The sequence below is a fragment of the Chamaea fasciata genome, unplaced genomic scaffold (genome assembly GCF_029207755.1).
Source record: "Chamaea fasciata isolate MVZ Bird 193981 ecotype frontalis unplaced genomic scaffold, bChaFas1.0.hap1 SCAF_2, whole genome shotgun sequence".
NCBI classification, from domain to species: domain Eukaryota; kingdom Metazoa; phylum Chordata; class Aves; order Passeriformes; family Sylviidae; genus Chamaea; species Chamaea fasciata.
In genome coordinates this window covers 26978500-27122678 of record NW_027094087.1, presented here as the reverse complement: position 1 = coordinate 27122678, position 144179 = coordinate 26978500, and the positions used below count along the sequence as shown (strand labels likewise).

At 40.6% G+C, this 144179-nt stretch overlaps 2 protein-coding genes across 2 annotated transcripts; one reads left to right on the top strand and one right to left on the bottom strand.

Annotated features, from left to right (window-relative positions):
- The first annotated feature begins 996 nt into the window (after positions 1 to 996).
- On the top strand, positions 997 to 26016 carry LOC136284897 (transient receptor potential cation channel subfamily V member 6-like). Its single transcript, XM_066175381.1, has 15 exons — positions 997 to 1586; positions 10722 to 10819; positions 11217 to 11339; positions 12271 to 12411; positions 12944 to 13042; positions 13250 to 13425; positions 14275 to 14421; positions 16708 to 16920; positions 17289 to 17375; positions 18438 to 18514; positions 18684 to 18849; positions 19140 to 19206; positions 19793 to 20061; positions 20858 to 20964; positions 22447 to 26016. Exons 1-15 carry the CDS (start codon positions 1456 to 1458, stop codon positions 22718 to 22720), a joined length of 2175 nt encoding a protein of 724 aa, XP_066031478.1. The 5' UTR covers positions 997 to 1455; the 3' UTR covers positions 22721 to 26016.
- Positions 26017 to 71222: 45206 nt separating this feature from the next.
- EPHB6 (EPH receptor B6) lies at positions 71223 to 137670 on the bottom strand. The gene is made up of 17 exons (XM_066175370.1): positions 137254 to 137670; positions 118958 to 119176; positions 108540 to 108604; positions 105344 to 106040; positions 92840 to 92995; positions 91515 to 91853; positions 82763 to 82887; positions 81591 to 81753; positions 80693 to 80807; positions 77893 to 77948; positions 77658 to 77777; positions 77006 to 77253; positions 75918 to 76133; positions 74731 to 74880; positions 74389 to 74582; positions 73001 to 73156; positions 71223 to 71973 (listed from the first exon to the last, which is right to left on the bottom strand). Exons 2-17 carry the CDS (start codon positions 119049 to 119051, stop codon positions 71865 to 71867), a joined length of 3003 nt encoding a protein of 1000 aa, XP_066031467.1. The 5' UTR covers positions 119052 to 119176; positions 137254 to 137670; the 3' UTR covers positions 71223 to 71864.
- Positions 137671 to 144179: the final 6509 nt, after the last annotated feature.

Sequence of the window (144179 nt, the reverse complement as noted above, 5' to 3'; positions counted from 1 at the left end):
AATATATTCTTCCCATTATGACAGTTTAACTTGACAGTTCCTCCTAGATCGGGTCAACTCAGTGAATTTTATATTTTAGGGTATGATCCCTCAAGTTTGCCTTAAAGCATTGGTTTGTGTGTAGCAATTGTGTGGTAATTTATGATTTTATAGGATGGGATACATCATGAGTTTAAAGAAGTTTGGATGTTAATCCTGGTTTTGTAGTTCTAAGAAACCTCTAAATAAACCAGGAATTTCAAAGAGATGACTCAGTCCTATTGCTTTATACACTTTTCTCTCTTACCTACTGATTCTGCCTACATCCAGGCACCCTGAACAGAATTCATTTCCACTACAGCAGGAGTAGGAATGAAGGGATATTTCTGTTAATTCGAGGTGCAAAAATATTGGGACAAGTGTTTAGGGAAAGAAGACTAGAAACTAGGAACTTTCTCCCTTCCTCTTTTTTCTTTTATCTTTTCTATTTTTTTTTACTTCTTGCTTTTCTTTTCTCCCTCATAGCTTCTAGTTTCTTCACAAAAAGAAGGATGCCTCATCTCTTCATTTTGATATATTGTCTACTGGTTTGCAGGCAAATACCCCCTGACCATGAATATGTTTTTCTGTGCCAAAATCAAGTTTTTGTTAATAATAATAACTAAAAAAAAAGAAAAAAAAAAAAAAGAAAAAAAAAGTTTTGTTAAATAGAAATTTTCATCCCTTTCCTAAATAAGATTTTTTTGGAAGGAATGCGAATAATTTGAGTTTGTAGAACATTAAATGAAAATGAAATATGCAAAGTTTACTCATTAATCTACATAGACTCTTCTTACAGCTTGTGGAGTAACTTACTTTGTTTTACGTGGAGAAGGTGGAGTCTGTAACGATAATTTCTTTAATGGGATTTGCAGACAGCTGAGGTGGGAGGTGTGTCCTCCTCTCTGCCACCTTCCCGGAGCACTATGTCTTTTAGGGCATGCTTCCACATGTTCACTCACCTTAAAGGTGTTTTGCCTGACTTGCTCAGCTGTCTATTTCAAAATTGCTTACATGTTGCTTTCCAGAGGAATTCAGAGATACAAAAGGAGGGTGATTGCTTCTGAAGCCTAGATTTCAAAATCAAAATAGTAGAAGCCTAGGACCTCGATGCTGTATGAATTCTTCAGTGCTGTGCAGGGTCTTTTTGAGGGGTAGGCTGCTGGCGAGCTACTTGTAAATCAGACACACCTTTGGGTTGGGCTATTTTGGAAACTAAGTAATTGATGAGGCTCACGGTATGGTCTGCTAGGAACAAGTGATTTTATTGTGTGTTTTTACTACTTTGATCAGCTGATGCAGCTGACTGACAAGTCTCCTCTGTAAGTAACTGAGGGCGGAGGAGTGGTGACCTGTAGTGAGCCTTTCCTGAGTTTTTCCCAAAGTGGGGATTGCTGGCTTCCAGGCAGCTAGGCAAGAGAGAAAAAGGGACGTGATATGGGGGTACCTTTATTTGGGGAGACCAGTCCCTTCTATTCCCGGATATGGAATGGATTAAGTCAGAAGCTGCAAGGCAAAAAATCCTGGGATAAATATCTGGATGAAATCTACTTACTCCAGCAGAAAAGGTACAGTGCACTTCAGCCTTCTTGTCTTCTCTTTCTTCTGCTGCTCTCCCTGTAGCTGATTCTCACTCTCCCCTTAGGCTTTTCTGCCAGTAGATAAACTTTAAACAACCCCGGAGCACTTTTCTCTATCAGATTTCTTCTTTCAAGGTGGAATGCTTCTGGAGTTCCAATCTTATCTGCTTTCGAAGGTAGATTTACCAGGTTGCAGTTGAATTACCCTGAGTGCAGGACTTCAGTCACAAATTAATAACATATTCTCTTGTCTTTCCTGCTTTGTTGGTAAAGCTCACAGGAAAATGCATGAAGGTTTGGTTTTAATTATTATTATTATCATTATTATTATTGTCACCATTATCATCATTATTATTATCGTTATTAGGATAATGTGTTATGTGAGTGATGTATAGGCTACAGACAGCTGAAGTAATGGTGCTTTTTTATCAGGATTTTGCTTTCTGTCTCTCTAAAGGGTGCTCTTACTGTGGGATAGAGTTGGCTTAATTTTGTTGTACGTTTTGGGGGTCTGTCACCTCTTGGGTCAGACTGTGGTTTCTCAGCCCTGTGACCTGGGTGTCAACATGTACAGTGACTCCTCTTAGACCTTAGGTTATTCAGAAGATTGGCTGTGTCTTCCCATGTGAACAGTGAAGGCTGTTTGTTACTGCTGTGCAGGGTTGCTCCCTCCACACAGAAATGTAGGACTATTCATGGAAATACAGCTGGATCTGGTTTTCATTGTCATTTCTGCTTGCAGAAATGCTGTAGTATTCAAATAACAAATTGCTTCCAGTTGCTTGTAAAATCTGTTTTTTCTTTCCACACATAACTCTGAACATCTGTGGGGACAAAAAGGTGACTGTGTATATACATATGTATATGTATATACACACACATATGTATAGAAATATGCAAAGAAGCAGATTAAGAGGGACAAAATTACACCTTTAGGGAAAGAATTATATCTTGATCTAACTTTTGACCAAGTAACAAAGCCTCTTCGAGTTTACTTCAGAGCAGTGGGACTTAAATACACTTAAAATGGGAGGGACAGTGGGAACAACACTGTTTCTGTGGAATGCTGAAGTGTTTACATTCTGATGTGTTCATGAAAAGCATCGCAGGTAACTGACAAATAAGTTCGCAGTGACTTCTGTAAGATCCAAATGAGTACAAAGTAGAAGTCTAAATATATTAATATATTAAATTAATTATATTGATTATATACTAATAATTAATACCAATAAGCAAGAAATAATAATACAGCATTTTTTAAATGATATAATATTATCTTCATATTTTTAAGTCAAAGAGATGTGAAAGGAAGCTCTGCTGATCTCTGTCTAACCTCCCACTTGAAGCTGAACTATTGCCAGCAAGAGAACACGTTGCTTAACCTCTGTCTAGCTCTGTCTTGAAATCTTCCCAGGACAGAGATTCTGCCATATCTTTAGGTACCTGTTACAGTGCTGTAGTAACCTCCGAGTGAAACAGGTTTTTTTCCCCCCAAATATTCAACATGAACCTCCAAAATCATAAATTTTGATGATATTCCAGTCTCTTGTTTTCCATCTTCTGTTGCCAAGAGGGGTTTGGTCCCTTCCTTTTTGTTGCTCCCTTTCACACAGACTACTGTTAGATAGCCACTTCTCTTTGCACATTAGTCCTCGTAAGTCATGGACTACAGGCCCATGAACATCTTGTGTGTTGCTACTGATGGAGGAAAAGTTAGTCATATAAACCCTCCTGCATAAACTTCTCTTAGATCGCTGTAGTGCAATCCCAATGGCCCTAAAGTTAACTTTTCTGTGTTTCTTTATAAAGCTCTCTGTAAAACTCATGCAGTGTGCACAATATTCACTGTGAAATCAGGGTTGCATGGGGACACAATTGTTCCCTTCCGTTTTAGGTCTGTATGTTTCCCACAGTTTTCAACTAACACAAATTAGCCTCCTGCTATTTGGTCACAAATTACGTGCTTCCAATATGTGAAAACTCTTTTCCTAAAGAGGGACAGGACCAGTTCTTCCTCCTGTTATCCTACTCTTTCCTTCCTTGTCCCCAGGGATGCTCAGAGTTTGAGGAGAAAAAAATGAACATTTTGGAGAGGGCTGGAATTGGTTTTATTGCTTTTGAATTTTTAGTCATGTACAGATAGAAAAACACAACAGAAAGACCTTCTTTGGTGACTGGTGTATGGGAATTACTCTTATGAATCCTCCACTTTTGTGGAAAAACTGTTGTAAGCCAAAAGGGCTTTTGCTTCATCCTGTCATTTTGTGGTATAGAACTGCAGTGTTGTGGCTTCAGCTTGAGTTCTTCCTAGTGAAAATGCTGTTGGAATACATTAAGTGAATAAATTCTACTATTGTCTCATTGAAAGCCAGTGGTAAATATGTTACTGTTTAACTGGCATTCTCTGATCACACACAGAAATTCTTCAAGAGAAGAGCAAGGCTTTTTTTTCTGTCTGACCACTTGTGATAATACCTGAAAACTAATTGTTTTGGTAGTTGTCACCTTCTCTGGCACTGATGTTCATTCTTTTTCTTTGTGTGAACCAGTGCTTTGAATCTTAATAGTAGTAGATCTCAGCATTATTCACAGAAAGGGATTAATATTGCCTCTATAATATTCCCCAGGGGAATCCAGGTTCAGAAAATGCAATACAATCTCCTAACACTGAAGAGGACTTTGAGTTTATTTGGTCTTAATTTTCTGGTTTCTCTCTGTTGAGGACTCTCTTTTGTTAACAGCCTGTAGCTCAATGTGGAGACCCAGGGACGGTAGTGGTCACATCTCATATGTCCTCTCTAGAATCATCTTTGGAAGCAAACTCTGGGATCTACACAGCCTGAAACACATGAAAACAAACCCTCAACATAATTCATAATGATGGAGAACAGAGAGATGAATACTTATGAAAATTTGGCCCTGATAGAAGTGAAGAAGAATCATGTCTGTCATAGTGTAATGGATCTTCTAGAAATTATTTTCAGTGCAAGGATTTCTAAGGAAATGTGAAAAAATTCTTCCTAGAATGGGATTTTAGAAATTCCACCCTTTGAGAATTGCACTGTTCATAAAAAAATAAGCAATATATAAATTAGTGGAAGTGAGTAAATCATTCCAGTACTTGTAAAAGTATAACAATTATGTAGCATTTTTCCTCCTGCTATTGCCTGTATCCATAACTCTTATTGATAACTAATAAGTAATACATTAGAGGTGCCTGGAAGAATTTGCATAACTTGCAGAGAGCTGTGGTCATTCCAAAGATGTCACAGTAAGAACTTTAGTTTCCAATTTCTTTGGTGGCTCTTTCGTCTCCCAGACATATTAGCAAGGTTCTTTGCTTACCCTGGAAACAAATGTGGCAAAAAAAAAAAAAAAAGAAAAAGAAAAAGGCAGCACAGCCTAATGCAGGTAAACTGAATTGTTTAAGAGTTGTACAGGGACACAGAGAGCCTTTAACTTCTGCATAAATCTTTCTCAAGCTGGTAGTGAATACGATGTCCCCACAGTTTGGCTGTTCATTTGTCTAAACAACATTACTGAGTTTTCATCCCACAGTTTAACATAGGATTGTCCTGTCTTAATATCCATAATGCCTGTCAGTATTAATTGGTTCATTTACTCCCAAAGGTGGCAGTGAAATAAAGATGCCAGCTTCCAGTTCCAGCACTTCATTTATAGCTTGTTTCAGCAACAGTGCTTCTGAGTAGTGAAGATGCAAATAACAATTGGCTGCTGTGCGTAAAATAAAATCAAAAGCACCAATAGCACCATTCCTGGTCTTTTCTTCTACTGATATGCCTTCAGCCTAATGAAGGTTTTGAGACTAATAATGGAAAACAGTCTCCCTAATTTCACAAATTTAAAGGCCCTCCAGAAGTCGTGTTTCCCCAGCAATGCACAGACCCAGTCTTAGACTAAGATGCATCTCAGGGTCATAGATTTAGGAAGTTATTTGTAGATTTAGGAAGATATTTGATTTCTTAAACTTGGCCATAGGTTTTCTTATAAAGAAGAAAACATGAAATTTGTGCCCTGAAAAAACCCTGCCCCCAATTAAGAAGCTCTTAGAAAAAATTATTAGACATGGGGTGAGGGACACAACCTGGAATAAAACTACAAAAAAATCCCTACTCAGGGAGGGCTGGAAGAATGAGGTTATACATCAGAGAACAATTTTTTTTTATGACTGCTTCAGTGATAATAAATAACTAACAATTCTGAACCATTCTAACAGTTCTAACATGAGATTATTCTTATGATGGTCTCAGATGCAGAATTAAAAAAAAATGATATTAATGTGAGCAGAATGCTCTGCTGGAAATGACTGATCTAGATTTCTATTGTTTTGTGTGGCAGAGTTAAATATCTGAAGGGATAAGAATTCCCTATCAGTTTCTTGTCTAGTAACATTGGCAATTATTAACCTGTTTAATTTATTTCCAGAGAAGCTCTGTCTACACTCAGCTGAAGGGGCATTGACATACATGAGCAAGAGGTCCCAGTTAACCTGCTGAGTCTTGTTGCTGGTGCTGAAGAAATTTGCTGACCCTGTTGATTGTCCAAGCCCCTGTTATCTGGTTCCTTTTCACTTTGGGCAATCATTTCCTAATTCCGTCTTTGGCATCTTTCTAGGTGGTTGCTTTGATCCTCTTTCAACTGGTTGGCTTCCTCTGGGCAGCCCTCTGCTCTCCTAAAAGCTTTCACATATTTACATGCACATGCTAGCAGAAGGAAGGGAGAAGATGACTCTCTTCTGGCAATTTCATGATTCATTCTGGAGCATAGATATTCTGAGCACAACAGGGCAAGAGGAAAAAGCTAAAATAATATCCTGATGATGAATTTATAGTTTAGATTGAAATAAATGCTTTAGAACCTCAGGAACTGACTCTCTATGGGCATAAAGCTTGAGGCTGGAAGGAAACTGAAATGAGAGCAAAAAATAGGGAAATTCCATCTAGCGAATGATTGAAATTGTAGAATCTGATAAGGGAAGAACAGAAAGAGATGTTTCGTTGCACTTCTGGGTGGGTTCAGTCTTGAAATAGAATCCTCAGATTGGTTGTTGTCCAGACAGTTCACATGCTTAATATATTTCCCTGTTCTGAAAGAATAACCATAGCAATCCAAATTATTCTTTTTATAATGAAATTAGGACTTATTTACTAGTCTTAGCATTCTCCATCTCTCCATAAGTGAAATGAGCAGGCTGCACTCCAGAAGAAATGCTTAAGAAGTTGTAAACCTAAAAAGGTACATATTACCAGCAGAAAGTGCTTGTGAAATGTTTAACCTTGTTTAGAACTGTTTTACCTGACTCCCTCAGTCAGAATCTGACCTACATTTTATCTTCTCTTTGTTTCACAATGGATTTTTGGGTGTTCCTGATTTTGCCCTCGCCTATATTGGAAAAACAGCTCACAGTGTCCCGAGCATGTTGCTGAATCATCTGTGAAGAAAACTAGCCGATAGAAGGGAATGATGAAGGCTCACTAACTGCCTCCACACATTCCTTAGCTCAGTAAGAAAAATCTAGGAGTACATCCAGTGGTCACTTTTGTGGTTCTCATTGCCCTTCAGAATTACTGATTTGCTATGGAGCTGCGCTTATCCTAAACTGATCCTGTAAGGCAGCATCCAGTCTGCCTAGTGTTACAAACTTCACTTAGCTGGGAAAATCAGGAGCTTAGTATTCCTTGATTCCATAGCTGTTGAAGGGGATGAACAGGATTAGAAGAGGAGCTTAACTTAGATGTGCTGAATTATCGTCTCAAGGTGTCTAGATGTGTCTGCTGAACCATTTTCTGAAAGCCAGCCTCGCCGTTCAGTGACATAATGGTACTTTATGGAAGCTAAGCATCTACTGTGGGCAGCTCTGTTAAGAGACTTAAGTTACAGATTTTGCTAGCTGCTGCTTTGACACACAAAGGGGCCCAAGTAGTAAAATGCAAAACTCTTGCTGTGTTTGATCCGTCAGGAAGAAAGTTGGTTAAATATGCAAAAGCTAAATAATTGAAAATGTTTTGAATTCAGGTGACATTATTTAATTTTTTTATATTAGCAAATTTGCTTCCCCTAGTTTTTGACATTTATATGCTGAGTACATTGCTGTAATGTATTAAAAATTAGTTGATAATTAGAACGGTATGTTTTAAATGAGGTTAAAATGTTTCCCCAATTATGAGACAGAAAATGTAATGAGAGTAAAACCATGTGCTAGGAACATGTAACTCACAAACCTTAGAGACATCACAGGCAGTGTGCCATGACATTTGCCGACATTTCTGAGTTCCTCTTCTGGTTTGCTGTTTGACCTGAGATCTCTGGCATTCTAAGCCCAGTTGGAGGTTGCTACAGTAAGAACTGTTTGACAATTTTGCCCTCAGTTTCCAAGGGCTGAGCATAGCATTTTTTAGGTGCCTTCCTCGTAGCAGTCTTGTGTTTTAATTAGTTGTTTAAAAGAACTTTGGTGATTTTTGAGAGAAACTTATTGTGCTTGTGTCCACCCATGTCATCTCTTGCCCAATCCTTCCTCCTCTCTGAGGTCATTTGAGGGATAAAGGCCTACCCAGTGAAGCATCAACATATTAATTGTAGCATTGTTTATAGTATTGAAACCCCACCTCTTTCCCACTTCCTGCCTCTGAAACTTGTATTATCCGGAAACACAGAGTCTTTCTTAGCCAAAATAGTGGCAGTGGTGGCAAGCTGACTTCACTAACACTGAATCTTAAGACTTTTGCTTAGAGTGCCTCTTATTTAGTTCCTGTTTGTTTGATCCTAGATGCAATCTCCTCATCAAATCATCTTGTCATTAGTTACTAATGAAACTGACGCATGAGTAAGCTATAGAAGGAATACTTCCCTAACTAGGAGTGTGAAGGACATATAAAAATATCTCAGAATGGCTCCCCGATTTGTTGAGGATGGTTCTTTTTATCCTGAATGTTTTTATTTCTCCTCTGCTCTTCAGGGGTTCTCCAGTTTAGTTTCTAGTGACTTAGAAAATGAGGTGTTTTTGGTGACAGGAAGTGCTCATTTTGCACAATGATAAACAGGATGTTCAGTTATGCTTCTATTACTTGTAGCCCATGTCCATTAATGTACACTTACTCAAATGATTCCTATTTATCTGTATAATTCTGATGTTTTCTGTTTTGCTTTATCCCCCAAGTTTTCTCGAGTGTCTCCAGTGTCTTTCCACCATAAAGGAGAGCAGATCTCTCACATTTCAAGTGGATTAAATCCAGAGATAATGGCATATCATTTTCTTTTTGATTCAAGATATTGTTGTTCATGAAATAATAATTTAATGCAAGAAATATATATTCCTGTGAGCCACAGAATTCACCAGGAGGAAGCATTTACTGTATCTGCAGGTATAAGGTTTGACTAATGTATTTGTCCCAAATGCTTTTTTAGGGAGGTGTGCTTCAGACAGCTGTTGCCAGTTGTTAGATTGTAGTAAAGGGTCAGATAGAGACTGGTAGAAAAAGAAGGGCTGGTGTTATCCTTGTTCATATCAGCTCGAATTTGTCATTTTCTACTGTAATCCTTAGACTTATTCCACATCACATATTGCAGCCTGACCTGGGCCACGCTAGATAATTAAGATCAAATTAAACATCTGTACTAGAAAGCAGCAGGGGTGAGATAAAAGCACAAAATTTTAATTCAAACAAAGATCTAAAGCTGAACTTATCTTGTTGGGAGAGTGGAATGTTTTTCTATTTCAAACTGAGAACTCATGAGACTTTTTTTTTTTGAGAGAGAGTTTTTCCTCCCCTTTAATCTTTATCTCCTGAATATGGGATACTTATAATTCTTTATTTGTATAAAATCGAGAAATTGAAAAGCCTACTCCAAACCACTTTTTAATTTATGCATTACAAGACGAACCTGAAAATATTCAAGGATAATGGAAATATTCACCTCAAGTTTGTAGATTTTGGTTTTTTTTTTTTTACTTTTGTGTGGCCAGCTCATGATTTTGGACATTGGCAAACCTGTTGGATGCTGAACAACCACTGCAGTAACTCTTTTTAGGTACTTGTACAAATTGGTAGGAATACCACCTAAGCCTTCTCTTTCCCGGGCTAAACAATCACAGTTCTCTCAGCCTTTCCTCATCCGAGAGATGTTCTGTTCTCTTTATCATCTTCTGCCCTTTACTGAACTCTCTCCAGCAGCTCCATATGTGTTTTGTACTGAAGATCCCAAGACCTGGATACAGGGCTCTAGGTATGACCTAGAGTAGAGCTGAGTGTAGGGGGAGGCTCACCTCCCTTGACCTGTTGTTTGCTTCCAAAGTGAGGTTTGGTGGCTGTACTTATAAATTCTTCATCAAGCCCAAAAGATACACTCAAATAACCCAGATCCTCATGGAAGACTCAAGGACATGCTTCAGCTGTAAGTGAACCACTCTGTCTGGAACTTGTTTGAGCACGTGCTCTTTCCCAGGACATGAACATATTTCAGTTCTAAACAATTTCCTCAATTCTCTCTAGAGAAAAAAGTGTTACAGCTAAGCTGTCAAATTTTTCTGCATAACTTTGTATATGGGAGAACTACATTTCAGAGCTCAGTCTCTTAATTATAGGATGTGTTGCTAGCACACAGATGGAATTCTTGTTTGCCCTTTTCTACCCATTATGGGACCAGTTCAGACAACAACCTTTTCTTAATTTATTGTGCTGTGTGAAGAAACAACTGGCATTTTCTGGCTCCTGAGATAACTGTCTACTTGCAGGAAGGCTTTAGTGACCCATCATTCACTATTTCTGTGCCTCAAAAAGTGGGATATAAAAACAAGAAACGTTTTGGTTGCTCTTCCCTGTCTTTCCCTTTGCTGCCACCATATGGTTCAGTATCAGTAAGCAAAGAGATGATGAACTTCAGTGTGTTTTTAGAATTGCACTGCTATACTTTTTCCTGGATTTTTTTTTTTTTTTTTTTTTTTTGTGTATTCAAGGAATACCTCAAATGGTAGATGTGCATTGCTGATTTTTCAATGAAAGTGTTGACGATGCAAACTGTCTTGAGCAAAGGCCATTCTAGCTCTGGAGAGAGACACCATGTGTTTGACTTTGTTACTTATCAGCCACTTTTTCTTGACTACAGGATCTGGGAATCCCCACTCCTCCAGGCTGCCAAAGAGAACAACCTTCCTGCCATTAGGAAGCTTCTCACTGACGGAACATGTGATCTCTATCAGAGAGGTATGTGGGATTACTTGAGAAAAATGGTATTCTGTGGAAGGCAAGAGCTTCCTACAATGAGTAGCTTGTTAGTTTGCTAAAACATTAGCATCAGCAGACTCAGGTGACTTAACTCTATGTCAGCAGCTCTGCAACAAAGTGAGTTTTCTGGCTTGATTGCGCTCATTCACTTCATGCCTGAGGTCTGCCATCACTTACAGACACCTGAAGTTTCTGCTAGTTTTCAGATTTTGTTGAAGTGAAGGGCAGAGACTGTGCAGTTATGGGGCTGTACCAGGCACAACTCAAGGGAGGACATAGCCCTCCTGTAATTCCCCACTTCAGTGAATCTACTTCTGCTTTTATCTCATACAGCTGAAAGTCTCAGCAATTCTCATGCTTGTCCTGCTCTTCCTAGGTGCAGTGGGAGAGACTGCCCTTCATGTAGCTGCCATGTATGATAACTTGGAGGCAGCAGTGGCTCTGATGGAAGCAGCTCCGGAGCTTATCAATGAGAGGATGACATCAGAACTTTATGAAGGTAATGTCACTGGGAATGAGGATGGGCAGGATTCACTGCAGGAGAGGAAAGGAAGTACTACTTGTACATTTGGGAAGTTGGCTTATACTGTTCCTGGTTCAATATGTTGCTAAAGTGTTACACAGCAAAACACACGTGCAAATAGCTTCTAACCTTTCTTTGAAGGTGGAATTATATTAAACATGAGTACACACATGTGCAAACATGCAAAGGCCTTGACCAAGGAATTGCAAGGGATTGGAAAAGAAATAAACAGTTTGCTTTCTAACATACTCATTTGTTAAAAAAGGGATATCTGCCCGACCGACCTCCCCTGAAAGGAGAAAAAGTAGTTGTTTGGTTGAGAAAATGAGAAATATGGCCACTGCTTTTGAGGCTAGACTCTTGTCCAGATTTTTAAAGAATATTTCTGATTGAGAAAACAGCAATTCCAGTCTGAATCTCAAAACCACTAAAATAATAATAATAATAGTAATAATAATAATAATAATAATAATAGTAAATTGGGATTATAAAAATTCTAAAGCCTAGTTTGAAGGGTTGGAGGAAGTCTTTGGGAGTTTTGAGTTTTGTCTTGACCTTATCTTCATTTCTTATGAAGGAAAGCATAGTCAATCTCACAAATTTCTGCTTGCTTCCAGAAGAGTGTGGCATGTCTTGATTTTCCCTAGAAAAAGAATCTAGAAAGTGCACTCTGTTGGGGATTTTTGGCAATTTGTAAAGTCAGTTTTAATAAATTAATGAAAAGATTTATGTAGAACAGAACCCCTGGAAAATCTCTAGCACAACCCTTTGCTTACAACAGGGATAACTTGAAAGCTAATTCCTTAAGCTGCTGTCCATTTACCGTGACTGACACGTGAACTGCAGGCTGCTGCTCAGCCTGAAGTTGCTGTCTTGAAAGATGAGGTTTTGTTTCTGTGTCTTGCAGGGCAGACAGCTCTCCACATTGCAGCAGCCAACCAGAACACCATGCTGGTGAAGGCTTTGCTTAAGAGAGGAGCCAATGCCAGCACAGCAAGAGCCACGGGGCACTTCTTCAGGCGCAGCTCCCAGAACCTTTTCTATTTTGGTACAGCCTTAACTTCTCCCCTTGCTGCTATAGGAGGGAACCAGCAGAGTGGTGAGGGAACATGGGGGAGCCTTACTTTAGTCCCCATCCAAAGTGGATAAACAGAGGCTCCTGTCTCCAGGTGTCATCAGACATACACCTTTTAGCAGAGAGTAAGACTTCCTCTGAGTATGTGAATGTGAATATAAACAATGTGTACAATATATACAAATTTTATAGATTTGCATGTATGCAAATAAATGTATATGTCCTATAAAAATTGTAATTTAGTGTCTTCCTAGCAGCAAATTGCTTACCAAGTTGCTTATGGAGGTAAATCACTGAAAATAATATTTCTTCCTTTTAGTGTTGTGGGAGACAGGTCTTTCTGATTAGGGTGAGAAGTAGGGCAGGAAATTTGCAAATTACCTAAAGTAATTCCTCCTTTCATATACTGTGGCCTCATAGCATGGATAGCTTTCCCTCAGCATACTTCAACCTCTCTTACCTCCTGGATCCTTAATGTTGTTTCTCCCCATTCCTTTCATTTTAGGAGAGCATGTTTTATCATTTGCTGCCTGTGTGGGAAATGAGGAAATTGTGCAGCTGCTCATTGAAAATGGAGCTGACATTAGAGCTCAGGATTCTCTGGGTACGTGATATGGGGCTCAGTGAATTGCATAGAGTGGATCTCTATGTTTTAATTCAGACTGTCATCCGTGCATGCAAATATTATTCTCTCGCTAGAAACAGCTGTGGGATGAGGGAAATGAGGAAAATAAAAGTCATCAGTCCATTCTCAGTCTTTGCACAGGGCTGGCCTATTCCAGATACTTCATCCAGTCTGCTTCCTTCATAGGTAACACTGTTCTTCACATCCTGGTTCTCCAACCTAATAAGACGTTTGCCTGCCACATGTACAGCCTGATACTTTCCTATGACAGGAGCAAAGAGGGACCAGGGTCACTTGAACTGATTCCTAACAATGAGGGGCTTAGTCCATTCAAACTGGCTGGAGTTGAGGGCAACACTGTGGTGAGTTTGTGTGACACTGGTACCTCCGTACAAAAGAGAAATGGAGACCTTGAAATAACATCAGTCAGAGCCAGGAAGCTTGTACATGTTCTTAGTGGGTAGAAGATATGTAACAAGATTTTTTTTTCTTATGTATGTCCCAAAAACCCTTTATAAGAAATTTCTTTATTCTAATGAAAGAAATGAGTGCTTAAAGAATAGATATTTTCCCCCGATTTTTGAAGCATTTGAGTTAAACAGGTATAAACAGACACATTTTCCCCAAGTAATTTTTTGAAAGGCTCACAGAAATTATTTTCTTGTCTAGATTTCATTACTCTAAATGTGACACATGGGAAACCTCTTCAGGTATCCACAGGCATTTATTCATAGACAAAATCTTGGCATTTAATGTAAACCCTCATCCTTCCACTCACTGAAAAGACAGAGGTGGTTAATATTTCTTCTGTAGATTCACAAAGGACAGGATCATTTCCCTTGTCACACCTCTTTTCTGATGTCTTGTAGAAGAGTATTAAAACATGTTTTTTCTGATCAACCATCTGAAGTCTGTTGTCAGGAACTATAACTGTGTCAAGTAGCTTTAGTAGTTTGAGTAGAATTTGGGGTTAAAATAACTCATCCTTTACGTCAAGCATGAGCTAATAATCAAATAGGAATCAGAAAAATTTCTTCCACTTCTTAACCTGCTGTAATTGTTCTCAAGCGATATGAGAACCACAACAGCTACCAAGTCCAAGGAAAATATGTCATAATTAAGGGTTTTGAACAACTTTATTTGTTCTCATTGCAAATACACTGTATACTGGAAAGCTTCTGATGTCCTTGCCCCCCTTCTTTTCTCCTCAGATGTTTCAATACCTTATGCAGAAGCGGAAGCAGAATCTCTGGTCCTTTGGCCCCTTGAGCACTGTGCTGTATGATATCACAGAGATTGACTCCTGGGCTGAAGATCAGTCCTTCCTTGAGCTCATAGTGTCCACCAAGAAGAGAGAGGTACTGTGGTCATTGCAGGCATTCTGTGTGTAGACCATGGTGATTATAGAAGGAGAGGAGTGATGAGTTTGAAGGTTGAAGCTCATCATTCAATCATACAATCCAAGAGCAATGGCTTTGTACCATGAGATGCAGAGGATACATGAGGTGTAGGGGTTTATTTATGGTCTGGCTGCATCTGGTTCTTTATATGCAGTTTCTTCTGAGGTGTGAAAATTGAAGGTTATTGAAAGAACTAGGTATGAACAAACTACAGAAAATAATTTTCTCTCACCAGGCTCAAAGATACACTTAGAAACTGTAGAATAGCTCTAGCAAGTATCTGTAATGCTGGTAACTCCTGCAATATCCCTGTGAGACAGGAGTACATTCATAAATCCTAAACTGGAGTGCATTTAAAACCACTCGTTGTTATTATTCCCTTTATTTAATGACGGGTTATGACTCAAAACTAAGTGGGTAGATTATCTCTGCTGTAGGCTCAAAAGCTTGTAAAGGATTAATAAAACCAAAATAGCAGAGTGTAATGGTGAGCTTGGATAGATCTCCCTAGGATTTTCAAGGTACACAACCCTATCAGTTGTAATGACCTTAAATAATCCTAACAGGACAGGAAATGAATCAGAAGACACTTCAATTGGTGCAGTTCTGCGCATCCTGTATTATTTCCACCTATCAAAATTTTAGTCAAACCTTTCTAACAAAAGTTTGAGCTTCTGGAGAGCTTTGCTATGGAGCTGCTATGTCTATTGAGCTCTCACATGAAATATTGTGAGTGAAATTTCTATGAGTGGGGATAAATATGGAAATCCAGGGAAAAGCAGTCCACGTAAAAAATATAACAGGCTTAGAAATTGTCTGCTTTAGAAGACTAAACCACAATCCTAAAAAGAAAGCAGAATATTTGGCCTCTCTCTTATCCCAAAGGATTCATATAGTGCATGCAGATCCAAGAATCTTAATTTCAGAAGGGAAGATGTTCCAAAATATCAAAATACATAATGATTTATTTTCCCGAATGCTCTTACATATATGTTGCAATTTTTTGATGCATAACTAGTAATTCTTTTTTGCATTTGATATGTTTGGCCCAAAATGTTTGCTGTCTCTCTAGAAGAATGCCATGTGTGACCCCATCCCATCATCCCCTCCCAGTTCAATATTGAACTAGAGAAGCACCTTTAGCCCCCAGTCAGAAGCAGGTTCCTCTTGTGTTAAGGGGAGTGCATACACACATAGGTACTAAGGTGTATTTTCTGATCCTGAAGTGGCTGAAAGGTAAAAAAAATAGAAGGCAACTAAGCTATGGGAAGATTATAGTAACCTTCAAACTTGTGTTATCCCTTTGAATATGCAATTTGCTCTCCTATGCAAAGAATTCTAGTATACCAACTTCTACAGAAACCGGAATACCCATAGATTCTCTCTCATGCAGTTTTGAGCCTTTATGATATTTCATAGGCCATTCAAGAGTTTTGTTAGGGTCATGTCCATTTATGGAAACATTCCCTGCACTTCATGCACTCAGCAATTTTTGGCTGACTTAGAGGAAACAGGGCATTGTAGCAAGAGAAGAAAAACATCCAGAGTGCATTAAGAAGTTTTTCTTTAAAGCAACCCAGTCACAACAATTTGACTCATATTTTCTTCTCCCTTATTGCAGTGGTCCCCTAGACAATAGAAAGTTAGTCTAGAAATATTTAATAAAGTCTATGGCTCAAATTCATAAATTGTAAAGTACACCCATCTCTCCTGCTTATGCTCTGTCAGTCTTCTAGTATAAGCTGAAGGCTTGATATCGGTGATTCAATTAATTATCACCCAGATAATAAGGCAGAAATTTAAATGGCAGTATTTCTACATAAGCCATAGACCATCAGACAGGTACAAGTATCTTTTAGAAAAATGTTTTAGTTTTCTTATTTTAAAACATCTGATACAGAAACTTGTGTTGATGTACTAACAGGAATATTCTCTCATCCTCAGTCCTATGTTCCTACACAGAGGACAAATTTACTCCAGTATCTAACATGCTTTTCTTTTACTTCCCACTACTACTCAACAGCTGCTCTCTGCAAGATATATTACTTTTTTCCAAAGCTCTTATTATCAAACTGAGCAAATCCAATTCCCACTAGAGCATTCCACTTTTTCAAAGTAAATTCAGTTTCGTAATGCTGAATAGGGCAGATGAGAATAGTTTGTTAATACTCTCTCAGGAAAATTTGTGAATGCTGTTTATGAAACTATGCCCTTTTGGCATTTAATTCCTTCTTTCTCTCTTAGGCACGCCAGATCTTGGACCTAACACCTGTGAAGGAGCTGGTGAGCCTGAAGTGGAACATGTACGGTCGTCCCTATTTCTGTTTCCTGGCCTTGTTCTACATCCTCTACATGGTCTGCTTCACCATGTGCTGCGTCTACCGGCCTCTGAAACCTCGAACAGGCAACAGAACCAGCAGCAGGGACAACACAATCTATGTCCAGAAAATGCTGCAGGTACTGTGACTGGAGGAGTCACAGCCCCCATTGGGCAATTCCCATCTAACCTACTTAGCTGGAAAGTCCAAGTCTTCCCCTGTCCCCAGGTATTGCAGCTGTCCTCCTCCCCTCTTTCAGCCAGCTGACCTTTGTCTGGGAGGAATAGGAGGTGTGCTCTGTTCTCCATTACTGGGGCTGGGCTGGTTTCTCTGGCATTCCCAGGTCTACTCATGTTTATTATAAGTAACAGTAGGCTTTCTTCTCCCCCATCCCCTTTTAAAATTTACTTTTACTTTAAAAATTAATTATAAATTATAATTATTACTTATTTGTTATAAATTATTACTTATAAAAATCAATTTTAATTTTCATATTTTTTCCCCCAGGAATCATATGTGGCATATGAGGATGAGCTGAGGCTGGTGGGGGAACTAATCACAGTCATTGGAGCTGTAGTAATTTTGGTCCTTGAGGTAAGAGAAACAGCTATACAGTTTCAAGTTTCATCAAGGCAAATTTTACTTACTAGACAAACATGGACTTGTGCTCACTGCTTGGTAGGGCTTATTTGCTTAGTCTGAATGCTTCAACATAGGTCTATGGCAATAGACGTTGCCAACAGTATCTATTAGATGAGGCAGAGACTGTAACAGTGTCCTGAGTAAGACTCCAGGTGCGGAAGAAGCAATTAGAAGGATTGGTTGCAGTCTCAAGTACTGTTTTCAGGCTAATCCACAGTTCCTGTTAGCGCCATCCATGGTCCAGCCGACTCCCAGATGTTGCTTCACCCAGTACCCATAAATATTCCTGTGTTCAGGGATGCTGGGTAAAGCAATTTCTGTGCATAAACAGAGAAGTTTATATTTAATTGGAGATCAGTTACTCTATGAACTTTTAACAGGAACCTTTCTCAACCACCTGCAACTTGATTTTATTATAATAGGAAATAGAAGATTGAAACTTTTGTGAGAAAACTCAAAAGATGATGACAGGAAGAACTGAAAATAAAACAGGTCTTGTAAGCAGCTTTCTGCCTATATGGGGTGCATCAGGCACAGTGTAACCATGTGGCTAAAGGAGGTGATTGTCCCCTCTCTGCTCTGCACTGGTGTGACCTCAGCTTGAGTGTGGTGTGCAGTTTCAATTCTATGGTATGTTCCAGAAGGACAAGTCCTTCTTCCTGTGCTTAGTCAGAACTCTTGGGCTAAGGCTTCCACTAACCCAGTGTGAATTATAACAAACTCCTTTGATTCCCCAGGAAGGTCTTTTTTGTCTTTGTTATTGAGGCACCTCTCAGTGACATGTCTCTCAATCTGCCCAAGCGTTCTTAGAACTTGCATTTTCATCAGTCTCTGTCTCATCCCAAGAAGGGCCCACCTGGCTCAACCATTCTGATTTTAAAGTAGCATAGAAATTAATGCATCAAATGACATGTGGCTGACCCTAAGAACCTGTGAATATTGGTGGTTGCCATGACATTTACTAGTATTATGGAAACTGTCTGAGTCCTTAAGTAAACAGGATGTCTCTCTTAGATTCCAGATATCCTTAGAGTTGGAGCAGCGAAATACTTTGGACAAACAATCCTAGGAGGGCCTTTTCACATAATCGTGTAAGTACAGAATATACAAAGTCTAATAAATACATTGTCTATCATTTTCCCCACTGCTCTCTTTTGCCAATTTTTTTTAGAGTGCTCTTTCTCTGGATTTATTTCTCTTAATGGCTCGACTAATATTTCCTTTACTGAACCTTTTTTTGGTGTCTCTTCCTGTTGGCAGCATCACATATGCTTGCATGATCCTGGTGACCATGGTGATGCGTCTCACCAGCACCACTGGGGAGGTGGTGCCCATGTCCTTCGCCCTGGTGCTGGGATGGTGCAACGTCATGTACTTCGCACGGGGCTTCCAGATGCTCGGGCCTTTCACCATCATGATCCAGAAGGTGTGAGACACAAACAGATACGGGCTATCACAACACCTCTTTGCAGATAGGGAGAACTGTAAGAATGCTTTTTTTCTCCCTCAGGACTATTTATTTAATTTTGCACCAATGTCAAATGGACAAGTTCTTGTCCGCACAGAGCGTTTTAGAACTTTCACATTCTCTCTTTAGTGCAAAGGTTTCCTTTAGTCCACTCATGGTCTTAGAATCTGGAGAGAGTTTTACATATGGTGGCACTGTGGCTTGGTGGAACAGCTGAGCCTCATGGTGGCTCTGTCTTTGCTCTACAGATGATATTTGGAGATCTCATGCGCTTTTGCTGGCTCATGGCTGTGGTAATATTGGGCTTTGCATCAGGTGAGTCTACAAAGAGAAGATAATCATATGTTACCCCTGCCAACTGCTTTGGTATGAATTAAGAGTGTGGGTTTTGATTTAATCTCTGATTGACTTCTGAATAGCTGGGAAAACTGGTGATGATGTTTAGCTTCTATTTGTCTGATCTTGGCCACTTTTCCTGTATTGACTTCTGTTCTCAAACCATGAGTTTGGTTTTCAATTCCTGCTCTTTCCAGAGTAATAGATACTAGGATAATTCAGATAATTCCATGTATTTTTAAGTCAAGGTTAAAGAACATACTGCATTTATGATATTTGTCTGTGGAGAATTAGATTAACACACATAGCTTTATTATATCCTTGAGGATGAAAAGATCACTACTTTGAGAAATACATAAATAAATAATCAAAGTAATTTTGGGTCATCTTATCACGGAGACTAATGATTCTAATCAGGGATTTGTCCTTGCATAGAAACACGTGCAGGTCCTGCCCAGACCAATTTTTTTTTGTCAGAATCTCTTACAGGATTCTGTTAGTCCTCCTGGAATGTGATTCCTGTTGTTAAACTCTCTCTTTTTTCCTCCTGATTTCTCTCTTCCAGCTTTTTACATCATCTTCCAGACAGAGAACCCTGAAAACCTTGGGCAGTTCTACAACTATCCCATGTCCTTGTTCACCACTTTTGAGCTGTTCCTCACTATTATTGATGGCCCTGCAAACTACGATGTGGACCTGCCCTTTATGTACAGTGTGGTGTACTTCGCTTTCGCCATCATTGCCGCCCTCCTCATGCTCAACCTGTTAATTGCCATGATGGGTGACACCCACTGGAGAGTGGCCCATGAGCAGGATGAGCTCTGGAGAGCCCAGGTAATCTAGTTAAGGTGGGCATTCCTACCTTATTTCAAATAGCACCTAGAAGCCCATCAGCCTTTCTTGTCCATTCTGTGTGTCTCTGAGGGATGTTCGTTCCCTGCGCATGGAATCTCTTGTTAAATAGAACTGATGTTGCATCTTTTTTTGGCAAATCACATTGCTGTGTAACTGAGAGTTAAGTTATAATTTTAGGGATTGAATGAGGGGGAAGTGAGCACAAGGTAATGATTACAGAAGGGCCAGAAATGTCTTTTGATCCTTTAAAAGAAGCTGGCCTAACTGTCTTGGTCAAAAGGCAAAGAAATTCAACCAGTTCTATAGCTAGTCAACAGGAAATCCATTTCCTATGTTTTTCTGTGAGAAAGCAGTCAGACAAATGGTTAAATGTAGTCATGTGGCCCCAGCGGCAAGTTCTGATGACAAGTGGGTATAGATACTGTCCTCTTCTCTAGCTTGCAGTTAATTACCCTAATTATTTCCATGAGCTATAAAAGGAAAGAAATGGAACAGTGTTTTAAGACCACCATTACTTCTTTGAAACATGTCACAGTTAGACCTAAATTAGTGACTGCCTTATCTGAAATGGAGTATAGACTAGTATATATTTTTTTTCCTTAAGGAAAATAGTATATATTCTATATGGAGTATAGGATAGTATATATTTTTTTTTCCTTAAGGAACTGTAATGAAGTACAGTATGGGTCGGTTCTCGTGAAATTAATATTTTTGAAAGAGAGTCTGATTTTTTTTTCTAATTCAGCTGAGTTTTTTCTTTTTTCTCACTCCAAAGGTTGTTGCTACTACTGTCATGCTGGAGCGGAAACTGCCCCGGTGCCTCTGGCCTCGCTCCGGGATCTGTGGGCGGGAGTTCGGGCTGGGGGACCGATGGTATCTCAGGTGAGTCCTCTTGGAGTGTGCACATGTAAGGATCCAACAAGAAAAACCCAATGTATGGATGTTAATAAAGAGCCTTTCCAGTGGTCTTGGGAGTGTTTGAAGTGCTTGCAGAATACAGACCCCAATTTCTTTTCTGACTGTGACTGATAGACAAGCACTCTCCCCTTCAGAAAGTTCTGCTTTGCATTTCCTTGTGAAATCAGCTGATGCCTTCTCATCCAGTAGTCACATTGGACAGACCCCAGAAACTGCATGGGGTATAAGACCTGAATTTTCCTTTCAAACTTATTATAATGAATATCACTGAACTTCACTGCTGTGCTTGGTTAGCTGTCCCTGTCCCTTGGATACATGAACTCTATCAGGCATTCTACAGCAATGAGCTGTTGAATGACTCAAAATCAGAGCAAGAATAATTAAAGTCAAATTTTGTTTCTCGAGTGAACCTAGTAAATATGCTATTCTTTGTGATGATTGCATCAGGTGGCAAAGGCACAGGTCCAACATTACAGTTTAGGCACTGAACTAAAAAGCTGTCTGCAGTCTAGATAACACTAAATACCTCATTATTTCTGATTTTAATCAATATTTATTCCAGGTGAGAAAAAAATCAACTTTCAGGTATTTGCCTTTTCTAACTGTGCCATCTTTTGCTGATAAAGCCAGAAGGGGGAGTGGTGGCTGTATGAATCATAGACTCATAGAATATCCTGAGTTGGAAGGGACCCACAAGGATCATCAAAGCCCAACTCCTGGCCCCTCACAGGACTTTCTGCAGGTTTTGCAGACAAACTGAGCCTTGTAGATTTTTAGATTTACTGGGCAGAACAGGCAGACCTAAAGTGGTGCCAGTATGCAACAATTTCAGTCCAAGGCATGGAATATAAAAATGTATTGCAAGAGCAATGTCCCAGAAATTCACTGGGAATAATTGGGAATGCCAGTTACTCACTGGATGCTGTGAGAAGAGTGTTACTGTGATTTAGTTCTGTTAAATCACATAGGTGTTCATTATATATGTGTGGGATAGTAATTCAGAAGACAATCTATAAGTAATGTAGAGGATTGGTGGAGGTGAAGCAGTTAAGTAAAAGTTCAGCAAGAAATGAGTGATATCCTGAGGACAGCACTCATAGAGTATAAGAAGAGGAAAGTCAAGAACAGAGAAAATAAATGAATATATGCATATTTACAAGGTCTGCCAGTTGCTTACAGCTGGCGAAATGGAAAGGGCAAATCATGACTGGGAAATGAGTTAAAGGGCAAGAAACCACTGGCAGACAAAGGTACTGAAGTCAGTGATGGGGATGAAGGACTAGGAGATAACTGTGCTAGCAGCTCCTGGCATCCTACTTGTAATAAGTTTCCTGTGCAGATTTTTCTGGAATGTCTCTGTCAGTAGGCCTGTTTTTTTGAGGGGTTTTGTTGATAAGCTGGCACTCTTCCACTTTATTCAGTTTATATTTTCTAATCCTCTTACAGAATTGAAGACAGGGTTGATCCCAACAAACACAAGATGATGCGTTACACAGAGGCATTTAAGGCTCAGGATAGGGATAACTATGACAAAGGTTCAGAAAAGCTGGAAAGCAACAGGGACACCCTGTTCAAGAAGGAGCTGTCTGCCCTGTCACTGTCACGGAACACATCCAGAACCAGTTCTCACCGTGGCTGGGAGATCCTGAGGCGCAACACCTTTCGCCAGCTTTGTGGAGAGGTCGGTCCTGCCGCTGCTGAGGAGGTCTATGATGTCTAAGAAGCCTCTATTTTCACTCCACAATATGTGAAGTGGCCCTTTTCCATGACAGTTGTCTTCTACAGCTGTTCATACACTCCCCATCATGCCACACACATTCTTCAGCCTTGGAGAACTCTGCTGGTGAAGATTCTGTGAGCAGTCCATGGCATCTGTGCTATGATGAAGGAATGCAATTTTTTTCTCTGCTCCTTATAAGCATCTCTGCAATTGCACTGATATTTGCACCGAGCTGGTGGGCTTGTTGAGCTGTGAAATGCAAATGATCAAAAGAAGCCTGCAGTAGGATTTCATCCATTTATGATGAAGTGGTCAGTAAGCCCTCTTCCAGACTGTTACGTAGTGTATAATCTTCCCCACCTAGTTTCACAAAATTGCATGACTCCCATAGCAAAGAATGACTGAAGTTCTGATTTATGATTCGCTACAGAACAGAAAAAAACCCCCGAACTCCCCCAAACCCCACAAACCCTGTAACTCATCTCAGGAATGAAGGTAGTTGTTGACACTGTGATGATTGAAAAGGACTGTAACTACTCAGCTGGCATTCAGGGCCTGACAGATTTTGCCCTCTGAAGAAAGGCAGTCTCCATTAACTGCAGTTTCAACATTTCTAGCTTAGTGGGACTGTTTTGGTTTTGGTTTGGTTTGCTTGTTTGGATTTTTTTATTGGTGATGGATGTTTTTGTTTGTTTGTTTGTTTTAATCTTTTGTCACATGAATGCACTTTAAGCTTTTGAAAAGAAGTGATTGCTGTTCCTGGGAGGATTCTAAAGTGGGAACTTCTTTTCCGATTGAGAGAGTGTATGACCTGGTTAGGTGACTTTCAGCAGTGTGAAATTCCAGCAGAGATATTTATCTCCCAAGTATGCTAAAGCTGGTGTTTTGTTTTATTTGTGGAAGAATAGGTTTCTGAACCAAAGCTCCCTTATTTATAACTGAGACATCAAGGTTGAGTAGTGAGCTGGTATTCAACATGGAAAGAAATGGTGAGGAGATGTTGGATAGATGTATAAGAGCTATTGCAGAGACAGTTCAGAAACTGGTACTCTCTGTCCCTCTCTGAAAGTGTAAAACTACCCAGTGAACAACTAAGGCATCCACACTGTTCCCTTCCAGGCACGATGCTGTGCCAGTCTGCCTCAGGCCACTTTAAGAAAAATGAAGAAATGTTCAGAGAAATAGACAGTCATTTCAGGGGTTTTTTGTATTCTCAGGAGTGTAGAGTTTCATTCCAGTAGCAGAAGCTAAGCAGAAAGCAATCCACGGTCTTAACATTTCCTTCCAATGGTACTAGTAACAGCAACTTTGTTCTTTAAGAAATTAAAGACTATTATCTAGCACTAGACTTTGAGTCAAATCACCCTGTGATAATCAAAGCACACAGTGAAAAAACTGAACTCTGGATTTCTGATTGTATTGAAATACCACTGCAAACCTCTTCAACACCTTTTCACTTGTAGGTGCTGTAATCATGATCTTTGCAATTGTGTGTATTTTTTTAAATGTCCACTTTCTCTTACTTGAATGCTTTATTTTTTTTTTTAAATTTTTTGGTTTTTTTTTTTGTGCTCCAATGGAAGACGGGCAGAAGGCTTTCACTCTGGAATTCATCTGTATACTTTTGGGTTGACTGATGTTACTGAATTGAAGGTGTTGCCTAGTCTCAGTCACTGAAGTGCTTTCAGTCCTTCCCAAAACCTTTGGCCTTTACTCTGGTGATCTATGGAAATGGCAGCAATGTGGTACATTAAGCAGAACTGTGAAATGTTGCTCTGATTGTAGATTAATTTTTTTCATAGTGAATAGGCAATTGCAAAAAGAGGAGAATTAATGATATCCTGATCCTATCCCTGGCCCCAAATATAGTAGAATTTTTACTAGTTTGAAAACCACTGAAATACAATTACAATGGAACCACATACTGTAATTTCTGCAAAAGAACTCCCCCTTCTGACACAATAATAATAATAATAATAATAATAATAATAATAATAATAATAATAATAATATAGTTTGAAGTACAAGCTGTGTAAACCCTGGTTCTGATTTAGCATTCTTCTTCATTGCTATAAACATTGAGAAATTTGATATTGGAAATTAAAACAACACTTTGAAATGGCAGGAGGCAGAACATAACTCAGTTACCAGTGCTAGGCCTTTTTTTTTAATTTTAGGTGTCTGCTCTCCAAGTGCTGTCTTTCGTAAAATTGCATCCTGTGATACTTAGCTTTCAAACTTCCTGCACAGAACCCCTGCAAACAACAGCATCAGAATTGTGTGACTGTGTGATTGATTTTTTTGACTTTGGAGTTGCCTAATGGAAATAGGATAGAGAATCATAGAATCACAGAAGGAAGGGACTTTTAAAGCTCATATAGCTCAGAAACTGAGCAGGCACATCTTCAACTGGATCAGGTTGCTCAAAGCCCTGTCCAACCAGACCTTGAATGTTTCCAGAGATGGTGCGTCCATCACCTCTCTGGAAAACCGTTCCAGTATTTCACCACCTTCATTGTTAAAAAAATTCTTACTGGCTCCTATTGGCATTTGACTTCAAGTTTCCTAAAATGACTTGCATATTTTAAAAAACCAAAACCTTGGAAAAAGACCTTGTACAAAAGGCGACAGAGGATTTTACTAATAGTAAATTGATTCCTCAGTCTTTTGTTGATGATCAATGGTGCAGAGCATTTTAAAAATAATTTTATTTATCTGTAGGACAAAAGGCTACAGAAGAAAACTAGAAGTGTGGAAATTTGGCAGACGTTATGGGCACACCAACTGTTGGAAATATAAAATTTACTATGTAAATGTGAAATACTTACCCTCTTTCATTTAGACATACATACAGCAAGTGCAGCCATGTGAATCTCAGGTGATGAAGTAATAGGAGGCACTGGAATAACCTTTGAGCTGTTTCAGTGCAATCTGGCTCTGACTCAGCAATAGGAGTGACTGCAGTCACACACAGGCAAAGCACTTTCACTGTAATATTCTGCATGAATGTGCTGCTTCAAGATTTGCTTCAAGTTCTGTGCTTTTTGATGTAGTTATATCCTAAAATTCTGAAACAGTATTGCTGCTCCTTGCTGTTGCAAGGTGTCCTTCCTCTCCCTCCTAACAATATTGCAATGATTTCAAAGCAGACATTCCTCCTGTCCGTGAAAGTGCTAACCTCAAACTGTCTTCTACGTTACTGAAGTTTATGATAATGTGATAAGAATGAGTGTTTTGATCCACTTGCTTGTAGTTAAATGAAATCTATTTTACTGACAATAAAAATATGAAGTGTCTTGACTGCTTCTTTGTGTCTAAAATAACTATCAGGAGCCAATTTTTGTGTTTGCTTCTCTTGCAGCATTAATAGACATTACCTGACAAATTGTATTGCCACATACGGGTCCACACTAAATTCTTTTACTGAATCTGTTGTTCCACAGCAATCCACTTCAGGTATCTCTTTATACAAACTTTGTATAAAGTTCCAAATACTGATTCCTGGTTCCCACTATGAACTGTCAAGGCTCTGTTTTTTAAAGTCGTTGAGAGTTTAGTGGAAACTGCTGGACAGTTCTCTCTTCTTCAGAGAAGTTGTGTTTTCATGTTTGTGGAATGATGTATGTTGGACAGTGAGGTAACTGCTTGCAGTAAAATGCACATACATAGAGAGTTTTTTCAGTAAGGCACATGGAAAACAGATACAGATAGCTCAATTTTATAATGTGTCAGTGTATAATCATGGTTCACTGAATTTGATGTTTACACCATTTCTTAAATGATTTCTATGATTCAAGTTGATTTTTTGAAAGCTTCCTAAATGGGAATGAACCAATTCAAGAAATACTTGGTTCATAGAGGATTAGGATAATACTTAAAGCCATTAACTATTGATTTTAAGAGTATGGTTATCTTTATCTCTGAAATTACAGCATTTAAATCAAGCTCACAACTGTGCACTGAGAACTCTCTGGCAAGAGTTGTGTCCTGCCCTGAGAAATCTGCAACCCAAGACAAAAAACTAGTGAAGATGTAAGCAAGCATCTCTGAGATTAGCCATATGAAAACCCTCTCGTCTTGCTACTGTTTTATGCTCAGTTGATAATTGCAAATTATTTCCTCTCTGCTGCTCCAAAAGAAGCACACTCTACGATCAACCCTCTGCATACATGAAGACCTTGTCCTTAGAACACCTTCCTACCCATTAATCAGATGTATTGGTTGGCTGAAGTTCTTTTATTGCAAAGGATTAACTGAGACTGTATGTTGGAAAGAATCAGGGCTCGGAAAGAAAACGCTGCTCTGTAAGCTCAACCAGCCTATAGTATTAGAATAAATGATGGTTTAAAATCTCTGAGAAGTTTTAAGTTAATCTAAGAATTTTAATATAAAACATCAATAAATTCAAGCTTCCAGGGGACCAATATCTGCAACACATACTAATCAACTCTTTCATTGGTGTGGTCAAGCTGCTCTGACAGCCACTTGGCAACACCATACTATGCAATGTTCTGTCTGGGTCATGGATGGAAAACTGAGGAGGAAGTGCTTGCTTCCTAGAATTCCCAGGGACATGGCAGGGCAAATAATTTTTTTTTTTTGCATTTCAACTGAAAGATAATAAAATGACAAGAATAGGTTTTAAGGAGGTACAAGGCAGATGCAGCTGCATCTATTCTCCTTCTGCCCATGGATGTCCATAGTGCTTCCTTGTATTATCTTTTATGGCAGACATGAAACAGAATCCAATGGATTCAGATGAGAGTTAGGTCTTTTTTCAAGCTTATAGTCCTGTTAATTTGCCTGGTCTCCTGGGGAAAGTGCCCTGGACTGTTAAAGCAATAGAGACTGGCTCAATCTAACACCATGCTCATACTGCTGAGATGCTTGAGAATGCTGGCATGCCTTTTCCTCCCGTGTCTCAATGTTTGGGATGGGCCTCACCCACTCCCACTGGTAAGACTGTACGATATTCCACATATGAAATAACCAGGAATGGATCATAAATGTCAATGTGCAAAAGGTCAGCTTCATAGCATTGTGTCAACAGCTGGCATTGGCTGTGGACAGCCTGCACACACATATCAGGGTATCAATCTTCATTCTAAAGCAACTGACCTTGAACAAATACTGATCTCACTGGGGTGGGGCTGGTGGAAGGAGTGGCTCACCAAATAGCAGGGGTGATCCTAGCTGCTCCCCTGGGCTTAAAGCATTATAGTTTCAACAGACTCATGGTCTGGTGGAACCTATGCTGAAAGAAGACATGTAGTCAGTCCAGGTTTTTTGGTTGTGCTAAGATCTCTAGCCACTACCTTTTCACAACCAGTCTCAATGCTCTCCTCCTATTCTCTGTGAAGGGCAAGGATAGGATATTTTGAAATGCTTTTTAAATATGGTACCAATACATTTCCACCTCTTCTTCAAACAGGAGTTACCATTTATGTCTTTGTTCAACATTTTTCCTTCAAGATTATTTGATGTATAGTTTTGAACACTGTTCAGGTAAAGCAAGAATCACTGAAAGTAATTTTTTGAGCATTTTTAAGATACTTTCCAGTATCAATAGTTGGTTAACAGGGTGCTGGGAGAATCTGAAGGAGCATTGCCTTGGCAAACTACAAAAGCAACCACTATGGTGCTTCTCTTCTTGACAAATGAACACAAATGATCTACTGTCAGAACTACCTTGTCATAATACACAATAGGTGACCTGTTTAAAGACAAATATATACAAATTCTGAGAAGTGAGAGCATTTTTGAACCACAGCACCACTGACCACTAATAAAAGGAAAAGGGGAAAGCGATATAGTCAGGAACTCAGTATCTTCTTGGGAAGATCTGTTCTAAAACCTTACCTCTCCAGTACTTTCCAAAGATTTGAGTCCAAAGATTCAGGTATATAATTGAATGCTAAATTAATAAAATCTTTATGTTTACTTGTGCCTGCTTATGACCCACGATCTCTCCTATTGACTGATAAGAAGATATTGCTAATATCTAATTAAATAGATCCTTTAGTTTACAAGAGTTGTGTCTGTGTTGTTGGTCATAAGTGGTTCTGACAGCTGTTTTGATGATCTGTCCTATGCAATTCTTCTTCTAGATGTATGTTTGTCCTCATTTTGTAAGCACCTCTATATATGGATTTTCTTTAGTAGGGAGGAAGGAAGAAGTTTTCTGTTTCTGTCATGATCTTTCTTCACCACTTCAGCAGCTCCTTCCCTAAATACTTTAATATAGTTCTTTGAGTATGGGATAATCTGCCACTTTGTCTTTTGAAACTCTTTCATTTGGGGCCACACCCTGACAGGAAAAGATAAGATCAAAACTTTTCCTAGTTTTATTATGTGATAGACTTGCATGCTGCTTCTGGGGGTTTTGCAGCTCTGCAACAAATAGGTTCCCTTCTCAGCATCACATTGCAACCTAACATTGAAACTAATGTTCATAGCCAGTTAGAAAATGAGACTTTAAAGAAAGATATTTTCCCAGGGCTAAAATACAGAAAAAATCTCAAACTTGTGAGATATCCCTCATAGCTTACAATTCAAAGAAGCCTAGAATTTACTTGTCTGGGCAGCACCTCCACTCATGCCCTGAGCTCTGTGCAAAAGGTATGAAAACTAGTACAGTCAGTATGGGCCCATAACAAGAAGTAAAGCAACCCAATTAAAAACCCCTGAAATTAAGACAGACATAACTGCACCTGCTGTGGTGTGGACTGTGTATAGTAATATACTAAAATGGTGATGCCCATGAGAACAAAGGCATAATCTTTTTTTTCCCCACAGCAATGGGAAAAAAGCTACATGTCCCTCTTTCAATGGACTTGTTATTCCAAGTGACGTGGCTGAAGGTCAGAAATGAGATAGATAACCAATTTACAAGACAGTTTTTCATTATCATCTTTGCAGACTCCTAACCACTGAAATCCTTTTAAAGGTCTGTGTAAATATGATCACTTTTTCAAGACACCTATACCCAAGGTCTCTTCTGTTTATGAAAAGCATATTTCCTTTTCTAAACTCAGGAGCTGCAGGGTTTTACTCCTGAACTTATGTTCATAGTGAAACAAAATGCTATATTATTATTAGAATCTTTGTTTTTAGTGGTAATTGCATAGCAGATTGAAAAGCATTTTCAGAACTACAGAGTTCAGACTTACAGAAAAAGTCAATTTCCAGAGTATTTTCTGCAGGCATGCATGAAGAGTATGAAAGCAAGATACAAAAGCATGTAAGATAGCTGGGTACTTAATGCAGTTTGCTTTAAATAATTTTCCCATTTTTCACATTATTTCATTAGACATCTGTGCTGAGTTTGGAAATTTGGGAGCTGGACTCTTGTTTCATATTATTACGGTTCCAACTAATTTGGGGATTTCTTCCACGCTATCTTGTGTTGTCATTTAGCCATCTAGGTTTCCTGCACAATAATATGTGCAGAAAACTAATTTAATATGCCGGTTTTGATTGGGATAGAGCTAGTTTCCTCCACAATAGCTTGTATGGTGGCGTGTTTTAATATTGTGATTAAAGGAGTGTTGAAAACACAGGAATGTTCTAGTTGTTGCTGAGCAGTGCTGATACAGTGTCAATGTCTTTTCTTCTTCTCACAATGCCCCACCAGCAAGGAGGTTGGGGGTGCACAAGAAGCTGGACAGGGACACAGCTGGGTCAGCTGATTGCAGCTGATGAAGAGGATATTCCATACAATATGATGTTGTTTTCAGTGATAAAACTAGGGAAAAAAGTAGCAAGAGGGGCAGACATTTGTCTTTCCAAAAACACCCTGTTACATGTGGTTAGTGTATTTCTATTCGTTTTGGTCACATCAAACACACACCCAACCTACACAGAAGTGAGAATTGCTTGTTTGTAACCACTGAGCATTTTCTTCACTTGCCAACGTCAGTATGCACACAAGTAACCCTTCTCTGTTTGCATTTGCCACCTACGTGCATGTTTTACCTTTTAGACCTGGGAAAAACCCTGTGACACAAAAAAATAGTCAGCAATGGTGAGAGTCCTGTTTGACTAGTTCAACATGCCAATAAATGAAACAAAATCTAGCAAGGGCAGGACAGTTTTTAAAAAGTGATTAAAAGGAAAGCAAATGCATGAAACAAATCCAGAAGTGACTAACCACTGTTTAACTTTTCTGCAAGTGATGTTTCATCCATGGTTTTGGCACTAAAAATTTAGAAGAAAAAGGTTAGAGCTTTTTAGTATGGAATACTAAATTTCATTAGTACTTCATGATATAGAACATAAAGCTACAAGAGAAGAAATTCCTTAGGTTTCAAAGAAGACAAATTTAGTTCAACTTTTATTTCCTTGTTGCCATATGAGCCCAAGAACAGTTAGTGAGGGAAGCCCATGGACAGAAATGAGAATCCTCTCTCTAGCCATCTTTTTCCTGTCTTTAGGAGGAGATACAGAGCATGGGTAGAACAACTTACAGTCTGTTTTGTTTAACCCAGTCTCTGTGAAGAGAGAACTAGGTCCTTAAGGACATCAAATACTTCAGGTTGGAAGGGATATCAGGAGGTTATTTTGCTCATGCTCCTGTTCAAAGTGAGGTCTGACAAGGTTGCTCTGGGATTTCTCCAATCTGATCTTGGAAGCTTCTGAAAGCTTGAAAGAAACTGCACAAGCCCTCCAAAACCTCCTCTAACTTTGAACAGTCCTCATAATTAAAAACCTTTTCCTTACATCCAGTTGGAACCCCTCTTGTTCTAACTTTGTCACTTGACTTCCCACCATGCACTGCTGAATAGGTTGCCTGCAGATACAACATGGTGCTGAACATCCACAGGCAAAGCAGTGAGAACCTCACCAAAAATAAGTATTTTTTCCAAACGGTTTGAAGAAAGTTCAGGGATTTTCCACATATCACTCAGTGCAGAAAACATAAACACAGGCAATGCAGCGAGTTACTGTGGCTTCCTACTAACTTGATTTTACAGAGTACCTGGAACAGAGCCCATGATGACTTCAGATCCTGTTAATGGAGATGGTTTTACAGGGGGAAACACCACACACTGCTGTAATAAATATTTCTTAACAATGAACAGGAAGGTGCACAGGTCCTGTTACACTTGAAGCTGAAAAAGAACATGAAACCGATATTATGACATGTAGCTCTGCCGGAGAATAAAAAAGAAGTTTTCTATGGCAGTCTACAAAGGGAGCAATGGAAATGTTGGTGATCCCTCATGCTGGGAACCAAACCCTTTCCGCTTTATTCATGCAGATGCCAGGATATCTCCAATGTAACATCGAATTTACACTATGCTTATATTTAATTGACATGAATTCTTGTTAGAACAATTCCTAAGGATCATTCATAAAACCCAAACAAACAAACAAACAAACAAACCCCAAACCAACACAAAAAAACGCAAAGAAACAAAGTAATTTAAAAATTATGAGAAAACTAATAAGAAGATAATGTTTTATTTGGATCTGAAAATAGTACTAAAGAATTTGCCCATTCTTCTGGCTGAATCATTTGCCCAGGTGCTGTCTAATACTGAAGACTCCTTTTGTTCCTATGTTTCTGCCCGTGAGACACCCTGATCTTCATCATTTTTCAGCAAGATGCGCATGCAACTAATCTGCCAAAATCTGGAAGCACAGATTTTAAAAGTATTTTAAACCTGGAGAGATTTTTAGATTCCCCAGGAAATCTCATGTGCAAAACAAGATTATCTAGGTATATCCTTGGGTTGTGTTAATGGCCTTCACTTGGGGGGAGGGAGGGGGTGGCAGTGCAGTACTACAGCTCTTGTTTTCCGTATCCTGTTTGAATTTGAAGTCTTATTTTCTAGGCTGGCACATAACTGAGCAGATCTCAATTATTTAAAGCTTTTCTACTTAAAAAATTCCTTAATGATTCTCTCTCAAAACACTATGATAAAGAGGTCAGATGCTGGGCCTCTAAAATTACCATAACTCTTCATTATGTCAGCTCAGTAAGTCAAAACATTTGCCTCTAGAAATTGGGAATTTATCAAAAATTTTGTTTGCCAAATCTCATAATTTTATTATATTTTTACATTTCAGCCAGTTAGAAAAGTGTTCGGAAAAAAAAAAAACACCCCAGCCCAGAATTATGAGAAAAAAAAGTAGTCAGAAGCAGCTTTTAGCAGACAAATAAGGGGCATTTTTATCATCAAAACATCACAAAGTTGCCAGATGCTCCTCCTATTCACTTTTGTTCACTAGTAAAAATGCAGTTTAAAATTGGGCCCCATGGTGTAGTTGCTTCATTCAGGCACTGCTATATTTGAAAACTACCTTGTACTCTGCAGTTCTAATATTACCTGGGTATTTTCAGAAGACTTTGTAATTGTGAAACTGGAAATACAATAATTTTAATTGTAAAGGAAAACCTGCTGAGCTTAAATCTACACTTGAGAAGACAAATTTGAGACAATTTGACACAGTCAAGAAATTATTTTCTAATCTAGTTCATTTCAGTGCATTTCATCAAATCTGTTTTATGAAGATAAAGTTAAACCCAAGTAATTTTTTTTATGTTATCCTTTTCTAAAATCTGTAAAGAAATGTCAAAAAAGTAGACTCCTGAAAACCTCAAGATAAGTCACTTTGGCCAGGAATTTTTATATCATTCAGGAAATCTGCAAGACTGGGCAATTGATCTCCAAGCCTTGAGCCTAGAAGCTGGGCTCCAATTTGGAGGGTTAGGTGCAAGACAGCAGAAATGCAATTTTTAACTGTAAGAGGACAACTGTAGGTTCAGAGAACTGTCTGACTAGAACAACCAGAATTTCTCCATTCCGCCTTTCTATTTTCTTGCATTCCACATTTCTAATAAATGTGCTGCTTCGTGTGGAGAAGGTGAAGGGAAGGAAAAGAAATAATGATCAGACTGGAAATATAGATATAGAAGACAGACAGACATAAAAAAGACAAAAAAGAGAAAGTGGTTCCCAAAAAGTTTACATCATGTCTGTATTATATGCCAACATGAAAATAAGGAAAATTTTCTGTACCATCATCACAGGTGGTGGTGAATGCTCCCCCTAAAACAGCTTGAACACTGTTTGCACAGCGCAGGTGATCACAGACCTGCAGGGAGTGATAAATTTTTACACTGAACATGAAGGCATTGCCTCAGATTTCCATCTTTCATTTCGTACACATGGGATGTATGAGTTTGGTAACACCTAACCAAAATGGGTAAAAAATCACAGTGTGAGAAAGAACAAAGGAAAGGCCTTCATGGTCCACAGTCCATTCTGCCTTAATCTTACCTTTTACAAGTGGACTGTGTCATGGATAGGGAGTTGTATTAGCCTTGGAAGAGTCATGAGTTTCATGGGATATTTATGCATGAGCAAGTGAAGGCCTGTTCCACATCAGTGGCTGAACTGTCATTGGGATGGTGATGAAGGACTTGAGTTCATTCAGCCTTGGCTTGACTATTGCAAAAAGGGAAACAACTTCTGTAGACTTGCAAACAGAGTGAGGATGACCTCCTGCTACAGACAACAGGGCATTGCTAACTCCCAGCATTCATTATTTCTTATCAAAGCAATGAAGAACATCTGAAATATTTTCTATATTAGCTGAAAGGACAGCTTGAAGAAATCTGTTTAGAGTCCCTTAAGCTTGCTCCAGAGCTGTGTGCATGATTTATTTTTCATTTCAGAAAGCACGAGAATCATTCCATCTGAATATGTGGTTTCAATTACTCCCGTTCTTCTAGTGCTATGTGGCTTCGTCTTTGCCAATTTTCCTTTCCAGAAACTATTTCTTCTTCTGTTTGTCAGACAATACACAAGACAATAGACATTGTTTCACATTGTCTATTGTTTAATAGAACAGTGCTGGGAACTTCCAGCATTATCAAAAGTACCCAGTACTTGAAAAATAAAGGCACTCACTATTCTTTCAAGCTACAACTCAATATAAGTAGGTGGAAAAGAAAGGAAAGAATCAATGATTTGTTAGATCCAACATTCCTCATATTTCCTAGAATAGGAGTGCAAATTATTTTCATTAATATATACTGAAATCCTGGCAAGCAGAGATCCAAGTGAATGGGATTGAGAGACATTCTGAATTCTCCATTTGTGGCTGAGTTTTTCCTGATCAGCATCCTTGGCCAGCCCATGGCTGAATCTCATTATTCTCTCCCAGCTCAGAGCCTGCCAGTACATATGTGAGAAAGAGATGTTTCCCAGAGACATGTAGCGTAATGTGACAAGAAACCCTAAAACATTGTGGCATGAGGATGGATCCAATACATTGCACACATCAGATTTTGCCAGGACTTTTTCTTTTTGTTTTCTGCTTAAGGCATAAATAGGAGAAAACAACAGTCTTCAGTAACTGGTCTGCCAGACACAGTTTGAAGTATTGCTTTGCCTAAACCTTAAAAAGTCTTAGAGATAAAAGAAGAAGATAGCAGAGGATCAGAGGGGTTAAAGGCAGATACACTATTTATGTTTCTCCCTATGAACTCAGTGACTCCAAAGAATGCAGAGATTAAAAAGTCCTACACAAGCTGAGGAAGGTAGAAGGAAAAAATAACTCCAATTTCTCATGACAGACAGAGAAGTGGCCACGAGGACATGGAATGAACAGAAAAATGCAAGCTAGAAAAGCTATTGATCATTGAAGGAGGACAATGACTTCTAGTTATTCCCATGGTGCTTACTAGAGACAGCAATTTCCTTACAGAAGATTAGAAAAATAAATGTTGTCCTCTAGACAAGCATATAAAGGACTCTGAGCTTTGGCATCATTCATATCTGCGTGTCTGTCACTTTGTGAATATTCATGTGTGCACACTTATGTGTATGAATTCACTTTCAGGTTCTGTAATAATATTTTCCTTTCAGTACTTATGAAAGGTGAGTATCAGTCTGGTGGCAGTCTTTTAGGGATGCCTTTATAACTTGATGATGCTTTTAGCTGAGTGGTGTCAGATTAAAAGTTTTTTCTCATAATAGCTGTGTAATTTACTTCATAAACTGTCAAATTATAGTTGACATTTTCAGTACCTGTTCATGTTGGGCCATGTTAGTATTCAGATCTCCCTGCTTCAAAGAGAAACAACGTATGAATCAGACTTCTACTGTGAGGAAAATATGAATGCTGCAGAATAATAATGAATAAGTTGAACTGGGAAAAAAAAAAAAGGAGAAATTAAATGCATTTAGTAAATTCAATAAATTAGGACTCAGAACTGCAAAGTTAACTTTGAAGTTAAGTGTGGGAAGAAAGAGAGAATAGAATATGTGTTTGTGTGTATATATATATATATATATATATATATATATATATATATATATATATATGTATAGATGGCTGCTGATTCTGCTCAGCTATTTAGAGGGGTAATAGAAGAATGGAATAGAGAAGACGATAGGCTTACATTTCTCCCTATTTCTGTCTTTCATACCTTTGATAGAAGTTGCTTTGTAAATGTAAAACATCTTGAAAACATTAAGCTTTTTCTCTTAACACACAACTCTCCTGCAGCATCTGTCCCTAAAAGAACAGTGTCAGAATTGGTACTTTTAGGCAACAGATGACGTTCATCAAAAGTCCTGTACTATAGAGCTCCTATTCCCTGGCTGTTCTGGTAAAAGCTTTCCTTAATAAGTGGAAGCATATGCAGATGTACAATGCTGGACATATGCTCCCAATTTGTGATTGCATCTCGGTCTGTAAGACCAAATCATGTGGTCAGTTCAGCTGAAAACCTTCCTCATGTTTGGTTTCAGGAGTGTGCAATATATCAGGCTTTCATCTAGTTTCCTGTCAATTTATCTTGACTGTTGTTATTAACATTTTACATTTCTGTATCCTTAACCATGCAAAGATGTCAAAACACTTGACATATCCTATGGAGTAGGATAGAATTATTCATCCTAGCAATAGTCAAATTCAAGGAGTTGAAATGAAGAGTTATTTAAAATTCCCATAGTTTACTGGGAGCTTACTTTGAAATCAAGATTTGAAGACCTTAAACATTCAAACTAAATACACAAAACAAAATTGCCCAAGAAAATACTACTGGATCTCAACAGAGAAAATTGCACTTCCCTTTGTTCCTACATGTTCCAAGCACAGAACTCACTTCCCATCATGACCTTCTATAGCAATGTCATGTGGTCCAGTTTTACTGAGATTTTAAATTTGGCTCTTCATGGAGAGTTAGCTGATCTAGAATAAGACTGACTGGTATACTCATTAGAAATGGGCATTTCCTGTACCACAGCATTGAACTGAATGCAGAAATTCGGCATTTTCCAGGAGCAGCAGGTAAGGTTAAGCTGTTTAGTGGCAATTTTCCACCTTGACGATGCTCTCTTCAGTCCACAAATATCCAAATAGTTTACAACTGCTTCTTTTTCAAGACTGTTTTTCCCATTGAACATACAAGCAATCAGTAGTGGCTTTGTTTCTAATTCAGACAACAACTCTGTCTGCATGGAATCTTCAAGCAATATTTCTTCTATTGTTTTCTACAGCCAGATCTTAAGTTTTAATATTAAGCAAAATTACAGACTCCACTGATGGCTATCAGCTTCCAGATGTACGAGGCAAATGATACTAATGATGCATAGCTAAGTGAATAAATTTCTCTATTTTGAGCAGTGATGTCCTAACAATGTGCTCAAGTGGGGCTGTTTCCTCCAACAGACCCTTTGTATTTGCCTTGTCTAAAGGCTCTTTGTTCAGGAGAGTTTTGCAACTGAAGAGCACATTAAAATGCTTTTCCTTCATTCCTTATATACAGGTGATGTCAGTGTTTGTTAATATTGTTATATTTAGAGCTTGTTTTCAAGCTGGGAGGTATGTTAGCCTTTTCTTTTGTTAGTGCAGAGAGGTGAAAGAGTCAGTGTGGTGCTAAATTATGTGTATTGTGTGCCAGGATGGGTCATGGAGGTTGATTCCTCTCTGTAACTAGACTGTACTACCATATAGTCCTGTTCACAAACATATCAAACTTTAAATTATTCACACAAACAGTAACAAATAAAGAAGTCTCATAAACAAGTGCAGGATCATGAAAAACATACAAACGATGGCAATGGAAACGAGACATTTTCCTGTACATGAGCTCATCTGCTTGAGTCCAACTAAAACTGCTCAGTTAATTTCTGACATCAGGCAATGGATTTCCCTGAACTTTCATAATATAAGTATTAGGCAACTGCTCAATGTCAGGTTTTCTCCATGGTCCATAATGGGAGACTGCTCCAGATAGGAATTCAGCCTGTTTGGAGTGCCTCTCTCAGTTACAGAGTGAATTTGTTGGCTCTCTGACTAGTGGCGTACAGATGTCTGCCACTTATATTGGATGCCTGCCCCTGCAGTGTTATGCTTCAAGGAAATTTCTTTTCTTAGCACTCGCTTAGCAGGATGTCCCTGTGATAAGATACTTCTTACTTTTTAAACATGCATGTGTGACTAGTCTAAACTAATAACTGCAGGTTAGTGATTTTTATGACCTCTGAAAGCTGATATATTTAGAGGTGCACATTTTTACTTTGATTTCTCTGCAAGTAGTCTAATTTTTAACAGCAGTTTCACTCACTTGGGAGCCTTTTCTCTATTACGGTAAATATTTAGACAGCTACATTTGAATCAGAACTACAGCAGCATTGAGATACTACATAAAACTTAACATTCCATGGTTTCCTTTCAATTTCCCTTTAAGGGAGGTTTGTTGCACTTCCCCTTTTTAAATGGAAGAACAACACATCTGAACAGGTGATATCTTTGAAATTCCAGTGAAAGTGTCCATTTGTTTCATATTTGCACTTCAGATAAACTGTAGTTACAGAAAACAAAAGGAATTCAACTCTGTTGCTTGCCTCAGTATCACTTTGGAGATCTGCCATCGGCTTTGACCTCAGTAGCCTCATTTGCAGCATGAACTGAATGCTTCCAGATCTCAGCATTAGGGCTGCTTTTCAATCAGAAATACAGAAGGGATTTTTTTAATATGTCAAGAACACTTACTGGAAACTGCTGGATCTGTGGTAGCTCAGTTCTTACTCAGAACATTATTCCACAAGTATGAGGGTATTATTTACTCTAAGTGACCCCCTTCCAAATAAGATCAAAATTTCTAATACCTTAAAACCAACTCCCTAAAGACTAAATGAGAGACTATAGTTACATTGATTTTCAGGATTATTTCCTCTTAATATTTGGTTTATTTTTTGGATCTTCCCTTCCCTTCCCTTCCCTTCCCTTCCCTTCCCTTCCCTTCCCTTCCCTTCCCTTCCCTTCCCTTCCCTTCCCTTCCCTTCCCTTCCCTTCCCTTCCCTTCCCTTCCCTTCCCTTCCCTTCCCTTCCCTTCCCTTCCCTTCCCTTCCCTTCCCTTCCCTTCCCTTCCCTTCCCTTCCCTTCCCTTCCCTTCCCTTCCCTTCCCTTCCCTTCCCTTCCCTTCCCTTCCCTTCCCTTCCCTTCCCTTCCCTTCCCTTCCCTTCCCTTCCCTTTTTTTGGAGTTCTTTTACATCTGATTTTTTTCTGGCATGTGTCTTCAGTTCTGTTTACTCAGTAAATATTTTCCCCTTTCTGAAGGTCTTTTGCTTTCTTTCTTTCTTCCATCAAAACCCCTCCATTACCCCTGTATTTTTCATTATCTCAACTTCCTTTCCTTATCCTCAACCAACCATGAAATGCTGCTTCAGGTTGTTCACCCCATCTTCTACTTCAGAAAACAGCAGGAGTTGCTTACTTGAGGTATTTGTTATTTCCATGCTTTAAAAATGTCAGCAAGTCTCTCAGGGAGGAGATCCATTATTACATAATTTTGAAAACCACCACAATTGAGTATATTTAACTGTTTTCATATCTGTCATGAAGAACATGAAGCAAAATTTCTTGCCTCTTAGACCTCAGGTTAAATTTGTAAAATAACACTTAATGTGGAGCTAGACATTTTTAATTTTCAAATAAAAATGTTGAGTCAGAGATCATTCTACCAAATAGTAGACTATAAGTAAGAAGTTCTGTGTATGCTCCATATTTAGGGTTCACTTCCCAAAGCTGAATTGCACTTGAAAATGTCTGAACAAAGGAATAATAAAATCACTATCCTCAAATCTTGTTAAAAGGATCTGGGAGGAGGGCCACAAAGATGACCAGAGAGATGGAGCACCTCTTCTATGAAGATGGGTTGAGTGGGCTGGGGTTTTTCAGCCTGGAGAAAAGTAAGCTCCAGGGAGACCTCATTACAGCCTTTTAGTACTTAAAACCTATTAAAAAAAGCATGAGTCACCTTCTACACAGGCAGATAATGACAGGACAGGGGGAATGGTTTTGAATTAAAACAGAGAGCCATAGATTAAACATTAGGAAGAAATTCTTTACTGTGAGGTGTTGAGGCACAGGAACAGGTTTCCCAGAGAGATTGTGGATTCCCCATCCCTGGAAGCATTTAAGGCCAGGTTGAATGGAGTTTTGAGCACCTGATCTAGTGGAAGGTATCCCTGGCCATGGCAGGGGGTTTGGAACTGGATGATCTTTAAGATTTTTTTCCAACCCAATCCACTCTATGACTTTATGATTCTATTAAATACCAAATTTTTTTGCCCTCGGCTGTGTGATGAAGGGAAGGGAGAAAATGGAAATGCAGGAATGAATCTTCATATAAAGCTAGCTAACTCATGATCAAATCCTAATTGGGAGAAAGTTCTTGTTAGTGTAAGTGTTAAGAGATAGGATCGTAGCCCACTTAGGCTTAAACATGCATTGCTAAAGCTGGGGCAAAGTATAATCTTCCTACCCCCTGCAATAGTTCATCACAGCAAATTCCATATGTAAATAATTCTCCTTCTTTGCCATGCACAGTAACTCTTGAGCATTTCCTACATCTCTTGACTACGGAGAGTAGAAAACACTAAGAACATAAAGGTAATTTACCATAGTAGTATTTGTGATTATCATTGAAGATTGGGAGGTAATTCGTCACACTAAGACAAATAAAATTTACTGTTATTGCTCCCATTTTGTATAAGATGGAATTGAGATATTGAGATACAGAGCTGAGCTGCCCAAGGAAATAGCTGTACTTGGCAGCACAGCTGCTGTCACATTAATGTCACTTTAGAATACACCTGTCAGAAATACAATGGTGTGGTAAGAAAAAGGAACATCTTTTCCTCAGTCTATCCTACTGGATATATACGGTACACTCTGGATGGGCTCAGATGAACTTCAGGGTATGCAGCCATCCAGACGGACCTCAGCAGGCTGGAGAAATAGGCTGACAGAATCTTCATAAATTCAACAAGGTGAAGTGCCCAGTCCTGCAGCTGGGGAGGAGCAATCCCAGGCACCAATATGTCCTGGGAGCCACCAGCTGGGAAGCAGCTTTGAAGAAAAGGACCTTGGGATTCTGTTGGACATTAGGTTGACCATGAGCCAGCAATGTGCCCTTGCCACAGGAAAAGTTGCATTAGACACAGCATTACCAACAGGTCAAGGGAGATGATCTTTCCCCTCTACTCAGCTCTGGTGAGGCCACACTTAGAATTCTGTGTCTGTTTTTGGACTCCCCAGTACAAATAGACTTACTGGGGAGAGTCCTGCAAAAGGGACATGAAAATGATTAAGGGACAGGAGCATCCCTTGCATGTCTGAGATAGCTGGGAGTTTTCAGGCTGGAGCGGAGAAGGCTCTGGAGGGCATCCATCAATCTGCAGAAATATCCGAGGAAAGGATGCAAAGAGGACAGAGCCAGGGTCTTTTCAGTGGTGTCTACCTACAGGACAAGAGGTAGTAGGCACAATCTGGAACACGGGAGGCTCTGATTGAACTTCAGGAAATGGACATTTCTGAGTAAAGATAATGGGCCAACTCTTCAAAGCACCTAAAGGATTGTTAGGGAGTGAGAGAGTTTATTCTGAGTGAGCAGGACAGGATTTAAGCACTTCTAGGCCTTTTCCTGGTCAAATGTCAGACCCTTGATATTTAATTGCTTTTCAAAGGACTATTCTTCAGCTAAGAGGACTAAACCAAATTGTGTTTGTCTGATATTTCTCGTAAATGGTCCTGAGTACACAAGCATCATTGCTTCCCTAAAGGAAAGGCTGGTCACAACCATCAACAGAACAGTGAAACATAAATTATGTTTGCTTGTGTGAACACATGTTCCTACCTAACCTGAGCCTGAACTTATCAAGACCCTCATGTGAGGGTCATGACAGGCAGCTATACAGTACTGAGGTACAAAAGTTCCTCCTGCCCCTCCATTCATCTCTTTGGACAATGATCCCTCATCCTCACTGCCCCAGGTGCAAGGAGGCAACAGAGGTTTATGTTCCCAGTCACTGAGGTTCTCACACTTTTTCATATACAGCTCCCTCCCACCAGGCAATTCCTTTGAGAGCAAAGAATCAGTCTTATGTCCACAGGGGTGGTGAGACTCTGAGTTCATAGGGTTTATCCTCATGCACTTCAGCAGACAGGCTGAACCCAGAGACCTCGCTCAAGCCAGCCTGCCAAACCTGCAGCAATTACAACCATTCCAAGTCATGCTTTACAAATCTAAATGAGTTTTCTTTGATTTCTGGTTATGATTGAAAGAAATAAAAGCTTTCTTTGGTTTCTGCCATCCTTGGTTTATGGTGACAGCTAGATGATGCTGTGGCTTTGTTATGGCCTTTTAGCAAGAGACCTGTAACCCAACTGAACTTCACACATCAGTTTGGGGTTCGTGTGCTTTGCATGCTCATTCAGTTGAGTAGCATGAGAGATATGAAATGGCAGCCTGATTCCTGGGCCCTCACATGTTTTTTTATTGCTGATCTAGCATGACCAAATTTTCATTCAGGTACGGCAAGTACCTACAGGGATTATTATGTAGGCATAGCAGAAATCAGCATTCAAGAGATCTTATAAAGATGGCTCCTTTTAAGTCCCTCTGTTGATACACTTTTGTTTTGATGGCTCAAACAGGGGAAAAGAACATCTTAAGACAGCTGAAGGCCATGGGCAGCTGTTACCCAGGGCAGGGTTTTAAGCATAAGCAGATGGGATTGCTGTTGCCAGAAAGAGACACCAGAGAAGTGTGACTGGAGTTTTAAACAGAAGAGCTTCAAGCAAACCTTCACATTCTCCTGTTACAAATACTGTTCCTGAGTCTGCAGACAGGGACAAAATACACCTGAAAGAGAAAGAAAGTGAAAGAAGTGGAGATAAATTGGAGTCCCTGACAATATTTGATACCCTTCTTTTAAGTCTGCTGTTTACCTTTGAAATCTACAGTTGTGAATATGTTCTGGAAGTCCTGTGTGGAGTACAAATAAGACTGTGGGAAGCACAGTAGATTTCTTACAGCCTCTGAAGAAAGCTGCCTCTCCTTAAAAGAGGAAGTAGTTTGGGAGAGAGGTGTGTGCTTGCTGTCTTTCACTCAGCAACTCTCCATCAGGCTGTCTGTCCCTGAAAGTCAGCCAAGTTGCATCCTTAGCTGAGTGTTGCAATTCCCTGCCACTCTTCTGCACCAACGTTTCCTGCAGAAGCATGATTCCCTCTTGGGTAGTCTTACCTCAGGTGGGGTAGTCTTATCCCAGTTGGAACAGGGGAAGTGCCATTTACACATGAGAGGGAAAAAGAGATGGAGGTGGTGATTTGAGTTCAGCCTAGGACGGCACAGAACCATGGAGATGGCCCTGCCTAAGTATCATGAGTTACTCTGGAGCTCCTTTAAGACACTTTACAGGGTGACAGGAATCAGGTCAGGTTTCTGGATGAAATCAACTTACTGCAGCAAAAAAATGTATGTACAAAGATTGCTGTACCTTTCTGCATTTTGCTTCATTTTCTTGTGAGTTTTTGGGTTTTTTTAGTATGCTATCCCCACCTGATGTTTACCTGTTTTCTGCCCTAAACTTGCTATGTTCAGACAACTGCTTGGAAACAGTTTTTCCCTTTCATATGTCATTGGGTGTTAAGAAATGGGCATTCCAAAGATGCTAGAAGCAAACTAAAGGACACTACAGCTCAATGGCATAGGTAATTTGACAACTGAGGATTCAGCAGCTCCAAATTGTGAGGGAGAGTGCAACAGAGATCATAGGAATCTCTTGCCATCATTAATAGTTTGTAGTCTTGAGGGAGCCACACTCTGAACTTTGGCCCAATTGCAACCAGAAATTTGGTGTGTCACACCCATGATTATCACATATCATCTCTGTCTCTTCTCTGCTGAAATATTTATGGAGAGGGACAAATTTTCAAAGCATTTTAAAATTGTGTGACTGTGGAGAAGAGTAAAACAGAGATTACAGGAATGTTCCATCATGCCCATGTAAGGTCCTAGGGGAAGAAAGTCAGCCAACGAAAAGCTGCATTGACCTTTCAGTGAGGCTGAACTTATGTGGCCACAGTTAGATGAGGTTATGTGCTTTGAATGCCACTGAGAGCAGAAGTCTTCTCCCTGTGCCCAAACCTACAGACATTTACTCTATCACCTTCCTTGTGCCAGCACTAATGCTAATGTTGCTGTGCTGCAAGCTGAAAAAGAGATGTGAGCTTGTTGCAGAAAAGAAACCTGAGAAAAAGATGTGTTTTCAGCTGGATGGGCTCTGGATGTGTTATTGTGAGCTGAACATGAATTAACCTCAGCAAAAGGAGGTACAGATGGCTGCATGCCTGGGGCACAGACAAGGGTGAGGCTGAGCCATCCTGGTCTGCCCACCCCACCCCACCCCACCCCAGTGGTGTGCTGTTGCATCCCAAGACACAACATACGCACTGCTGATCCATCTCTGTCTGCTGCTAGGCTTTTAGCATCATTTTCTGGCAGAGGTGTCCTGTGAGGTGAGAGATAGGCAAACAGTTTGAAATTAGGCTGGCAAAGGGATTACCACTGCAGTCTGCTTGGTGAATGAGCACCAAACTTGTTCCTCTGAGCTTTAGCTATCTGAGAAGTTAATTGCATCCTTAATTGCAGGGAGCTACACATAACAATCGTCATTGTGACTAATCTTCAGGATCCATAGCATAGGGGCCTTAGCATCTGTGTTTCTGAAACAACATTTAGGAGAGAGAGGGGGTAATCAAGGTGAGCTGCTGGTCTATAGCTGGGTGCTCAGTAGACAACCAGAGGAAAAAAATCTCCAGCTATTGTCAGGATGAAAAATTTTCACAATCCTAACATAGTACCTGCTGTGGACCCTTTTCTTGCAAAGTATTTGGGGAAACTGAGTACTGCAATGTGGGTGATTATTTCCTGTGGGTGGCCAAGCAGGTGAATCACAGGACTGGCTCAATCAGCTATTTATTCTATTAAGTCCTAGGGTGTGCATACTGTAATTGTATCTGGCTTAATCATGACTAAGTCTTGTACCCAAGGAGCTCATGGACATGGAGGCAGTAATGTCTTGGCTCAGGAATTGAAGTCCAGAGGACCAGTAATTGTACAGTAACTAGAAAGTTGGCAACTGGAAACTTTTCCTCTAAGCTCTCCTACTCTATTACCAATTAATGACACTGAATTAATGAACTGTTCAAAGAAAATAATGAAATTAATGGAATGTGTCTGAAAAGAGGAAAGGGGTGGGATGTTAGAATACTTCCATTGTTAGCAACTTCATTTTTTAAAATTTTAGTCTATTTAAGAGTAGGAAGAAAACAACAATGGGAATATTATAATGCTTAGGGCTGGAAGCAGCCACAAGCTGAATGAGTCAAGTGAACAGGAACAGAGCCAACATCCTTCAAAATTTTTTCTTCTGTCCCAATCTGTAAAGGAGTTCATTGAGCCTTGGTTGTCATATCTTAATGCAAGAATGGATACAAAAACTTATTTAAAGCATAAAGAAAATGTGACATGAGACAGTGTTTAAATTGTTTTGTTTAGGAAGATTAGAAACTGGGAGGGTGTGTACATAGAGGGAAGACTTTCTAAAACAATGAATGAGAAAGAAGAGCTTGATCCTGTCCTTCACATAGTGGAAGAAATCAGAGAAGATATCAACATAAAATTTGCTTTACATAAGAAATGCAATTTTCTTCTAGAACAGTAAGTTTTCTACAGTAAAAAAATTAAAGTGCAGAAAAATCTAGACCTTGGGGTTTTTTTCTTTGTTTTGTTCAGGGTGGGTTTTTTTTTTGTTTTTTTTTTTTTTTTATAAGGTAGGTTACTTTCATACTAATGTCCAGCAGCATGAATCTCCTGTACACAGTGGGAGATGCAAGAGACCTGTTGAACAGCATTCTCCAGGTGAAGCTCTGCCAGGAAAGGGACAGTTAAATGTCCTGCAGATTCTCCCATCATCAGTGCTGTTATGTGCTTGTTCACAGGACACCACTCCCCAACAAGCACACTTCACTGCCTTATATACCTGAGTGTATGTCTAAGTTGTGTCCATGAGTGGATCTGATCCTGATGTTGGCATTTAAGAAGCCTCTGTCATCTCTCTGCATTGTACATGTCACTGGTCATTCTCTGACAGAGCACTGAGCGAGCTGCCACTGTGTCATAGTATGGTCAAGCCTATGTTTTGCCAAAGTACCCTAGTTTCACAAAATAAAAAAGGAAATCATCAAAGCATCATGTAACCTTGAAATTTAATTGTAGTGAATGGCCTTGGATAACTCGCACTACCTTTCCTTATTTTCAATCTTATAACCTGTAGGGTAGAGCGTCCTTTTTGGTTATCTCATGTCCCCTAGTAGGTGTATGTTGATTGAAAACTTTGACTCTGTTTAAAGGGGTAATATATTGTAATTCTTGTATGCATTAAAAATAGAACTAGGTTGATTTTCCTCAGGATTTTGCTAATTTAAATTGTCATATATATTTTAATTATTCATTTTCAAGTTATTAAGTACCACTAGATTATGCATATATCATTAGAACATGAATAATATTTTTTTCAACAATACCTGCATTCCTGATGCAGGAAAGGACAAGTGCTATCAGTTCACATTTCATGGTACACCAAAGTTGTTTATTCAGATATCTAAAAAGCACCCCACTGCCCAGCAGGAACTGGAATTACATGTAGAACTGTCTGGGACATTCTTCTAGATGATTACATAGATAACATGCCAAGGAATGCAGCACTGCTAATAGAGTATTAGGAAAGTAGTCATTACCATAAATGACTGTATTTTTAAGAGAGACTTTTTCTAACAGGTTTATCTAAAGGGTTATTATGTAACACAAACAGCCCACAGCTGCTGCATTTTTATGAGGTAAAGCCTACTCTCAGTGACACTGTCCAAACTCATTGACCTCAGTTAGCCCGTTCCAAGTGGGTCCAAGAACAGATGACCTTTTGGCCAGCATTCACCTCCTCTTCTGTTGTCTCATGAGGCTGCACAAACAGTTTAAGGTTTCTTTAATGTTTGAAATACAGTTTAATTTTCTCTTAAAATACGAATAGAATAATTCTTGTTGGAAGGTCCCTTTGGCAATCATCAAGTCCAAACTTAACCAAAAGTTAAAGCAGGCTATTAAAGGCATTGTCCAAATGCTTCTCAAACTGACAGGCTTGTGGCATTCACCCACTCTCTAGGAAGCCTGTCCAGAAGGATGCTGTGAGAAATAGCATTGAAATCTAAAATCCAGAAAACCTTCACTGACTGTCTTTCTTTCACCCACTAGGCAGCTGATGTTACACCAGAAAGACATCAGATTAGTTAGACAGGACTTTCCATTTAACTGTGCCTGATGATTTCATTGTTTCGTTGCTCTCTAAATGCCTTTCAGTGGCATCCAATATGATCTTCTCCATAATTTTCCAGGTACTGAGGTTAGAGTAGCAGTTCTGTCATTTCCTGGATCTTCATTCTTGTAAATTGGGATAATGTAGGCTGGCTTGCAGCTTCCATGAATTCTCCAGACTGTGAATGAATGAATTCCCAAGGCCTGTGATAGATGATTTCAGCAGGTGAACAGACCTGTAAACTGAACGGTTTAGTACTATCTGTTTTTTTGGAGAAGTCTGGTGTTAGTAAGGAAAGATCATGATTATTTGGAATCCTGCAAGATTTAAATTTTCATGACCATAGTAGAGGGATATTTGGATTTGTTCCTTAAAATTTGTTTAATCAAAGAGTCTAAAATTATGTACAATAATTTTAGTGATTTTTAACTTAGACTGACTGTAGGCTTTTCTAACCCTAAGTATACCATCTTTGCTGATACCCTGCACTACATGGTTCTGAAAAAGGTAAAAGAGCATTCACAGTTAACACCTTGGAAATTAATTCATTCACTGTTAGCTTTTATTTTGAAACAAGGGCTGTGTTTTTAAGTTTTACTTGATTTTCCCTAAAGTATTGCCCCATTATTATTATTATTATACTTTACTATTATAAAGTATAAAGTACTTTATAATAATAAAGTGTAATAATACTTTATAACTAATTTATTTACTAATTATTATTTAGATTACTAATTAATTTAGTAATCTAAATAATAATAGATTTATTATTTTCAATAATACACTGAATATAACATGTTGGCAATTCTGAGTCTGTTAAAAAGCAAGCAGATATGATCTGCCTTGTTACTTGTTCCTTAGGAGAGGAAAGGATGAAGTAACAGGTTGTCCACAAAGTAAATTTGGCCAAAATAGCCACTATAGGATGCTCTGCTTGACACTTATTCCTGAAAGACTCCTGGTGATGTAATGCTACCTTTTCCTACAAAACTGTGTACACCTCCAAAACACAATATTTAGTTATATGTGTGGAAAAGATCCATGGATTCCTGGGATAGACTATCTGCTACGTAAGAGTTTACTAAGACAGTAATTTGAATCAATATACTTCTTAAATTACATGTAGATATGGAGAAGCAAGGCAAGGAAAGCAGCAAGAGGAGAAAGGGTGTAGACAGGCTTGCTTAATTTTGTGCCAGCTGAGACCCCACAGCATATTCAGAGTGATGAACAGGAAGGCTAACAGGAGACATTAATACATAAAGAGATCAGAAACAGATGTGCTGAAATGAGACTTGAAAGGGTTGCTAGCATCAACATCTTGTGTAAGATACACTGACATCAATCAGTATATGTTGGAATTGTTCCTGATTAAAAACTGCATGGACTTTGCAGGATCACTTTCCAGAGAACATCTAATACAGCAAACAATGGCAGTATTAGAGAGCTACTTCTAGTTTTTTTTGTTATGAAAATGGTAAATGTCATTATAAATGCAAAAAACTATAAGGAAGTTTCTTTATTCATCTAGACCAACAGAACAATTTTTGATGGAGGTCTTTATTTCACTTACAGGAAACTTCAGGTATGTACTTAAACTATTTAAAAGCAGATGTATTTTACCTGTGTTTATTGTTGTTCATACTATGAACTTTGCACGTTTTATAAAGTTCTGTTCTCTGAAAGGAAGTATAAATCTAAAATTTTCTGTAATACAGACTTCTGTCTTCCTACTTGTGCTTTTGTTTTGTTGTGATTACCCATACAGAATCCTTTAACTTCCAGGAGAGTTGCAACTAGCTTGACATCTATGAGCAATCTATTCTGTGAATTCTTAAAAGCATTCACAGAAATTCCATTTGAGTTTTAGCTGGGATGCATCCACGGATTCTCTGCCACCCCCTGGTGTTTTGGGAATAAGGTTATCAAGAAGTCGTGGCGTCACCAGTGATCTCAGTGGAGCACAGAACATTCCCCAGTAGCAGAAATATCTGATAGTGTGGTGCTGCTGGTATGTTTAAGTATCCAGTAAGTTCTCTGAGGTAAGAGCCACATGATTCAGTGAAATTGCTCTTGAACCCTGTGACCAGCCCAGTGACCATGAGGAGCACAACAGGTGTGCCTGCAGCACAACAGAAATTCAGTTTCCTTCTGAGTGCAAGGCTCGACACAAACTGGAGACTGTGGCTGTATATGTCATCATTCTGTTTGTGACACAAGATTACTGTCAGAAACCCATTTGAAAAGAGAACACATTATTTTCACACTGTGTTTCATGTGTGTTCTTTTCTGTATGAGTTTCCCCATCTGAAGATACTGTGATGTTGTGTAGAAGGGACGTTCTACCTTGTCACAATTATAAAACAAACATACCACCAAAGCAGTGCCTATTCTAATGATCACTTTCCTGTCTTCTGTCTTTCTTTCTCCCTTTCTTTTTCTAAATAAGTTTTGCCTCAGGCCTGTGGAAATGTTTTTTTACTGGCTACCTGAAAGGGCATCAATAAACAAAACTTCAGACACATCAGTTCCATTGGTTGCCTTGGGTGTAATTAAATAACTGAAATTACTCATGCTCAATAAATGCCACTGGACTTGTGCGTGTTTAAACTTTTCCAGATTCTGTTTCAAAATCTCTATAAAGGAGGATGGAAAAAAACACCTAAAATACATCTTAGTCTTTAGAGACCTACCTAAAATGGAAGGAATTAATCCTTCAGATTAATAAAATAATTGGCCACAATATGCACACAGATTACAGGGCTACAAATTGAGAGCAAACACTAACTGCTCGTTTTTAGAATTAATTATTTTATTCCAGAGGGACACACTTTCTACACTGTTTCAGACAGTGCAGAGTGGTGAACAGGTGACATGGGAAAACAGAAAATTCTAGGCCCATGCTTGCCTGTAGCAGGATGTAAGGTAAGAAGGCAGCAGATCATATCGGTGGAAAAACCTTTTGGGACCAGGGCATTGCTCCTGTTACTGTTTAGTCATTCTGTTAGGAAGATGGGAGAATGGAAAATGAGACCCAGGCTCCTGTGTTCTCTTTCAGGTCTCACTGTGAGCTTAGTGTAAAACTGTATAACATAAAGACTAATGAAAAAAGACAAGGAGCATATCACTGCTGTTCACTCTATCATCAGCACTGCAACAATAAACAGAATAAAGATTAAAACAGAGGAGTTTTACAAGACACTGGGAAGTTTTTTGGCAATCTGGATTCATACTTAGAGATGTAAGTCTTGTGCGGGTTGTTTTTCTGTTTTTAATAATACAGCTAAATAAACCAAGGTTATCAAAGAAGAAAGCTATCTATAACAATGGACCGGGTGTGAGGGGGAGCACAGAACTGAAAAACATCTTGGGGTAGTAGAGGACAAAGGAATCAACAGTCAGTGTGAAACTCTTGATGTGCATATTGAAAGTGTTATGCAAGAGAAAGAATGTAAAATGTCAATTAATATGCAAATTGTTAAAGCAACTGAAAAGTTAAAAAACTTGTTGACAGGAACCCTAACAATGAATCAATGATTGGGAAACATGCCTGATACTGAAAGGCTTAAAAAGTACAGTCCATACAAGTATTAAAATAAAGAAAAATGAGAAGTGGCATGTTACAATTTTAAGTATCTCCTCAAGGAGAAAATGCCAGCCTGGCAACAGCTCTGTAAAGTACCTGTGAATGACATAACAAGAAACAGTGGCTTAGAGCTTAAACCAATGTTAATTTTAAACAAAAGGAGTGATATTATCTGTAAGAGCAGCATTGATTAACTGGGCAACAAAATTCCTCAACAAATGGTAAATTTTTAATCCTCAACACTTTCTTGAAAACAAGCTCCATCTAGACACCTTTACCCAGAGCTCTGGCATGTGGAGAGTTACAAGCATCTAAGATGTATGGAAGGTCAGTCTATGTGATTTTAGGGTTGCTTCTGGCCTTAAATTCTAATAATCTCCTTTATTTCAAGGAGGTAGTGAGAACAAACTCCATAAACATGAGAACAGGGTTGGAGAGGACAGGTAACGAGAAAAAAACTAGGAACAGCTACACATAACCAAGTTCAGAACTTATTATGTACAAGCATCACCTTCTGCCAAAATGTTGATAAAGCACATTTTGTCTTTGACCTTGTACTGGTCCTTCTACGCTGGCTAAAGCCAGAGGTGGAGAACACCCTGTATTCTGAGGAGGCTGTCAATGCTGTGCTAGTCAGCTGGAGACCTATTTAGTCAGTAGGAAAAATGCCTGTGCCTCATTAAACTGTTCCATGTATGTTGCAGTTGAAATTGTTTTGCTCTCTGTTGTGCTACCACTGCATTCTGTGCCCTCCCCTGTTTTGTAAAATGGAGCAGAATTAATAGAATCATGGAAAGTTACGGGGTTGGAAGGGACCTTACAGGTCACCTAGTCCCAACCTCCCCTGCCATTGGCAGGGCCATCTCCCACCAGACCAGATTACTCAAAGCCCCATCCAGCCTGGCTTTGAACACAGCCAGGGTTGAGTCATCATCAGCTTCTCTGGGTAACCTGTTCCAGTGCCTCATCACCCTCACAGTAAAAAGTTTCTTCCTAATACCTAACCTCTGCTATAATCAGAAATTGTCCAGTCACATGAGGGGTTTTGCTTATACTTTGACTCTTCAAAATACTTTTGTGCACCTTGCTGGGTTAATTATTGCATATGAAGTTACTTCTTACAAGATTGCATCAAATAGTGATAACCTACATATTTAAAAGATAATAAATCTAGTGAAGGATTTCCAGTCTCTGTTTAGATAGTATATTGTGAGAGAAGTGGTTGCATAGTGCACAACCAGCTGAAATACACATCATTGCAGGCTTCTGTCCTGTTTCTGGATATTGGCTAGTATTAAAATCCAATCTTGAGTTTTAGTCATTGGGGCCAAGGCAATTAGTGACTGCTGTCTCATAACTCTTACATGCTCCTTTGCCTCACACATTAAAGGTACTTGGCTTGAAAGTTACAATTTAGGATTCTAGGCACAACTATGTGTGGCAGAGCCCATCCTATATTTCATGGGAGAGTGCACTGACTACAGCAAGATCCATGTATGAAATAACTGTTAGGATAAAGGGAAAGCTAATTTTAGATAAGACTTCTAATTTCTGATACATAATATTTGATGATCTTCCATTTTCTAGCAATGCAATTTTTATCTGTGCTGTGGCTGGGGTTGGGGTTCAATAACTGTCAGAGCACAAACCAAAAGAAGGCTCCAATGCCAGAGACCTTTGGCGTCTTTTGTGCAGGAGCCCACAGACCCTGCACTGAGCTGGTCACTAGTCACTCTTTTCTGATAGAAATTCTGTGTAAATATATGAGTAAGAGCACTGGTGTAAGCGAAAAACTAAGGACAGACCAATATTCTTTTGTGTTGCTGCAGAATTTCTCCGTCAGCTTATTTTTCTCAGTATTTTAAAATCCTTCAAACGGTTTTCACATTTCCAAAGGTAAAACCTCATCTTTTCCTTCCTGTGTTTCAAGGCATATATGCTGGCTTTCTGAGTGCTTATCTTATTGAGGGATTTTTTTTAAGCAAAGGACTAAATGCTACAGCCTTGAGTGCTGTAGATCAAAAATTAGGAAGACAACAGAACAAGAAAGTGTGAAGAAACTCCCAGTGGGAAAGATTTTATGTAGGAATGTTTGTGGAAGGTTAGGTGCCTGGGATTTACTTAGCTTTTTGAGCAGGTTTTTTTCACCTATAGTGATGTCTGTGCTGCCTTGGTTGCATTTAAAGCTTGCTCAGGTAGATAAGCTGGAAGACACAGTTGTGACATCAGTTTAAAATCCCCAAGTAGGATAACACTTTCAGCTACTCAGAGAGGAGAACAGCTATATTTGCTCTCAGCTTAATATGTCAGCTGTTTGGAAGTGCAGCACACACAGAGCAGAGATGCAGAAGTCTTAGGACTATGCAGCCTGTCTTTAGAGCCCTGATGCATTTTGAAAATTTTTGGGTTTGTATCCCCACTGAGAAGCAGAATGCAGTGGGTGGTCAAGTTTGTGGCATTGGTTTAAATACTTTTGTGATGTGTAAGAAAGAGGGGTCATGCATCAACTCCCTTAAAAAATTGCTAAACCCATTCATCCCTGGCTTTTGGCATGTTGGACAAATCCACACTCTTTCACTAAGGAAATACAAAAACCTGCAGTCACCTGGATCAGAGCTGATTGCAAATAAGTATATATTCAGCGTCTATAATAAGGGAAGCAGAATTCAGGCACAAATTAGTGTAACTAATCTCTCAGCGACTGGACTAAATGCATTTCCTTTCGTGTAGAATCCAACTTAACTCTGTATCAGAAACACAATTCTGATTAAATAAATGTCAACTCTCTTAAGGGGGTCTCAGATATCTGATTTGAGCAGAGTAGTTTTAATTTCAGAATTGCTGGAATTTTTCTAATTGTCGTTATTCAGAATAAAATTGCCACACAATTATTAAAGAAAGTGTCTAACAAAACAGCAAAGCTTTATATTTGCTAACATGGAGCCATCTTGGGTTAAGAAAATAAAAAACAGTTTATGTTTTGCCGCTATAGGTTCTGAACCAGAACTGCTTCAAGGGAAAATGTCATTTCAGCAGGTATGTAGGACACAGAAATCAGAACTTTTCTATGTCCAAGTAGAGATTAAACAAACTTCTGTTTGACTGAGCATTTTCAAAAATGAGCATCTTCACATTCGGCTGATCTGATTTTCAGAAAATCTAAACTCCTATGAATTCTGATGGAGTGCTTAGCCATAGAGCAACAGATACCACCCATATAGAAAACTTCTTGCTATTTACAAGGGCTGCATGTCTGCTAACCTCACTCGTTGTATTGTGAGTCAGTGGAGACAAATTATGCAGCAGCTGATGCTTATCATGACCAGATTGAATCACCTCTATCATTCCCTTCTGCTGCTGCCTGGAAAGTTCTATTGTGGCTTCTTCTAAGTGGAATCTTGAGAACAAGCCCAAATCATCTGCTCATTTATGTAGGTGAATTTTTTAGTTACAAAAGAATGTAATATGTTTTATTCAAAGATGGCAGGATTTTTGTGGGGACAGAGGAACCTCACTGAAAACTCGTTTCAATGGGTCTTCAGTGTCTCAGAATGCAAATCAGTATGTACAACAAGATATTCTTTTCTTTTGAAAGATCTTTTGGGCAAATCTTGTTCTGTAACTACCAGCCCTCCTTCTGTGCAAATAGCTTCACTCTGAGCAGCATGCAGGAGTTTGCACTGAGGGGCTCAGGAGCCAGAAATGTGGCACAGCTCAAGAAAATGTAATTAAATCAGGCAGACAAAGAATGCTACCTCTTCTATAAAAATCGATTATTTATATTACAAGAGCTCTGTTAGCTGATATAGCATTTTCAAATGAACCAAGCGAGACTCATTGTCTGAGCCAGGGTGCAGTCAAGCCTGGGAATGAGAACCAGGTGTATAGTTTTATGGACAAATGCCCTGACATTTAGAGGTAGCAGCTGCATTCCAAGGTTGTAAATCTAGCCTCATAAAGCCTGTGCACTTTTTATATATGGGGTCTGACATACCCCCAGGTGTCAATGGTTTAGCCAAAGAATAGAGTTTGGGGGGTGGGGTTAGGTTGATGTTTCTAGCCACTGGAACTAAAACCTAGTTCAAATGGCTTGTATTTAATTGGAGTTGGCAAATACATGCCTTCTCCAAAAAGAGATAAGCTGAACAAGTCTTTATATGTCAAGTTCAGGCAGAGATGAATTTCTTCAAGCCCTGCCTGTTCTCCACTCAAATCTCTGCTGCTGCCTGGTGTTCATTTATTCTCACTGCAGCAGAATGGCTACATCCTCACCGCGGCCTGCCTGTGGTCCTAGGGTGACCAGCAAGCATGAGATTTTCAAGTTTAAATAAACATTTGTGGTAGGCATTTGAGGTAGGCCTTTTTGTGCTGAGTCAGGCAAGGCATCTCTCAGCTCAGCAAATCTTTTTTTAGTGTTAGAAAAACCAAATAAACCGTTGTTCCTGTCTCAGACCAAATTCATTACATTTACTTTCAAAAACATAAATTACCATCATATACCATCAGATCTGCTGCCAATTCAGTGCTGGGCTTTTCTCAAGGACAGTATCACAAAGTCTTTGGGAGAGGAGAGGAGAGGAGAGGAGAGGAGAGGAGAGGAGAGGAGAGGAGAGGAGAGGAGAGGAGAGGAGAGGAGAGGAGAGGAGAGGAGAGGAGAGGAGAGGAGAGGAGAGGAGAGGAGAGGAGAGGAGAGGAGAGGAGAGGAGAGGAGAGGAGAGGAGAGGAGAGGAGAGGAGAGGAGAGGAGAGGAGAGGAGAGGAGAGGAGAGGAGAGGAGAGGAGAGGAGAGGAGAGGAGAGGAGAGGAGAGGAGAGGAGAGGAGAGGAGAGGAGCCTGTCCAAACTAGAGCACTGCAAAACTAAACTGGTCAATATATGTATCCTGCTGTTCTCCTTGAAAAATCCATGTTGCTCAGCTCTGTGTCCTAGACAAAATTATATATTTATCTTTTGCAGGCCACTAACATACCTGTCAGAACTGCTGTTACCTAAATTATCAGCCAAGCCAATCCTATCTGGATATCACAAGGCAGCTACCAAAGGGAGCAGATGCTCTGTTTATTCAAATAAAAGCAAGTTAAGTTCTGTCCTTCATTAAATTCTGTGACACTGTTACAGTATTTAAACAAACATAAACGGAATGACAGCCTCAAAATCTGAGAAGGCTATCTGACAGTCAAACTGAAATCATCATTAGTGACCCACCATAAGGCTTTAAGGATTGCTTTAAGGATTAATAATTAAACAATAAAAAGATTTCATAATTGTATGAACTTCCAAGAAAAGTGACAGAATCTCACTGCTTGAGTCAACTCAATATGAATAATCAGTGAGTAACACAATCAAACACGTCTGGGAAGAATAAGTCTAGTGAGGCATGAGCAGAGCTTAATTCCTCTATTGAAAAGTAAGAAGGACAAAAAGGCAGGGAGCTTCTCCTTTTTCTCTTCCTTTGTTGAGTGGGACTTCATTACAGACTAGCAGTAACATTTCAGAGCATGGAACTACCAGTCAAGTGGTATTTTGATACTCCTCAATATCATTTTAATCAACATATATTAATGTTTCCTTAATAAAATCATCAGGTTTAACCATTCTCAAAATTTGACTTTAGCTACTTGGAGGGGAAAAAAAAAGTTCTGTAACAAAAGAATGTAGTTTCTTGATTCCTGAACACTTTACAAGTAGTACATCAAGACACACACTCTTCCACAGCTCTGTTACAAAAGTTAATGAGATCTGTACAACTATCCAGTCTTATGTGGACACGCATATCCAATCAGGTGATGAGCACCTACATTAAAAATCATTCCAAATAATATATAATAAATTTTGCAGTTTTGGTTAAAGTTTTAATTAAGGAGTATTGCATTTACTGAGTCTTCACAAAATTTTAATAGTAGAATTTAAAAATTCACTTTAGGCATTTTAGCATAATGAACGTCCCGCTGAGAATAAAGACAGATCATATTAGGCACAGATGCAAACAATTTTAAGGCAAAGGTAGAATTATACAGACAGTGATCTTATCCTTAAAAATAAAGCAATAAAATTGATTAGTGGCTTGGAAGAACACAGGGAACTAAAGAAAATAATCAGGCAAACCCATAAGATTTAGGTAGGATTATAAGAGATCCTTCAGCACAAATACAGTTTTATAAACCTGCAAAACAGTCCCCTCAAGCACAGAAGCCCATAGATTTGTAATCTAAAAGATTTAGACTTCAGCAATAGCAAAAAATGTGATTTTTTTTTACTACCCAGGGTAGATCACAATGAAATGACATTCCAGACTTTCATGTTTATTTTCTTCTGAGAAAAAATATTACCTTAAGCTTGACTTTTGTCCATATTTTAAATTTCCTGCAACTCCATGTTCAAAATTTTAATTATTTTGTAATCAGCCACTAGGTTTTGGGGTTTTTTTAACTTATCTTATGAATAATTCAGACTTAATCTGATTTAATTCTTGACTCCCTCTAGGAGTAACAACTGACAGGAAGACCTGATCAGTTTTCCTGAGGAACCTGCTAAACTGAGGGACATCTACACTGCTGCCATCTAAATTTTGGCCTGTTCCTAACACTGAGGACATCGTAGTCTGTGTGGATAGAGAGAAGCTGTAAACACTCAGAAATGCCCCCTTCTCTATGAAGTGCTCAGGAACCTTGCAGAAACACATGAAGGGAACTTACAAAACTCAGTAGAAGGGTTTCTCCCATCCTTTTGTGGGAAACTAATGGAGGATCAAGACCTACTTTCCACAATTGGTTTAGGGTAAATGATGAGCCCTGTATGTTCTTTCAGTGTTTCATTGAGACTAACATCCTAATACACATGCATAAACCTCTGCTTCCTTGAGCAGAAAGGCAGCAAAACAGAGATCCTTGGCTGTGATTGCAGATGTTTAAATTACCCATTGAACCATGAGATACTGTGACAACCATTTGTCTTACCTATCTTTTTAAGAAATCAGGTCTTGCAGTGCTGGTAAAGATGAGCAGCTGAAAGCACTACCTAGTGTTGTGCAAAGCCAGTGAATGCTGAACAAGTGCTGACTTTATATAGAAGTATACTCCTGTCTCTTCCTCCTTTTCAGCTCTTTCTTCTTTGATTTCTGTATTACATTTTGGATATGCAGGTCAGAGAGACACAGCTTTTTCCTAGTTTTGTTCTGCAGCCTTGTATTTCTGTGGTGTGATACCTGTTGGCAAGATCTGCTGTTACCCCAATCTTGCCCTTTCAGTATATTTGTCAGTAACTGCAGGCTTGACTTCTCAATTTCTTAAGCACAGCCCACCTCATTAAAAGGAGGCAGAAGGGTTTTCATTCCCTCCTTATGAAAAGCATGATGCTGCATGTAGTTAGTACATTTTCTTAGGGTATCACCTTATTTTACTTAAGTTAATAAAGAGATGAAGAAGAAGCTTCTTTTTTTATTTTGATTTTTTTTTTTTTTCATTTTGGCAGATTAAGCTGGCTGGGTCTTTACAGGCAGAACCCCTGTGGCTCTCAGTATCAGAGATAATTACAATGGGCATGCAGCCAACCTTTATTTTACTTAAAAATTATTTATTTCTCTTAACAATGACATCTTTATTTTCAAACTTTCCAGAGGGGTCATTATGTATTGTATTGCGCTGAAGCTCCCATGCTGGGATGGAGCAAGATGAAAGATTTGAATCTTTAATTAGGATTCCTTTTAATCCAAATTTCCTGGTTAGAGCAGGAGGATGAGAATCAAAGAGACAGCTTTGTGTTCTGGCTGTGTATTTCCATCTGTCAGAAAGAAAGGATTTGGTTACTGAATATCGTACCATGGCAAGAATCAATGATCCAGTCTACCTGAGACTGGTTGATGAACTCGAAATGGGAACAGAAATTCAGAAATAATGTCAGGAATATGTGCATTTTCTGCATGGATCTCAGATGTCACATGCTGGAAAATGCTGAGGCCTGGCAGTGTAAGACTGGAAGGTAATTTGACACCTTGTACAAAGTCTAGTCAAGTACAGTAAGCGTGCAATAACCCCGGAATGCTGAATTACCCCCTGGGTCAGAATTGTATTTCCTTCGTGACCTCTTCATCGGCTCTCTAGTCATGTAAAAGCTGAATTATAGATCTTCTGGTTATGCAAAATGTCTGACCTATAAAAGATGGATCATTTATATGTGTGTCTTGAGAGTTCTCAAAGTGTCCACCACCTTGAGAACAAAAACCTTTACCCAAGTCTGGTCTGCTGATGCAGCAAAACTCATTTCCTGTAACAAATGTATTTATTTTAAGACTATGAATGGGCAATTTTTATTGTTCCAGGCTTTGGGAATCTCCCATGCTCCAGGCCTTGGAGGATGACGAGCTATTCAGAAACTTCTTGCTCGTAAAATCTGTTGTACTTGTTGGACAGACAATGCCCCTTCTTGTACTAGCCTAGCCTGCAATACTTTTTTAGAAGAAAACTACTGGGGCCTATGTGTTTGGACAATGGGTACCAGACAGTAGCTGAGCAGAAAACAAACTTGCCAGCGTGAAGGGGAAATGGCTGAACGGTGGGGACTCAGCACTGGGATGGTTAATTTATTAAAATGTCTCTAGGTGCAGTGGGGGAGGCAGCCCCTCATGTGACTGCCTTGCAGGACAGCATGGGTGTTGCTCAGCTGTGATGGACACAGCCCCAGAGCTTGTCAATGGAACAATAACCTCTGAGATGAAAGCAGGTATAAATATACAAAAGGACAGTATCAGGACATCCAAATGTTCAAAAATGGTCCAGTAATGGTCCAAAACCATGTTAGAGATGCACTCAGGATCCCAAAGAGCTAGTGAAATATACCTACTCAAGGATGTTCTGTTTTATTTACCTATGACTCAGCTTCTTGATACCTCTGAATACTCTCCTTTCATTCCAAGAGATGAACTGTACCTACATGGTCTAAAACACCCGTGTCCCTAAACTGTGTATTTATAATGACCTTAAAAGCCCAGAAGTCAATTTTGTCATTGGAATGTATCCCATTCTCAGCCTTTTTTTCTCCATTTCTTTTTCCTGTTTGATTTGTTTGGATTGATAACTGAGAAAGATCACATTGTGATCACCTCTGCAGACATGTTTCAGTGCTGATGGAAACAGAGTGGATCCAGATGATGCTTTTCCTATCTGAAGCTCATTCTCACTGATGTTGCTACACAGACCTGCCAGAGAACAAACACAATTCATGAGAGGAGAATGCATCTGAAGGTCTTGTAAGATCATGTAGCTCCCAGGAGCAGTAGCATTTATTTGTGGTTTTGCCTAAACTTCAGGGTGAGCACTACATTTTACCCTGTGAATTTTTGGAGGGGTATGTCACTTTTTAAAATGCTTTCATAGCAACTGCATTGTGAGAGAATTGCATCCACTTATTTCAAAAGAAGTCTAAAAAAGGGTAGGGAATAGTGATTTAGGTGTGAAACCTAGTTATGGTCAATTTCCTATCTATGAACAGGGATCTTCATTCCTCTGTGCCTTAGCTTCTCCATCTGTAAAAGATTATTAATTATTTCAGAGCCATAAACAAAGGCTACTTCCCCAAAATCTGGTGAAGTAACATTTCCAAGGGCTTCATATACTCACACAGAAGTGATTAGAGAGTACAAAAATATGACTGGGAACAGAAGTGGAATAAACAAAGTGCTAAAACAATTTAATGAGAAATGCTGTCAGTGAATTTGTTCACTCTGAGCGGCAATTCATTTCACAGATCTAATATCTGCCTTTGGGTCCAAACAAATTGAATCCTGCATGGCTGAGAGAATAGATCAGATCTTATGGTCCTTCTCACAGGAAAAAACCCAGACTGTCTTCTACAAAGTCACACCTAACATGAAAATGAGATAAGTCTTGAACTGACAATTTCCTGAGACTTGAAAGAAATCTCATGCTTCATCTCTCCTGTTCCATGGATATTCATAATGCATTGTCATGGAAATCTTTTAAAATCCTGTAGTTTCCTATTATCCTTCAGTTTTTCACTAATAAAATATCTGTGTCTGTGCTGTGGATTTCTAGTTGTTGAAGTGTTTCTGGCACCTTTGATACGGCGTGAGAGACAGTAAGGAAATCGTGTGTTGCAGGGGAGAGTGCTCAGTGCTGTGGTGAAAGAAACCATCAGTTTGGTGAAAGTGATAATGGAAAAGGGAGATGATGTCAGGAATCCTCGGGCCACTTAATAAATTTTCAGTCACAACTGTTATAACCTCATCTACTTTGGTGCTCACCTGTGGGTTAAACTGCCGTGTTTTCTTTATTTCTGACATGGTGTCTCTGCAACTGTTCACCTTTTCTTCCTCTTTCTATCAACCTGTCTAATCAGTAGCATGTCTGTCTCTCTTCCACAAATCCTAACTTCAGAATTGCCAAGGAAGACAAATCTTGTCAGAGGACTTTTCTGCAAAAGTTTGGTCTTAAAAAAGGAAGCAGTTTTTTTGTCCCTGTACCCATATGGAACTGTGACCCGTGGGGAAGTGCCTGTCTGAGCCTGCAGGCATCCTGATACAGTGAAAAGAAGCAGCAAACTTTAATCCTGTAATATAATGGTACTGACAAGAGCTGTTAATAACTTCACTGTCACCCATTACAACACTAATACAACTAATCTGAAACTTCATACCATGCTTTCTCTCTCATACTGTGCCCAAAAACATCAGCTCTTCATATGCAACTATGAAAACATTCTGCAACCTCAACTGTGAATAGAAATACACAATATGAAGTCCTGACGTCTGTGGAAAGTGATCGTAAACCAAAGTCAGCATAAAAAAATATCAAAAGAACCCAAAAGGGCAGATTGTGCAAATGCATCCACATTGTTAATAATGTTTTCTTTTTGAATGGTTCTGTGGGTCCAGATGTATTATAAGGTAACATTTGACATCAGACATGGCTTCATGGTTTGCCCCTTTAATTAATACAGATGGCTTTGTGACAGTGATATTATTAATTTAAAATTTAGATGTCTGAACATATGTATATATGAAATATTCATATAATCTATTATCTACCCTTCTGAAATTGAAAAGCACTGCTTCAGAGTGCACAGACTTGTGATTTTCTTTCCAAAGCTGTCTTTCCAATTTCTTCCTCATGTGGATGCATTTCCTTCTTCCATTCTCTCCTATAGTCTTCGTGTCATGTCACATCACAGCATGCCACATCATCTCATCTCACCTAATCATATACCTCAAAAAAGCATACAACAGTCACAGACAGCAGATATTCAAAAAGGCCTCAAAAATACAACAACAAAAAAGGGGTTGAAATTTGATAAGCAGAAGTGTGGGCTGCGTATCAGAAAATATTTGTGATACTATGGAACTGGGGATATAAAGCATTAGGCACTGAGTAGACAAATCCCTGCTCACTTTAAATTAGAGTAGATAAAAAATTATTATTAATATGCTAACACTCACTAAGTCTCTCTCTTGACACAAAACATCTGTCTATGATAAAAAACCTATTTTTGAAATGTTGGAACACCTCTGGTGCCAGGATTTGGCAAGGCAGAGATGGAAGATCAGCATAGTGCCTTGTTGCAGGAGAGAATAATCTTTTCATTATACTGTTAATCTGAATTACCCCTGAAGAGCAGAAAATCTCTGCAGGACAGGTGGAAAAGACTGCAAATCCAAAACAATTTTTTGTTTTTCATATTTCATTTCTGTTTTCATTTCTCCGAATTCTGTAGCTTGCTTGTTGTATTGCTTCTTCCAATAATGCTGGGTTTTTTCCTTAAGATACTACTGGGCTGAATTTTCATTTGATAAAAACTGGAATAATGCAATGAATTCCAGTATTTTATTAATGTTAGTCAATCAGCTGGCCACTGTATTTAGTAATTGTCAATGAGTGTAAGGAAATAAGACGAGAAATTTACTATTACTTTTATACTGACACTCGAATTCATTTTTAAGCCAAACATCTATGTGGTGCATATATGTATATACCTGTGGTATATATAGAAATGTGCACTTTGTGCTGATATATGACTGTACTTGGTGGACATTACATTTTTGTACATTCCATTTCTTTCCTGGGAACATCAAAATCTTCTCCTACTGAAACTAACACCATAGATCTTTCAATCCCATCGAGTTTTCAGTATTCTCCTTTAAAACTGGTCCATTGTCTAAATTCCAATTGAGAAAGCATGAAAATTTCCAGAAGAGGGTCACTTATCTCTCCATGTAGACACTTAATAAAAGCAACTTTTCAGAGAGTTAGACATTTTTCAAATCAAATCTGCTACAGATGGTAGTCTAATCTTACTTTTGATTACTTCAGTGTAAATATAGTGACATTTCATTGAAGTAAAGGCATTTTAAGTGAACTACTTTTATGAGGAAAAAAAATCCGTGTAAATAGAGCCATTATGAGGCTGATGAACTCCTTTACATCCTACTCACACTATAAAATAAGACTGAAGTGGGACGTAAGCCTTGCACTGTGTATGATGAACTTCTCTTACATGATGAATGCTAAGTAGGTGCATCCAGTCAGGTTCTGTATTGCCCTGCTAATAGAGACCATGAGTAAGAGCTAAGATTATAAACAGGAGTTATGATTAATATAAACAATTCGTTTCCCCTTTTGTTTGCCCTTTCTAATGTTTGTAAATAATTATTTTCTTTGTTATGTTTCCACTCGTATTTCATTACATGAATAGTTCTTTCTCCATCCCCCACAATCAAGGAGACGTTTCTCTTTTAACTCCTGCACTAAAATGAAATGTTGAAAAAAACCTGTTATAAATTATGCCTCTGGCTGTATGGCTTTGCAGGAAAGAATCTGGGGATACTGATGGACCACAAGTTGAACATGAGCCAGCAATGTGTCCTTGACCCCAAGAAAGCTAATTCTGGGCTGCATTAGTCAAAATGCTGCCAGCAGATGGAGAGAGGTGATCCTTCCCCTCTGCTCAGCTTTGGTGATGCAGCACCTGCATCCAGATCTGGGCTTCCAAGTTAAGAGAGACATGTAGCTGCCACACAGAGTCCAACAAAAAGCCACTAAGACCATTTAGGCGGTGGAGTTTCTTTCCTATGAGGTGAGGAAGGGAGACCTGGGACTGTCCAACATGTACGGAAGACTGAAAGGAGTGTTTGAAGAAGGCATATGTGGACAGGCTCTTTCAGTGGTGTCCAGTGACAGAAAAAAACCCCCATCAGCATGAACTAAAGCACAGCATGTTCCATCTGAACATCAGGAAACATATTTTACTGGGAGGGTGATAAAGCACAGGAGCAGGTTGCCTAGTGATGTTGCAAAATCTAGAATTGCTGCATTTTCAGTCATTCTGAGGCTCTAAATCCAAAGCAGTTTCTTACTTTAAAATTCTTCATGGGTTTGCTTGTTTGTGTCTTATGTATTTAGTCTGTAAGTTCTTACTCCTTTTTCCTTCTCCTCTGAAGAACATAAATCTTTCATTTGCTCTGTCTTTACTCTCTTCTATGACTTGACTCTTGTCAAAGCAATTTTCTCTCCCTCTCATGCACCCCCCTCCCCTCAGATTCTTTTACTGTTTTTGCCTTCAGCAAATAATTCTGGAATGTTGTTGTGGGAATTTCAAATGAAGTGGTGGTGTGTAAATGGAGACATTTGTTGACACAGAGTCCTCCCTCTGGATCATTTGAATGGTACTTTTCAACCCCATGGTGAAAAATATTCGGTCTTAGGGACTGGTATACTACAAACTTGAAGAAAATAAAATTAGTTCTCCAGTTTACATTAACAGATTAGGGATAAATCTATACTTCTTTTTTACCTATGCCACCATCTAAGCAGATGATGAACAAAACAGAGGAGATTCAAGAATGGATCCTTGACCAGACTTGGTATGCCAAAAAATGAAAAAGTAGAAGAGATTGATAACATCATTGATACAATTGCTTAAGAACGTAAAAGTAGTTCAGTGTTGTGGGATCTTGACCACAATGGATCAGTTTGAAGAGAGGACTGGAAGGGGTGCATGTTATTTTTTATATCTATCATCAGCTTAAAAGACTCAGTAATTCACGTGGTACATTCCCACGTGAATGGGATCACAGATCCCAAGTGATGTATGGACAACCATCGAGTTGCTATGATGAAACATGGACATCACAGCCCTGTGAAATCCAACAGCACAGTCAGTTTTATAACAAACGACAGGATAATTTTACAGCATGGCCATTGAGATCCACTAAAAGACTTGAACACCTAAATGCCTGAGCCTGTGACCCATAGTTGCTCCACCTAATCTATTTCAGTTTCAGAGAGGATGTAGTTTAAGAATTTCTTGACTGAGTTATTTTAGACTAGGATACTGCGGCTATGCTTACCCATCAGATCACACATACGTGACTTAGAGTTAATCTCATCTAGCTTTGCACTGGCTGTACCTTGTAAGGGACCTATCTGATATGTACTCTCTCTACACAGGCATGGAAAAAAATGGAAATGTTTCACAGGATACAAACCAACAGACATGAACCAGCATTTGGCAGGTGGTAAAGCCTACCTTTGATAGGGCCATTAGGGATTCAGAAGTTCTGGATCACTTTCATTTTTAGACATCTTATATTTGTAAATTCCTGGTTGTAATTAAAAAATGCTATAGCAATATGGCCCAGGATTTGTAACTCCTCTGCCCTTGGAGTTTCACCAAACTGAAGTCACAGGTTCATTCCTTATTGTATTTAAGAAGGGCTTACAACCCAGGAACAGCTAGAGGCCGGATTCTTCTGATGAGGTGTTGAACAAGCAAGAGAAAACTGTCTAGGGAGGAAGAGGCAGACACAGATATATTTTTCTTAATTCAGTTCTTGTGAATATTTTCTTTGAGATTTGGATAGCAAAGTTCTCATAAAATTGATCTTATGTAGTCCAGACTTGACTTATGGATCATTTTGTGGTCTGTTAGATTGAAAATACTGATTAAAAACTGCTTAGCACTTAAAATGCCAATACGAAGATCCATTTTTTGAAAACTCTAAGGGTAGCGCTTTGACAGCTGGGGGAAAAAAAAGAGTGCAGTTTCTATCTACATAGAATGGGTTTCCTAAAAAAACATTTACGTCAGAAGGATCAGAGTGTCCTGATTGAGTCAAAGAACTCAATTGTGAAAGGCTTACTGTGATCTGTGGGTGAATAAGCAGCAAACAGTCAGTGTGAGAGGCTGGTTTCCTGTCCGTGGAGGGTATTAGTGAGACTGGTTCTGTCTGTTCTTCACATTCTCTTCTCAGAAAGGAAGGCAGAAAATGTGATCAAGAAGAGAACCATAACAAGGATGGGAGGACCAAACAGGATGTGTGACAGGGAGACATGTAAATATTTCCTTTTTTTAGAATATAAAGAAGCTAGTATGTGACCCAACGATGGTGGAAAATGCAAAAGTATCGGATTACAAACAGCTCTTTATCCAAATTGGGTAGTATACAAAAAGTGCCAGGTAAACTGCAATTAAAAAATATCACAGCCATAGGAAAAAACAGTCCAAGGTATCTTGTAGATTCACTATTCCTGAGTTAACCAAGATCAGATGTCTTTCTAGCAAAAAATTCTTCAGTCAAATGTAAGTTAAACTCAACAGTGGGTCAAGAGGTGAATTGTACTGTCGTGTAGGGTAAAGATCAATGTTCCCTCTTCTACCTTAATAGTAGAGACAGTAAGGCACATTATAATTACTGTCTTTTCTAACAGAGCAACATGACTAGATCTATTTTTAAATAGCTTATTTCAGATAGTGTCTTGTCATTCATATCTGTCCAACTAGCTGACTTCTCTGAACAAATCTGATTTTCTTATTTTTTATCTCCTCTTCACTTGCAGAGCTAGTATGGATCAAAGAGGGCAAAGAGTCTGATCTCAGCAACAGAATTGTTTATAAATGATCAATCTCTTCCAGCCGTCCAAATGCATAGGAAGTAGTAGGTTCGGCTAAAAGTATCCAAAATGCGATGAGAGTTGCAGCCAGCAGCCTGTGTAGTTTCTAGTGGCACTGTAAACTGGAAAAAAATCCTTACTTAGCATGGCCCGAATTTAAGGAATTAGTTTTCAGAAGCAAACAATTTTATCACTGTCAACTAAGCACACTTAGTCTTGTACAACAGACATAAATAACAGGCCAAACTATTAACTATTTGGGACATAGATGTCAACCCATTGCACTCGTATTTGTGACTTGCTCTTGCAGCACTTGAGTAAAACACCACATTACTCTGTTTGTTTGAGGAATAGAGGTCATGGAAGAAACCAGAAGGAAATGTTTTTATCAATCTGCATGTTTCAGCTGAGAATATTTCTGGAAGAGATTTTGTCACCACCCGGGAAAGGGAAATGAAACAGCTAAACTCCAAGGCTTTTTGAGGGCAGTTCTGTACTTCAGCACACGGGGACACTTCAGCTCTGTATTTCAGCACACCAGGGGGAGCGATTCCTCTTTGAACAGATCCCAGCTACAGCTCGCTCTCTCAAGGTCTAGAAGGCACAGTGGCCTTTCATGAGCTCAGCGCAGCCCTTTCAGCAAAGCTGAAGTGGAACAGCTTTACACAAAGAGCACAATGACCTTGAATGCCACAACAAAATGTAAATTCTGAGAGAGGTGCCATTTTTTCCATATAGATTTGAAGAGTGAAGGATTAGACTGGCTTTTAGGTAGAGCAATGAGATTTGCTCTTCCAGGCAGTCTTTTAATGATATACAAAGATTTGAATTTAAGTGTGATCTGCAATCCTCCAGATGCCTGGTATTCATGAATAGTTGGTAACACTCAACACATGTGATCAGCTGATTGCGTTGCTCCTCCAGCATTGCCTAGTTTCAGGAAGAGAATTTATCACTTTCTTCCTGAACCCAAATCTACTGCCTAGCTGCATCTATAAGTGTAGAAGACATGAACTTCATGTAGAAGACATGAATTCTTCACGAAGAAGAATTGTATAGCCAACTGGTGAGAAAATGTGCCAAAAGCAGGATGGATTCAAGCTGGTTACCTTCACTTGCAATGGCCCTCGGGTAGATTAGTTGGCTGGAATCATGACCAAGGAAGATCCAGTGGTATGGACAGCTCTACCCTGGTTTGTTTAGTAAAGCCAAGTTCCTTGGTGCTGTTCATCATTTCCCACCACACCCACAGGTTTCATTCAGCTTCATAACATATGAATCGTCTGGAACTAGCTACAGCAGCTTCTTTCTTTCTAGATAGCCCTAGGTGCTGAATATATTTATGCTAAACAGACAGATTCTTTCAGCATTTCTCTCCACTGAGCAGCTTGTGCTCAATTAGCCCTAACACAGTGTTGTTGAAGCATGCACTAAGATTACACCCTTCAATTTTAAAAACAAACAAACAAACAAACAAACAAACAAACTAGGGACTTCAGCCATTTCATCCACACATGCATTGAAGCTACTTGGGTGCAAAGCACAGAAATCACTGTGTAAGTCACACAGTCACATTGAGCCCTTCCTTAAAATCATTTCAGGTGTGGAAGAAAAAAATCTCAGCTTACGTGCTTGTCTTTGAACACTCTGGTGAGCAGGGCCTGCTTCTGGCAGAAACATGCCATGGCTTAGTGAGGCAGGAGTGCACAGGCATGTAGCTCCTGGCTGAGGATTTCACTTGGCTGCCAAAGCAGCATAGGTGGGAACTTGCTTGCCCGACGTGCTCTCTGGCAGCAGAGAACATAAACTGACATCCTGGTGCAGATCCAATTATCTGTCTGGGAGGCTGTCCAGCAACAGACACCAAAAAGACAGGTTCAAGGAACCTCATCAGGAATAATTACAAAACAGCTTGCCTTAAGGTGAAGTTTCTTCCTGTTTCCAGACAGTGAAAAGTTGGTGTTCAAGCACAAAAGACATTAATCTTTGAAATATATTCTTTCTAGCTATAGGTATGACTCTTCTGAGCTTTCATACAAATGCCTAATGCCCTTAAAGTCTGCCCACTGATCACTGTGCATTTAGTTTATTCATCACTCTTGTACACTGCCTGTTATAGAAATCATACGGAGTAAAGGTGGGCAATAAAGTATTAGTCTCCCATTGCTTCTCTGGCAAAGAACACAGCTCTGTAAGACTTTTTCGGCATTGTTTCTCACTCTTCTGGTGAAGGGCAGGTATCAGGGACCTAGGTAAGCCCATTCCTTTCCCTCCTCATTCTCATGCCTACCTGTTGAGGGTGCTGCTCATATACTGCAGAGCATCCCAGATGACTGTGGAAACAGAATGTACAATTTCTGGTTTCAGATGCCTGAGAAAAGTAAGATCAGGGTATTTCTAATGGTTTTGCCATGACTGCCTTTCTTCCATGCTTGCAGAGTTAAGGAGTGACATGATGGCAAGTAACACAAGCTGCACTCCAACTTGAGAACCTTTGCATCCCAAACTGTGTAAGAGAAAAACCACCTGAAAATTTCGAACACACTGGCAATAAAGAGAATGGAGACACTTCTTACAGAAAAGAGTTATCCACTAGCACTGAAATGTGATGCCAAGCCTGTTCCTGTGCAGTTCTAAGCCTCATTATCAGCACAATAGAATTCAGGCAAGGCTCCCGTTTAATCTCCTGTTGCACAAAGGGAGAGAGAGAAAGATGTTTTTTCTGCATGTAAGTTTCCACTAGGCTGAAAAGAGGCCATAGAATTTGATCTAGATTGCTAATCTCTCCAGTAATCCTGACCACTCAAGGCATGGAAAAGAAAGGCTGCCTTGTTTCCCCAAATGGCACACAGAACTTCTAGAATACACTTATATATGAAGATGCATACATGCACTGTTGTCCTTTGGTGAATATATATGGAAGGTGCTAGAGACCACAGATTCCCCTCAACATCTTGTGCTCAATATGCTTTCTGAAGAGGACAACACTTGTTCTGTCTCAGATGCCGTGGGTGGAGCTGACAGTCAGTCAGCATACATGTGACTGGATGTGTGAGTATTGCAAGTTTCCAGAAACCCCTTAAAAAGCACAGACTGAGATTTTCTAGGTTGGACTCTAGTCGGATGTGATTTGGGGTTTTTTTAATCTTCACACTCTCTTTGTACTGTCATGAATGTTTTATTCATGCTTCCTTTTATTGTTTTTGTATTGACTTTTTTATATCTTGAAAAATGCACTGCTGTTCTCTTCAGCTAAAAAAAATTAAAATAACCTTACTCTAATGCTGTAACAAAAAGCCTGAACTGCATTGGCTATTCCAGTGTAGCTATTCTAGAGCACCTCCCATCATATTATTGGACTCTTCAATCACTCTTAAACGTGGCTTCTTGGCCTTCAATCGTTAGGTTGACTGGGGGAATCTTTAAATCCATACAGGAGTAGAATGTGAAGAAGTTGTGATGTTTCAACCTTGACTGCTGGAGAAATACACGAGGTTCATGTCTACTTCACAGAGGAGCCAACAGAGGAGCACAGATCAGAACAGTCGGGGTTATTTCCTCTCCAGACAGACAGAGGGTCTCATAACCAGGGTCTTGTTTACCAGGGCCATTTCCATTTCCCTTCCTACGTGTTGCTGAGGTAGACAAGTGTACAGTTTATGAGTTTTCCTCTCAAGCTCAACTTCATTGGGATAGAGAGATACAGTCCCAAAGCTCTGCTCCTTCTCGAAGGAGATTTTCCCATAAGCAGGTACTAGTCTGTCTGAAGGGATACATGAGCTCTGCCATTATGGTCACCCTCATGTCCCTGTACCACACAACGCTGTTGGTCCCAAGAACATTGTTAGCCCTTTTTTAAGGACTGAAGTGACGTACGGGACTGGTACTATTCCCTGATCTCTCTTGACAAAAACTTGTGAAAGAGTTTCACCTCACTCATTCCAACTGTCTGTTTGAAGTTGACTACTGCATTGTCTGCATTTTCTTCAAAAACAATATCCAAACAACTGTGTCTAATGGCTAGGGTGAGAAAAAGAGGAAGTATTTTTCAGCAGCAAAGGGTTTCAGATTTTTTCATCCTGCTTTTCATCGTAAGGGGCTCAGAAGAAAACAGAACCCAAGATCTGGTTACTCAGGATTTTGGAGTATCACAGGTTATGCCTTTCCTCACAAGAATGGGCTTGTGAGGACCAGAACCTATTTGTTTCCTCCTTCACTTGTAGGTCTTGCAGGATGGATTGTCGGAATTGTTATTTATTCATTCTGTTGCAGTCCCATAAATAGAGATGGACTGTTCCTCACATCAGCACAAAAGATCAGCAATTCCCATCATGAAGCAGACCCAAGAACTGCACACGAAATAGCATTGAATTTCGAACCCTTTACTCTGAACCTGTTTACCAGGTGACATCTGTTTTTGCTTACCACATACTGTGCACTAGCTGGACCTTCAGTTTTGAACTGAGCTGGCACACCAAGTGATAGCCTGATGCTCATCTCCATCTGAGAAATAATCTCTCACACCACGATGGCATTCTTCTGAAAAAAAAATGCTAATTTTTGGTTGCCTTTATTATGTCTTTGCAGCTTTGCTGGGCTCTCAGCCATAAATAAAGCCTGCTGATGACTTTGTAAAGTTGTCAGGTACCTTTTTTTGGCAGACAATAGGCAACAGGTGCTTGTGATCTGTCCAAGCCATTATTCCATCTCCGCCCCGTGTTATTATAACCTTCCCTCCCCAAACCCATTCCCAATGTATGACATCAGCCACATGTAATTGTCACCAGTCACTTAGTTCTGCTTCCAAATCATGGCAAGGCTTTGTTTTTGTTCATGGAACAGGACATGTAGTGTGCACTCTCCGGGTGCATAAAGTCTTCAAGTAGCATACCGACATCTTTTTCTTACATTGAAAATCCCTCTGAATTCCCCCAGAACCTTTCCAGAGTTTGAGACTAGTGGAATGAGGATGATGTAAACATCACACTTCAACTGGTTCAAGTTGATTCAAATGGACTCGCATGAGCTGGATGCTGTTTAGAATCTTCTTCTGGTGACCAACGAGGGTGATTCCAATACGCTGGATATCTCTGCAAAAGAACAGAGGACACAGAAGTTGTTAAAATGAATTGCTTGTTCTGAAAAATCTCAGTCCATTTTGCTGTAGATGCAAATCAACGTGTATGGATATGTGTGTGTGCCTATCTGTGTCTGAGAAACAGCTGACGAGGCTTCTGCTCTTGCTTGAAAAATGCGTGTGGGTGGAGGGGGTGTTGGCAGAACTTAGTAAGTACAAAAAAAAGCAGTGGAATTGGGCCACGAAAAGGATCAGAGGGCTGATCTCCTAGAGAAAAAAAGAGAGCTGGAGTTCTTCAGCTAGAAGAGAAGGCTCCACAAAGATCTTTCTCAATATATAAAGGGGGCTTACAAGAAAGATGGAGAACGACTTCTTACCAGGCCCTGCAGAGACAAAACAAGGCTCAATGGTTTTAAACAGAAAGAGGGTAGGTGTAGACTGGAGATAAGGAAGGGTGATGGGACACAGAAGAACGCTGCCAGGAGAAGTTGTTGATGTCCCATCCCCATAAGCATCAAAGGTCAGGTTGGACAGTGCTGTGAGCAACATCATCTAGTGAAAGGTGCCCCTGCTTATGGCAGGGGTGTTGGACTAGATGCTCTTTAAAGGTCCCTTCCAACCCAAACCGCTCTATGATTCCAAGAATATTCATTTTCCTGGATTCTGTCTTTTACATAACATTTCAACCCAGTATATGGTGTGTCTGGTTCTACGCATCTGTGTAAAAGTGATTGTTATTACCTATGCTAGCTGTCATAAACACTCTGATAAAACAGGCTCTCTTCAGCACTGAAAGTACATTTTCTGATGCACATTGGATCAGAACTAGTGCTTATAGATACAGATTACAAGTGTATCACAGCATGGATGGTGTCCCGAGGCCCTCGTAATATGCAAGGAACAGAAGCTACTTTGCTTTGGCTTCCTTCTCTTTTTTCATGTGAATATATTTTCCATGTAGGCAGTTTCTCAGGCTGCTTTCACTTTCTGCATGGAAAACTCAGTGTCTGGTATCTGCTGCTCTCTGCTGTGTTACTTACTCGAGAGTCATGCGTGATATGACATCAAATGTAGCCAGACCAGCCTGGTCAAAGTTCTCCTTGTAGCGGCCCATCTTGATAGCATCCAACCACTCGTGAGCATTGCTGAGGGAAGGGAAATCTGGAGGACAGTTGCTCAGGAGAGGCTGCGATGGTCTGCAAAAGAGGCCAGGTTCTAAAACCCAAGTTACCAGCATCAGCTGAGCATACTAGTAAAGTAAGAATTATGAGAGGGAGAGAATGAAGCCTCTGAAGAGGACAGAATGAAGAACAATGACATTTGTTCTTCATACCCTGACTCCTAAAGTCCCACCCTGATGTGCTGTTTCTAGGCTTCCAGTGTCCCTTTTTCTGCCTGAAAACAATCAACCAACCAAAGAAAATTATTATTCCTTCCCATTGCCCATACTCTCTCAGGCACATTGTCTTCTTGTTGCCCAAGATCCTTCCACACTTTCTTGGTCTAGACCTATTAGCTGGGCAAAGAACTGCAGTGAGGAGGTTTCTGAAAGAGACATGAGACCTTATACATCTTTTTACCTTTGTGACCATGTCTCCCTCTCCTAAATGTTCTCTTTCAGTCAGAGAGTGACCTATGAGACAAGGACTGTGTTGTTTCTGCTCCAACACCCATCAGATAAAAAAATGCAGTAAAAGGCCAAGGAGATGAATGTTTACATATGGCATTTGCTCTTTTCTGCATCATCTGAATCTGTCCCAAAGCTACAACACTCTTTATGTGCCGCTTTTAGTAAACAAGATACTCTTCCCCGCCCCCAGCTGTGGAGTACATTCCACTGAGACAAGATTTATAAGCACAGGGAAAAACCCTCCAGGCCAGCAGGATGTAATTTTGTCATCAGCCCAGCAGCCAACTAACCTTGGCACCGTTTATCCCTCCAGAGACTTCTTCTTTGCTGACCTCCTGCCTCCTGTTCCATCAGACTGCAAAATGCAGTTGGGAAAATATGGGATGTAAGCTGCAGTTCTAATTATTCTTAGGTAAAGACTTCCTTCCCTCCATAACCTAAGGTCTTCTTTTTCTTGATCATCTCTTGTGGTCACACAATATGCTGTGATCACAGGGTATCTCGTGCTGCTGCACCCAGCTGTGTCCCTCCCTTCACTCCCTATGATCCCTCAGTTATTCATCCTCAGTGCAACTTGAGATTTATCTCATGTCACATTCAGAGCTCCCCATTAACTGAATCAGGATATACAGCTTTTCCAACCTGCTTCCTCTCTTTTTTTTTCCACTTCCTGTTTGTTCTCAGTCTCAAATTAGGGGGTTAGGAAAAAACCTGTATAGCCTGATTGATGGCCTTCTTTTCCTCATGATGCCTACTAAGACACAAGTCCTATTATTTTGCATTAAATCCCCATCTCACCTGCTGGTCCCAGTGCCAATGGCTTTGAGGGCTGAAGGCTTGCGGATCATTTTATCCAGGGCACTGACTATTTGCTCAAATTTGGGTCTCTGGACCCGTTCCTTCTGCCAGCAGTCGAGCATCAGCAGGTGCAAAACAGTAGGGCAGTCTGGGGGTGGTGGCAGGCGATAGTCCTGGTCAATGGCATTGATTACCTGCAGGAAAACAAGAACAAAGCTTTATCACAACTGGGAAAATAAAAGACAAAAGAGCTTCAATCACTTGGGGTGTGTGGCTTTCTTCTGCTTGAACTCATACAGGACAGAGAGGCAGATGTACATCCTCACCACTTCTAGAACTTACATCCTGATTGGACATGTCCCAGTAAGGCCTCTCACCGTAGGACATCACTTCCCACATGACAATGCCATAGCTCCAGACATCACTGGAGGAGGTGAACTTGCGGTACTGGATGGCTTCAGGAGCAGTCCAGCGGATAGGGATTTTGCAGCCCTGGGAAGCAGACAGAAAGCAACCAGAATGTAGTGAGGTAAGGACTGCTTATGCAAACAACAGCACTGAAACAATCAGATATTAGCAGTACAACACAACCCAGACAACGAGGTGAGAGTCCTGTTGATTCTGTTCTGGAAGCATTGCTAGTTGGAATTCATACTATGATCAAGGTTTCCACCTTGTTTTACTGACAAGTACAAATGAAAAGAGAGAATCATGCCTACTTGCTGCTACAAATCCCATGATTTTATACTTTGACAGCTTTACTTTGCAGCATTTCAAAGTGGCGTATAGCAAAATCCTCCTGAGTCACAATCATTTGGAAATCTAAAGCCATTTAAATAATGCCTAACTGTAGCACTAGGGAGAGATATACTGAGTAGCTACCATTAACTCCTTTCTCTTTCCATCCTAACCTCTCTAAGTGCAGGCATGACCTGTAAGATGAAATATCATTCAGGTGCTGGCTCTTCAAAATGCACAGATCTAAAAATTGTTCCACCCTTCAGTGACTGCATTCTTCACCCCCTTCTTTTTCAATCCACCTGTTATACTCCCACCCCTTTTGTAGTATGTGTGACAGGTGTCACAACTTCATAGGCAATAAGCTCATTTGATGTTTGGTTGTAAGCCCATAAATACACTTAGGCCATTTATCTTTTCTGTAGGAAAAAACCTGACTCTTTCTTCAGAGTGGTAGTGCAGGATTGTAAACTCTCCTTCAGCCCCTTATCCCTCCTATAAAAAGCTGAAAGGGGGAAGATAATAGCTACATCAGGCTGTGAGGTTTGATCTATTCACCATCATGCCACAAAGAACAGCACTGAGACTTCACATGGCAGAGTGGCTCAGATACTCAGTTATTTTTAACTTCTACTGCTTTGGAAAAAATAGCCCACAAGATAGAAGGCTCTGCTCCATGCTTCTCTATGGTCTCAAGATGGACTAAAGAGGGTACACCAAACCAAGGAGGAACACAGGAAAAAATTCTATCTGTCAGCAGTACCGTAGCTCCCACCACAGCAGTGACTCACCAGACCCCCAGTGTAGGTGGGATTGGAAGCATCATCCTCCAGGAAGCGGGACAACCCGAAGTCTGACACCTTGCACACCAGGTTACTGTTGACCAGGATGTTTCGTGCTGCCAGGTCACGATGCACGTAGTTCATGTCGGACAGGTAGCGCATGCCAGCGGCAATCCCCCGCAGCATTCCCACCAGCTGCAGCACACTGAACTGCCCTTCCTTCTGCTGCAAGGGAGGAGGAAAACACAGGCTCTCATGGCCACAGAACATGAAGCCAACAGGGGAGACTAACAAAGAGCAAGGAAACTAGGTGGATTTATGAAGTTAGAGAGCACACATCTTAATTTCAGCCCAAACCTGAAGGCTCAAGGATGACAAATTACAAAGGAGGGTGGGCTGAAAGGAATGAACCTCAAATAAAATCAGACCTTTTCCTGAAAGCAAACCTCCTCTTGTGGCCACATCCCTCTTTAGCATCCTACACCTAACCTCACTAACTACTAATAAATGAATGTGAGCAGACAAAACTGCCTTTACTAAGATCTTTATAATGGCTTCCATGCAGTTCCACTCACGGGGTTCACATGCTCTTCAAACTGTACCTGCCAAAGCATTTGTGCGTGAATGAGGACATGAATCAATAAAAAAGGGAAGTGAAGCAGCTATAATACATAATTATCCATATTTGTGTTTTATTACTAGAAAACTCAAAATCCAAAAATAACTTCAAGTTTCATTACTTCATTACAATGTTGAAATTTGAAAATATTCTGTGAACTAAAGTCTGAAAAACATTGTTAGAAAGGAAAAATTTGAAACATGCACATAAGCAACTGAGAGGATGTGTACAAAGATTTGGTCCTGTTTAACTGGAGTTGAAGAAGTCTAAAATACTGGAATTTTATATAGATGTTGAGCCCTTGGAGTATTTTCACCATGCTGACCCAAAACTTACTGTGGCTATTTACTATCATTTCTATTGCACCTGAAGAGGGCAACTGAGGGCTTAGGGAGACAGGAGTGAAGAGGAAGGATGGGTCTGAGACTGGCAAGCAGCAAGATGTGGAGGTTAATGACTGTGGGAGACTCTGTGGTACCCTGAGGAATGAATCCAGTGATCCATTCTCCATGAATTCCGTGACAATCATGACTGGTCGGCTCTTGGTGACCACCCCCTCCAGGTGGATGACGTTGGGATGCTCAAACTGCCCCATGATGCTGGCCTCGCTCAGGAACTCCCGCCGCTGGTCCTCTGTGTAACCTGACTTCAAGGTCTTAATAGCTACCATGTATTCGCGCTTCCCTGGGTGTTTTAGGCGCCCAAAGCACACCTCTCCAAACTCTCCTGTCAGGGAGGGAAGAAACACACTCCAAGTAAGGAAACACAGCAATGGATTGTAGTCAGATGTACTAAAGCATTCTACTGTGGACGACTTTGGGTGATGCTTGGAAATAGGGTTATGGGACCATTTATATTAAGGGAAAGTTTTTGGTGAAGGTTGGAGACTACTACATCTTCAGAGTTCAAATGAGGAGTTCTGAGTCTTCAAAGGGTGTTTTAAACTTGATTTAAAGCCAGCATCTAAGGGTTAGTAGGTTAAAATGAATTTTGGTGAAATATGTTTAGATTTAGATATCCTAGGACACTTGATATACCATGGATCCATGGGTCCATTTCAGGCCAGTAGTGTGCCAGGTCTCAAGGTGAACAAGAAGGCACTGTATATAATCTGTGGATTCTCACACTACCTGATCCAATGACCTCCTCAATCTTGATGAGGGACACATCAATCTCCTTGGCAAATTCTCGAATGGCTTCATTGGGATCTTCATAGGTTGAAGGATCAATGTAGTACTTCACTCCGAGTCCTGCAGTGGGGGAAACAGCCCAAAACATCACCAGAATCAAACTCTGAGACACACAGGTGTTTAAGAGTCCTGAAAAGAGACAGGCCTTTGCCATCTGTTGCTCAAACACACTTACCTCGTGCACCGATATACTGCTGCAGGCGGTCTGTGTATGGAGTCTCTCGCCTTTTACTGCAGGACACAAAGGAAAGGAAAGTCAAAACACACACAGGAGTCTCTCATCAGATGCTGGGGTAGGCTTCTCAGTGCAAGGCTCAGAGAATCCTTGAAATTAGGGGAAGAAGATGGATGTTAAGATCCTGCCCATCTCCTGGTAAACAATGCATACTTGTTTTCTATGTGCTGGTTTTTATACCACTCTTGGCATGCCCACTTTAGAAATGAAAAATGGTAAGGTTTCCAATACTATCCTGAAAAAGAATATTACAGTTGAATGTTACTGCCTTGGAAGTTTTCTTGCTATTCAGGCTAAATTTGCATTTTAATTTAATTTAATTACAACAAATTTTTCTTTTCAATTATAATGTATGCCGCCTTCTGTGATGCCTTTTAAGTGCTTCAAAAGCATTCTAAGAGCTATTTACTCTAATGCTTAATATGTATAGCTCTCCCCCAGTTATTTTTCCTCCTGGCTTTGTTTAACAGCATTTACTTTGGCCATTCTACTGGTAAGCATGGTACCCAAACCAGACCACACAGACCCAAACAGATGGAAATCTATTCCTTGATGTGACTTTTGCATGTGCAGATCAAAATGGGTATGTTCTTTATTATTGTAAGGTTTATTGCATATATGCATCTAATTTCCAGTAAGCATAGGTCCTTCTCAGCATAGGCATTTCTCAGATTTCATTCTCCTTCTGAATGTGTATGATTCAATCATTTATTTCCCACACAATCTAATTATTTTAGAAGTTTCCTTCTATTCTTCGTTTGCACTAAATCTATTTGCCATTTTCAAGCTACTTCCTTTGTTCCAATCAGTGTTCATTTTTCTAAAAAAAAAATGTACATTTCATGCTCATTTCCAATCATCCTATTAATTAGACCAGATTGTAAATCAAACCCTACAGTATCCTGCAGTATCCCTGCTGTCTGCATGGATTTGTGTCAAATCATGTTTTGCTGTTTCAGCATGAGACCTTTTAGCTGCTGATTCAATTAGCATTTGAAGGCAAAGTATCATGAAACATTTTGTTACTTTTCTTTATGAACATAAGTAATTCTGACATTCTAACAGCTAACTGTATCATTCTTACTTGTCAGACTTATCTCTTTAAATTCTGCTTTCAAAACCACAGACAGTTTTACCTTCAAAATTTTTTCTCTTGTGCAAAGAAGCTGCCTTTTCTGAGGGCCTACACCTCAGAGCTCTAACTGTTTTTGAACCTGAAAGTCAGGTCTACAATAATGGTTTTTATAGGTTATCTAACAAATTAATTGTTTTCCATATAAAAAGCCAACAAAACAATTAGCTAAAATAGGTATTTCACAGCACATATTGCCTCAAAAATGTGTACCAACAATTTATAAAAACAAATTAAAGTCATAGCATTTGACTCTACATATGTTCAACCTTTTAAAGAACTACTCATTTCATCTGGTGTTCCTCATTTTCTGCATATTCAAACTTACTTTTCTTATCAAGGACAAATTTAAAATAGAAATTTGGTGTCTCCACTTTTTCTGAAAAACTCTCTATTAAATGTACACAATTCTTTAATGATAAATGAATCTATTTTTTATGGTATTTCCTCATATGAATATTTACAGACGCCATTAATGTCTTTCCCCAACACAGTTTTGATAATATTAACTTATTCTGGGTTTGGTTTATTTTTTTAGAAAAATATATGCTTTATTGAGTTGTGCACATAATATCACATTTTCAGCTGTAACAAGAAATTGTATTTTTAACAGTTCAAAATAACAAAAGGAGGCAACATTTCAAACATAACAATATTTGATTATTCTTTTCTTTCCCAAAAGAAAAATACTAAAAGAGAATGTACACAGGAGAAAACAAATTTAGAAAAGGGAAGAGAGCAAAAAAGAAATCATTAAAACTAGATGTCACTTTCTAAAGTTAAGTAGTTTATACATTTTTTTAGGTCAGCAGAAGATGCTAAAAAGTCCCTCTTGTGCAGAGGCACAGTAGAGCAAAGATACATAAATCCATTACTGACAATCTAGGGGATTAAGTTCAAACCTCAGTAAATTCAAGGAGCAGGTAATGACTGTTTCTTTTCTTCAAATAACAAAACCCCCACTGTTTACTTTTGTACCTCTACAAAAAGAACAACCCTTACTTTTTCTCCTTAAAATTTGTCTCTTTTTTTCTGTAACAGATTATCTCTACAATCTTTTATACACCCTTTATTCTTTCCGAAATGTAAAGTGGCATTTGCTTTCTTTAACCTGTATTTTATGAGCTAGTGTTCAATGGAACCATTTGGGTTGTACAGATTTTATTCTGCAGCAAATGAGCCCTTGTTTCTTGTCCTTGGTGAAAGGGTATTTATCACCTTCTAAATTAACTGGATATGCATACTTATTCCACCAGGCTGTCTCCACTACATTGTTTCATTCTCCACTTGCTTGCCTAAAATGCAATTTACAGTCCCTCCTTCACAGTGATGCATTTAAATACCTTTTGAGTACCAGCTTTGAAGTGCTTTCCTTGTGTTCATATTGCTAACTAGCCAAATATCAGCTAAGTACACGAGTGGTTTACCAAAGGAGAGGCTCCTCAGATAAGAGTAATGGGGCAGGATCTTTCCTTAATTAGAGACTGGCATCTCAAGGACATCTGGATAAATGCAGATCAGGCTGTTTCCCTTGGGACGGGGTTATGTTGCGGGGGGGTAAGGAAGTTCCACTGTCTGAAGTGCACATGAGCAGGTCAAGGAATTCACCTCTTGAAGATGATGGCAAGGATGGCAATGGCAGCAATTACCAAGAAGGCCAGACCCCCAAGCGCTGAGCCCACGATCAGTGGCAGCCGGTCCTGCACCATCTCTGAGCGCTCCCCTGGCAAGAAGACACACACACATGCACACGGATGCAGAGGACAGGAACTGTGCAGAGTTTCCCTTCTGCTCACTTAGATCTCACCCATAATTCCATCCCTACCAGCCCCTTCGCTTCCCAGTCACTCTGCCTCTACAGCACCTTCTCTCCTACATCTGAAAAGCCAGTGCTCCCTCAGAATCTACTTTCTCTTCCCCCGGTCCACTGACAGCTCACAAGCCACTTAAGCACAGGCTAGCTCTACACCTTGGCTGTGATCCCACTGTCCCCTATTAATGCAGCTTGCCGGTGACATACTTGAGTACCTTTGATCCATACCAAAAGGATGGTGATCCTGCTGGAAGGCAAGCTTCTGCACATATGCCTGTGTCTCACCTACCTTTGTGTCCTGTGTCCCACCTGTCTTTTAGACATTCACAGAGCTTTCAGCTGAAAGATGTCCCATGACAGCTGAGGGCCGAACTACAGCAGTGTATAGTGCTACGTACTGCCACATCCCCCTAAAGAGATTTTTAATGGCACACTCTGCACCTGCTGGCCAGAGGCACACAGGCAACAAGGAGCAGGGCTGGGGAGTATGGAAGTAGCATAAACAATACTCTCTGACAGCATGAAGCTTCTCTGAGTGAACAAATCTGCATATGCAAATCATTATAAACAGAAATACAAGTTGAGTAGGAGTGTCTGGTAGCAGTCCTCCAGAGGATAAGCCAATATACTCAGGGACACAGGCAAGTGGAAGGTGATCATGTGCAGACCTTGGCACAAAATGGCAGCACTTACCTCCTGTTAAAGTCTGGAAGTACATCTTCCCACTGTAAGGGCCGTAGCCGATGGCTGTCCTGGCACGCACTTGGAAGGCATAGATCTTGCCTGGGCTCAGACTTGATATTGTGGCCATGTTGGTCTCACTAGTTAAGGTCAGGGAATTATCCTCATCTTCTGCCTGAGAATGTCAATGACCAAAAAGGAATGTGAAACTTCTGCCTACGCTGCTCACTCTCCTTATCAGGGCATGACAGTTTCCATGTCAACCCAATATTCTTTGAACCTTTACGGAGCCTCCCAACAACAGCTGCTATTCCAGACCTTACTTCTCGCACATCACTTATTCCTCACTGCTGCTTTTCATTCCCCCAGGCCTGGGCTTCCCACAAAGCTCTGCTAAAGACTCAATCTGAACAAAAATGAAAGACAAAACTTTGTCCTGTGCTTCACTTTCTATAAACTCCAAACTCACGTACTGTCCTAGGAGAATGCAGAGCAAGAACTCGTGTAAAGCTGTATCCAGGAAGCTGCTATACATGTTATCACAAATAGCAGTCCTTTTTACCACTAGAAAATAGTAGCCAAATCCTGCAAAGATATTTATGTGAAAGACCAGTATTATGGGAGTTTGTCTGAACAGCCCCACACATCTCTTCCCTTCAAGTCAGATGGATTAGGAGTCACAAGACATGTGAATGGAGGACAAATTTGTATTTGCCACCCTGTAATTCCAGGACACAAAGAGTTATTTGCCACTTGGCGAATGAAAGAGTGCATTCCTCCTCATAAGATTCTTAAAGATGTCTGTCCAGGCATACATGGGGACACGAGACTTCTTCTCATAAAAAAATGACAGACTTGCAGTGAGTCTAATTCCAGTAAACATATATAGAAACTTCAGCTCCTTCCACTGTTACCTGTGTAAGCTGATACTAAACTTATTGTTAGCCACAGCTTTTAAGCTTAAACAAGTGTCTTGTCTTTTCCTAAAATCTGCCTTGTCCCTAGATGTTTCCAAGTTGGGAAATGCAGATAGACTGATGTTAGATGACATGTATATTACAAACTTCTGGTACTGCTGAAGTTAGTTCCTTCCTCATAACGGAAACATTTTTTTCCACCTTGCTCATCCTGATGCAGGGGTGCATCTCCCAGACAGAAAACGCTCAGTGTCACTTTTTGCTCACCTTGTCAAAGTAGCGTAGCTGGTAATCCAGGATGATCCCATTGGGCTGGTCTGGCTGAGGCCACGACAGTGTGATGCTACTGGTAGTACGACTCACCTGATGCATCATAGGCACAGCAGAGGGGACTGGAATAAAAGACAAAAAGGAGAGATTACAAAGGGATAAGCTTAAAAATGAAATATAACTGAACATTCCACAAGATGAGTTAGTCAGTTAGGCCAGCTCTTCCTTTAATTTTCCTTAATTTGCATTATGAAGTAGTTTATAGAATAACCAAAAGAAATCCAGGCACAATACTACTCCACTGGGAGACAGTCATTGACAACTCAGACTGAAAGAAAATGAAGAAATCCACATCCAAATGATTATGCGCAGGAGTTAAGAAATTATCTATACTATAGCTGGAATATAATTCCAATCATCAAATGTGCAGTTTTTACATGCAACATGAGAAGGTGCACCATGCCACTGCCATGATTTAAGATCACAACTGGACAAAGAATACGACAGTGATCAGAATAAAAGCAGAGCACGTTATTTCTCTTTCTGCTTCTTCCCCAGACTGTAATTCTTTTCCTGAGGGAAAAAAAATCAAGTATGGGCTACCAGAGTAGTGGAGGCCTTGCATATGAAGCATTCTGGAGAATGGAAATCCACTTCTATCAAAACCATCCATGAACCCATGTGCACACACATTCACACTCTCCGGGTTTGTGCAAAAACTAAGAGTGTATGAGTTTCATCTTGGCAAGAGATTTCCAAGCAAAAATTTCAGGACAATTTTACTGTCTTTTCACAAAGCTCTTCACAAGTTTTGCTTTCTCTCTGCAAAGAAAATTTCATGTTGCCAAGAAACCTATAGGTAAGCAGCTAGGCTATCCTCATTTTCCTAATGGGTGCAACATTTTCAGCAACATTTAGATTTTCCAGAAAAAACATACCAATGAAAAGCTGCCACCAAACCCCACTGGTTTTAGAAAATAGACATAAACTTCCTTGATGTGAAGAATGAAGCAGAGACATTTGGCAAATGATCAAAACCTGCAGAATGGCATTTTCTTCCCTCATTAATCATGAAAAAGATAAAAGGATTGTTTTTAATAACAAGATAAAATTATTCTGAAAAACATATTTCAGATGAGCTTCAAACAGCTCAGGCAAGTGGGAACTAATTTAAAAATGTAAATGAAACAAAATAAGAGTCTAAGCAATAAAATGCTTTCCCTCCTCATTACTCCTTTTATTTTTTACCATTGCTTGTCCCTCAAACAAAATTACACAACTACTTCACCTGCCAATGAGAATGTTGTGACAAGAATGGAAGAGAACAACAATTAAGCAAGACCACATGGAGCATTTAAGATGCGAATGAATAGCACTGTATTAAAATGTCAGGAGGTAACTGGTCAGTTAACATTTGACCAAGAGAGATTCTGCTACATTTAATGTCCCAAAAAGTTTAACTCTCTTCATTTAGTGTCCCAAAAAGTTTAACTCTCTTCCACTGAAACACAAAGCTAATACACAGGAGAGGTGTAAACCTAAATGCAAAGCTACATTGCTAGGGAATAGCCTACTTCCTTCTAAGATTTTACAGAACAACCAGAGTTAAATCTCCCCTCAATTCATCTCCTTCCCACCTCTAACAATTATTCTTCTCTTATTTCTCATTTCCACCTGATTTCCAATACTTCCCCTACGTGGAAGAATTAATCAAACATAGAAATAACAAAAACATCACTCAAGTGTATCTCCTGACCATGTGCCACAGCATCCTAGAATGTTCCTATTATCCAGATATGTCCATCACTCAGGGTAATCAGATGATGGCAGGGGGAGCAATCAGGATACTGCAGTCTGTTATATTAAAAAGAGTAATTTCAGTGCTTTGCACCTAATAAGCAGACACTACTTAGAGCAAAAGCCATTAAAACCTCTCAAAAATAAAACAAGCTATGAATCACTGCAAGACAAGTTTGTCTTTAATCTGCCTCTCTGAGACAGTTTAAATTTTGATACATTTGCCTCTCTTTTAAGGACCTAAAAAGTTATGAAACACTGCCCAGGGAGCTCTTCTATCACTTAAAGAGATATCAAGATTTCTCCTTTGAAAAATTTAATACTAACGTGGCATGAATACTAATACTAACGTGATGTGCAACGCGAACATAGTTGGTGGAGTAAGTACATATTTCCTGTCAGAGATGTATTATAAGGTTATTCTCTCAGTGTTAATACATTAGGAAATACAAAGTTCAGGATTTTATGTCTATAGACATAAAGAACATTCAAAGTACCATACCTCTGCTGCCACAGAAGTGCTAGATGAGTATTTTCCCTTGTTTGCATGCTAGCTATCAAAAATGTTTATAACAGAACTTAGCTTTCATAGTTTTCTTTTGTATACACAAATGTGTCCAGGTCTATATTGATTTGTCAGTTTGATTCTTTTCTGTTTACATGAGATTCATAGACATAGACATGTGAGGTCCCTGTCTAATGGCAGCTGAAATCATAGTGCCTGATTCAATCCAATCTGGGCAGCTGGACTAGATGATCATTGTAGGTTCATGTCCAACTATTCTATTCTATTCTATTCTATTCTATTCTATTCTATTCTATTCTATTCTATTCTATTCTGTTCTGTTCTGTTCTGTTCTGTTCTACTCTACTCTACTCTACTCTATTCTATTCTTCTATTTACTGAGAGCAAAAAACATGCTGTGAGATCAGATCTTTAATTAAGACTGAAAAAGCAGCTAGCTTTGTATGCAATTTAAATAATAGCAAATGTATGGAAAATTCTTGCCCACATAAACCTAGTTAAAGTTTTAAAGAAGTCCAAACACCAGTTAAATGCAACTCCCAGATTCTATATTTTGTGGCTTGCCAGTTGCAAACCCTTCTGCATTGCAGGACACATGTTTTCCTGGCAGCAGACACATGCCTGCAAGACCAAAAATCTATCTCAATCAACAGACTAGGTAAGTAAGGAATGTGAAGGAAGTGCAGACTCGTGTAACAGTACATGGCAATCCCCACTTATGCAGAGCACAGCCAAGGGCCATTCTCGGCAGACCATGGGCATTTCTGGCATGTGACATTCAGTCCATACTCCATTCCATGAAAATACTTCAGGAGAGCAGATGCAACCTCTTTGTGGTTCTGCCTGGAGGAGTCCTGTGGGGTAACACCCTGGAGGAAGAGTGACTCAAAAAAGCTAGTTCATGTGCAACGATTACCTCTTCCAGGTGCAAAAGCAATCCATCCCAATGAGCACAAATTCAGGCAAAAAATGCCAACAGGTCTGCATGTTTGAACAAGGAGCTCCTACCTAAACTCAGACACAAAAAGGAAGTACATGGAGGCTGGAAGCATGGACAGGTAGCCTGAGAGGAACAGAGAGGCATTGTCCAAACATGCAGACACACAGCTAGGAAAGCCAGAGCCTACCTGGAATCACATCTGGCACAGCGTGTCAAAAGTGAGAAGGGTCTCTCGTAAGAACAGAAGTGGCTCAAGGAAGAGTGAAAATGTGGGTTGACTGCTGGGTGGCGCAGGGATCCTGATGACACAGGGCATCTTCTTCACATCAGTCTTTCCCAGTAGGTCTTGTCTTTAGGAACACAAGGTCCTGCAGACCTTGGGGAAGTCTGCAGATGGGAAGATCTTCTTCCTCATGTCAGATCAGGTGACTGAATATTTAGGCAAACTACATCATTCCCTGGGCCCTGATGGCTGCATCCTTCGGGCTGATGTCATTTGGAGGGCACTCTTGATAATCTTAGAATCATCTTTGTGACTGTGAGAGGTGCCTGAGACTAGTGGAAAACAAATGTCACTGCTCTCCTCAGGAAGGGAAAGAAAAAGGACGCAGGGATATGCAGGTAGTTAAGCCTCACCTACATCCAAAGGGGTTTTTGAGTTTCCCACCTTGGTGATACTCAAAGGTGTTCTGGGTGTGGTCAGGGGCAATTTGCTTGAGGTGACTCTGATGAGCAGATGGGTGGGAAAATATGTTCTCCAGAGGTATCTCCCAAGCTTAGGCATTTTCGGATTCTGAGGAGACTCATTCAGCAGTACTGACTAGATATCCACAGAGTGCAATAGGAGTTCAAACAAGTGGCTCGTGGGTCATCACTCAACCAGGATTCAAACTAAAACCTGCCAAGACCTGTGTGTTATATCCATTTATTTATGTGTTTTCTTCCCCTTCCATCTTGCCCCACAATCATTGGAAGTTATACAGTTTCGTCAACCTCAGCTAGGCCTCTAAGGTTCACTAACATGCCTCAACATTCTCTCACAGTTATTTCACTTTCGTTACCTCTTCAGGTATCCTATTCTCCTCATATTCCAAGCAGACGACATGAAGACCCTGGCTTTCTTCCTAGCTTTGTTCCAGCTTCCCAAATATCATCTTCTAGGAAGATCAGTCTGAATGCAGCATGGAAATTCCCTTCTTGATGAGTTTATTATCTTATCTTTATTTTGAAAAAGTCCTACATTTTTCTACACATTTAAATTTAGTTCTGGCCCTTTCTCTAAATACCAAAAAATCCTTTGAAAGTATCTTGGATTGTCTTCTGTCATAACCTTGTACTTTTGCTCCCTATGGAGAAGAGTGCTTTAAAAGGGCAAATCAGTCAGTTATTTTAACTTCCTTTCCCTCTCTTATTATTAGTTTTTGTGTATGCATTCCATTCATGCTTAATGAAAAGGAAAACAGTCTTTATGACATAAGGTACCATGTTTTACTTTTTATTTTATACTCATACTTGCTCAAAAGGTTTCTGACTTCATTTAAACAGTAAGTGAAACCTGTATTTTGAAAACAAGGACATTCGCTCTCTGCTTATGCTGCAGAGATTGGGCATAGTAAAGAGAGAAACTAGAATAGTTCCTTTTTGTGGAGTGACCATAGAAATTGTTATTAATTCCCAGTCATAGCTGGGCAAATCCACTAAAGATGGCTATGTTGACAAATGTCATTAATGTCACTAAACGAAAAACTAAAACGAGCATTTTTGTTGTTCCTACATGAATAAAAAACAAAGAACTTGAATTCTCAGGGAACTTATTGAGTGCCCACGATTGGCAATTAGATCATAAACAAGCAAACAGCTAACTCTGAAAAACAATTTCTTTCATTCAGAGGACAACGAACACTCTCACTCTACTTGTTGTACCTGCTGGCTTTAGCCTGGCAAAACACAACAGCATGCAGCTTTTGACAGCTCTCTTCTTATTTCTTGTTTTGAACTAGAAAATATCTTGCCTTTGTCCCTGCTTTTGCCAATGAAGTCTACTGTGTTCTTTTGGTTCTCCTTAGAAAAGCAAACATCTTCAAGCAATTCATCATTTCCCTTCACAACCTTGTAATCATACTTGGCATTTAATTCCTTTCCTCTTCTCACACCATTTCATGTGAAAATCTTCTGTCAGGTCCTCTTAAACTTCCCGGCACTACCCGAAAGTGTCCTTGTCCCCATTCAGCCTCTTACACAAGCCTTCAGACAGTCTAGCACTCATTTCTGCAGCACCACAGATTTTTGGTATTGCCAGGTCCCACTGCTCTGATTCCCACTGATGCAGAAGGCTGCTACATATATTTTCACAGGTACAAGGCAACCTGGTCAAATAACCCTTATCTTCACACTGCTCTATTAGCTCTCAGAATGCCTGGACTCAGCTAAAAAAAAAACCCCAATACATTTGCTTTTAAAAGTCTGCATTGATTTGTTCCAACATTTAAATCTCTGCTGCCTTTCTTTTTTCCTCTTCTTTCTAGGAATGTAACAACTGCCTAAACAAATAAGTTCAGCAGCATTTCTCTGGCAACAGACATTACCACATGCTTCAGTGAAAGTTGCAGGGAAAAAGATGGTAGTTACAGGTAGTTACAGCTGTGCATAGAAAGAGTTTCTTCACAGTCCTTTAAATGAAAACCTGACTTCTGTCCTGAGACATGAGAAGAGATATTTGTTTACCCTGATAAGTACATTTGAAGATGTTAAAATAATGAATAAAAATTTAGTCTGTTTTATTTTTTGTAATGATATGGTAGGAGTTTAAGTTCTTTGCATTTTTGTGTGTCAGGTTCACACCTGTGAAGAAGTATAACTTCATTAGAATTACATAATTGCCTTTCATCATGTGGTTCCTGCTATCTGGAACAGCCTTCCAACATCCCTCTATACATCCTGACATTTATTTAGGTATTCACCCTCGGCACTTCAAACCTGAGCTGAATGCAATTCCCTTCTCTTGTCTCATCTCCGTACAGTTCTTCCGGTGATTAGCATATCATATTTGCATTTCACACTACTACTATCCAAACAGGTTTTATTACTGCTATCCAAACAGGCCTCATTTTTCAGGTTAAGTCTTGCAGTAATGAGGTTTTTCAGTGCCAGCCCTTCTAATTCTGATTTCAGGCACATGGTCACTGAAGAGTAGGAACATCATAATCAGTCTGCCAGAGAAAAATGTGACTGCGTAACCAAAGGATCCTATCAAGCTCTGAAGAAGGGCCAGAAGGCTGTGAGGGGTAAGTAAACTCTTAAAGAACAGTGTTTTGAAGACAAAGATGAAGAGTGAATAGGTATCATGGGAAGAAGAAAAAGTATAACTGTTTCCACACATAACATTGCCTAAGATACCTCTAACAAAGGGCCAGGAGTAATTTTTGGACCAGCAATTAGAAGAAGAGAGAGAACTCAAACTGATATATGAGTAAGCAGAATCTTCAGAAACTGCCACAACTAGAGGGTCATTATTGGGGTCATCTTTAATTCAATGGAGAGAAATTTTTTGCTATGGCCCTTTATCCTGACACTGTACCTTTTTCTGGTTTGCCTTTTTTTTGTTTGTCTCTTTCATGTTTTCCTGCACCCTTTTGCTTTCAGCATATAAAATCCTGAAAGTTATATCTCTGCTCCTATAATAATAGAAACAATAACAATTGTTGTAAAAACAGACATAAACAAGCAATGCTAAAGTGAAAAGCTGCTGAAGGGATCAAAAGGAGGGGGTATGGAGAAGACAGGCCATGTGATGGAGGAAGCAGAGCCTTGTTAGTATGAGTTGTCAGTATAAATCGAGGGCAGCTCATCTCAAGCTCACTCCTGACGATCCCAAGGAAAAGCAAGGAAAGAAAAACTGTGACCAAACACAAAAAGAAGTCAATCCCTACACACTGATGTTTAAGGAAGTTGTCCTCCCCTGAAACAGCTTTACTGCACAATAGAGGCACCTTAGAGAGAAACACCCAACATACCCAAGACACCCAGAGACATGATGAGACACCTGGAAGAGGAGTGGTCAGAAAATTCAAACAGAAACAAAAGAAGAGGGTAGATTTTTTTGATTCCGGGAAGGAGGAGGAAGCAGCTGCTCAATTAAGTTATCTCTGACATAGATAAAGAAGGTTGAGATGAGAAGCATGAAGAAAGAGGATTCTGTAGGATGCTAATAGAACACCCACCTTTCTCCAGGAGAAGCCAAAGGAACTGCCTGGAATTACCATACAAATAACCCAACCACATTTTACTGTAAACAAAAACTGATCACCCACTTGCAGCCAGCCTCTTAAGGGAACAAGGGACCCTAGAGGTGCTTTGCTACTTGATATCTGTCAGGTAACATTTCAAAAGGAACAAAGAGATCAACCCCCTGGCACCTGTTAACAGTAGGAAACTAGTTGGGGGGTATAAACTCCCTTTCTTTCCATAAAATAGAAGCAGAAATGATAAGATGTGGGAGGGTGTAAGATTTAACCAAGCCCATGATGCCACATCTGGTTTCACAGCACTTCTCTGGAGCTTTACCAAAACCTTGTTCTGCAGGGGTTTCCACACTACACTCTGGAACCGCACACAGGATTTGTTTCAATTTAACATTTACACAACTCTAAATGTTTGCAGACATTTTCTGTCACTCAGTTCCCCCTCTTTCTCCTCTTCATCACATTACTCTTCATTATATTCTCTTAAACAAGCTGTGTGTAATTCCTCTCCATATTAGCTTATACAAGCTTGTGAAGAACAACATATGCCCAGTCTCTTAATGATGACATTTAGCAGAACTCTATGCCTGGATGTATGTGTGTCTCTCCAGCTCCAGTCCTTGTAAATGATATTTACAGGAAACAGAACTCCTCTGACTGCCCACACAATCCATTAGTATCTTAGTTTAGTCATCCCCGCAGTTTAGTTTCTAGTTACAAGGATCACGACATCTTTGAATATTGAATATAATTGCACAACAGGTTTTAATATTTCTACCATGTAAAGAGCAAAAAAAAAAAAGTTTCTTATTAAGAGGAAAATAAGACAATGAAATGGAGAAGAGTAGGGGACAGAAAAAATTATTAGCTTCTCTGGCAAACTGATGGTCACAAACCCTCAGAGTGCCCCCTCTCTTGCACAATGAAAAAATGTGCTTTGTGTGACCCACAGTGCTGTATCTCCCATTGGAATCTTCTCCATGGCAGCTTCTTCCCCAACAATCACATCAGCTGCTAAACTTCAGTTTTTCTCCCAAGAGGGAAGAATGGAAAGCCCATTTAGATAAGGCAAGAATGAGAAGGGCAAAAGTGAAACTGTGGAACTAGCAGGGCAGGATAAAAAAAAGGCACAAGGCACAAGACACAAGTAAAAAGACAAAACTCCAGGATTCAAAAGATAAAAGCAAATCAAATGAGAGAAAGAAAGTAGAAACTTGGGGACTCGGACGCAGGGGGTCTCCTCACCTGACTGGCTGGTGCTCACATTGATGGTGGCAAAGTGGGGCGCCTCTGAGCTGAGCTCAGTCACCAGGTTGACGGCCTGGATCTCGAAGGTGTAGTGCACGCGGGCCAGGAGGTTGGAGACCTGGACGCGGCTCTCGGTGAGCCCCACCTGGCGTGGCTCGAAGTGCACACTGTCCCCGCAGCGCACGCACGGCCCCGCCGCCCCCGCTGGGCACACCTTGCAGATCACGTTGAAGAAAACGTCCTTGCGCCCTCCCAGGTCCTTCGGGAGGCGCCAGGTCAGCAGCACGTTGGAGCCGATGATTTCATAGCTGAGGTCACGAGGGGCAGAAGGGATGCCTACAAAACAGAACGAAAGGATCAAAATCCCATGAAAGAATGGGAGAGAGGTGAGGGAATGCAGGAGGCAAAGCAAAGGGAAAAGAATAGAAGAACTTGCTTCTTCTTCTCATTCTTACTCTTCTTTAGCTGTTTCTTTGAGTCAGGTTAAGAAACAACATTCTCTTTGCTACGTCAAGCAAACACATTAACAAAAGAACAGCTATATTAGCACATTTTAGACAAACAAAATTGCAAAGAAGAGTTTTTGTTTCAAGGGTGTGATTTTTTCACTTCCCTATAAGAACAGCCATTGCTTAGGGAAGTGCCAAACCCTTGAAATTTTAAACTTTACACAAGCTTAGTAAAAATTTCTCTCTGCTGAGACCTGTAATTCTCTCCTTTGGCACCTAATAGCTCTGAACTTTCTCAGACTTCAGTTAACCTGTTGCATCTGATCCAGGAACTGGACACCAGTTTTGCCTGCAATTATTCCTGGTGCCAGCCAGATTCCTCAATGGCATCAGAGGTAAACTCTGACAGCTGAAAAACTGCCCATTCTGCGCATCCAACACTTCCCTTGGTGGCACAGTGAAGAGAAGGAGGAAAATACAAGAGGGTGAGAAGGTGGCATGGGGATGAGAATGGGACAAGACACTGCAGGTAAGAAGTGAAAAGTTCAGAAAGGTAGAAGTAGGCAGCAGAATTGCACTGCTAAACCTGGGCACAGACACAAAGCAGGACAGGAAGGAGAGGGACAGAGAGGCTGAGCTCAGTAACAGGGAGGGGCAAAGGAAACATTATTTACAGAACATTTCCCTCTGAAGGCTGTAATGAAACCCAAGAATCCTCATTCTCACCATCACTCTGCAGGAGCAAAGGGAAGTTTTGAGTTATTTCAAAGGTCTTGAGGGGAATTGCAACCTCCCTGCACCAAAAATTGTTTGGGCACATTCTCTCTCATTAACTGCCCTTCTTGCTTTCAGACACTTCATCCAAATACTTACCAGTGCAGGGAGCATCAGAGTTGTCTGAAGCAGATCGATAGTACCGGTTCTGACACACACATTCCCGGGAACCTGGCAGTGGAGCGTGGCTGTGGGCAGGGCACAGATGGCAGGGGTCATCACCCACAGATACTTTAAAGAAACCAGGGGCACAGGCTAAGAGGAGGAAAATAAGAGAGGCAAAAGCAGGAAAATCATTAATTCAGATTTAAGAAACACTGTAATCTTATTTACATTTAACTTGTGCTGCTACTGCTGGGAGAAATTATTGCATAGAGCTACTACTGGTTCTTTATGGGGTATATTCTGTTCAAGTTGCCATTTTAAAACAGTTTATTTTATTCTGTATGTAAGTGCCTAAATTGATTCACTGGCAGATGAAAGAGAACCAGTCCTGAGACAGCTTTGACCACCTTGAATAATTGTCTTCTCATTATTCACTCAAAGAGCTTTTAAATTGGAGAAGCCAAGGAGCCCAGAAAAGTGATTTGTCTTGAAAAATCAAACAGTTACCCACACCTCCTTCCCCCACACAACACAGCCACAAAATTGGACTTTTTATGCTGCCTACAACAGTTTCATTGCTTAAAGTAATATACACTACCACTGCTGGTTTTGCATTAAAACTAAGAGCAGACACTAAGACTGGCAGTTTTGATTTTTTTCTGCAGGTCTGAAAACTTCCCAGAAATGGATAAAAGCATGTTAATTAGTCAAATTTAATCTGCAAATGCATAGGAAAATGTATATGCAACAAGCTGCAACAAGGATGGAAATCCATCCTACAGGGAAAGAAAATGAAAAAATAATTTATTAACAATATGGGAGTATGGCACATTCTAGGTTTGGCAAAGAGGCTATGCTGAATTGCCTAATAAGAGGTGCTTGGACCTTCCACTGAAGTACTAGGATACAGCTTTTACTATTTTTATGTAAGTTTTCTAAAGCTGATTTTCTATATAAATAGATTCAGCTCTTTTACATTTTATGGACTAACAAGCTCAGCTGAAAGTTCATTTGCAGCTGACATTTGGTTCATTAACTTCACAATAAAGTGCATTTACAAGGAATGGGAAACTTTCAGATGGACCCCAGATGAGCATTTGATGTCAAGAGACACAAGGGACACCCTCAAGATCAGAACTGTTCTAGTGGTTACAGTAAGCAGAATATTACAAAGGATTGAGGATAGCAAAAAGTTCCGTTAAAAAAGCAAAGCAAGTACGAGAAGAATATTGTATAGAGGCATTATACGAAATTAGGATCATATGTGTTCAATCCCCTTTGTGGCTACAGGCACAGCCCAGAAATAACAGCCAATAAGATCTGTGGAGTCCCATCAGGTTTATGCCTCTTGTATTACCTCATCTCCTCCATCAAAATTCTTGGATGCAGAGGAACCTTCACATGTACACAGAAAAGAGTGGCAAGTCCTTGAACAGGTCAGACTATAAAGGGGACTTCAGTAACTCTGAATGATAGCCATTAGATAGGGAACACTGTTTCTTTCCAGCACTCAAAAAATGACAACATTCAGTGTGTGATACATTGCCATTTGGAAAGGAAAGGGGAAGAAGAGATTGTAATTTTTCATGTGATGGATGATGGTAGGAAAAGTGCAACTGCCTTTGCCTTCAGGACTTTATCCAGCAGAAAATCAAATTATTCCCATACGGAGAGATATGTCCATATGTTTGTACGGACAAAAAGGAGTATGTAAGATTTTTTCCACTTTATAAATTATACACCTTTCACTAAATTTTAGGCTCTCTTGACAGCTATAAATGTAGAATATAACATCCACACTTCTTGGCAAATGCACCTGTACTGAAACTACGAGTAGTATGAATGGAAAGTTCTCATCCAACACACCACATAATCATTCAACCAAAATTTCAGGGATCTCTCTTTCTTTAATTCAAGTTTGAGAAGGCTGAACTTAATGTGAATGTCTTTATTTTCTTAAAAGTAATTTTATCTCATCTGTTTTTTCTTGCATCAAACTCCTTCCTGAGATTTTGTTGAGGCTTAGAACTAATGACACATTCATTCCACTTGTCAAGGCAGACCTGGTGGAATGGTTCTTTCATTCAGTATTACAGCCTGATATCGAGTAGGACAATGACCTTGCTGCTAGTCACAATAATGAAAATGAACAGGTAGTGGTAATGTCTGCCATGTATGTGATGCGAAAGGGAAACATGTAGAGGGTACATTACCCCTGAAGTACAAAACTGTATCTACCCTACAAGGGACAGAGCAAAAAGATTTCAGGTAAATTCACCTTTAGCCCAATTGCAAACCATATGGAAAGCTAGCAAAGCTGTGAATGAAGAATTTGTCTGGTATTTAGTAAATAAAATTAATTTAAAAATAAATATGTTGTGTTAAATAAACATTTATTTTTACACAGTCCTTTGAAGTCTACTAGCAACGTGCTGTTGAGCCTGGAGATGCAGGGATGAAGTCTGCAGAGATGGCACACTACTGATGAATTAGCCAAAGGTAGTAAGCCCAAGTGCAGTGCTGAAGGTTTTATGCAGTGGAACAAAATGCACCTCCTCAGTAAAGAAAGGCAGTCTATGTAAGTAAGAGCACCTCTATTGCTTAAAAGGCCGTGCAAGATTTCATCCATATTATGGGCAGTCACTCCAAGTGACCATGAACATTCAAAAGCTGCTTGTAAAAAACAACCAACCACCAAACAGAGCAAGAACTCAAGCCTCTGGACAGGGACATGGTGTCAGCTGATGAATAACAACGTTATCTTCTCAGATCACTGATGCAGTACACTACTATAGGGACAACACTTTGGAACAGGTATGTGTAACAAAGACTAGTGATCAAACACACCTGTTCTTGACTGCCTCAGAAAACCTAATTTCACTGTCCATGCACTGTGCTTGGCATTGTATGTGTGAACCATACACAAAGGTAGATTACTGCTGTCTCCCCAAGCACTGCACAGTGTCCAATGCCTTTTCTCTTGTCACACTGAGCTGATTCCCTGCTACCTCAGATCTCTTACTCACTGAGGCAGCACCTATTTTTGAATGCAATCCCAGAACTGTAAGAGTCATTCAATGAACAACTGTTTACTTAGGCTCAAGAGTAATGACAGCATGAGAACAGGTGACTTTACAGTAAATTACAGGCTTAAACAAGAAAAATACTTCCACCAATTAAAGTAGCAGGCTTCTGAGAAAAACTTCAAATATGAGCAGTAAACAAAAAAGAAGAAAAAAAAAGCCTAATCACATTTAAAAAGGAACCTCACCCTGTTTCAAAAGTGATTTTGATATAGTGGCCATTGACAGTAAAGTAGCAGAATTAATGTAAGCATATCTCTTCCTTTCAACAATTCCAGGTCAAATTATTTCCCTGTCCTTTATTTAACTTAAGCAGAGTGAACCAGCCACATAAGCTTGTTAATAAGCACTCCACTAGAGCTGAGTAAACAAGAAATAAAACTTCACTGCAGCTGTTCCATCAAAGAAACAAATTTCAGTAATATGCTCACATGTCCTATGTGTTAGACCAGAGTAAACTGATGTCTTGGCTACACCAGTGTGTCTCAGATGGTTTTTGATGTTTACCTGTGAAAAGTTGGATGGAGCTCAGACCTGACAGCTGGAATTAGCCTCCCATTCAGAGGCACTGATCTTCAAGGAGGACTACTACCACGCTACTATACTGGAGGAGGAACACAGCAGGGTGTAAGCATTCCAGGAAGTTCCTGGAAAAGATCGGGAACTACTTCCTGACCCAAGCAATACGGGAGGCAATGAGGGGAGGTGTCCCCTGGACCTGATGCTCACAAACAAGGAAGGGCTCACTGGTGATGTGAAAGCTGAAGGCAGCCTTGGCTACAGTGACCATGACATGGTGGAGTTCAAGATCCAGAGTGCAGTGACCAGAGCAAAAAGCAAACTCACAACACTGAACTCTGGGAGAGCAGATGTGACCACTTGGGTGATCTGGAGGAGTCCCAAGGGATAATGCCCTGGAAGGAAGAGTGACTCAAAAAAGCTAGTTCATGTGCAACGATTATCTCTTCCAGGTGCAAAAGCAATCCATCCCAATGAGCACGAATTCAGGCAAAAAATGCCAACAGGCCTGCATGTTTGAACAAGGAGCTCCTACCTAAACTCAGACACAAAAAGGAAGTACACGGAGGCTGGAAGCATGGACAGGTAGCCTGAGAGGAACAGAGAGGCATTGTCCAAACACGTAGACACACGGCTAGGAAAGCCAGAGCCTACCGGGAATCACATCTGGCACAGCGTGTCAAAAGTGAGAAGGGTCTCTTAAGAACAGAAGTGGCTCAAGGAAGAGTGAAAATGTGAGTCGACTGCTGGGTGACATAAAACAAGTTCTTCACATCAGTCTTTCCCAGTAAGTCTTGCCTTTAGGAACTTTAGGTCCTGGAGACCTCGGGGAACTCTGCAGCAAGGAAGACGATCTTTGCCTTCTACTTAGCTTTGGTGAGGGTACACTTGGAGTTCTGTGTTGAGTTCTAGGCTCCCCAGTACACCAGAGACATTAACATATTGGAGAGAATGCAGCAGAGGGCCATAAAGATGGTGAAGGGGATGGGTATTTCCCACAGGAGGAGAGGCTGACAGAGATACTCAGCCTGGAGAGGAGAAAGCTTCCAGCAATCTCATGAACGAGCACAAATAGTTGAAGGGAGGAAGTGAAGAGGACAGACTCAGGCTCTTTTCAGTGATTCTCAGTGACAAGCTCAGAGGTGAACAGCCCAAACTGAAACACAGGAGGTTCCCTCTGGACACAAGGAAACAATTTTTTACTGTGAGGGTAACAGAGCACAGAAGCAGGTTACCCAGCGGGGTTGGAGAGTCTCCTCCCTTAGAGAATTTCAAAAATTGTCTGGACCTAGTGCTGGGCTACTTGCTAGAGATGATCCTGTTTGTGCAGGGAGAGGGTTAGGGTGTACACCAGAGATCTCTTCGAAGTTCAGCTATTCTGTGTTTTCCCTAAAACATAAGCCAATTAAAATGTGTAGACAGAACCCTGTGGTCTTGGTTGCCTCACTGCCAGATCATTCATCACACATATGACTACGGGTGGGTGGATAGGGAACAGTGAATGGAAAGTTCTTGACACTAGACTACATCTCATTTCAGATGCTCAGAAGTGAAATGAGAATAGGATTGTCAGGTTCCCTCTGAGGGAGGAGCCTGAGCAAAGATGCTAAATAAGAGAGAAAAGTGTAAAGAAAAGCAATAAGGAAGAGATTCATCTGCCCAGTTCCACTTGCATTGCAGAAATTGCACCTGAAGAACTGTGGAGTGGAATACTGAGCAACTTGGGAGGGCAGATCTCTCCACAGTGATTATTTTTTATTGTCTAGTGAAAAAAATAATTACTACATAAACCTATAATCTCACGTTGTTATTTCCAGGAGGGATGGCAGATACAGAGAAACAATCATGCTTTGAAACTCTCGTTCTGCCCCTGGGTATTTCTATTTCCAGAAGAAAAACAGCAAAATGAAATCATATAGCATATTGCAAGCAAAGCTGATTTACAGTGATTAAAAATGATTCACATCTCTCTCACCTTCCTAATAAAATATAGTTGTAAAAAGAATACTAGGGCCTAAATTTTGTTGTTGCTTATATTTTAGATCTGTAATTTTGGCCAAAATGGCTGGACTGAATAGACACTAACTGGCCTCCAGCTACAAGAAGCTAAAGAATGGCCTCCAAAGGCAGGCATTGCATCTTTATGCTTCCACCTGAACCCTGCCTCTGCATACAGTCAGAGTGCCGCTTACATTCACGAGCACATTTATCCCTTTCCAAAATTGCCTAAGATAGGCTGCCCACAGCACTCAGGACTTCAGCCCACAGATAGCAATAATAATTGTTCCCAGGACATGGAGCTTTTCCTGGTATTGCCTCAGTCCTGTCACTATAAATAGTATATCGAAGGTCAAGTCAGGAGGAAAGAGAAAAAAACTCCCTGGCAATCTAAATAGGCAAAAGCCACTTCCTTTTATTCAAGCAGTTACAGTGAGCCTAGGGCTGTCTTTGCACACACAGACAGAATCCATCTCTCATTTGTTTCTGAATATCTTACCTTGCATTCCCTTCTTACTGTCGACCACGGCATCAGGTCCACTTGCTGTGGTCCTACAGCCTCTGCAGATGACTGTGCTCACTTGAGACAGTCGTAACAAATATACCGACTGAAGCAGGCCCACTGCCACTAGGACTAGGATGTTTTCCCTTAGTGAACACTACCACTTCAGGACCATCCCAGAGAAAGCCTGAACAAGAGCGGCTTCCCCCGAAACAGCTCCATGTTCCTGCAGAACAACTTCACACAAAACACGAACACCAGATAAGCCACAAGCCTTGTCACTGGCAATAGCATGACTTACCATCCCCCAGCACCAGGACTTTCCAAGAAAACACAGATCTAGTTCTGATTGATTCACAATATCCAATGCATGGACAGAGGGTTGCAGAGCTAGCACCTCAGGGGGCAGAGCAAGCTGCCACTTCCCATCAAGTCAAACCTACTATGAAAGGAGAAGGCAGAGTCTGGAGCGCGCAAGCGCTTTTCCCTCAGCTTGTCTCAGTCATTTTTCATATCTTGGCACAGTGTCAGAATGCCACAACAGTTCAGCTGGGCACAGCTCATCTCAGACACTGACCCAGTTTTCCTCAGCTCCCCCTACAACGCTCGCCCCTGTGCTGCCTGTGTTTGCCTGACTGCTCACTGGAGACAAGTTCCACCCGGGAGGCCAGAGGAGCAGCTTCTGACAGACTTCTAGCAGGAACAAATAGCAAAACCAGCAGAGAAAAGTGCTGGAACCATGGAATGGAAGTGGGGAGACGGGTAAAGAAAATTAAAATGAAGAGAGGACAGACCAAGAACCAAAGAGGTAGAGAAAGCGGCATTAAAAACCTCACTCAGACAGTAAGGGCAGAGAGGAAATATTTGGAGAGCTACACAAAATGCAGCAAGGGGAGGAAGACACCAAGAAAAGCAGTTGGGAACTTCTACTGAGCTTTACGTACGCCCAGCAGCGACTTTAGGGGATGTGATACAGGTGACACTGACTTTTTGTATGCAGCTGTGACTTGGAACTGAACAGGGACACAGGAAGACATTCAGAAGAGCATAAAATTGGTCTCTTCTTGACTGAGACGAGTGATCTGGTTTTTATATAGGAGTTCTGCTCCCAGGTGTACTATGGGGCAGCAAGAATAAGTACTAGATGTGAGAGTATTGAAAATGAACAGTGTCGAAGCTGGAACTGGGAGGGATGAATGGACACAGATAATTTTGAGGCCTATGGAAAACTGGATGTGTAGAGCTACAAAGGGCCTCAAATGAGAATGACTCGAGGCAAAGGGATGGAGTTTGGCACACAGAGGGTAGGATGATGGAAAGGAGTTAGCAACTGATAATGTTGTAGAATCATGATGTAGACATTTAGATATAACATTTCTCAAAATGCTAGAAAGAAAGCATAATTAGCATGAAATGCTAATTTATTTTCTTATATGCAGCAAACATGTAAGAAAATAAAAATTGTAATGTCTTTTAGATAAAGCACTTCTTCCCCCCTCCCCCCCAATAAATACATCTACAGCTAGCTTATAGTAAATTCCTAGTGGGACAGGCTATTCCACAGTGACTGCCACTGTGCATCTTGCATCTTGTTCTGAGTAAGGTGGGACCAGCCAGCAATAGAAGCAAGGCACGGGGATGCAAGAGGGCCCTGGGTTGATCTACAGTTTCACAGTTACTACAACTGTTTGGGTGGGGAAGAGAGAGTGGAAAATGAAAGAAGCATAAGCAGAGAAAAGTGTGTCTTTTGAGTCTTAAAGAAGAGCATCAAATCAACTGAAATAAAATAAATGAAGTGACTAAGAACTCTTTCCTGCTTAACTGTTGATGGGAGATCAGTTGAGTAAGGGATTTTTTTAGGTAAAAGAGGTGGAGCTGAAGCAATTACTGGCTAATTATATGTGGGAGAACTGCCAGGGAATGGGCTGTGTGAGGAAAAAAAAAGGCAAAAACATGAGAGGAAAGATTTGGGAAGGGTAGGACAGAGTATGAGTAGACAGCAAACACTTGATACGAGAAAAGAAGCAAACTACTTTAAAAGCACCAAAATGTATGTGCAAGTAGCAGAAGAAGGCTGGAAAAGCTGATGGAAGGAGCAATATGGAAGAAAAAAAAGCTGAAAAAGGTAATCTAGATCAAGGCACCAAACATTATTGTCAACTGTGAGTTTACCTTGAAATTAGAGCTCCTACCCAGGAGAGGCTAAGACACTCGGTTTGTTCATTTTGAAGCAGAGCAGGCTGTGGGGCAAGAGCTTACGGCTGTCATCAGCCACCTGATGGGAGGATATGAAGTAGGTGTAGGTGGCAGAACATGAGGTAACAGACACAAGTTGTAATAACCTCTTACTACATCTTACTAGAATCTTCTTCTACATAGGAAAAAGTAATTTCACCATGGGTGTTGTCAAATACTGGAACAGTAGCCCAGGGACATTGTGTAATCTTCATCTTCAGTAATAACTAAAACTAGACTAGAACAGGCCTTGAGTGACCTAACCCAATTTGGTCCTGCTTTGAGCACGGGGTTGGAACAGATGACTTTCACAAGTCCCTGCAATGTAAATTATCCTGTGGTTTTAAAGGAAGCATCCTTTGAGTGATTAAAATTTAAGAAGAGCTTACTGTGCTCTTTTTTTTCTTTGCTACTAGTATGTGCATATTTTTAGCAGGCTATTGAATCTTTTACTTTAATATAAATCTTAACATTCTCTTAGCCTCACACACTGAAAAAGGTTTATCCAAGCTGGTGAGAAAGCTTGTGTGAAAACACAAAAACAATCATGCAATATTCTTCCTAAATGAGACCTCCAACAGCTCCGTGCACAGTTGCTTGCTCCTGCAGTTATCAGTAATACAGATGTGATTCCTTCTGCAATCAGAAGGGACTGTATATAGCCAAAGGACATGGACAGTTTTATGGAATCCTTATACAGCTACTCCAGATGACAGGCAGACCTTTTGCTTGCTAAATACTCTTGGAAACAATCACCCAGAGAAAGAAGAGAGGGGAAGCAGCTATGTGGATGGCTGACCTTGGTAAACACCCAAATGCCCACCCAGCCATCCTCTTACTCCCCCTCCTCAGCAAGACATAGGGAGAAAAGTGGATGAGAAAGCTCGTGGGCAGAGGTAAAGAAGCCATAAAGACAGGGAGCTTGTTTACCAACTACTATCACAGGCAAAACAGACTTGGCTTGGGGAAATTTAATTTATTGCTAATTAACATAGATTTGGGTAATGAGAAAACAAAAACAAACATTAAACCAACACCTTTTCTCCTCCCTCTCCCAAGTTCAGCTTAATGCTTTTCACTCCAAACTTGTTCCCTCCTCCTCTTTCTGGCTGGTGTTTTCTGCCTCTGGTCGTATGTTTGTACAGGGGTGCCACACACGCAGCTAATCAGCTCAGCTCTCTCCAGAGCTCTGTCCTTCTTTATTTAGAATACAGCTTAGCACTTTATCAGGCAGTCATTCCTCTTCTCTTTATTGTCTACATTGTCATTTTTGAAATATTTTTAAAAATATCCCAGTCATGAACTCTAAATATTATTTTCAAAAGCACCTGGTAATTTAAATCCTATATGATTTTGCAAGGCAAGGCACCCCCTGTGTACACGTCTACAGAAAGAAAAGGAACCAAGGTCTCAACCTTCTTTTTTCCTCTGTAAACTGCCATTCCCTTTTCTGACTCTTCAGCGTGACAAGTCTACTCAAAGTCAAAAGTGAATCCCATGCATATTGCACTCCACAACACCCAAAGGGCTTGATAAGGGTTGCTGTTTCACTCTTCTACTTAGATGGAGAAATACGCCATATAGTAACATAGAGCAGGCAGTCTTAAAAAAGTAAGGGAAGAAAGTACCTTAAATCAGGATAGGGGGCAGGGGGAAAAAAAAGGCTTTCTATCTATCTGCCCAGAATGGCTCTTGGCAGATTTGTTGCTCTAAATAAAGAGGTAACAGCTGGTCCAGGAAGGACTCCATAGGCTTGCATATGGTGAGGGGGAAGGCAATGCCCACACACTCTTTTACCAAAGTGTAAGAAGGAAACTTGCTTCTCCTTATCCTTGGTTGATTCTTCAGTCTTATTAAGAACACGTCTCTGCATTATCATCAGTAGAAATCTGCCCTTGAGCTATTGCTTTTGTTCTGTGTTTCACCTAGAACACTGTGGCAGCTCTGTATCATGGTGTATGTCTGTTGTTAGGAAGGGAGAACACATGTACAGAGAAGAAGGGCTGAAGAGGATTCCACACAGAGAAACACAAAGCAAGGGGACATGAGCTGAATGTGGCTTCATTCAGACAGGACAGCAACATATGGAAGAGATCAGGAAGGACGATCAAGCCAGAGGAGTTGACAAGAAACGTGAGGAAAAAAGAATACCCTTTAACATTATGATTTGTATCTGGTTGTCGTTGGCTGCTCTAGGCTGCTCATGGAATCTCAAGAAGTAAATGACAGGAACTGACTTTTGTAGCTTGATCGACTGTAATTATTTCAGTTATTCCTAATAATATTAACCATTTTCATCTATCTCTAGCTTCTATGACAATGAGGCTGTAAGGAAGTATCAGCTTTCACTGAATACTATGAAAAATGGAAGAAAGATTTTTTAAAAAAAAGTTCTTATTTTTATTTTGGCAAGACGATCTTTTTCTAACTGCTTAAGACTACTACCTGAAACTAAATTATTGACTGGCAATTTATTTAGACTGTGAACTAGTCATGCTACAGATGCAGACAACAAATTTAGTGCCATACAGAGCTGCGCTATGTCAGAGCTTACTGTCTCTGGAGCAGCACTAAATGAATGTAGTTACATTTCTCTCAGAATGAGCAGGACAAAAAGGCACACATATTTTAATTATTCTGGAAGTTTAAACAAATGAAAAGCACTTACCAATTTTAATTGCTTTTTAAGTCTCCAGCACAATGACCTGTATTTTAATAAAGCTATTTTGCATGACCCAAATCACTTAATGAAGCAGGAATTTAAGGTAACATATTGACAACCATTAATTATTCATTGCATTTGCACTCGGTGTTACCCAGAGTATTTGTATGTTCCATGTCCGTGTTGAACCCTTGTCTGAACAAATCCAACTTCTAAATGTTGTGTGCAGCCAAAATTGGGTCCCACATGACATTTATTTTTTAGACTACAAAGTGTAATGCAGCAGCATTACACACTGCTGAGAGACTTTGAGTAGAGGTGTATTGAAACAAAGGAAGCAGCAGCAGAACATCATACACAAATTACATAACCAACATAAGCAGTTTGCTCTAATGGACTGTCCTAAGCTTGAGATAGGAACACAACCATGATATTACACTGGGTGTTCAGGCCTGGCCGGATTTCAGTCCAATACTTCCTCCTACAAACAGAAATACCACTGACCCTGGGGAAGAGAGTATATTATTGGTAATGATGATACCACTATGACTGCTTTTTCTAGTCAGTACAGGCTCACAGAGCCACATTTTCTATGTCCCATGACCAGGCTGCTGCCATTTCCCATTTTTTTATTACTACACACTAGCAAAAGGTCCAGAAACAACTAGGACAGAGATTGTATTATCTCTGGGCTCAGCTCTCCTCCATGTGGCATCTTTCTTGTAATGCTGTTGCCTCTTGATAGAGAAGTAGAATTATGGTAGATCTGACTAGTGACAGCTTCTGCTAGTTCTGTATATAAATACCCTGAGAGGCTGTCCCTGGTGGCACCTGTAACTAAGGCCTGAGTGGACTTTCCAACCACGCTCTTAGCAGCAAGCAGTGGTGTCCTGGTTTCGGCCAGGACAAGGACAATTTTTTGCATTAGCTGGGAGTGGGCGTGGCTGTGGAGGCGTAATCAGGACCAGATGTTACTCTACATCACCCCTTATCGTTGACAGGGGTGGGGGAAAGGCACTCACACTCCAAGGAAAAGGGCCCTCCTTTCTGTTGGGAGAAAACATGTTGGATAGAGCCAATCGGATCGGTATTTGTTTGTTGTCACTTCCCATGTAAATCATCTGTCTTACACATTTTGTTGTTAATATCATTCCTTTTACTGTTCATTTTATTATCTCACTGCTGTTTCCAGTAAATTGTTCTTATCTTAACCAATGATCTTTGTCTTTTGTGCTTCCAATTTGAGGGGGAGTGAGTGGCAGCCTGGTTTTAGTGGCAATACCAAACTAGAGCACACCATTCCTAAACCGTGACAAGTGGTCAGTCCAGCTCCAGTCTGAGGAGTGAAATGTGTGAGAACAGGCTGCTACAAGGCCATGTCTGTGAGAAATTATTTACTCTCCCTGCTCTGTGAAATTTTGTCCAGGGCCAAATTGCTGACACAGAGAACCAATGAAAGAATGGCTGCCTAAGGGGGGGGAGGAAGAAAGTTCTCTCACCTTGGCAGGCTCGTTCATCATCCACAGGCTGATAGCCAGCCTTGCAGGTGCATCGCCCAATGGCCACCATCCACTCCCCTTCTCCATTGCAGTGCAGCCGAACACTGGAGGACCCCGTTGTACTCGTCTCCTCAGCGTTGGGTACACATGTCCCCGGGGACTCCACTAGTGAAGTCCTCTCCCCGCCAGCAAATGTTTCGGGAAAGGAAGCAAATCCTTTCACCACAGCTGGGCACTTGTAGAAAAAGACTTGTACTGCCACCAAGGACATGCAGGCTCCCGAATCCTGGAAGGCCAGGTAGAAGCCGTGCTTGGTGAGTGGCCCAAAGCTACGTACTTTAACATTCATCTTGACCACCTTCCCAGTGCTGTCAACCTGGGAAAAGCTTTCATCAGCTGCAATAGTATCCACTTTGGTCCAAGGGCCCTCACGCCACTCTGGCATGTCCTGAGAGGCTATGTCAGCCTCTGACTGGTGGTAGTAGAGTGTGAAAGTCTCCTTGCAGGAGGAGGCCACGGTGCGCATGCTGGCGCAGTCCCTCACCGAGAAGCGGAGGCGCACGTGGACGCGGTGGGCTCCGCGCCGCTCTATGAAGTGGGTGCGCAGCCAGTTATTCTGACCTGGCTCAGCCACGTTGCACACTTGAAAGGTTCGGATCAGGCGCTTCTTGTCATCCAGGACACTTACCTCATCCCACTATAATGGATATAGAGGAGAAAAAAGAAACAGGAAAAAAAAAAAAAGGATTCAGTGTTCAACTGCACCAAAAATACAGTACAGGTCTTTGTTTTCCCCTTCTCCTTGTCCTGTCTATGACAAGATTTGAACTTGTTGATGCCATGTGCAGCAGAGCATTCTAGACAGAGTATGACCCTGTAAAGAAGAGCAGTCAAAGCTCTGAAGTAAGAACTGTTGTGACAGAAAACATAAATCATGCAAACTTGGTCACACGACATCGAGAATCTTAAAATGCTAGAGTCACACTTTCTTCCTTCCTATTTTCCCATTTCTTATCCCCAGAGACAAAACAAAGGACACAAACAAATGAGACAGAGCAACAAGGCACTGTTCTCTGGAAAACACATTAAAGCAGAAGTCCCTTTACCCAGTTTTACCACAGTGGGAGCTGTGTTCTGACATCTCCTGTGCACATAAACCACTCAGCATGGCCACTACAGGGGCAGGTCCAGATCTGGTTTGTGCCTGGAGGAAGGCACAATGAAGGGATAAGGAGGGGTGGAAGTAGGTTCCTGTACAAAGCTTAGACTACAAAGGAGCTAGAAGGGTTAAGACAAAGGTGAAGACAAAGGTTAGCTTACAAAGGTTAAGACAAAACCCTCTTTAACCTCGCAACAAGCTTTGCAGAATAGGTACAAGGCCCTGGGTATGACAGAGGACATGTGCAGTGAGACAGAAGAGAAGGAATCTGCCCAAGCATTCTTGTGAAGGTCTGACTAACCAACTCCTCACAACAGAATCTGCATTAAGACCATTTGCCAGAAGAAACAACAGCAAGTTATGGTCATCTGTGACTTTCTCCAGTGTGAAACAGAAGCGCCCATCTGCAGACCAGAACATCTTTTTAGGCCTTCCTGGGCCCCAGTTTAACGATGACACCAGAGGATGGAAGAGCTTAGTACAGCCTTCAGACTACTATCCACACCTGCTTTCTCACATGTGTAGAAATAATGTCCCAACAAGAAGTACAAAGTTTATCAAGAGCACTTTCAAGGCCCTGGGAAGGATGTTAAAAGATTCAGGACCATGGGTAGTGTTTTTCTTAATCTTTTCAGCTGCAGTAAAGCAATTTAAAAGAAACAAATTATGCCAAGACATCAATACTGGCTTCAGGACTGGTGCCACTGCCAAAATGCTTGGGCTTGTAACCACTGAATAATCTCTGAGACATAGGGTGTGCTGGGACGTGACAGGATCCACTGCTCTGACAGAAGAAATGCATCTTTGCTCATAAACTGGAGAGACTGATTGAGGGACTCAATCTCTAATGATGGAGGAAGGGCATACCAGCAGAAGACCTGAAGGTAAACCAACGGTCGCCATGGCATAGACTTAGGATGGCAGTGCTAGTTGGGATCATGCATGCTGCTCCTGGGAATATGGAGGGTTCAGGAGCACAACTGAAATGCTTGTACACCATGGACAATCATTCATGGCATAAAACTTAACAAGAACCAGCGCCAGATCCTGCACCTGGGATGGAGTAACTGCAGGCCCAAGTAGAGACCGTGACAGGAGTGTCTGGGGAGCGCCCTGCATGGAGGGCCCTGGGGCTGCTGGTGGCAGCAGCTCAGGGAGAGTCAGCAGGGTGTGCCCGGGCAGCCCAGAGGGCACAAACCGTGTCCTGGGGGGATCAAACACGGCACAGCACAGCCGGGCAGAGCAGAGCGGGGATCATCCACTGTGCCCAGCGCTGCTGCGGCCTCACCCGGAGTGCCGGGAGCAGCGCTGGGCACCGCCACTTCAGAGGGGTGGGAAAGCCTTTGAATGTGTGCAGAGAAGGGAAATAAAGCTGGTGGAAGGGCTGGGAGGTGTGTCCTGGGAGGAGTGGCTGAAGACTCCGGGATTGTCCAGTTTGGAGAAAGGAGAGGCGGAGGGGTGACCCCCTTGCTCTCTGCAGCTCCCTGAGGAGGGGATGGGGAGAGGGAGGTGCTGATCCGTTCTCCCTCAGATCCATGATAGGATTGATGGGAAGGGTTCAAATCTGCCTCAGGGGAAGTTCAGACTTGACATCAGGAAACATTTCTTTACCTCAAGGGCGGTCAGACACTGGAATAGGCTTCCTAGAGAGGTGGTCAATACCCCAAGCCTGTCAGCGTGGAAGAGACATTTGACAATGCCCTTTATAACATGCTTCAGCTTTTGGTCAGCCCTTAAGTGGTTAGGCAGCTGGACTAAGTGATTGCTGTAGGTACTTTCCAACTGAAATGTTCTATGGTATTCTATTCTATTCTGTTCTATTCTATTCTATTCTATATCTCATGGAGGGTAAGCAGGTGGCAATAGCATCCCACTCAGAATCCTTCTCTCTTAACAATCTGACTTTGCACAACACACTGTGCTCACAAACTGTTTATACATACAAAATCTATAAACCAAGTCTTCCAGTTTCCTTTCTTCATCACATGCATGCACGTCTTCCCAGCAGAGGTACAATCAAGAAGAGGAAATACGTACCCCATCAGTAGGGTGTGCAGTCCAGCCAATCTCTGAGGTCTCCTGAGTTGTATCCAGAAGTATTTCTGTTTGTATTTAAAGAAATTACATAAGGAAAGTGTTTTGTGCTATTCCAAGTCAGACTAAAATTTTATCTGTTCTTACAAGATTGTCTTGTAGAGAGCTTCCATACACAAAAAATAAACATTTATGTTTTGAGATTAAATATGACAGGTTATGTCCATATCAATAAATTAAGGAAGGCCAAGACAAGGGCAGAGGCACTGGGCACACAATCATGCTAACTCACAATTCTCAAGTTGCTTGGCAATATTCTCACCAGACTTTCCCAGGCAAAGTACAAGCACACTGACAACATGGAGCAGAGTTATCATAATGAGCAGCTCAGATGAGGCCACTCTCTTTATGGAAAGGAAAGGGTGGGACACAAGATGAGCTACATGAATGCATGCCAGACCCCTGAGAACTATGGTTGCCCATTTTATTTGCACGTGTAAGTGTGGACATGAGCCCAAGACATGTTTGTTCCCAGTTCTGGAACCAAATTTCTTTGGGAGTTTAAGACTATGACCCAGCTGATCCTGTAATGGATTCACTTTGTTCTGGAGCTAGGCAATACACTGCAAGCCTGTGTAGGAATCCCAGTATTAAGTAATTTCTTGCATTACACTGCTCAAGAGTAGGGTAGAGGCAGAACTTCACAGGCCTAGTTTATTCCCACAACTAGTCTGCATTTCCACTGTTATTGAGTCTACCACTGGAGACAGATACTAGCCTTGACTGCTCTCAGGCACATTATTCTCTGCTTGGGTAGAAAGAAAGACAGAAGAGATCTTGACAGTATAAACTATAAACATAGTGTTCTCCAAAAGAGAATGTCAGGGTCTGAGACCACCGTGGCATGCAAGCATGTGCTTTTCACTCTGTATATTTAAGACACAGAATAAGAAAATTACTCAGTTGCATAGGTATTTACATGTGTTGATATATACTGTATAAATCAACTGGCTTTTCTTAAACTCTGCAAAGTTTTACTTGCTTATTTTGATTTTCATATTTCTATCTTATTGCTTAAAAAAAAACTCAAAAAAAAAAACCAGATTAAAGAAACCCAACCCAAAACCTAACAGCAACAGCCAGCTTACTTAGAAACAAGATTCATCATGCATTATTAAACCTTTGCAAGGTTTAATAAAATGATTGTTCCATGTTTTATGCAGGAGAGAGATCCTCAATGTTTTTCTAATTCCAGTTTATGGATTGCTTATGTCACTAGCCCTACTAGTACACCTGGGGATTCACTCCACATTAATCACTGGAAAGGAAAGACTAGGCTCATCCTAAAGCAGACATGATCAAGTGAGCAAGTTTATATAGACCTCGGCTTTTACTGATGCCCCTGAACTATATTCTCTATATTGTCTAAATTCTCTATATTCTCTATATTCTAAATATTCCTACAGGACATTTTATACTTTTTAGACCCTCCCTGAGGATGCAGCTCCTTGATTCAAAAGCAGTGCAAAATACCTGGGTTGGCTTGCCAAAACTGAAAAGAATTATGGTTACAGCTAAAGTACAACCTCACTAAAATTATGTAACAGACCTCAGGAAATGCTGAGCTGCTGAGTTCTGAAGGATAGCTCAGCTCAGACAGCCCCTCTGAGCAGCAGAACATCTGAAAAAGGCTATGCCTCCCTGAGGCACAGTCTCCCCTAGCCTGTCCTGGCAGCAGAGGAACTCGGCATTACCCTATGCCCATTACCTTCTCAATTGCACAGTCTGGCAGAGGGATTGCACTGTGCCCTGTCATTATTTTGCCACTGGGATCCCAGACATGGTCTTGATATGCTGAAATAATACACAATGCCATTTTTCAACACAGAAAGAACTTCTTTCCTAATCAGATCTCAGTGTCCCGTTTACCAAAGTATAATGCTTCTACCCCATGGGAACTCTAGAAGAAAGTAAAATAGAGAAAAGTTAATCAGGGTATGGAAAGCCATACAGAAAGTGAGAAAGGAATGGAGAAGAAAGAAAAGAGAAGTCTTGCTCAGTAGCCCATGCTCTGCCATGTCAAGCATATTCTCCAGACAACATCTCACCAGTGAGTAAGGTAATATTTACCCAGCACATGAGTATTTTACAAGCAAACAGAAATAGACACCCTGAGGCAGACAGAACTGTCCCTTTCACAGTGAATATTTTAAGTCAGAAACCACTAGAAAAATAAGAAAAGTACACAAGCGCATAAATCTCATTTCACAACCTACAGGCAAAAGTCCCTCACTATTTTTCTTCTTTCTCCCTCTCCTACTGGCTGTATGCCTTGAATCACATCCCCAGTCACACTACCTGCATGCACACTCATAAATCTAACAAGCTGTTAAACTGCTCTCTAGCTCTGAGGACAACAGGCACAGAAAGGTTCATGTTCCCATGGCTAGAAACTCCAACCCCACAGAAGTGCAGGGCTGCATCCAAACCACCTCCCAAGAACGGTCCTCAGTCCATCCTAACCTCTGACCTAAGTGCAGGCACTGTTTGTGATAAGATTATTTGGCATGAGCCAAACAAACCCATGGCTGTGCTCATAAAGTAACAGTATGAATGACTACATGTGCACAGGTATAAGCCTTCACTCTGACACTTTGATGTAGCATTCCACATCCTCACTGTGCTGGGCCCGGCCAATATTCTGCTGCTCTTCCGGGCAGGTAGAAATTACCTGTTCAGCTGAATTTACTACCCTGGAACAAAAATGGCTCACACCCTTTCAACACTGCTCAAAATCAAGTGTCTTGCAAAATAAGGTTAGACCCAAGCTCAGTCCAGCCCATGATGCTGCTAGAGGCAGCACTGATGGAGGCATCTCAGGGTATCATTGGAGCAATATTCCCCTCTGCATTAAAAATGAGGAATAGGCAAGATATCTGAGCAATCTAGAGGCCTTCAAACAACTGAAATTACACCAATTCTACAATTTTTCTTTCACTCCTGCTTTAATCTCAGTTTTGAAGAATGATATTCCAATTTCATATTACAAGTGTTATTTTAGTTCAAGGAAGATAAAAATAACTGATGAGAGATTCTCCTGTATTTCCCCTTCCTAAACTAAAAAGAAAAAAATCACTTTTTATAGAAGATTCAAAATGGATTCACTATAATCTGCAAAATCTAAACTCTCATTTGAGATTTCTTGCAGGCCAGAAAGGGTGAAATAAAAATCCCAAACACTTCTTCTAGTACTATTCTATATTTACATCACAAACCAATCTCTTGGGCTGCAATATGCTATAATGTCAACATCCAGAAAAACTGGGCAGAGGCTGGAAGCTGCTATTACAGATCAGGCTGTTCAGAATAGGCCCATTAATGATTCTCAGATTTTGGTCTGCCTGTACTTTCAAGCCAGACTATTAAGCACTTGTGTTACAGACAAAATGAACCCCTGATGCAAGAGGATGACAATTCACCCAAGGATGACTGACCCTTAGACAACCTTCATGGAGGCAGAGATGGCCTAACAGCTTTCTGGATTGAAGAACATTTGCCCTCGGTGTCTCAACAGTGCAGTGGTGCAAGAGGGAAATATACAACCAAAGCCTTGCTAAGTACAGCCATGGACAAGAGAGACAATCCTGAGAAGAGAGTAAAAGAGTCTCTTTACTGTGTGATGAGAATCTGCTACTAAAACTGTAGAATCACAGAAGGAAACAAGCTGGAAGTACAGGGCTCATCTTGATCAACATCATGCTCAAGGCCAGGCTAAATTACAGTAGGTTGCTCCAAACCTTGTCCAGTTGAATTTTGAATATATCCAAATGAACGCTAGTAGAAGGCAAAGGGCACTATGGTGAAAGGCAACAATCAGAGAGTTTTCTTTGCTATGGAGCTGAATGCCGCAAGCAGCAAAACTTGCTTAGCAGACTTGAACTGAAACATTTCTGAGCTTATTCTGCCTTCTATGATCATGCTTTGAACAAGTAGGAAGAGTGTGAATGCTCTCTAAGAAGGCTGGGAAGAGAAAGCATTCCCTGGGCTTGTGCAGAAATAGTGTTAGGAGTTGTCAAATCCAGTAACCTCACACAAGCCAGGCAGCTACAGCTCCGTGGCCCCAGGAACAACCAATAGCAGGGTTAAGTGGGTATTCCCAACAGGCAGACACACAAACACATGTAGGCACTGCACATCTATGAATGGCCAGCCACAAAGATCAACACAGACAGAAGCACTCAGCAGCCATGCAAACAGAAACAGCACCACCAACAGCTTCATCCTGTTCCCCTTTCTGCTTGGCCAGGATTAAGGTCTGTTAGTGGAAATATATATGTGTTTATACACAATGCAGATCTCTGCTATAACTGTCTTCAAAGATTTAGCCTCCTGACCTCTGGATCTGTGGTCTCTCCACCTGCTGGCACCTGAAGCTCACAGCCCCACTCCTAAGTGTGAGTAGTCAGGCAGCCTCACTCACTGATTCATCCCTTCACACACACACACACAAAGGCACGCTATGGATCCTCCACAAACTGGCTTTAAGGGTGCAGCCTACACAGTAGCTAGCTTGCTCTCCTGGGCTGATATTCTATGGATCTCTCCACAAAGTGGCCTTTGACACTCAGCCCACCCAGGAGTTAGCCCTGGGATCATCCTGTCTCCAGGTGCACTGAGATACCCAAAACATAGACAATACTCCCAAAGAACTCCCAGAATTTATGGCGACCAGAGGAGCCGACCTGGACCTCCTGATAGTTGACCTTCCCTCACTAGATAAACCCCTCCATTTGTCTCACTCATAGAGACACAAACATTCAAACTAGTGTCCCATTCCTCCTCCAGACTCTGCTCTTTCCCTGGCTTCCCAACCCACTAACTCCACCATCAAGCTAGTTTGGCTTGATATAGAGATCACAGATTCACAAATACAAGCTCACTCACTCCAGCTGCTTGCACCACAGATGCACACATCCTGTGACCTGTGGTCCACCTTGAGTGCCTAGCACTTGGTTTTCATCCATTCCATGATCTTCAGCTGCTGGTAGTGCTGACTTACGGGCCACTATGACCTGTGGTTCAACTCCAGCTGCTGGTATATAAATGTGCATACACACACACACACAAAACAAAACCCCCTCACCCACCTAACTGGTGAAAAATGGAAATTAACAAGAAGATAGGGTAGACTGTGGTGATCAGATGCCTGACAGCCATACTGACCTGCAGCTGGTGGATGTGACTGGCCCCTTATCTCTCTACTTTCTCACCCTTAATCCTCCCTTTCCACACCTACAGTTACTTCCCTAAACAACCCACAGTAAATTTTGCAGATTATCTTCCTTACATCCCATAATGAATCCCATGCCCCTGTTGGCAATAATCTCCTTCAATCTGAAAGGCGTTCCAGAGAGCACTTCCATTGATTTAACTTAATGGGTTCCATTCCCACCCCATGGAGTGATCACACTCCTTTGATAGCTCTGGGAGAAGCTGGGTCAGGGCATTTATTTCCCTGTTAGATTATTCAGGTTCTCCTGCCTTTTTTCACTGTTCCTCTGTGCTCCTTTGAGCATGGGGAGAGGACCCTTTTATCAGGAACTTTTTATCACTCATATAAACAAATACATTTATGCATGGGGTCTATCATCAAAATTCAGTGAAACCTTTGGGAAGCCTTAAATACACCAGAACTTCTTCCAAAACTAAACAGCAACTGTGGTGAAGCAAATAATATATCAATAGCTAATGACAAATGCAACTGTAATAAGTATTCTGTTTTTCAAAAATGAGTTGATGACACAAGCAAATAACCAAACAAAAATAGCAAAAAAATCCTACTTGTTCATAACTATCCAACACAAGGTTGCTGTTATATTTTAAAAGAAAACGTCTTAAAGTTTAGCTATGACTTAACATGATAAAACGAGCTTCAGAGTTACAGAATATGCCTCCTAATGTAAGAGAATATATACAAAACCAATCTATATGAGACAAGTGAGTTCAAATTTTTTCTTGTATAAACCTTTATTGTCAATCCTGCAATGAATGATCCTCTTATTACTTCTGCAATACTACTTCTCAAATGCCATCAATTTTAGAAAAGCTATTTGGAATCAATGGCATATGTGTTTAGTAAGTTCCATGAAGTATAATGTAATTTAACTGCTTGCCATGTCACAGCAAAATGCTGACACTATCAGAACATCAAAGTTGTCATCTGCAAGGAGGAATTCTCACACTCCAACCAGGAGTTATGCACCATCTGTGAAAGAGAGGAATGACAGCCAAATGGTGTAGGATATGGAAATACACAGCTTTTTGCAAGGTAACACAATTTTTAAGCTTTATGAATGATTGTGTATTTTTCTCTTTCCCAGCCCCTTTCTTTTGTTAAAGCTCTAAGGAAATTGCCGGGATTAGCATGTTGCACTACTACTGATGTCAGAAAATGCAGACATCAAGAAATTAAAACAAAAAAGTTCCAACTTTGCATATGAAATCGAGTTAAATTACTATCTACAACTTTCCTAGTGATACAATACAGTATCTACTCTTCCACAGCTTAAGAAGTTCATTGTCCAAACACCCACTATTAAGTCTAGAACTTGGGTCCAACTACAACTGCCATCACACCAGATACTTTTGATGACAGCACAGTGTGATTTTTAATGGTTATCTATGTTTTCCTGCTTGCTTTTCTTCATACACTTTAAAAAGTGATCTTATTTTACCAAAGTTTTACCAAAGCATACACTGAAGGTCCCGGAGACCCTACACTGCAAGAATGCCATTCCTTTTCTATGAAGCTTTAATTAGCTTTGAATATAAACAGTGTTATTTGCAGCATGAGTAGCCTCTCCTGTCCTACTGGCCTTCAAGCAGCAGTTTGGGAACAGACTGAACACAGGGTATGGTACAAACTTGGGAACAGGGATGTCCCTAGCACAGGAACTACACAGGAATCTATTAAGGAAGAAAACAAATCAAGTGGAGCTGCTGAGACCGACCAAAAGGATAAACCCCTCTATTCCCCCTTTAAAAACAGGATGCACAGCCAGCCCAATCTCATTCACCTTCTGCATGTCTACAACAGGGTATTCCTCTGCCCTGGGCGTTTCAAGCCTGTGGCAAAGTTTTTGACACATGCAGGATTTAATACCTCATGTGAATCACAAGCAATCAAACTAAAAAGTTAATTTCACTTTTTTTTCCCTGAAGTAAAATGACATCGATTAAAACCTTTCTTTGTATATACTAAACTGCATATAATAAACCAAAAGACAGTGGTATTTTTCACTCTGAAATTCCCTCTGAGGAAGGTACACTTTCCTCCACTTCAAAGGCAAGCCAATTTGAGCAATCAATACATTACTTTCAACAGCCCATGAAAATAAGCAGTTAGTAGAAAAAATAGGGGAAAAATGAAATAAGAATGTCCGACCTCACTACCTTTTTCTTCTTCCGTATTCGTTTTGCCAAAGCGACATTCTTAATGCAAAGAGGTTTTACCAAAGCATAAGAATTATTCTCTCTATATCTTGAATTTCTGGAAGATACTTAGAAAGATTGTCCAGCTGTTCTGCAGGCTTGAGAGCTTGTAAAATAAATGCAGTTACTCACATACAGAACACATCATTCCTTTGGAACATATTTAATGAGTTCTGCAAAATGAACTCTGCTTGTGTTTACAGCTGTAGACATTTATAACTCCATCAAAGCAAAACCAATATTCCACATAAAATTGATCTCAGTGCCCTAGCAAGAGCTACTTCATTACCAAGTTATCACTTGCTCTCACCTGTCTTGACTGCAGCCCATCATGCATTCTTAAATTCTATGCTTCACAAACTTTTACAATCGGAGAGGTTAACCTAAAACATTAACTTCAATATTCAGTGAAAAACTGTAATTACATACATGTATATTTTTTAAAGAAATAATATTAGTGTATTTCTTTATGTAGCTTTGAGAAGAAGGAAAAATCCATTACTTCACCCAGGAGGCAACTCAAAAGTACTGCTCTCAAAACTAAATCCTCAAAAGCTCTTGCTATAAAGAGCCAAAAACACTGAGAAATGCGATCTTAATAAAAACTTTTGTGCAATTGTGTTTCCTTTTATAAAGCTAAAATAACAATTGTACAAATGTTTTCTGTTTGCAAAGCAGTCTTCCCTCATGTTTCCATTCAAGCGATTTTTTGGTATAAAAATCACGTCTGGAAAACTTTGCACAGATAGGCTCATTCCCAGTGAAATCAGTGTGTCCAAATACTAGAGCTGTATTGAATAAATTCAGCCTAATGTCTCCTTTTAATGCATTAAAACCAATACCAACAAAATAATTTCAATTGCTTACAAGAACTTCTTTACTTCTGAGTCATGAGGGAGTTTAAAGTCCCATCAGGTCCTGTAAAAGCATGTTGCCTTCTTTCTATCTTAGAGGCATTCTGCCTAAGTATATTTGCTCTATTCATAACATGTAGAAAGATGGTCTGAATATTTTGACTACTTCCTTTCGCTTCTCTACAGCTTCTCCCTCTTCTCCTAATGATTGATATAAAGGATTAGAAAATTTCAAACAATTTAGAAATGTTCAAACAAAGTTTGAACAACATTTAGTTTGAGACAAAATGTGATTTACATTCAGACTTTAAATCTACCTCAAATGCCTGAGAAACACTAGGAAGAACTGATTGATTGATTTTCCCACTCAACCAATTCTCTTTAGTTGGAGGTGCAATGTATTTTAAACACCATCTAAAACTTTAAAGGAGTTCCACAAAAACTAAAGAACACACTGGATATTCCCTATATTTTTCAACTTAAATCTGAAACCTGAATTTCAAGTTTCTGCTATATATAATAATGAGTCAACAAACAAGCCATGGGCCTTTTTTCATCCTTATGGACAACTCTGCACTAAAGCAAAGCTTTCTACAGTTATCATCAGACATTCCTCCCTTACCATATAATTTTTCTTTGACTTTTGACCACAACAAAAATACTACCTCTGAGATGCAAATCAGCTTTGGAGTGCAAACTTAGGACCATGCTGTACAGTCACAATGAAGATGCTGACTCCTCTGACCCTGAATTGAGAGCTGAAGTTTGGCTCATGGACACCTTTACTGTTCCCTCGCCATAGGAGAATTTTACTGTCCTATTTTAATCCAGGCAGGTCAACTGTGTGATCTGTGAACCTGTATCACACAGTACTCTCTAAACTCTTTTATCTCTACAAACTCTCAGGAGTGAGCACTGATTTAAAAAAAAAATGTTCATTTGTACAGGCATCACTCAGTTACTTCATATTTGCAGAGAAAATTTACATTCCCCCCCCCCCTTTTTTATCTCAGTTTCTCTACCAGTTACACAAGAAATTACATAATAATTTGTAATACAATTTTAAAATCAGTATTTGACAGAATTTCAGAGATTTAAGAATTTGTATTATAATCTCACATCAATTATTTAGTCTCTGAACTTCCCATACACACTTCATTTCCCTCCTGTTAAGAGAATGGATGCTTTAACAAGCTTTCGCCTTTTTATTAAATCTCACACTGTTCTCCTCTCCGTTTCTCTAGGTCTTTCCTTGCTTCCTTTGATTCCATCTCTCCCTCCTCTCCTCTTTCAGTGTCTTTCAGAAATGCAAGAGATGAACATTCATCACAAAGCAGTACAGTTCACTGAGCACATGTAGCTGCAAGGATATTCTTGGAACAAACAAGGGGACTGTTTACAGTACCTTTGCCCTTCTCTAACTCTCTTCCACAGCTCTCATCTTATCTCCTGCTCTCATCGCCCTCCCTTCTACCCTCTAGAAGAAAGACTCCTACCATTTTCTTGGCACCTCTTTTCCCCTGCCTACCTTATCCCTACCCTGCCTTCGGTGCCTTCTCCCTCCTCTCTCTGCTGGCTGAATGCGAACTGCCTCTTCTTGTTAAAGCAAATCATTCTCTCCATATCTATTATTTGAGGCAAGCTTTGCAGAGGTGAGACAAAAACTCTTGATTTCAACCCATGGGCTGCTGTCTTCTCAAACAGTATAAACGTCCAGAGATCATTTCACAAAGCAAACTAGGTGCAAGAACAGGAACACGAGAATCAAATACACAGAAAGGATAAACAAGGAGCTTATTCCTGGAGAAAAAAAATCTATTCTTTGTGGCAGTCACTTCTGACATAGTTAGCAGTAATTTTCACCAATGATCCTTCATAAGAGGGTTTGCCTCTCCCACCAGAAACAATACTAATAACCTTTTAAATCCGAAAAGAAGGTGATCAGCCATCAAACAGAAAGACATGCGCTCCGTGCTCATCTGGACTATGATATAAGCATACTGGAGAGCACACTTTTCTTTTTTTTTAACCTCTACAGAAAACTCTTTAAAGTTGTTGCAATACATCTGTTCTTACCTTCTAATGAGGTGACTAGATGAAAGAAGAAGACCATCCAGAGCCAACCCATTCCCGACACTCTTCTTGCACTGATGCCAGCATTAGAATCCATGAAGATTCTCTGTAAATACCACCATCGTCAACAAGCACACACCACTCCCTTGAAATGGTCTGAGATATCTTGGAGTGTTTTAGTATCTTCCCAAATTAAAGCACAGAGGTCTTCACAGGGAAATACTGTTTAAGAAAAAACAGAAGGTAGAAACAGAAATCAGGTCACTCTAACACAAAACTGACAGATTTTATACGCCCATTCCATCATTCACTACTTCCAAGATACGGGTGAAAAGGAGTAGCACAGACCCAGTATTTACCATATACCCACCCCTCAAAACTTCAGTCAGTCACAGGTGTTTTGTGCACTGCCAGTACACACAGATTTTGAGACTTTCATGGCATCAGTGACAGTGTGGTTCCCAAATCAACATTAACCACAGTATAGGCTGTACTATTGCTTATGTCCTGATCCTTTCTGCATCTTTGGCAACGCTTCTTGGAAGGTGTCCATTCCATTTTCCCTGTATGCTTTTCAAATCCGGTCTCCTGTAATTTACACTTTGCCTTTTAAGGACTCTGCAGGGCAGTAGCCATGACAAGAGAGTTTTTGCCAACACAAATCTGCACAGCTGACACACTTGTAACTGCGTTTCAGATGCAGGCATTTGTCCCTTTAAGCATATGAATGCACAACACCACTAAGTTGGACAGTATTTTTCCCACTGATATGTCGTACGTGAGGAAGCAAACGTTGTGATATTTAAGGTCAAATAGGGAGCCTGTATTACAGCCAGAAAAAGCACACAAGTCCAACTTTATTATCTTAAGTGGGAAAAAATCCAAACAAAACTCTACCACCACCATTAAGAACCTGACATAAAAGCTTATCTTACAGTAGGGGAGCAGCATGTAGCCTAATCCAGCATTGCATTAGATCAATACAGCATAACAATTTTGCTAAGCAAGGTAATTCTAGCTCCATCTGTCCAATTCTCAGCCCACCAGAGAAATATCACAGTAATATGTAGGTTGCATGCAAAAAGACAGTATGTTTTGTTTCTTCAGGTGCTCTTTGAGCAGAGCATTGAAAATGCTCCAATGTCTTCAGTGAAACAGTGAAGCGTAGCTAAGGAGAAAGAAAAATGTCTCAGGCAATATACAGAAATGGCTCAATAACTTGGCTGAAAGAGGGGAGGGAAGAGTTGTAATTAAAAGGGGCAGCCTCAGTGCAATTATCTGAAAACCCTGCAATAGGGGATTTGAGCAAGTTGGGCACAGCAGAGGAAAAAGCACCCTGGGGAGTATGCGAAAAGGCAGTGGAGTGCAGTAAGATTTGCTTTACTGCAGAGGGAGAGAAATTCTGGACGGGATGGAACAGTTCTCTCTTCTGCTGCCCCCAGTAGGAACCTGAAGCATCCAAGACAGTTGAATCAAAGGCACTCTGAGCATCACAAACATGTAAGGAAGCTAGAGGGATCTAAGCAAGAGGAAAAAATTTTTATTCATGACTTCGGTGGAAAGAGAAAATAAAGTCCGTTAAGTATAACTGAGGAAAAATGAAGATTAAATGTGAGGACAGAATAAAGAAGGAAGCATGTATACAACAGGACATGTCACAGAATAAAAACACCACTGAATGCAACTGCAAAAAGGAGAAAATTTCAGGATGAAAGATCAGAAGGCTCTTCTTTACAGAAAGAACTATCCAAGCACACAGCAGCACTCTCCTGGAACAGGAGCAAAGACTGCTGCCTGAGCCCCCAAAACTAAGACTGGGTACACCAAAATCAAGCCTGCAAGACACCTCCACATGGAAACATCATTTGTACTGCCAGTAAATCTATAATATAATAATGTCTAATGGCTTTTTATTAGGCCAGTAAAATCCTAAGAGATGGGGACTTTTAAGCATTCACAATGAAGACAAACAAATGCAGAAACAGAGGTCAAACAAACTGAGGAATACTTTAATCTCGGTCAATGGGACTTCATTTATCTGCAGAAGGCTTGAAAACAGCTTACAATTCAGATTTCCTCATGTCACATAACTTCTGAGGCCCAGAGCAGAAAACAGAGCCCAAATATACTTTGGCTGTTGGATCTCAGGCCAAAGCATTGATATTACGACAAAACAGATATAACTAAAAAACCCCTCAGACATGAAACCAGTCCAATTTCTGGCTCCAAGCAAACCAATTGTTCTTCTGCTGCCCTCCTCACCTGCACATCTCTCTTACAACATCTGTTTCCCTTATCCTGGTTGACCCTGCATCCCACCAAAGTTACACTGCTCTTCAAGAGGAATCATACAGCCTTTGTCTGGATTAGACTGGCAGTTATTTTCCCTGAAATAAACTGTGGCTAAATCAAAAAGCTGGTTGTGATTTAGTAGATTAAAAAATGTAAATTTTTTTTAGTTTGTTTTTTTTTTTTTTTTTTTTTTTTTTTTAATTTTTATTCTACCTCTTCCACACCTCCATGAAAAATGCTTACTCCACAATGAAGGATAGAGAGAACATTATGGAAGCATTTAAGGGAGAGTAGGAGGGAAGCACTAGCCTCTGTGAATTAAAGAGTACCAAGCCCCTAAATTGCTAACCACTGCCCTGCCCTTCCCCCTAGGACTTGATGTGTTCAGAATCTGACTACACCCAAAGACGCTCATCTTTCATTCTTCAGTTCTCCTACCACTTCTACCCTACACCAAACTACGTAAACAGAAACCTCAAACCATCCCAACTTTTAAACCACCCTCTTCTCTTGTCCACACAAGCACCTTTCCATGGCCTTCTCAGTTAGTTACTTCTTCCAAAACTGCTTCCAGCAAGATTACTTCTCTTTGCTATGGAATCCACTATTCCCCACTCTCCTCCAAATCCATCTGCAAAGCAAGACATCTTTGTGCACAGGATCCTTCAAGAAACTTCCTTAAATACCCCTTCTCATCCTCTCTCTCCTCCAAGTACATGAAGTTGCCACTCATGTACCAGCTGTCAATACTCTTATGCTAACCTTTCCATAAAGAAGTTAACCCATTTTTAGGCATACATTTTCTTAGCCAGTGATCCGATGCTCTCCATGAGGAATGATCTCCATCTCCCTGGATATCCTGAAAATTTTAAAGCATCTGAGAAGTAACAGTTTCTGTGGATCAAAATATCTTTTAATGTTTCAATCCTATAAAACTGTGAAGATCCCAAGCAGTCAGAAAAGACCAGTCACATATTACTTTTACTGTAATACTAAGCTCCAAGAGATGGGAGACAGAAGTTTCTGGCTTGTCTCCTTACATTATTCACCAAAGCTATCATTACTGTTTACTTTGGCACCATCACTGTGGTACCTAGATTACCAAAATTTATGTTTGAGACCCCAGTTAAAGAGATAAATACAATCACCACCACTATTTTCAAGAATCTTGGTTTCTTGACTGAACAACAAGCAAGGGAGAAGAGTTCTTTGGGAAGCTTGTCAAGGTGAGTTTTGAACATCAACAATGATGGGGATTCCTCAACATTTCTGGGCTTCTGTAGCAGTGTTGAACTGGGGAATTTTAAATTTTTTTTTTTTTTTTTTTTTTTTTTTTTTTTTTTTTAACTGGGGATTTTTTTCTTCCTTACATGTAGTCAGATTCCCCTTTGCTCTCTTGTTTTCTACCTCAACAGACAAGAGCCAGCTCTTGCCAAGCACCTCAAAGCTTCTTCTAGCCAAGACTGAAAGCACAAGCCATTTCAGCTGGAAAGTCTTGAATGTGGAACAGCATGCCTGGCTTGACTGGCACTGTTTAAGTCCTGTTTATTCTCACCAGACAGGGCCAGTGCTGTAATTTCTCACTTTTTCTGAACTCAGTCTTGAAGTGGGAACACTTCAGTACCATCTCCAGGCAAATGATGCTCAGTACTACAGAAGAGATAGTGATAGTGCTCCCACATGTGCTAAAACAACTGACAGTAGTACAGCTCTGTGCCTGTAAGATTTCTGTCACAAAGAGGGCTGCTGTCTGCCCATGCTGTACCTAAGCTGTGGCAAAGCATTTCATGCAGTCAGTACCTTTGCAGCAGCTTCTTTATGCAAATAAAGGATTCCCTCAAAGTTCAAGCACTGTCAGTGATGACACCTGAAGAGCCATAGGGCACCAGTGCTGAGAAACAGGTCATCATTAATTGAGAATTCCCTTCCATCAGCGCATGTGTTTCTGTTAGAAAGGAAGTAAGTTTGCTCCAAGGTTTGTGCAGTCACTTATTTTAGAGTACCCCAATGGTGTATGTCTGGAGCCTTGATGGAGGTGGTCACGCACATGACAAACCCAAGAGGGGTCTCCTTAGAATGGACTGCTTTTTTACTCTTCTGGAATTTGCACAGCACTCTGACACTGATCAAAAACAGTGACAGCTAGATAAATTGTGTGAATTCTGTGCTGACCACAGGTTCTGGACATAAGCTTTGAACAAAACCCCTCCTTTTCTAAATCTTTTGACTTCAACCATAAAACTGTAGACAGACCTTCACTGAAGCGTGTTCTAGCTTACTACACAGACAATGTGTAGTCACAGATCAGAAAGTAATGTACAGTGACCCTGTTTCCCTCTGACAGATACCACCTGCAGAACCTGACATCAAATAGCATTAAACACTCATCTGAACCATGCATCTGTGTGGCTTCCACGGGAGGAATTCAGGCACACATTTAGGATTAAGAAAAAAGCTAGGATTGTTCAGGTACTGCACAAGCTTTCTGGAGAAGAGATGAGGGCCTGAATATAGCTGTTTCTTTGAGTTCTACATTTCAAAACACAAGAAAACACAGAAACACATGAATGTCCACCTACGCCAAGTTTTTTCCATGTCTCCAGTGCCAGGAAGAGGTGCTGTGTGCAGATGGCTTGCAAGCCTGGCCTCCGTGTGACCCACTTCCCTATTCTTCCTCTGGTATCCCCAAATATAACACAGGGATTACTAGATAATATCCCCCAATTCATTCCCTTTAGTATCTCCTTAGGAATTCATCCAATCCCTGTTGTGAACTTACAACAGATTTGGAAAGATACCTATCCTCGTGCAACAAAGTATTTTTAAGTATTTTAAATTGTTCTACTAATAGAAGCTGAAATCGTAACAGTGCCAAATTTTTTATGCCTTCAATTCTTCTTATCTGTTCCAAGAACTTTTCCAAATCATCTTGTTTCCTCCCACTGGAACAATGCTTCTTCCTCATTCATTGTTAACTGACTCCTCTAGGCCTATTTCACAGTAGAAATCATTATATGCATCTAACTTCCCTCTGCTACACTTGATTCCACAATTTTTCCCCATATTTGTCATACTTTTTCCTCACACAAAGTATCTAGATGCAAAGTCTCCAGGGTAGGAAAATGCTGTACCTTTGCAAACACAGTCTTTCCTCCTCCTGCACATTTTGCACTATGACTCATATCAGCTTAATATTATCTCTCAGCAAGAACCATTAAAAAGATAAATGAGCACAACATCTGGGAGAGTCAATAAACTACTATTCCAATTAATTTGTGCTGTGCACTGATTCATCGCATTTAGGCAGAGTACAAAAAGTGGAATTAATACCTCTCATTCATGATAAATAGGGAATCATGATAGTGTTACACATCAAGCAAAAGGCCTCCCCCCCCCCCTTTGTTGTCCCCAGTTCTGTCCTACTATAATTGCTCCTTTGCCACTGGGATGCCCTTGCAGCAATGGTCACACATCTCACTGGGATAAATCTCACAATGCTGTTGTGAAAAGCTGTCACTCAGTGCCTGTCCAGCACTCTGAGCATGACATAATACTGCCTACCTTCTTTCTTAGACAATAATTACAATAACGGCTATTCATAGAAATCTTTCTACGCCCCAAACAGGAAGTGAAGTGGGGGGGAGCAACACATAATTTATTGCTCAGGGTTTTAATATAATGAGGTTAATGTGTTTTCTTCAAAATTTCTATTACTGGGGCACATAAAGCACCACAGAAAAATGATTGATTAAATAAATAGCTCATTTTGATAGTTGCTATCTATCCTTTTATCCTCGGTTAATAATTGAGATTATTTTTAATGACTCCAAACTACTTTGAAAATATCTGAGAGTAGAATTTATAAAAAAAGCCTTGTGGATTTTTACAGTCTGTTCAGTTGATTCATTTAATTTTGAGAGAAATGCTCTAGATGAAATGTATAACTAAGTTTAAAGGAATACTTCCTCAAGAGAATACTTCACAAAATATTTCTTCCAGCTGGCTTGATCATTTGCTTCCTACAGATTATCTAGATCGAGTTGTGTCTGTGTCTCTTGGGATCCCTTACGTTTACAATAACACTCCAAAAGCTGATTCTGAATGTTCTCCAAAGAAAGGCATTTATTTCCTTGTTTACCATGGAAACACCAGGAGTCTTAAGCTGATCTTCCATGTTCTGATTATACATTTCCTAGTGGGATCCAAATTAAGAACTTCCATAGCTCTTAAAGGGAAGAAAGAGACGCTGATTTTCATGAATTTTTATTAAACCCCTGAGGCTTGAATAGGGTGCCCAACTTAGAAGCACAATCACTCAAATGACCTCTACAGTCAGTGGACTGAGCTGAATCATGTTCACCAGGAAACTGAGATCTGCACTAATTAAAGAAGGGAACTATGGACAGCTGAACAGTTCCCTCCCCGTGACTCCCCAGGTGCAGCCCCAAGGTATCTGGGGAGATTCCGAGCCTCTGTGCGATCTTCCAACCCACACAGGAGGCCAGGTTAGCATCTCTTTAGACAACTACAGTGCTTTCCCTTAAATCTCTCTTCTCTGCCATGACACATACTTGGCTAGAGTAGCTTTACAGCTTGGCTTGTAAATCTGGTCTTTCTTCCTAAGCAAAATTCATTCACAGCTGCCCTGTGTTTCTGGAGACTTTCTCAGTGCCTCCACATCATGTTTTGCTATGCCTAACAAAGATGGACACTGATCTCATGAAACTACAGCAATTTAAAAAAATATTCTAATTAAAGATACAGATTCTTTCTTCTATCTATTATGTACCTGAATTACATACATATTAAACACAATTAAGTTCCTGAAAACAAAATCTCTTCACACCTCACAAGATTTGACTTCACTGACAATTTTTGTGGTGATCTGTGTAGTTTTCAAAGAAACACTGGCAATTACAGTCAAGTTTCTAACATTAACACCTGGAGGCAAAATGCCAGCTCTAGACTATTGATAGCATTATAAAATGAAAAAATGTGAAGAAATTATTTGTTATTTATGTTATCCATTACTTTCTAGACAGAAACTCTTCTAAAATATAAGAGGAAATGAAGTGATACAGAAACAACTCCTTTTGAATTTTCATACAGTAAATAAAGGAGATTGTGCAAACAGGGAGAAATGAATTAGCAGCTGTCCATCACATTTATCTTTTTAGATGGAAAGAGAAGGTGACAACTGTACCCACTGGGTATGGTTTCACTGTCCTGTTATTGATTTTATTCTAATTTCTCAGGATACTTCTCTCAGTAAAACTGTGCACAGATCCCTGCACTTTTATCTATGTGGAAATAAACATGATGTTATCAACCTCACATATAGTTTATCTTTGACAATTATACTTTCATCTGTACAAAAGGAAGACATACAGCTTCAGCAAAGGAAAAAATATGCAATTCACAAACTCTAGGGCACAGCAGCAAACCTTTGTCAAGCACAGTGTAAAATACTGTATTTCTAAAATTCTAAGCACAGAATTTTAAGTATCCCACTGAACATCACCACATTATTAACTTCTAGGTGAAAATAGTCTGTGGTGCTAAAAATTCTTTGAAAATCGACACTTCCTTCTCTGATGCAACTTAAGTTTAAACAAACACCCCAAAATTCACTGAAATTTTATATAGAAGACGTCTGAAAACAAAAAAAAAGATGCATCCTATTTTGGCAGTTTAAAGGGGAAGGAAAATACCACATTTTCACACATGGTTATTATACAAAGCATGTGTTACTGTCCTGGTTTTGGCTGGGATAGAGTTAAATTTCTTCTTAGGAGCTGGCACAGTGCTATGTTTTGGATTGAGAATACTCTTAGTAACACAGATGTTTTAGTTGTTGCTAAGTAGAGCTTACTCTAAATCAAGAACTTTTCAATTTCCCATGCTCTGCCAATGAGGAGATGGACAAGAAACTGGGAGAGAGCATGGCCAGGAACAGCTGACCTGAAAAAGAGATATTCCACACTATGGAATATCATGCTCAGTACATAAACAGAGGGGAGGTGGCCAGGATATTCTGATCACTGGTCAGAGATGTGCTGGCCATCCATGAGTGAGTGGTGAGCAACTGTACCATGCATCACTAGGGGTTTATGCCTCTCTCCTCCTTTCCTTTCCATCATCATCATCACCACCATTATTATCATTATTATTTTATTTCAATTATTACACTGTTCTTAGTGTTGTTTTCTCAACCCCATGTCTTTTAGCTTTTACCGATTCTCCATCCCACAGAGGGCTGGGAGGGTAGGGGCTAAGTAAGCAGCTGTGTGCTGCTTAGCTGCCAGCTGGGGTTAAACCACGACAGTGACGTAAAGAGAATGTCCCTAAAATCATGTTCTCATCTATTCAGCAATGCTGATCAAGCTTTTTTTTTTTTTTTTTCCAAGTGAAATTAAAGTTATTATATACCAAGTTCTGATCGCTGATGGGTAGAAAGTGGAAAAGAAGCCAAGCACAGTGTTTGCAATGGCCAGACAAGCAATGCCACAAATCAGAAAAATAACCTTGACATTTGCTGACCAAGTCAGCAAATGTAACTGCAAATCTGCACAGACAACCCAAACACAAAGCTGCAAAACAGCCTTAAAGGCACTCTCAGGACACTGGAAAAGAAATCAAGGGCCTGAAGGGTTGAGCAGGAGCAAAAGTGAGAGTGGCTTGCAAAACTAAGATATGAATAAGTCTAAGAAAAGAGATGTTTTATACTAATGTTCTTTCCCACTGTAACTTTAAAATGTAGCCTTACATGCCATGTCTAGAAATGTATGAACCAATATCCATGCACAAACACTCAAAAGATACAATGGAGGCAAAAAAAAAGAACAAGCTGAAAATACTTTTCTTAAACTGTTCATTGTGGACCAGTCTGCAAAATCCTTTAGTAAGGATTAATATTTTCTTCAGCTGCAGTAAAGAACTTCATTTTTTGCAAAAATATGCTTACTGTCTTCATCTCTAATTTTGCTTTTGACTTCATGAGGGTTTTACAGTAAGAAATATTTAGCATAAGCAGAAAATGCATGCTATTTGTATTCACAGTATCCAAGGTTATGTTGTCTATTGGGATATAGTGGCAGCACTGACAGCCGGTTAAAAGATAATGTTCCACTTCTATGGGAATTCCCATCATTTTGAAATTGCCTTTCATTCCATGAGAGAAACTGTCATTTCAAAACAGATTATAGAAAGGACTAATAATATTAAAGCATCTTAATTTAAGTGCAGCTCTTTTTATTAACCTCCTTTCTGGCTTCAATGAGGCAGCTTGGGTTTTCAGAGAATGCGCTTCATAATTTAAGGGTTAATTAAAACTACTTTTTTCCATTTTAATCAGTTTCACAGCCTTGGGCTGTCATAGAGCTTGGTTCACAAATTGTTGGCTTCATGCATTTGCAGATAGAGGCTACTTTTAAAACTATTTAATTACCAGCATTATTTATTGTCACTGCTTTTATTCCTGTTAAGAGAAGCAAGAATGCATCTTTGTAAAACAACAAGGCAGAAGAGCACTGAAGCATGATCACTTTACTGACTTTTTCACTGCCTTGACCTTTCCATCCAAACCTACACTCCTACCTTCACTCCATGCAGATGATTACCAGGTACCTTCTATCAAGTTATAACCCCACAGAATTGCAAAGACCAGTTTTTGAGTTCATAAGGTTGCCCCAACAGAGGGCTGTAACATAAACATATTCCCCAAATGGTAATGAGAATAAAAAACTATATTCAGTCAAGCTGATTCCCTTACGTTTTGCTGACTGCACCAACAGGCTGTACAATAGACAAGCTTTAGCTCCAGCACGTAAATTAGAGCGTTTGATGTGGAAATATATGCACAAAACTAGGAAGCTGTGAGGGAGGGAGAAAATGGCTCAGAGAAGAGCTCTACCACACAGCCTCCATTCTTTTATGGCCACTGCCTAGATGGGAATTCTGTCCGTTCTACCATTAGTTTGAGTCTCACGTTCATGTTAGGTACTGAAACATCACAAAACAACCCTGCACTTCACTGGTCATACTCTGAGAAGCGCACACCAACGCTTACTACAGTCTGCCTACAACAATTTTTGCAGGTGGTGTTACTTCACTGTGCAGTAACAGGCAATTAGGGAGCTACTTTGGCAGCAATCTCTCGAGAACACAGAGAAAAGAACTATGAGACCTAGAACTTACTCTGGAGAGACTTTGGGAAAATAGATGGTTTCTCCAGTTTCGCTGTCTTCAGTTCCAGTCTTGAAAACCATAATATTCATTCAGACTCAGTTGGCTTTCCTCTTAGTGCCTTGGTCTCACTGTTAAAAATGACTGAACTGAGCAACAAGAACAGATACTACAGAAGCCCTGTTGGACTTTAGAAACATCTCACTTGATCTTGAACACTAAGTTTAACTTTTGTCAACACCTTGATATTTATTTAGAGAACAACACTAATGATTCATGCTGATTCGAGGTTCCGACCAGGTTTTCTCTTTGATTTTGGGAATCAGGTTGCCCAAAATTGGCTCTCATCTACGAGACAATCGAGAGGGAAATGAAGCAGAAATGGTAGCTTGAAGAAAAGAAGTCAGATGAAGGATGCAAAGAAGAGATGATCTGAATGGCAATGACCGCTTGGAACAATTACCTGAGTTCAGTGAAGCATCACAAGGAGCCATGTGTAGCAAAAAGTGGGTTAGAGAGCTCCACCAAAAATTTGAACTTGCCACTGGCAGAGCCTGAAGAGCAGCCAATTTTGTTCTCAGGTCCTTCCCTCCTCCTCCATCCTGCATTTCCAGTTTGATGTTTCCACCCTCAGGAAATGGGAACATTATGTACCACTAATACTTCAGCAGAACAGAAATAGTCTTAAGAGGAAAAGGGAAGGCCAAGCAGGTTACAGCAGAAAGATATTTCAGGCTCATAGCATCTCTTTCTAATGCATGTTTGTATTATTTTTCGTGCCAGAGATGAAAGCAACAACACATAAATCTCAGAGTTCATCCTGCCTCCTCAGTGTCTCAAAGGCTTATTTATATTTTAGTGTGGATGCTGGGGCTCACTGCTCTTGTTACATCCACGTCCAACCTCAAAACCAAAGGATTACATTTAAAATGGAGTGAGTAGAATACACCAGTTCCTTCCTTTGGATATCAATCAGTCTTGGTCATAACAGAGCAGATCCAAGATACATTTTCTGTCAGGAAGGTAGTCCCTCCCACAGTTGTTGGTAAGACTATAATAACAGAAATTAAATGAGGGGGATGGGCACCTTTATTTAGACAACATCTGGCCTACAGTCCCTGGTCAACTGCAGGATTTTTGTCAGCATATTTCTTTAAGCTTCCCTGGTCGTATTTTTAAATGTCATTAGCAACAGGACTGCCATGACTTTCTACAATCTATGTGGAGCTTTGCTGGAAGATATCACGCCTTAATACTGAACCCAAACCCATCTACTTTGGGCAATTTGAGCCAGCCATTTTACTTTGGCCAGCACATTGCCTAGGATCCTGTCAGCAGTCTTTAGGTAGTCTAGCTACTCCAGAGCTTACCCTTTTCACTCACCAGTAACCTAGTGCTTTTTCATAGCCTTTTTAAAATTCCCTATAGTCACTTAATCACTTCTGTTGCTCTTCACTGAGCTCCAAGCTCATCAGTGCTGTGGCAGAGAAGTTCATGCAGTCGAACACAAATAGTCTGTTGTGCATTTGCATTAGTGCCATAAAGTCAGGGGCTGTCCAATTTCAACACCACAGGTTCAGAGGCACAAAAGAAAAGAAGAAGAAAATGCCAGGCTTATCCGCTATGATCTGGGTGGAGGAGGGGAAAGCTAAGCCTTAAAAAAAAAAATTTAAAAAATCTAAAAACTAATTTTAAAAGAACTTTCTGAAGGTTTAGGGGAAGCTCCCCCTTCCCACTCTGATTTCCGTACACACAACTCTTTTCAACACTATTAGACACAGTGGTCCAGTACAGCCAAGAGAAGCAGGAAATGTACAACTATTCAACAGAGCCTATTCTGATCCTTTCAATTAGGACTATCCAGTAGGTGGTAATTTATCAAACAGAGTAAGATCTGTTTTAGCTTACTTCTTTTAAAGAATTCAGCATTTTTACTTTTACTCTTTTTCCAAAGACTGATTTGTTTTCTTTGCACTCTGTCATCACGCACACTTTTTGCAGAATAACCCATTAGACATAATCAAAAGGATCTATTTAGGAGATAATTTTTAAGCTATTCTTTTCAGGTAACAGGGATCTAGTGTCACTAATTTGATTTCACACAATCACAGAATGGTTTGGGTTGGAGGGGACTTTAAAGACCATTCAATTCTGACCCCCCTGCCATGAACAGGGACACCTTCCACTAGACCAGGTTGTTTCAAGCCTCATCCAGGCCTGGGCTTGAACACTTCCAGGGATGGGGCATCCACAGCTTCTCCAGGCAACCTGTATCAGTGCCTCACCCCCTCTGAGTAAAGAACTCCTTCCTCTACACCAACCCTTCAAATTTGGTTGTATTGCTTACATGCCCTTGCCAAAAGCCCTTTTCTAGATCTCTTATATTCCCTTTAGGTACTGGAAGGCCACAATAATGTTACTCCAGAGTCTTCTCTTCTCCAGTCTGAACAATGCCAGCTCTCTCAGCTTATCTTCAGGAGAGGTGCTTCACCCCTCTTCTTGGCCTTCTCTGGCCCTCCCTTCATGGCCCTCCATCTTCTACCCAAAGATGTCCTTAGGTCTTCCAAGAACCTGCAGGTCTCTGAGACCATCCAGAACCACTTCTAATTCAAGACCAGTAAAATTATGCATGAGAAACATGCAACTGTCAACACCATTCTTGCAGTCTGAGTTAAGAAGACTTCTGACTGAAACAAGGAGCACAAGTCATGCATCATTCCCATTACGTTATTTCACAAAATGTCTTTCTGGTGCTCAGCCTGGGGCCCCAAGCAAAAAGGTAGCTACAGTAAGGCTCAAAATGAAGACTAATTACTCTTCAGCATCTGACTCCACATACATGTCCCAGCAGAACAAGGCACGTGCAAACTAAGAAAATTCCCTCTGTCAAGCCTCTATCTATCCCCCAGATTTTAACAGACTGCTGATTTATACTCAAGTCACCAGAATTTGTTCTCACATCACACGGTTCTGCATCTTTATGTATTTTGAACATGGTCAGAAACTGGAAGAGAAGACCACCAAGATCCTCTCTGCACTAGCAACAAAACAAACACTCCTCAACAGAACTATTCATTCCTGATACCATAGTGATGGCAGTGGTGACTGCTGATATGGTAGCCCCTTCAAGGACAACACATGCACCAAACGGGATTAGCAAACTCACTGAAAAGTGAAAATGTCAGTACATATTTGCATCCCCATTGCTGCTGGCACCAGCTGAAAGCCTCCTGACATTAGGAAGGGAAGGGACCATCTGGGAGACAACTGCAGGCATGCACCCCAATCCAGCTGTGCTTCCAGCAGCTTCTTCTTGGCTCAGATCCAAAAAGGAGTAATTTCAAACATCTTCCTGGTGCAAAAAGCATTCCAGATTCTGCGTACTGGAATGAAATTGATCCTAGCTGTGAGTGAAACCTAACATTTGGAAATTCAAACAGTCTCATAAACAGTGAATTTCCAAATTGAAATTATTCAAAACCTGCCCAGAAATCTCTGTCATACCGTCCCTCTTGTGACATCCCACTCTCTTCTCAGAGAATAGTCAGGAAGCTAAGAGAGTTCTGCCAAGGAACCATGCTTCCATTTGCAGACATCCCCAGGATCTGAGAGAACCTGTGGTAAGCCTGATGCTAAAGGCTTCCACACAGGCGTCTGTATCCTACACACTGCCTCTGAAGTGGTCAGCTGGGCCAAACAGATTCATATCATGTGAGTGTTTTGCAGTAAGTGGGAGAGAGATCAGGTCATTTAGGGAGCTTTGAAAGCTTTACAGTAACTTGGGAGAAACATCAGTATGCCAAAACAGAAATATCTGACAAAGAGTCAGTAGCTCTCAGTCTTTAGCTTCTAGGGTTTAATTACATGATTTAGACACATTGGATATTTTCCAAAGACATGGCACAGAGCAAAAAACTGTGCTTGGAAACTGCAGAATCAGCAGAGGAATCATTTACTTGGCAAGCTTAAGGAAACAGGGAAGAAAAAAAAAGCCTGTCTGAAAATGAAGTCATGTATGTTTCAATGTGCAGGTCTGGGCTGGCGAGAATTTCCATCCTAAGGTGAATCAAGACCTTAAGGATCCAGCTTTCTTATGTAAGACGGTAGCTTTCAGACTGGATAGGCTGTGTTCTTACAGTACCCAGCATCTTCTCTGCTGCCAGGACAGCCCTTTTTTCCGCTCCTTGCCCGTAGCTGTGTGTGCACACGAGCATGCGCACACGTGCGTGCACACGGGAGTGGGGGTGTGCATGTGAAATGTCTGAACAAAAATCTTCTTGACAAGCAGGCCCGAGTAGCAGAATGCACAGGGGCCTCTGGAGGCATGGAAAATTGAAACCAGTGACTAGAAGAGCTTTTGTGAGAAGTGGTCTCAAGAGCAATCTTCAAGTAGGACCTCTGCGGCAGAAGCATCAGCTTGCTCCATGGTGACTTTTTAAGAAGCAAGACAGGGCCTTCAGTACAAAAAATGTGCCAGGATCTCCAAAAAGGACACACATTTTAATTGCATTTTTTAAAACACAACATATATTAACAGTACACTTCCCGTAAAATTCTATTTCTGGTGCCAGAGAAGTATTTCTTGAAAGAGCAACACATGCCTCTGAGAAGGAAGTACTTCTCAGTACTTCTCAGAGTGTAGTTCTTCTTTGTTAAGTTTAAAACTCCTTGCATAAATCAAGTGTGAGAAGAGTGACAACATGAAATGGCTTTTTCTTACTCAGACTTGCTGCTCACATGTTTGACTACTATGGCTGACGAGCAATTAAGGAGCTTTTATCCTTTTGGGGGTCTGCTTACGTAGCACAGTTGGCAGTACTGGAGAAAGAGAGCTAGTTTGCTGCTGTACAACATCTAGAGAATTATTTACAAAATACACCTGTGTTACACTTGTGTACACCCCTGAAGCCCATGACACTTCATGGCTGCCAGAGCAAATATAGAGAGAAGAGTGATACTCAGCCCAAGATTTATCAGGTAGAAGCTAAAGTATAAGGTCATAATAAGCTGGAAAACTGCTGAATGTGTGGAGTCAGTAGCTGGAAGAAATACCTTACCTGTATTTCTATAAGGTGATACAAAATTTGCTAACAAAATCAAAATCAACAGTAAGATATAACAGCAATATAATATGAAATCAGGTTTAAGGAAAAAAACAACAGCAAACAAGACTAAATAATGACAATATTACAGGGGCTCATCAGTTTCCCCCTAAACCTTTAATCAGCTTTTCACAGAAATAAGTCTTTGAGCTCTTTGAAAAAAATCATCACATGACCGAAACCAGCCAATCTGGAATATTCTTAATAAATTTTTTTTCATGACAGCACCCTTTTTAGAAGATACTGCCCTCTTGTTTGGTAGCTAAATGACATTATAAAGCTCTAGCTTGACCACACACACCAATTTGTACTTCTTCCACCTTCTGTTGTTTATGTGTGCAGTAAACATATGCAATACGGCCACAGAAATGAAAAACAAAAATATATTGTGCAACCTTAAGTGTGCTCCAAAAGTACCCTGCACTAATCTGGAGGTACTTCAGGTTAACCCTCTGCACAGGGACTGCTAATGGATAATGAAATACAAGGAAACTAGGTTTTAGGGAGAGCAGATCTGGAGAGAGGAGCATTCCTGAACAAAAGGAAAAGCATGCATAAATCTTCTGACAATCCAGGGAAGGAAAGTTAGCCAAAAAACAAAACTGTCTTAATTGGTAGCACACAAGATAAGGAGGGAGAAAATACACTCATCTCTTACATGATTCTCTGCATATGGCACATGCAGTATCAGAGAGGAGAAGGGGAAGCCATCTGCACCTGGGCACAAAGAGGGATGTACACAGTGAATCTGTACAGGCATGAAGAAGACAATTCTCAATGGACTGAGGGATCAGCTCCCTTGTCAGACACATCTGCTGGCAGCCTATGGGAGTATGCTGGAGAATAAGCAGCTGTCTCCCTGGAGCCACCAGCTGCCTTCCTCCCAAAAAGCGATTTACACTGTGTCATTGGTCAGCCTCCAAGTAAAATGCAGAAGGCAAAGACAGTAGCAGCCTTGGGCAAAAGAAAAGAGAATAGACATCTCCTCCTCAAATCCCTCCAAAAAGTCTCCACAACCTAAGCTGCTCTTGCCACAAATAATAGCTTGGAAGAGCTGAGAACTTCAGAACAATGCAAGAAAACATGACTTTCTGTGAGGTTTCAGTGATTAAATTAGAAAGATATAATCCTACTTCATACACTATCCAGCGCCCTAAAATGATGCTATTTCTAAGTATCAAAACACATGGCCATGCAAACAATTCTGAGCAGCTCAGTGCAAGTGCAAGAATGTCAAATAGAAGAGAACTCAGAAGACAAGTAAAAATGTTTAGTGGCTAGAGGGGCACACAAGGAATTAAGAACTACACAAGTAATTTGGCTAAGAGAGCATACATGCAAAAGGCAGTAAAGGAAAGAATGCAGTTATGTGCAGTTTTCTGAAGCTTGCCAATACATAAGCAAAGGAAACTGAAGTAGTACAAGGTGTTGAATTTAGGGAATGAACTTCTAGAGAAAAACAGTACTTTCTTCCGCAATGAGACAGAGTGGCATCATAAGAGAAGGATTATTAGATTGTGGACTATCCTTTCCTTTCCTTCTCCCAAAGGAACATCAGCATTGGAATTACTTCAAACTGCGAATGAAGAAATACCTAAAAATAGCCAAAAAAATCTTGTATTAACGGCTTAGGGCAGGTGGATCAGCTGTGACCAAATAAGAGGGACACCCACATCCAGTTCCATGTTTCAGATTAGAACCTATACAACAATGAAAGAGGAAGCCTCCTCCTTCCCTGCAGCTGAGGCTCCAGATTTGTCTCTGTAACAGAGGTGTCTGGTGGCAGCTAACTCTCCTTGACTTTGTTGTTGTTTCCATTTGCCCTCTCACTGTACTTCATCATGAATCTGCACGCCTTGGTATCACTGCAAGTGAAGGATGCCGCTTGGGAGACTTGCTTCCCCATCTCTACTCTCCGATTTCTGGAACTTGTAGGAAAGGCAGGTGATACTCACTCTCCTCCCCAGCCAAGTGAGTGCGGTAATAGCAAGAGAAACTTCAGAGTAAGTGAAATCATCTCAGTGGATCCCACAAAAGGCAAAATTAAAATTACCCATCACAACAGCCCCTCCCACATTCGCAGATTTATTTAGCTTGAGTAGTAGTAACTTGCATCATCTCCTTGAAAAATAGCCTAACATGGCTTTTCTCTGCCACAAGCACTCATACAGCCATCTGTCCCCCACAAGAGCGCTGAGAAACCCTACCCACAGGCAAGGCCACACAGCCTCCCTTGTGTCGTTCCACGAGGATCGGGAACCCACACCAGCATCCATCAAACCCTACTTCAGAGACTTCAAAGGCAGCATTTCCCTACGGCTTTTCAGGGGGCTAGAGAGAGGGGAATCCGCGCTCACGGGAGCAGACCGAAGGCACCATGGCGGTGTGGAAGGGCTCTGGGGATGATGTTAATCACGGTGAGCGGAGAGGCCGTGACCCCGTTCCCCACATCCGTCCTCCCCGTGCCCACAGCCCGCACCTGACAGCGGAGGTGCGCTCGGGGAAGGGTCCCGGTAATGCAGCCCGTGAACAGCACACACCGGGAAAGGAGGAAGAAAACATCACCTGAGGAGTTTTAACCCCTTTGGAAGTAATCCTCGTTTGTTCTGTGCCCCCTCCCCCGGACGGCAGAGATCCGCGGATACCCGCGACCACGTCCCGCTCGCTCCGAGCGCTCCGGCCGGACTCACAATGCCCGTCCTCGCCCGCCCGCCACGGTACCTTGTGCAGGACTCCAGCAACACCCCCTCCACTTCCCAGCATTACTCGAGCAGTGTTCGCAGGAGCCCTTCCCGCTAGAGCCGTGCCGCCCGGCCTCACGGCATCAGAAAAGTTGGACAAAGACCATTTTCACCGAGCGAGTTGCACCATCCCGGCGGGCCAGCGCCAGCTCCCTCTCGCTCCGCGCCCGACGCCGCTTTGTCCCCCGGCCCCGGGCACAGCCTCTGGCCTCGCTCGACGTCTTTCAACAAGTCGGATGCTTGCGAGGAGTCCCGATCCTTGCGCTCCCCTCCAGGCCCTTTACTGGGAATGTCCTCTCCCCGCCCAGGTTCCCCCTCCTGCAGGAGTCTCTCTTCCTCTCGCTTCACAGGATCTGCCTCGTCCCTTTCTCCGGGCTCCTCTCTCTCTCGCTTTCTCTCCCCCCTCGCTCCCTCCCTTCTTCGCCGTGCCCCTCCTCCATTCTCTCTCCGCCCCCCCGACCTGCTTTCCTTCGCAGAAGCCCAGCGACGGCAAATGGGGGTGGGGGCGCTGCGAGATCCCGCACTCCGAGGCGGCTGCAGCCACTCCTGTCACTTCCGCGGCCATCGCCGGCCCCTGTGCCGCACGCCCCGCCGGCTCCCCCGGCCGCCGGCAGCCTCCCCTCGGAGCCGCTCCGCTGGGCGGGTCGCTGGGCGGCACCGGTTTCCCTCCGCGATCCCTGGCTGTGCTGCCGAAGCCCTCCCGCTTCCCCCACCCAGCCTCTTCCAGAGGGGGATTTTTCAAAAGGGTCTTCCCTCACCGCCTGCTCTCCGGGGATCCCGAGCGTGGCTGCAGCTGTGCCTGCCCCAGCCTCTGCCCAAGCCCTGCCCCAGCCCCTACCCCTGCCAGGTTCAGGTCAGGGAGGACAGTGTGGCTGCACAAAACTGATCCTTGGTCAGTCTCCCCTGACATTGTTGAAATCCATGTTGCTGTGTGCCATCTCCTGTTGGTCTGCATAACCCAGCCTCAAGTTCGTGCATCTGTGCTCACCTGTACTCCACCTTCAATGCTTCCTCTAATCAGCCCTGGTGAGGCGCCTCTGGAGTGCAGTGTCCAGTTCTGGACTCCTCATTAGAGAGAGAGACATGGAGTTCCAGGAGCGGGTCCAGTGGAGGGCTACAAAGATTATGAACAGATCGGAGCACCTTTCTCACGAGGAGAGGCTGAGGGCACTGGCCCTGTTCAGTCTTGAGAAGAGATGTCTGAGAGGGGGCTCAGCAGTGTTTTTAAGTATCTGCAGGGAGGGTGTCCAGGGTGGATCTAGGCTCTTCTAAGTGGTGCCACAAGGCAACAGGTGGAAACTGCTGCGCAGGGAATTCCACCTCAACATGAGGAAGAACTTCTTCACTGTGTGGTTGACTGACCACTAGGACAGATTGCCCAGAGAGGGTGTGGAGTCTCCCTCACTGAAAATATTCCAGAACCATCTGGACAAAATCCTGTGCCATGTGCTCTGGGATGACCCTGCTTGAGCAGGGAGGTTGGAGCAGATGACCCCTCCTGTGATCCCTTCCAACCTGACCCACGCTGTGTTTCTGTGAAATGTCACAGAGGCAAGGTCCTTCCTTGATTCTAGGTACGGACAAACCTCAACTCTTTGGGTGAATTAAAGAGGGCTTCTCAGTTCTTCCAAAGGACAATCTCACCTTCCAATGTGGAAACAAAGGACTGAAAGCATCTTTCTTGGAGAATCTTTCTGCTGTTTCCTGCTAGTGCAAGAACAAGAGTCTACCTACTCATTCTGCAAATGTCACTGGGCTGAATACAGAGAAATGCCAGCGGATGAGGCATACAGCATTACCCTCTGCTCGTTCCTACCATTCAGTGAGTTACACAGCCAAGTGGCAGAAAATGAGGGAGGGTGCAGTGAACACAGTGTGCACTAGAACTGAACGGAAAAGATATCAAAACTCAGTGCCTTACAATTCATAAATACTTCTGTGATAACACAGAGCAGAATTTTGGGCTTCTGTTCCCAAAGTAACTCCCTTTGGTTTGAAGTACGAGCTTCATAATATACACAATAGAAAGTGACCATGATTCCCTTCCATGTAAGACACTGGTATACATACAAAAGGGAAAAGCACATTGAATAAAGTTCTGTTTAAAAGAAGTACCATCAGCAGACAGTGGCGCATCTCAGCGTTCAAAAAGCTAGGGCTAGTTTCCACAGAACACAGCCTTTTCTAGCACTCCTGTATATATGCAGAGTAACACAAATACCTACTTCTTCCCAGACAGCATAGTTTCTTTCTTAATCCTCTCTGTGGGGGTTTCTAGACACCAATTACAACAGACCTCTTTCCTTACAACTTCCCTCCCTCTCCCTCCCCGCCATCTGATTCTAAAAGAAATTTACTTTAGGAGAAATTGCAGGTATTCAGCTCCTCCTGGAATCTGGTCCTTACTCAGCTGGGTAGTAAATTTTTGTACATATGTTTTCCTTTCTTTCTCATTTTACTACTATGAGGAGCATCTGGCCCCTAGAAAGGAGCAGTGGGACTGTACCATTGCACCGGGGTCGGGAAAGAGGTTAACTAGCTGCTTTGTTCAATAGCTGCAGAAACACTTCCTCCCCTTTTTGTTAACGGAATATTCCCCCCAAAACCTCCTCCTCCTCCTCCTTCTTGTGGAATGAAAGCCAAGCATGAGCAAACTGCTATGAACTACACTGAATGGGGAAGTCTGAGGAAAGTTCCTATGCACGCGTGCACATACAACAGCCAAACCCTCTTTAAAACCTCACCTGGTGAAAGGCGAGCTGACAGTCAGTCCTTTACAAGGGATTAATTTTTACATTAGCGTTTAAATGTTTTTTCTCCAATGTTGCAGCATTTTGCAATGCTGCAGAATTTGTATCTTTAAAAAAAATAAAATTCCAGTTTCTTGAAATCTCCCTCTGCTTGGCAAATTATCACACCCTACCAGAAAATCTCAGCCCTCTCAATATATAAACAACCACAGCCGATGTGACAGAAACAGAGAAGAAAAAGCTCTCAATCCCAAACTACCACGCATGGATTGGATTCTCAGGAGAATCTTAAATGTGACAAAACCAGCATATGTCATGCAACAGTGTGGCTTGCATGATATAGAGTTGTGATCTCCAAAATGGGGTGCGTGCACCCCAAACGGGTATGGAGGCAACCCACTGGTGCGCAGGAGGAAAGGAATAGAACTTCAGTAGTACATAATTTATAAATAAGAAAATATATGTATAATGGGGGTGTATGTTAAAGCCTTTTACCAAGAGCAATATGTCGTCAAGAAAGTTTAGAGACACTGATAAAGACAATCCTGTACTCCAGATTACACAGACATTTGTTTTATAGACACGATTCCACACAATAGTGAGTTTCAAATGTCCAGACACACAAACAGATCTTGTAATACTTAAAGTTGCAGTTACCAAAACAATGGTCAGAGCAGCAAAGCATAATTCATTTCTCAAATACTCTCCTCACTGTGTGAAACGTGTTAGGTCTTGAAGAGAAAAGAATTGGAATGTGCAGGGCAGACCACACAAACCAAAGAGAAGAAAACCACCCATGAGAGAATATCTGAGGAGGATAAAAGGGAGGGGTGAGGCTAAGACGAGGGGAATAGAGTTTCAAAGAAAAAGGAGAGAAGAAGGAGGGTAAGAGTGAGAGAGGTGGGAGACAGAGGTAGAGAAAGCAAGATACATAAAGAGCGACTATAAAAGACAGACAAGGAAAGAAAGGGATGTGAAGAAGAAAGGGAGGAGCTGGGAACAGCAAATAGAATAGCAGGCAGAGGAAAGAATAAGAAGGGTACTATTTATACATGAGAGGACTTGTTTGACAAGCAGTTTTGAAGCAGAACTATTTAGTGGATAAAATCTTCAAGAAGATTTTTTCGAGAGAAGATTTATCACTGCAACTGTTTGAAATAGCACACTTTCCTTCACAGATTTCTGAAAAATAATCATTCAGATCAGTAAACTAAAACCTTATAATATCCTTCTGGATACCTTATATCCAAAGCCTTCTTGTTTTGTTTGTTGCGGTGTTTGGTGAACTACAAAGGTATATTCTCGCTAAGAAAGCCTGTCACAGAAAGAAGAGAAGCTTGCAGAAAATTCATAAGAGATAACGGAAAATAATTTGAGGAAGCACAGAAGTGCAAAGGACTGAGGGGCAGCTCAAGATGGAATGTAAAAAACCAGACCCTGCACCTTTACAGTCTCCACACTGGCTCTTGGATACCACCAGTATACAGTCATGCTTTTAAAATTTATTGGGTTTTTTAATCTTTTTCACAAATAATGAGATCTTTTTTTTACCAGCAACAAGGCTTCCTTGAAATAAGCAGTGTTCTTCTGCTTACAGACCAGGCTTATCCTGTGCTTTGTTCTTTCTTTGCCAGCATTCATTTTTGCTTAGGGCTTTGCTTATGAGCTTTAATGGAAATAAATGCCAATCTACATTAGCTGACTATTCACCCACCTGTATTTTTAATTATTATTTTCATTAAGTATGTGTATCAGTTGTTATGAAAATTATCTTCCTTGACTATTATATCAACCAATCTTTACAGTCTAACAATGTATTCATTTTGTTAACATACATTAATTCACATTATACACTGTACTGTCACAAAGTTGTAGAATTTTACTGAAGTTAGTATTGTTCCTGCTCAAGTAAAAGAAACTAAAGGGTGACCTAGTTCTGGAAATGTGGACTTTGACAACCAAGATAACAGCAGCATCCTAGACCACATCTTCCCAGCATCTTCTGGCATCAGAGCAAGCAATTATAGCAAAACTGACTCCAGGGATGTCTGGATCAACAGATAAGCAGTAAGAATTCTGCAAAAATGCAGGTGCTTTGCAGAGATTTACTGTTATTAATAATCAGTAGTGTGGGTGTAAGTGATTAGTCAAATCATGTATTACCTGAATGTTTGAAGGGTGTAAGAATTGTGTGTAAAACCACATTCAGGTTGCCCCAATTTGCCTGGGACACCTCATGCACGTGAATTAACATTTGCCCATTGTAATTCTATGCTTTACATCCTAACCTCTCTCCTTAGCTGGCACGGGCCAGATGCAAATTTTCATGACAGTCTCAAAGGTGAAGAAAGAGCTAGACTTGTGCCAGTTCACCAGAGCTACAGTCTAAATGTCTGTTAACTATCCATTTCCCAGCATCCTACCTATGCAACCTGAGCGTTCTAACACACTCATCACACAGACTGAGCGCCAGTATTTATCATGCTAACACCCAGAGGGAAAAACAGTCATTTATGCTGTGGACCAGGATTTGGGGAACTTTAAAAATCCATGACTGGTTTTACACTAAGCCTTGTTCCTTGCTGGGACTGGACACTATTTAGTCAATTCTGTGCAGACCTGCAATCCAGCTGTGTAAGTTCAATACTGCTACTAGGTTTTACCTGAATGCCCAGACCTTGTAAATTAATTTTTTGCTTACTGGAACATGAGACGCTACAGGGTTTCTGAAGCTAACAAAGGGAGAAAAAGTAAAATTCATGAGCTCTGCAGCCATGGCCCGGGAACAGAAATGTGCAGTTAAAGAGATGGATATTTACCTTGTATATATTGTTACTAAAGTCCTATGAATTCCATAGCAAGTTTGAATGTATAGGTATGTCTTTTATATAAAGGTATTGAAGTTGTGAACTTGTATGTTTTACAGTCTCCTATAAAAGCACCTTTTTCTATAAAAGCACCTGAGACTAGCCCTGTCTATCTGCTGATCTGTGTTGATCCAAGCTTCACTCATTTCCTTTGAATGTGTGCTGCACCACAGTTCTTGACCAAGCATGAAATTTCTAATTTCTCCTTGTGAAAACCAGAAACTCCAAACTCCTTTTGGAATAGCACAGACAAAGTACCACTGTATTTTTTTCAGTATTGTCTGTTTGACTTGGAAGGAAAAGGGGCACAAGTAAACTGCAATTATCCTACTGTTCTGTTGCTTCCATAAGAGTGTAAGGAGATCTGTGCTAGATTTGAATGATTGCTGTTCATCTGAAGAATGACTCCAGAAAGCTGCAGAAGATTCCAAAAAGCTGTTTTCAGTTGCATGCTTATGCCCTAGTGGAAAAAATGGACCAACAGTTACGTAGATGGAAAGGGAAGTTGCACTTCCTAAGTGCCCTGGGATTTAAGCAAAATCGCTCTGCTAAAAAGATCACATGACATACAACTTATTCTTGGAAAGAAAAATAATATTAAAAGAAGTTAAATTACTGGCACTGAAAGGCAGAGAGGTGAAGGCTTCACACCCTCAGGAAGCTGAAAGGAATGGAGCTGAGCTTCTGTGAGAGAACAGAAGGTAACCACAGGATTTTCCTTTTGGGTGCCAAAGAGGACGACTGGTGCCACCCTATGTCCAGATCCATCAGTAAAGGTCTGAGCCTGCTCAAACTTGCAGCAAGGGGTTACATAAATGACTGTATTTTTCATTTAGCTCTTGGCTGAAAAATGAATAGGAAAGGAGAACTACAAATTTAGTTGAGAATAAAATTATTTCTTTTTTTCAGAGAGAAAAAAGAACGTGGGAAGTGTTAAAACAATTTTGTTTAGCATGAAACTCCACTTAATGTAATTATTTCAGGAATTTTTCAGAGAAGGGAATGAATGGCTGGATACATCTCCTGGCAGAAAAAGTGTTTCATAAACAGAACTGGTCTGTATCCTGGCAGTTCCTGGGTCTCAGTTTGTTGTCTGGGTGCCAGTTTCTTCCCCAAGGAATGCTTAATTACTTGCAAGATATGGAAACATCTCAACAGAAAAATTAATTTCTCATTCAATCTCCCATGCACAGACTGGCATATTCAGGAACCCAAAGGTAGAAAAATATTTATAGAAAACAGTCTAAAAGAACTGTAGTGCAAAATGGGAATTTACTTCTCTGGCTGTA

Coding starts and splice junctions, on each gene's coding strand:
- EPHB6 (XM_066175370.1), bottom strand. CDS start 119,051: ATGGATTCTAATGCTGGCATCAGTGCAAGAAGAGTGTCGGGAATGGGT. Junction 81,754..82,762: donor AGCTACGCTACTTTGACAAG/GTGAGCAAAAAG, acceptor TGACATTCTCAG/GCAGAAGATGAGGATAATTC. Junction 71,974..73,000: donor ATATCACGCATGACTCTCGA/GTAAGTAACACA, acceptor GTTCTTTTGCAG/AGATATCCAGCGTATTGGAA.
- LOC136284897 (XM_066175381.1), top strand. CDS start 1,456: ATGGGGGTACCTTTATTTGGGGAGACCAGTCCCTTCTATTCCCGGATA. Junction 10,820..11,216: donor ATGTGATCTCTATCAGAGAG/GTATGTGGGATT, acceptor TGCTCTTCCTAG/GTGCAGTGGGAGAGACTGCC. Junction 13,426..14,274: donor GAGTTGAGGGCAACACTGTG/GTGAGTTTGTGT, acceptor TTTTCTCCTCAG/ATGTTTCAATACCTTATGCA.